This window comes from Rhinichthys klamathensis, unplaced genomic scaffold (genome assembly GCF_029890125.1).
Source record: "Rhinichthys klamathensis goyatoka isolate OS25496 unplaced genomic scaffold, OSU_Roscu_1.1 h1tg000007l_1, whole genome shotgun sequence".
In the NCBI taxonomy this organism is placed as follows: Eukaryota; Metazoa; Chordata; class Actinopteri; order Cypriniformes; family Leuciscidae; genus Rhinichthys; species Rhinichthys klamathensis.
Genome location: NW_026606560.1, coordinates 798,566 through 919,537, shown reverse-complemented (window position 1 = coordinate 919,537; position 120,972 = coordinate 798,566). Strand labels below are relative to the sequence as shown.

The following is a 120,972-nucleotide window of genomic DNA, read 5'->3' as shown; positions in this document are numbered from 1 at the left end:
GCAAGTGCTGAATTAATACTCACACAGGTCAGCTTATTAGAGGAATTAAACTTGAGGTAACGCAGCGCTGTTTCACTTGCTCTAACAGTTACACTATCACACTAAACGGGACTAAACGGAAACCGGGTGTAACGTGGATATGACGCCATTGACTGGCGACTCCTCACCCCTGCTCACATGCCCCGTTTCCTTGGTTAAAATCACAATTTTAACAAATAGTTGGAAACATTTGGGATATTGTAAGTAATCAACTAAACAAAATATATAACATTGGCCTAGTGGTTTTTGGATATTTTACTGCAAAAATCCTGCATATTGTACCTTTAAGGGGGGTTATTGCTGCTCTCCCTGCTCTTATCCATGCTAGGCTGCATGGGTGTGCAGGGAGTTCTCGCCCAGAGCAGAACCATACTGCCAATCCAAACTATATGCTAATGGTCAATCATGTTTGACGACAGTGGTCCTGACAGAAGTAGTTACGTTTATGGCAATGCAGATAGCAGCGAATAAACATGACAAGTTTTTTTCGGCTACACTTTATTTTACGGTGTCTGCGTTACAGTGTAATTATACATTTAAGTACAGAGTAATAATAATTAACTACATGTACTTACTAAAGGGTTTGGGTTAGGATTGGGGTTTGGTTTAGGGTAGCATGTAATTATGCATAATTTATAGTTAGTACTACAGTAACTACATGTAACATGTAACAAGGACACTGTAAAATAAAGTGTTACCGTTTTTTCCTCACACAATTCTCTGTTACATTTCAGCTCCAGGTAGCCAGATATCATTAGAGAAACAAGACACCTGATCTGATAAAATAAGAGACCCCTGTTTTTACTTAAGGGAAATGGGGAAGACTCCCTAATATGTTTGTTATATCATTTTAAAGGAGTTTTTAAATTTACAAATATCATTAAAATTTACTTTACACACTTATAGGATTATAGTAGCACATTTTCTTCTATATTAGTTCTACTATATAGTATGCAAAAAAGCAGTGTGTTAAATAAGTTGAATGAACAAAAAGGACAATAGACAAACAATACCCAGAAGACCTACTATGTGAACTGACTGGTTCAACCTGTGCAACTAGTGGACACCTTGCCATCCCATGAGGCCTTAGAAGTTGGTAATGCAGACAGCAACCGATTTAAAATGTTGAAAAAAGTGGACAATGGCAACATTGCAGATATAGTATATGAAAATAATATTTTTACACCTGCATACCTACAGAACATACTTTATCAATGGTTGAAAAGTAAGCATCCACAGATCTGAAGCAAACACAGATTAGAATTTGCTTCCATGCACCCCAGACTAAAAATCCATCAAATAATAGCTCAGGCTGCCATCCGAGCCGTAGGAGCTGGGAAAACACTGCAGGCACCGATATCAAACAGTCTGGCACACAGATAAATCTAGCCCTGGCATGCTTATTATAAGAACAATTACAAGTGAGTATTTAGAAAAAGTCATGGAGATATATGTGTGGATTAGACATTGCAATTATTCAATTTTATGGAATTCCAGATGAGTTATAATATTTTCCAAATCCTGCCTAATGATAGCACTGTAAGTGACTTCTCAGAAAGCAATCTGGTTGCGATACTAAGCAGCTTTGCAGAAGCACAATGGTTAAGTGAGAGCATAGTAATAAACTTTGCAGTACCTTGACTGATGCAGCGGGGGAAGAGAAGTGGACTGAGAAAGAAAAAGTAGAGTGATTTGGACACAACATAACTAAGCCATATCTGTATGGCCTCAGAGTAATAACCGAAACAGGTATTTGTGCGATTAAGTTTTCCTGTAGCTCAAAGTAGAGCATGGTGGAAGCCAATGTCATGGGTTCAATTCCCATGCATGAATTGCAAAAACTTCAATCTACATCACTTCAAATAAAAGTCTGGCAAATGCATAAATGACAATGCAAATGTAAAATAAGCAATAAAAAGACATTATACATTCACATGGAACCAAATAATACGTTAGTATTTGGACTAATGGCTCAATCAGACTGAAATGTCTTCATATAAACACCTCAATCGATCCAATTGAGCTTGATCTGAATTTTGATCGCATTGGAATTGGTTGTACACTGAATTCAATCAATAGGAAAAAAATAAGTATGTAAACACATACATTCAAATGTTTTCTCAATCGGATTCAAAACACCCTTTTTTAACATACATTTTATGTCTTATGAACATGATCATGTTTATTTACATATTATGTCTTACAAACTGGTCAGTGGAAAAGACTGGATATTTATTAAATATTTGCTACAAAAAACAAACACTTCTATACATCAGCTCTCTTGTCATCAAGACAAAAAAGGCAATACTCATGGTGAAATTATCACAGTGGTTTCTCTGGTTCTGAATGTGGCGACTGGATGTGAATCGGTTTGCTGAGGTTGCTAAGTTTAGGGTTCATATAAACAGAATTTTCAGAGTCTGAATTCGGATTGGATTCATTGGTACTGACGAAAATGAATGCATGTAAACATACCTATTGTGAGATATAAAACCACGATATAAAGTCACTATTGTGAGATACAGTAAATTAGCATTTGGGAGATATACTGTAGAGTTAGAATTAGCCTACAATAAATAAATTCACAACTGTAAGACAAAAAGTCACGATAACTTTTTAATTGTGAAATATTCAGTTGAAACGTGGTAATTACCTTTTTATTTTTCACTCTAAGACAGAGGAGGAGTTACCAAACAGAAAGAAAGATTAACTAAAAGATGGATGAATATACGTAAAGAAACACATCAGGCCATGATGACAAAGACAGATCTCTAAAATTATCTTCCAAAAAGCCCTGTCTACAGTTACATAACCTTCAGATGTTAGCATTCATTAGAGCTCCAGAGCTAGAGACCAGCCATGCATGCAGTGAGCAAGCATATGCCACACAACGGGCTGTCTAAAAAAAGACTTTATATATTCCCTATCTAGCACACTAATACAACATAACACTCATGATGCACTTAAACCTCAAAGGACAAAGTGCATGAGCAGAAAACTTGCTGTGTTGCAGTTTCCTGAGCATGAAGTCTGGTCCACTTGCTATAGGAGCTTAAAAAAAACTGGCTCCAGAATGTGTATAGCAGCCATATTTGTGCGCATATACATCAGACAGTCAGTGAAAGGCTAATGAGGCTCACATTAGCATATTACCATCGGATTATATAGGGAAAACTCTGGCAGCAGGCCACAAAAAAAAAAGAGCAAAAGCACACATCTGGATTCCACTGTGGCTTGCTCATAGTCTATTGTGTGAGCACGATTTATCTGTACTATAATCAAATTTTTAAAAAGGAGAGAATTGAAGCCATGTGTCTGTCAGACCTTTTTCATGTAGTAGGTGACAATGATGGTGAGTATTGGTGAAAAAGGTTAATTGAACTATAATTCACTGCCATGGATTGTATCAGCTGGGAGATTTAAGAGCACAGAAAGAGAACATGGGAGATGTAGGTGTTATAGAGGTTAAGGCTGATGATGAATGTGCAGTCTCAGGTTAATTCACAAGAAAGGTGTGAGTGAGAGATTGGCCGACATGTACATCTTTGAGAGTATAGCCAAAGGAAGAACCTAATTAGTGGGGTGCTTCCAGCCTGTGTGTGACTGCTCATTTGACTCCGTTACATAGCACATTTGTCATCTACCTCAACAGGTTACATAATCTTGGCTGAATTTTTATGTGAACCAATACGAAAGCCAAACTCCTCATGAATCATTCAGAATTTTAGGGACTAAGGCTGCTACTGTAAGACAATCATTAGCTTGCTAGAGTTGAATCAAGTCCATGAGTGCATTAATGGACAAATGCATTTAGAGAGTTAATGTTAGTTTAAATGCAGTTTATGAATGGAAAGTTCAAAAGAACAGCACTCATTTGAAACAATTTGCCATTTTTTTTGTAACAATTAAAAAGTCTTTAAGGTCACTTTTGAATGAAAGTGAACACACACACACACACACACACACACACACACACACACACATGATTTTAACTATAATTGAGTTGGTGCAAGTTTTTCTATGGCAATTTTTGCTTACTATTTAGCTGTGAGACAGGGCTCTCACGCATCTCACACAAAAAGACAAAACAAGATAATGATATAAACATTTCAGGGCAAGTTACTGTAGTAAATACATTGACCCTTTTATAAAAATGGAATTGTCTTTTTTTGAATAACACAACATATTAAATTGAGAGTATAACAAACCCTAATATTGATTAATCCATAATGTCAAACAATAAAATATTATTACTGACATAAAACTTATAAAAAAAAAAAAAAAAAAGGAAGTCAGGGAGGCAAATACTTGTTTTGTATAGGCAATATGTCAAAAAGAACCAATGAACCTATTTAGAATATCGTGTCATATTTGTGACAATAATACTTGTGACAGACAGATGAAGACTAGACTATGCAAAAACTCCTTTCTTGACCCCTGGAACACACCACCATCACACACCAAAACAGCACTGCATAGCCTTTTTTATGTTTGCACTCGTGTTGGGTCGTAATGCCATTACCTCACAAAGAGACTTAGATTCAGTTACGTACTTCTGCACTGAGCTGTTTCAAAATAATGATAAATGTGAAAGTGCAGTGAGAAGGCCTTTGAATCTGCTGATGGTGTAAAGTAAAAACTATTGTCAGTTGGAAACAGACAAATGAAAGACAGCAATACAGGAGAGAGGTCAAGGACAATTGTCTACTGTTCAATGCTGCCCATACATTACCTCATTATTCAGTATTCTGTACTGCTTGAGGCAGTTGTTGTCTAACCCCAGACATGCTCACATAACATTTCTCTTCCCCATCTCCAACATCATCAGCATCCGTCACTCACATTAATTGGTTAGGGGAAGCAATAATTGCAGCAATTAAAGGGCAAACCCTTTGTGCATTATTCTTGAATCTGTTTATTTGGCAATTGCTGTATGATTGCTGTAGCCAATAGGAAATGATTTGGAGATGAATTAGAGCTGTGGGGTTCAAGTCAATACTATTCAATCTCCTTTTCGTATTATTATTGCTCAAATCCTGTTGTCCTGGTTGTATTTCCTAGAGCTGCGGCTCCCAAACTTTTTCAGGCTAATCTAAAGTTTTAACATTATTTTCCTTGTCATAATATTACATTTGGTAATACAAGATAATACAACTCAACCTTTGTAGTGTAGTGGTGGGATTTTTAAATCATCACAGTGACAGAAGTGTTTGTGGAATTCATTCACCAAAAATATCTGTAAACATTTCTTCAGATTACATATTTAAACCAGTAACAGGTGGCAATAAATTTGCATCTTGAATTGATTCATATATTCGTGAATTGCTCAAAAACTAAATGCACTAATTCACAAACAAATTATTTTTATGGGTTCTTTTAACAAATTGTTAAAAAGACTCAGGGAGTTGAATGGTTTGGAGGTTTGAATCTCTCTGATAAATCCTTCACTTTCATATTTCACACTTCCGAGCGGCTTCTGAATCAGTTCCATGCCAATGCATTATTAGTTCCATAGCTGGTGGAAAGCAATGCACACATTTGTGTCAGAAAATATATGAAAATACAAGTTATTAAAAAGCAATTAAGTTAGCTGAATTTGAGAACTTTACTAACTTGGCTAAATATAAAACATAGCGGTTGTACGTGAAGAAAGCGCAGAGGCTTGAATTGTTTTGATAACAGTGAAAGTACATGTACATTTGTGAGTGTTCATCAAAATGAGTCCTTGGCCATCATGCCCATTTTGGTCAATCAGATGTAATCCTAAAACTGGAAATCCTATGATTCAAAGTTGTATCACATGGACTCTACGTAAAGCAAGTTCACATAATTCTCACACCATTTTCTAGAAGCTCACAGTTCTGAATTCCAGTGACATTCTAATCACTGTAACCTAAATATCCTTTTCAGAATGAGAAATAGCCTTCTTCATCATCATCAGGGTCCAGCGTGGCTCTTTTCCTTGGGGGGGGATACAGTATTCGCTTATATCCAAACCTGTTCACCTTCATATCTGCCACAGTTCCTCCTCTAGGCTATTCCGACACAGCTGGGGAGAAAATTGAGCTGTAACTCATCCTCTGCTCAGAGAACAGTTTTGTCAAACCAGTTAGACTGATTATGGAGTTTCTTTCCAAGATTGGGTTTGTGGGTTGGTTCACTCACAATGCATCTGGACCTTTGACCTCAGCACAATATATGTAATGAAACTGAGAGACTGACTTAAAAGCACAGAGAGGTGAACAGGGTTTTATACCTTACATGTGGGAACATTCAGATAAGGGCAACAATTATATGAAAACCAGTAGTTGTTTACTTTTTGCCATATAGTATCAAGTAAGATTTGGTGGCTAAAATAAAGCATTTGGTTCAATAAACTTAGATATAAAAAAATCTGAAACAATTTTGTGTAACTAAATAAACCATTTTAACTTTAACTTTAAAACCCTTAACAAATGAAGTTCGATTCCTTCAACTGTTCCTTCAGTATAATTCCAGCAATTTGAACGGAACGCTAATATAGCTACTCTATTCAGTATTCAGTTGTAACAATGCTACCGAATCAACAGTGTAAAACATACAGCACAGTCAGTGTACAGTTGTCATGATCGGTAAAGAGAACAGGAAGCAATTGCAGTACTCAGAGTTTATTGGAAAGATACAGGCTCAGGATAAGACACGGGTGTGGACAGGTACCGCAGGGACTTCGATGGTCAGAGTGCGGTGAATCCTCGTGAAGTGAAGTGCCAAGACGAGACGAAACAATCCAACACCGAATCCACAGGAACACGATGACGGGAAAACCAGGAAACAAGACTCAACACCGACACCCAAGACATCAAACAACGATCTGACAAAGGGAATGAGATAACGGTGAGTATTTAAGCAGTAAGGAGATTGACTGCAGCTGGTGATGAATGATGATGATCAGCTGGAGCGGATCAAGGAATGACAACACAATCACGCCCACTACACACGATCTTTCATACCACAACACAAACACGAGACGAGAAGGAAACATTGGATCAGTATACCGTGACAGTACCCCTCTCCTAAGAAGGCCTCCTGGCGTTCTCAGACCTCCTTACCTGTCGATTGTAATCATCGATCAAGGAGTGATCCAGAATGTCTCTGGCAGGTACCCAACTTCTCTCCTCCGGACCGTAACCTTCCCAGTCCACCAAGTACTGGAATCCGCGCCCCCTCCGCCTAGAATCCAGAATCCGATTTACCGAATAGGCGGTCTCCCCACCGGGACAGGCGGATTAATGTGAGCATGAAACACGGGCTTAATTTTGGAAACGTGAAATACGGGGTGAATTCTCCTGTACGCAGGAGGTAAACTAAGGCGGACTGCCACCGGACTAATGATCTTGGTGACAGTGAACGGGCCAATAAATTTGGGAGCAAGCTTATTAGAGACGGAGCGGAGAGGAATGTTCTTAGTAGAAAGCCACACTTTTTGACTGACGACGTATACGGGAGGCTTCGACCGGTGGCGATCGGCCTTAGCCTTGGTGCGCGCCCCCACTTGGAGTAAAGTCTCACGGGCTCTAGTCCAAGTGCGGTGACACCTCTGGATAAAGGCGTGAGCAGAGGGGACCGCGACCTCGGATTCCAGACTGGGAAAAATTGGTGGCTGGTAACCTACACTACACTCAAACGGAGAGAGGCCCGTGGCCGACACTGGTAAGGTATTGTGGGCGTACTCCACCATGGACAGCTGTTGGCTCCATGAGGAAGGATTCTTGGATACCAAACATCGTAACACTCTCTCCAGATCTTGGTTGGCTCTCTCGGTCTGGCCATTGCTCTGAGGGTGAAACCCTGAAGACAGACTAACCGTCACCCCCAGTAATTTACAAAATTCTTGCCAAAATTTGGACACAAATTGGGGTCCTCTGTCAGAGACCACGTCCATCGGGAGGCCATGTAAGCGAAAGACGTGGTCAACGACTGCCAGCGCTGTCTCCTTAGCTGAGGGTAATTTGGGTAAGGGAATAAAGTGAGCCGCCTTCGAGAACCGGTCCACCACTGTCAAAACGACAGTGTTACCCTGGGAGGGTGGGAGGGCGGTGATAAAATCTAGAGCGATATGGGACCAGGGTCTCGAAGGAACTGGCAGCGGTTGGAGGAGCCCATCTGGGGGTCGATTGGAAGTCTTACCAGTGGCACAAACCGAGCAAGCCAAAACAAAACTGTGAATGTCACGGCCATAAGTGGCCACCAGAATCGTTGCTTAACTAAAAATTTAGTACGATTAACTCCTGGATGACAAGCTATGTTGGAACAATGGCCCCACCGGATGACGTCTGACCTTAATCCCTCCGGCACAAATAACCGACTCGGTGGACATTCAGGCGGAGGATTACCCCTTCTAAGGCCTTCTTGACCTTCGATTCGATCTCCCATACAAGTGTGGAAACAAATAGGGTCTCCGGTAAAATGCACTCGGGAGTAGACGGGCGTTCGGAGCGATCAAAAATGCGAGACAAAGAATCGGGTTTGATGTTTTTAGAACCCGGGCGGTACGAGAGAGAAAAATCAAAACGACCGAAAAAAAGTGCCCACCGAGCCTGCCTGGAGTTCAATCTTTTGGCGGTTCTGATGTACTCAAGGTTCTTGTGGTCGGTCCAGACGATAAAAGGTACCCCCGAACCCTCTAACCAATGTCGCCATTCTTCCAACCCTAACTTGACTGCCAACAACTCCCTGTTACCAATGTCGTAATTGCGTTCGGCTGGGGATAAACAATGAGAAAAAAACGCGCAAGGATGCATCTTATCGTCTGTGGGAGAGCGCTGGGACAGAACTGCTCCTACCCCCACCTCTGACGCATCGACCTCCACCACGAACTGCCGTGAATAGTCAGGGGCAACCAGGATGGGAGCTGAAACAAAGCGGCTCTTGAGGTTAGCAAACACAGCCTCGGCTGTATCTGACCACCTGAACGGAGTTCTGGGGGAGGTCAAGGCAGTCAGAGGCGCGGCTAGCTGGCTGAAGTTGCGAATGAACCGCCGATAGAAATTGGCGAATCCCAGAAACCTATGTAGGGCCTTACGGGAATCTGGACTTGGCCATTCTACCACAGCCTTAACCTTATCAGGGTCCACACGCATTCCCTCAGACGAGATGATGTGTCCTAGAAAAGGAACAGACTTTGCATGAAAATCGCATTTCTCCGCCTTGACAAAAAGCCCATTTTCTAACAACCTCTGAAGCACTTGTCGTACGTGTTGCACATGTTCCTGGAGAGACGAGGAAAATATCAATATGTCATCCAGGTAAACATATTTGAATTGATCTATCATGTCTCGCAACACGTCATTGACAAGACTGTGCCTGGAAGACTGCTGGGGAGTTGGACAGCCCGAAAGGCATGACCAAATATTCAAAGTGTCCCCTGGGGGTATTAACCCTCTGGGGACCAGAGTGTTTTTGGGGCCCTTGGGATGTTTTGACATGCACTGACATTTGTGCTTTTTTCAGTTATTTATAAACATGTTAATGGCAAAGGTGTAAATTCACTCTATATAGCACAAACTTGGCTACCATGAGATCTGAGCAACATGTATGTACATGTTTGTATTTTTAATAGAATAATGTTTATGCGTGGTTATTGAAAAAAATAAAAATGAAAGTTGCTGAAATAAGACCACAAAACACATATTGATTATTTCTTCACAAGACTTTTGAAAATTGTATCACATAGCCTAGAATATTTGCTCCAAAACTATGTGAGAATCATCCTGACTACTCATTCAGATAAGTCAATAAAGTCTTTTACATTTTTAATGACGTGTTTTGTTTGAGAAAGCTTTATGCAGGAGGCTTGATCTCTCATTAATATGTATGGCATTCCACACCTGAGAAAGACAAAGACCCTCCCATAATGGCCCTATTAGGTGCTATCAGGCCATATCATTACAGGAGCCTTGCACAAAGAATGAGGAGATTTAAAAAAGAATGGCTTTTAGATTGTTTGGATATTATAAGGAAAATACAGGGTGCATACGTCTGGACACTTCTATCACACACCCTTCACCATATAGACATGGTTTTATTTCAGTTCAAAGTTAGAGTTGGAAACATCTTGAAAAGAAAATTGTCTTTCTCCATAAATGTCTTAGTTTGATCATACATATTTCAAAGTTGAGGATTCATTATTTTGATATAGCTTGAACAAACACTATAACATCTTAGTTGATTAGTTTATTGACAAAACATACTATATATTTAACATATGAGCAGAAACTCCTAAAAAAGCTTATTTGATGTCTATTTTAGAGTAAAAACTTTATCCAAAACGAGTCAACGAAATGTTGTCTGTTATTTAGTCTGTAACAGTGCGTATCTGTGCGTTCATTCATTTATTCACACACACACACACAAACTGTGTGACACAAACATGATTCACATTTAACAGTATGCTATTTTTCCGTTTACAGACACTACGTTATTCTATATCGCGATTAGAACAAAGCACTTGCAAAAAACACTTACTTCTCAGCTGAATCTGTTCATCCTCGAAGTGAAAATAACCCAGTGGTAAATGTCCCAGGATTGTTCCACATATAGCCGCGCAAGACGACAGTAGATTAATCTGACTAAAAAATAATGTGTGTTTTCAGAGTTCATGGGCGTTAACGCGTCTCAATGTGTTGCTTCACATATTTGCGTTTGAATAGCGCGTGCTCTCCGTAGGCGTGTCACATTACCACAGATAATCAGCTGAGAGAACGATAATGAGATGGGCTGACACGTCTCTCTTTTTATATAGATGACATAAACGGAGAATAATAATTTTAGTTTTGAATCGGATCATTTAAAAGTACAAACTCAAATGATTTAAAAGATATATTGCTTATGGCTGGGTGAATAGTATTAGCTGAGTTGTGTTGAAGATTAGAGACGTGCTCCAGAAAAAAAGTTCACGGTGACCGAGAGGCAGAACGCACACCCTGTTTATTTTCTTTATTTTACAAAAGCACAATATTTTATTTCGATTGTATGTGGGCACATAAAAAAGTAGACATTTAACAGATTATTTTCTCATATTTCTTAACTCTATATGAACAGAAATGATGGTAGTACTTTAAGTCTATTTTTCTGCTATGTGAAAAAAAACGAGCAAAACGCGCCGGCGCGTTTCTGGTCCCCAGAGGGTTAAACGCAGTCTTCCATTCATCCCCCTCCCTGATGCGGACCAAATGATAAGCATTACGCAAGTCCAATTTCGTGAAGATGGATTATCCCTGCAACCTCTCGAAGGCTGAAGACATCAACGGCAAAGGATAAGTATTCTTTACCGTTATGTTATTCAACCCTTGGTAATCAATACAAGGTCGCAGAGATCCATCCTTCTTCCCCACAAAAAAGAACCCCGCCCCCGCTGGTGAAGAGGAAGGCCGGATGAATTTGGTTGCCAGAGAATCAGAAATATATTTCTCCATAGCCTCCCTTTCTGAAATAGAGAGTATAACTTGCCTTTAGGCGGAGACTTACCTGGCATTAACTCTATGGCACAGTCATAGGGACGATGAGGAGGGAGAGAAGCAGCCCTAAACTTACTGAACACTTCCTTCAGGTCATGGTACTCCTCCGTTAGACAGACCGTTACCCAGAGATGCTCACAAGTCTCTGAGCTAGAGTCCAAGTCAAGTCTCAAGTCTCTGAGCTAGAGTCCAAGTCAAGTCTCAAGTCTCTGAGCTAGAGTCCAAGTCAAGTCTCAAGTCTCTGAGCTAGAGTGCAAGTCAAGTCTCAAGTCTCTGAGCTAGAGTCCAAGTCAAGTCTCAAGTCTCTTGTGGTTATAAGTGTTGCATCACGTACAGCGACCCATCCAGGTTGCTTAGAACACTGCATAGCTTTATATAAGGAATTCAAAGCATGTAATATGTTAGGTTACACTTTATTTCGATAGTCCACTTTAGACATTCTACTAACCATGTACATTTTCAACTACATATCAACTAACTCTCATTAGAGTATTAGTAGACTGTAGTAGACTGTCAGGTTATGATGTGGGTTCGGGTTTGGAGAACAAGTTGACTTGTAGTTGCCAAGTTACTTATAGTCAGTAGAATATCTGTTGGGGAACCAACAAAATAAGATATTATAATATATAATTAGCAGATATTAAGCCTACTAATACTCTAATGAGAGTTAGTTGACATGCAGCTGCAAAGTTACTTATAGTTAGTAGAATGTATAAAGTGGACTATCAAAATAAAGTGGTACCATATGTTATTATGACTCCTTTATCTATTAGCATACAGTATCAGCTTTGATTTTGGTATATAATCAGTGTAAACAGGCTATTGCAACATGACAAAAACACCAAGAATGCTTTACTTTCAGTTAATTTCTTTATTTTGCCTTGTAGCTTGAACATGCCAAGACATAAGACCAAATATAGAAAATGATATAACTCACAACACTAAAATTGACACACTCCTATTTAGTGCAAAACATCAGTGTAGCTAAATGCAAATAAACTATTGCATCCAAATTAAATTTTTAACACTACAGTGCACTTCCAAAACATTAAAATGCTCAAAATCTTTAGTGTAAATGTGAAGCAACTGACCAACTTATGGCATGTAACTTGTTAAGAACAAAATGTTTAGAAATAAAAAAATCCAAAGGGTGAGATCAGACTGGTTAACCTTCTTTTCTCTTAACACACTAGGTATGGGCCACAAAACATTTTTGGCTTCTTCTGGCTGCACTGCCTATGCAACTAATCATAGCTTATATACTGTAAGTCAACACATCCCAGACTCTCAAACCAGTGTAACGTTATAACTAAATGAAACTGTAACGTTACATGATCAACAATAATCCTGTAACCTGTTTGTAGACAACGGGCAGCCAGCGGAACGTAAATGATTAACGTTACGTTAATCGACCACCACAAGTTTGGCAATTAAACAATCGCTCATTCATATTTCATAAGGAAGCAAATCGGAGTTAACCTCCCGTAACGTTAGGTAGCTAAAGCAATAAGCAAGCTAACGGTAGATGGTCAATGCTGAGCTAAACATGTTTACTCACCTATCAGGGTGCGTTTTCAGATGCCTGATAAAGATCTGATAAAATTAGATGTAGTTGAGCCAGAATCTTTTATCGTGATACTGCATATTTTGCATTGAGCGCTTCTTTTGAGCGCGTCTTGTTTGAAGTTTGAACCCAAAGCTAACGATGAATGGCACAGCAGCGGCCGGTGCAGTCGAACTTTTTGTTTGTTATCCTCTCATGTGTGGTCGCGCGCGCGCTGCCAGCAATAGGCCACGTAGTACGTGGTTACGTAGGCAGGTTATAGGTAACGGAGGGAGGGGGATAACAGCGAGCTCATCAGACGTTTCCTAAAAATAAACATTGTTCACGAGTCCCGCAGCTCGAGTCCGAGTCGAGTCTGAAGTCTTTCGAGGACGAGTCTCAAGTCGAGTCTGAAGTCACTGTGTGTGGGACTTAAGTCGCACTCGAGTCCGAGTCTCAAACTCGAGTCCCCATCTCTGCCGTTACCGTTAGACAGATCCCCTGCTTCCTCCTGAAACACATAAACAGGCACAGACGGACAAGCAGACACAAGACAAGACTTATGACATTCCTTGCTCCACTCCAGTATAGCCTTGTGCTGCCAGTCCACTCGGGGGTTGTGACGGATGAGCCAGGGGTGACCAAAAACGACGGGTGCCAACGGTGAATCCAGGATATAAAAAAAATAGTCTCAGTGTGATTGCCAGAAGTGATGAGGGTAATATCTATAGTGGTGAATGAGATGATGGGAAGTTCTTGGCCATTTAGTGCGTGTACAGCAATCTTCTGAGTGAGTGGTCTGAGTGGAATTTGAAACTTGTGTGCAAACATACTGTCCATGAAATTACCTTCAGCCCCAGAGTCCAGAAGTGCTTGACAGTCGTGCTGGTGAGTTGACCATCTCAGTCTTACCGGGAGGAGTGTAGATGTGGATGAGGTCTTCTCGGCGGAGATCCCACCCGATAGTAGCCTCATACTTACTATCGGGCTTGGCCTTTTACCGGGCAGTTGTACGCGAAATGTCCCGAACCTCCACAATATAGGCAAAGGCCCTGGGACCTCCGCCTCTCCCTCTCCTCCCGGGAAAGCCGAGCTCGACCCACCTGCATGGGTTCGTGATCGAAGACGGGGCTGACCACGTCTCTGCCGCTGGACCGTTGCCCCTCAATCCCTCCAGGAGGACGGTTAGATGCCACTTTGCCTCCGACTCAGGAAAGTCGCGCATCTACCCGTAGGGCAAGCTCGATGAGTCCGTTCAATGACGTGGGGAGGTCCAGGGCGTAGATCTCTCGTTGGACGCGGTCAGCCAACCCATGCAGGAACATGTCCCACTGCGCCTCCTCGTTCCAATGACATTCGGCCGCCAGGGTTCGGAACTCGATAGAAAAGTCTGAGACCGGCCTCTCTCCCTGACGAAGATCGGCCAGCACCCTGGCGGCCTCTCTCCCCGCGATGGCTCTGTCAAAAACTCGTCTCATCTCTGCGGAGAGAGATTGGAACGAGGCGCAGCAAGGGTCTTGATTCTCCCACACCGCCGTTCCCCATAACGCCGCCTTTCCGGTCAGTAACGTGATGACAAAAGCCACCTTGGCTTGTTCACTCTGGAACGTTCTGGGCTGTAGGGCGAAATGCATGGAACATCTTGTCAAAAACGCTCGACAGTAAGCAGACTCACCCGCATAGGGCTCCGGAACCGGTAGGCGTGGCTCAGATGGCGCGAGGAAGTCCTGGGGGGAACAGCTGGTGTGGGCGGCGCAGTGGGAGCACGAAGAAGTTGGACCTGCTGGGTGAGCTCGGACACCTGCGTTACCAAAGCTTGAATCGCACGACCCGTGTCATTGATGTTCCTCTCGTGAGAGTCCATTCTTATGACGCTGTGGTGGACGAACTCATCCAGCGAGGTAGGTGTCTCTCCTGCTGCTTCCATGGTTTGGTCAGATCGTTCTGTCATGATCGGTAAAGAGAACAGGAAGCAATTGCAGTACTCAGAGTTTATTGGAAAGATACAGGCTCAGGATAAGACACGGGTGTGGACAGGTAACGCAGGGACTTCAATGGTCAGAGTGCGGTGAATCCTCGTGAAGTGAAGTGCCAAGACGAGACGAAACAATCCAACACCGAGACGACGAATCCACAGGAACACGATGGCGGGAAAACCAGGAAACAAGACTCAACACTGACACCCAAGACATCAAACAACGATCTGACAAAGGGAATGAGATAACGGTGAGTATTTAAGCAGTAAGGAGATTGACTGCAGCTGGGGATGAATGATGATGATCAGCTGGAGCGGATCAAGGAATGACAACACAATCACGCCCACTACACACATGCTTTCATACCACAACACAAACACGAGACGAGAAGGAAACATTGGATCAGTATACCGTGACAACAGTAGGTCAGTTCTTGAAAAAAAAATTCATTTAGTGTATCAAAAACATAGTGTATTGCTCATTGTTAATGCAGCGTTAACTAATGGGACGTTATTGTGAAGTGTTACCAAAATATCTGTATTGCTATTTTGCTGATTGCTAATAGCCTATGATGCAAATCACTTTTTTTTTGCAGTTTTGAATTGAAATATGCAATCATGATTCATGTAATTCATAACTGAATGTGATGAGACAAGTAACATTTGCCTTTTCGACATACGAAAGAATGAGTGAAATGTGTGTACATTTTAAAATAAAATATTATTTGCAATTTTATTTTAAATTGATTACTTCATTAGAACCGCCCCACCAAGCACAAAAGTGAAACTCCACCTATGGAAGCACACACCAATTAAGCACTTGCTTAGTAATATGTGAATTACAATTAAATACATAATTACAAGATCACAACCGAAGCAGCAAATGTGTCCTCGTAAGTGGTGACTAGAACAGCGGAATGAAGAGATCAAGGAAAAAGGAGGGGTAAAGGCCCACCATGGGGACACAGAGAGCATTAAACAAATCTCATAAGAGCAAGCTATGAGGGGCTGAAGGGATGTGCAATCAATTCCACCGCACTCGCCCCTCAGCAAGCCGTTAAGGAGACATGTGGATTGATCTAGCCATGACTGTGGCGGCGGCCTGCAAGAGGCCCAGAGGCACACTGTGTCATCTGTTTATGTGGCCTTGCGAACCATAAGAGTCAAGTTCACATTCGAAAGCTCCCCAAATTAAACAATTGCTCCTCTTAACCTTTGTAGTTGTATGCAGCATGCATCAGGGTTTATGTACATTGCATATCCCCGAGGCCGACTCCAAATTTCTGCACAAGAAGATCAAGCCCATTTAACCAAGGTCTGTGGTAGTTTAATGGAAAGCGCTTTTCAATGGGGCTGAATAGAAAGGCAGCCTCTGGAGAAATCAAATCTGCATGAACGCAATGCTCTGCCACTTTGTGTGTCTGAAAACATAAAGGGCAAATGGGACAGACCAGTCCTGATTTGTTGGCAGACTATAAAGGGTCATCTGTGAATCAATACTATCTTTTTCCATTAACATCCTGAATGTTTGGTCTCCCATCACTTTCTGCTCATTATAAGCTATTGGCTTGTCAAGGAGGCATTGGTAGTTCGTTTTGGCCCTTTGAGGTTGTGTGATGTTCATGCAAAGGACGAATGGCTTCTGCTTGTGTTTGTCAGTTAAAACAATTCAGCAAATACAAAGCATCCTGTTCCTTAATTAGTCTTTTTGATTGATGCAGTCTCTCCCCAGTGAAAGCCTTGCTATACATCTTTAAAACACTCTTTGACCTCCCAAAGTCTGACAAGAGAAAGAATTATTGTCACTAAATGGTGGCTGGTGTGATGGCAAATTTTGATCCTTTTAGGGTTTGTCAGACAGAATCACACATTCAAGGTCAAGTCTAATTCGCTATGGAGGTAATTTTAGATTATTCATTGTTGACCCCAGGAGTTTTCCAATGAGCCCTCGCTCCCTTAGGGTGATCGGTTCCCTACTTACCTTGTTAGTCACCCTGCTTGAATGAAATTACTGACATCCAATACTGTTTGGCTTCGGGCATGAATGAAAGACGGCCATCGGGGTAGAACTTTAATAACATGGTGTGAAAAAATACTTAGGATCACTTAGATGTGAGGTTTTCAAGTCCACTTAAGGGTTTAGTCAACGTAAAGGGATTTACATTCGTCGTCCTCCATGAGCAATTTGCATTTAAATTCATTGTGGTTTCAATCCCAATTAAGATTTGGCCCAAGGAGACCTTTTTATTTTATTTTTATTGATGCGTAACAGTGAGCAGTGGTTTTTACTGTGCGTTTAAGCACCTGGAGTCATGTTCCAGGCCTGCCTGTCTTTTAAGCAAGACATGTAGGCTTTATTAGGGTAGCGGACACCTCTTTAAATGGCACTAAATGGCAATAAACCCCAGTAGACCCTAACAGAGCTTATATAAATGCCTTGATTTTGGCCCTTTTCTGGAGAAGCTTGAGTTATACAGTATATTGAGCATTTAGTGTTGAAGGCCTATAGAAGCCATTGCTGTATCAATAAAAGATGATGCTCAGTGAGTTGTGTTATTCAGCACAGTGAGTACATAGAATTCCAAATGTAAAATAATGGATGTAACACACAGAGGACCAAGAAAGTGTTTGGACACATTTAAAATGCATAAATTTCACCCAAATTGAGAATCCTGATATAATTGTGTAACATGGCTGCTTTAGTAATTAGGGAGCATTGGATCCGGATGCAGTAGACACATTTATAAAAAAAAAATATATATATATTCCAGACATTCAGGAGAAACAATAGGAACAAGAATACACATTTTAAAATAAGAGTCTTTAAACACTAGACAGGTGAACATGAGACAGGAAAAGTAACACATTTACTAACTCTTATATTGTTCCAAACCTGTATATTTTTTCATTATTCATCTTGTGAATAATGTTTTATATTTGGTGTCGTATCGCTAGTAAGCGTACAGTAGGACTGCAATGTTTGTGGAATGTGCTTTACTGAGCGGTAAAAAGAGCGTGAATTGCTCTGTTAGCTGCAAATTACTACAGTACGCATAAAACAATATTCAAGATTAGATTTGAATCTGTTCATTAAAAAACAGCTTTATTGGGCCTCCATAGCAGTGATAGTCACTAAATTTTTTATTGTAATTTATTTGTTGAAATCTGGAAGCCATAGAAATGATTGAAATCTTTATATTTTGTTTACCTTCTTCCTTCATTAAAGTGTTACAATTATTAGGCATACACAGCAGTCTAAAATCATTAAAATCCAAGTCTAATTTATTTGTTGAAACAAAGCCATAGAGAGAACACATCATTATTTTATTTATTTTTTCATTAAACAACAATATAATACACTATTTATAACTAAATTATTCATTTTCTCTTTATTCATTAAAATGCATTATCAGCTTCATAGCTCATGGTAGTCATAGTCATTTAAGTTTTATTATAATTGGTAAAACCTGAAAGCAAAAGAAAGAAAACATCGATATTGTTTAATTTTCTTTAGACAATATACAATATCACTCATATTACACAACGCCTATTATTAAATACTATGCCGTAAATGAGTCCTAGCTTTCACGACTCGTGACATTCCCTACTCTGCCTTCTTTTAAAACAATTTTTTTTATCAAGGTAAAATCTACATATACGAAAGTATTGTTTAATGTTAAACATGTTGAAGGTTAGCAAATAGGCTGTCGATTCATTAAATGAATAAACATCTCTTGTGAGGAAATTGCTTATCAGTGAAGCCTCTCCTCTATTGATATCCATTAAAAAAAGAAGGCCTCCTGTCTCCTTTCCTGCATACCGCCAAAGCCGGGCCGTTAGCTTTAGCAGTTATGCTTTTTTTTAGCTAAAGGTTGCAGGCTTGCCTTTCATTTGCTTTGGTTACAACCTCTGTGTTCCAAAGAAGAAAGTGATACAGATTTGGAATGACATGAGGGTTAGTAAATTATGACATAATTTTCATCTTTGGGCGAACTATCCCTTTAAGGCACACTTAAAATGTCACTGAATTAAAGTAAGGCTGCATCCAAAACCGCATACTACACGCAAAAACAACAACAACAAAAAAACAGTATGTGAAAAGACTAGTACACTCTTTAAAATAAAGCTCCATAAAGAACCTTTAACACATGGAACCTTTTCATTGCATTTTTTTTCACTTCCACTTCCACTTAAGTTCAAAAGTAATCTCACTCATACACATTTGGTAAATAAAGGAAGATGTCATGGTATGATATTAAAGTAAAAAAGTAAAAATATGGCACTGGGTACAATTTAAACCCTAGCAAAATGTCATAGAATGGTAAGATCGTCAGGATATTCTGCTCCCTAGATGTGACGTATAGCTTACTGACTGATAAAGAGGTCACTGCACTAACAAAGTCTGTGCCCTGTGCAGCGGCTTCATTGTCAAGACCTATTTAATCAGGTAAAGGGCAGGAGCTAATGTTTTCGACAGTGGGTTGACCTTTGCATTTTACCCTACATCCCAGTGGTGCACTGCCCTGTCTTCTCTCATAGTGCCTGCATCCACCTCTTCTCATGTATGGCATTACAGTAACTCATTACTGTATGGGGCCTGTGTATGATTTGTTCCCCTTAACCCTGTAAAGCCTGACATATGAAACAATAGTCAGAAAAATCTGTTTTAAAAAAAAATTTGGGGATTAGTTTATTGAATCTTTAGACATAATCTACAAAAAAGAGAAATCTAAATAAAGTTTGCATATGTGATGCCCAGTAAATTGTTATCACATTTGTGGTAGTTTTTTTGTAATTTTATAAAGAAATGTTTTTGAATTTTGTGTAGGGGTAATTAACCTGTTTCTACTATTCATTTGCACTAATATATTTTATATAGAGGGCAGGAGTAATTTTGGAGTTCGTCAGCAGAGGGCAGTGTAGCGCTTATTGTGTTTCCGGGGCGTTACGTCAGTTTGTCCCGCTTTGCGATCTTTCTCTTTCTGCTGAGCGAGATGAAAGACGGACGCAGACTTTGCCCTGTCTCATTTATTTCTCCTGTTTCAGGTTGGTAGATGTGTAAATTAAGTTAAACAACTGAAATCTAATATGTTTACATGTCGCTGAATGTTTTAAGGGCCGTGTAACAAGGCTGTGTTATGAAAATGTGGACATATATGTAAATAACATTACAGCAGTGTTTGTATGTTCGCGCCCGGTGACGTCATCTGTGATTACCAAAGTCACGTCGAACGGAGTTTTATTTTTAGTTCTTTGAACATTTTTGTAAAGTTAGATAGTTTTGAAATGTATGAGATTGTGTAATGTGTGAAAAGCTAGTGTTAAAACTAAACGTTTTATATTCTAAAAGTGGTTTAAAAACAAGTTAGAAGTCTGTCAGCTCATGCATTGTGGAAGAGTAAAAATGATGCTAGTTGAAAAGGCATTTAGGAATTATATGCAAGTGATAACATGAGCTAGGTTTTATATTAAGTTGAAAAGAGACAACTTACAAGGTAACAGAGGTTTTTGTCATTTTGATTTATTTTATCATACACAATTTATCTCAGTAATTGCTGAAAGAGAAAAAAAAGACAAATTGTATTTTATTTTTGAAACTGTCTATTTCATGAGAAAACATTGTGTTTGTAACCAAGTAGGATTTTAATTGTGATTGTGTAATAAATCCTCTTGGCTCTCTTTCTGCTGAGCGAGATGAAAGACGGACGCAGACTTTGCCCTGTCTCATTTATTTCTCCTGTTTCAGAGCGAGAGCATATAAGCCGTTTACATGATACCAGCCGGTACCTGTAACACATACTGTACTTGTTTTTTGTTAAACACCATATTTGAAACTCAAGGCTTTTAAGCTTATAATAGAAGAATATGGAGCTCATACTCAAAGAGAAAAGAAACACCTCAGAGGCCCAAACTAAGCATAAATAATTATGCAATTTGGTGCAGTTGCTGATATTTACTGTACATGGCCAACAAGTAAGAATACATTCTGAAAGCTTGTAATATAAATCAATCGGGAATTTATAACTGTATAGCAGATTACTGACATTATGCTACATATCATGGTAACATATTACAATGAGGTTTCATTAGTTAACTACATTAGTTATCCGGGAAGTCTTCCCGGAACTGGGAACACTTCCCTTAAATCCAGATGTACTCGTTACATCATAAGAAGAATGGCATCTACGCTAACTTTAGTGTCTTTGTTTATCCCGAAGTTTTCCTGCAGCCTGCCGTATCCAGGCTGTATCCAGATCTGACGAAGGAGTTTCGCCTGGACCCGATGACAATGCAGTGCTGAAGTGTCAATTATCCTCTCCCTATGGAGGATCCCTTTCCCACTCTACAGATAAAGCGTTGTTGAAAATCCGGTTCGCGTACCTCGAAGTGATAAAATAAAATTCTGTATCAAATTTATAGGCAAGACAAGTAGTTTGTTTAGGCATGGTTTGTTGGGAAATTACAAACCTGCGCACACATATTCAAACGAATATAGCTATTGAATCAATTTTTAATGCGCATGTGAACGCCATCAGGTCACAGGTTCGCGTTTAAAGTCTGTTTAGAGAGAACGCCGTCGTCTTAGTGGCCCCTAATGTAATAACAAATGATAATTTTGCTGGAAGTGAATCAATCAAAACCAACTTTAGCTGGAAATAACATTATTCAAGATCGCTATAAAGCCAAAACAATCTCTGTGACCGTAAATTGTATGTTTATCTCTGTAAAGCTGCTTTGAAACAATCTCCATTGTTAAAAGCGCTATATAAATGAGGATGACTTGACTTGACTTGACTAGTTAAAATGGACTAATGAGCTGCACTTCTGCAGAATTTAATAATCTTTGTTGTTTAATTTCAACATTTCATGAGCTTAGAATTATAAGGTTCTATGTATATGTTAAGATTAGTTAATGCACTGTGACCAAACACAAACAAACAATTAACAGCTGTAATTTTATAACTTTAACAAAATATTAACAAATATAGTAACAGATGTATTGCTCATGGTTAGTCATGTTAGTTAAATACATCAACTAATATTAAAAAAATGAAACCTTATTGTAAAGTGTTAGCAATATAATGTATCACTCTATATCTCCCAATAAGGAACAACTTTGAATTGACTGAAGTTATATGGACCAGATTTGTTATAGGCTTATGGTGCTGTTTGTTATGGTGTTATTATGGAGCTTGACAGTCCCAGTCCTCATTCCATTTTATTATACCACAAAGAGTGACAAGGGGATACTTCAAAAACTAACGCTTTGTGTTATACAGAAGAAATAAAAAAAGCAGGTTAGAACGAGTCAAATGAACCACATTTTCTTATTCTTACACCAAGACATATGGTGCTTTTTGTGTCATTTTGGAGCTAGAAATCACAGTTTTCATTTATTTCTATTATACTGAAAAGAGTGGCCAAGGTAGATAATAGATAAATCATAGAGGTAGGTTTGAAACAACGAGTATGTGTAAATAATGACAGACTTTTTATATGGGTAAACTTTCTTTAAACTTGCCTGCTTTGCTCCATCTGCCTCGAAGCACACATCATTGTGCTTACATGTTTTGCTTACATGTGATTGAAACAGTGTGCAGGCATGTGCTTCTGTGCACGTGTGTGTGTGTGATTGAGGTACGGCCAGAGGAATGATACTGTCTCTCAGGCTCACTGTGCTGGTTCAGTGAGCATGGCACTGACCCACATTCACCACCATCACATTAGCTCTTCCTTCCTGTCTCTCACACAGACATTGCATAACACTGCGACTCTTCGCTTTACTCGAGTGTTCCACTTTCACTCAGATTCCAAACTGCCAACGTATAATGTGTGTGCAGAAAATATGCCTGATATGCATGTGAATACATATGTGCATACCTGTTTATGTGCCATGGGTGAGCTGGGCTCATTGTTCTGCATAGAAAAAAAATAATGATACAGCATCAAAAAATCATAATGTACTAGTTTATGTACTGACCTGGGACACTTTTCATTGTCATGAGCAAAAAAGCATCCTATGCCTTTTCAGAGCCCCATAATTAAAATAAAAAATGTTGATGTTATGCTACGGACTGAGGGCAATACAACTAGGAATCCTGCTCTTTAAGTGTGCAGGGAAATCTTTTTTTAAATACAGCTTTATGTAATACATACAATTTTCCCTCAAGGATTTTATTGTTCATGCTTTTTTTTTAAATAGAACAAAAGAATGAAACTATAAATCTTTCAATTGTGTTAGCTTTACAGAACCTTCTATTGTGTTGCATCTTTGCACATGGGAAATATATATAATTTTTATAAAAAAAAAGTGTACATGTATTTAAACAAGAAACACTGCCCCTCAGTGGCTAGAACTATAAAGACTCTGCTTTTCTATTGTTCCCTTTATTATGGTATAGTCTTTATATATTATATACTATAAGACATTCCTCGACTAATTTTGTCAGATTTAAGAATTTTGTCTTAATAAAATAACACATTTCCTATGGACACACACACACACACACACACACACATTCACGGAAAGAGCAAACAAATGCATCTTAGCGAAATGTAAGATCATTAGTGTTGCTTGATTAACACCTGATTCTGTGGGAGCGCTCAATTTTACAGTCAATGCACATGCAAATTTCCCCATGGCAAAGCGGTGGGAAACAGGTCTGCCCTGTTGGTATGGTACAACATGCTCATCATAAGACGACGACACTGGGAGAACGAAAGGGAGAGAGAGAGGGACAGAGAGACAAAGAGGGAGAGAGAGAAAATGGGATTCTAATGAGTCAGCCATCCGGAACCACAACTGATGCCCTGGGGATGATCTTGGGCATACACTCTACCAACACTGCTTATTCTTTCATTTCCACAGGTTAATGGTTTCCTTTATAAAATCTTCATTTCAATATCATAAGGTGATTTAATGGGGCATTTCTGGATTTGACTGACACAAGCAAAGGCAGTCTAAAGGTAAATGTCATTTTCACAAAACTAACAGCCTCAGACAGATTTTTAAAAAGTATCTGGCAAATAAATTTGTTCCACTCTACCATTTGAAGACCTTGTAATGAATATACATCTCTGGCATAGACACTTCTCTCCTCATTATTTTATTATTATTATAATAAACTCCTCATTTTAAAACTGTCGGGAGAAGAGGAGAGGAGAGCAGCATTCCATGAGGCTGAAAATATTTCCTTATTTGGATAAAACCAATTTTGTAACCAATTTTATGGGGTTCAGAATGATGCAGAAAATGAATAGGGAAACCCATGAGATTAATAGTGCTTGTAGTCACTGGTGTGTGGTGCACAAACACAAAGCACTTCATCACCTTGTGTTAGTGCCTATGTGCGGGTCAGGGTCCCCAGAAGAATAGCAAAATTCCCCAGAAGAATAGCAAAATATTAAATCACATACATACAGGGCCAGCAAACCAGGGTCACACACCATTCAGAAATGAATGCTTTTTAAAATTCTGATTCAATTCATGAGTTTAAATTGAATTTAAATGGAGGTAATAAATAGGTTTGCATTTTGAACTCGAACGCAAAACAAATTGAAATTCAAAGAAATTAATTTAAACCATTTAATTTTGAATTTAACAAAAGCAAAAGTCAAGACAATATTTAAATATTATCGGCTTGACAAAGCTTAAAAAGCTTTCTCTGGACAAATTGATATAACGACAGAACCATAGATTGATAGATCGTTAGAACTATAGATTGATATAACCATAGAAAGAAGAACATCAGAAAGAGCGATATAACGACAGAAAGAATACCGATAAAACAGTAGATAGACCTATAAAAAGAACTAGAACGATAGAATGATGGATGGATAGAGCCTCAGTAGAAAGTCTCCATCATGTACAGACTAAGAGATGTGTGTTTTCAAAGAGGTCTTACAGTAAGTATGAGAGCTCGTCACATAATTAGTTTTGGCCCAAGCAGGGAGGAACAGAATTGTTTACCATGCTTCAGCCAAAATAACAGTTCCTGATCTGGATGAGTAATTGCTAATCGCTGTTGTGCTAACTTTCTTTGGACTGTTGCTCCTGGCTCTGAGTAGTGAGGCCTCCACTGTATCGCTGTGCATGGAGCGTCTAGATGTGTCACACGGTACCAATAACCCATTTGTCTTCATAACAAAGTATGTGTTGTGCTTGCTTTTTGAAAGCACCGTGTCCCATCTTTTTGTCCGGCAGCAAGCGGCACCTTTTTCAGGAAGACACATTGCATGAGAGGTGCTGAGTCAGCAAACCATCCTGACAGAAACATGGTGCTCTGTCTCATCCAAAAAGATGTCCCTTGAGACCACAACGGCTAGACAACAACAACAACACGAAGTGGGACACTCATCTCTCACAGGCTGTGGCAGAGTCATGAGATAATGAAGCTGTTGAAAGATAAAGAGTGTGATGAGGAGGGAGGGCGAATGAGTGTGCGAGAGAGAACGAGTGCGGGTACGAGAGAAAGGGATCACTCTGAAAAAAGAGTGAGACTGTGGAAACGACAAAGGAGGTGGAGGCAGAACGGCAGTGCCCCTTCAAGGTCATCTCCTCAGGTATGTGATGTGAGAAAAATGAGCTAGCGAAACAACAGCGCGGTCCCTGCTCACAATGAGGCCCATCAGCTCCGCTGTTGGCATATTTTGCCTTGACGAGTTTCATTTATTAAGTGGAGGGCTTGCGTATGCACTGCGCTTGCCGGCAGTCACCTTAGAGCATCCCAATTAACTCCTCTCTAATTGATGTTGGACGTATTAAAGTTAATGAGGCAGCGGTCCATCTGTTGCGTGAGGAAGCAGAGAGGGTATTGTCATTGATAGGGCGAGCGCGAGCATAATGCAGCAAGGACGGTGGTTCTGACGGCGTGCAACAAGACAAAGAGCTGTTTGGTGAGCGGGGTCCATAATGCAGCTTTGAGATTACCTCACATCGCTCCGTGATGATCCCTCAATTCGCCTCTCATGCATTTTTACGAGTTTCATATATCAGCTATATGAGTCTATATAAGGGAAGTATGACACAATGAATGATTCACAGGGCCTGAACAGCTCAGTATGTCTAATAAATAATAAATCAAAACTTTACTGATGCACACAATGTGTTTTGCTCTCGATTAAATTTTAATCGAGGTGACGGTGGCCGCAGTGGTGTACATGCCATTGTGGACTGCGCAAATCTATATCACTCTCTCTCTCTCTCTGTCTCCCGTTGCTTTGTTGTGGTTTCGTCCCCCTGTGGTTTATCAAAGAGAAAGATTTCAGACCAACTCAGTCTCATAGTTTATGTTTCTCTGTGCGTGTGGCTGTACTTGCAAGCATATGAATGCGTGTGCTAATGGAAGAGAAAAAGTGGGAAACGATAATAAGGCAGAAAGGCTCAATGGAGAGATGTAAATGTATTCTTTGGATCTTTACCAACTTTACCTGACTGCTTGGACTAGAAAGAATTGAATGAAGATTGTTGGTAGCACCCTGGGACCGCGAGAGGCCGGTGTCACACTGTACAGATCGCACAATATACACCGTTTAAAAACTAAAGACAAACAGCTGTGGTTTGCAGAACATTTACAGTAAAAAAAATATGGAATCAACATTTAAATTTTGTGCAGATTATAGGCTTCCTTCAAAACAATACTGATGTGGTAATGCACTCACTAATTGTTTTTTCTTTTTGATGATCTATCCACGTGTAACGGAGGCCGACAGATGCTAGAGGCTGCAGTCTTTAGTCTCCTTGTTAGAGCGCCTGACTCTCATGCCGGAGACCCGGGTTCGAGACCTGCTCAGAGCGGGGTGAGAAGGACCCGGGTGGAGGGGTTACACACGCATTTGCACTACACAAAGACAATTTCAAGAAGTAGTGTTTTGTGGTGAACTACTAACATTCAACAATCCCATCTAACATTCAAGGCAAATGGAGTATTCACACCCCATTCCTTTCTTTGTATTGTGTAACAACTTCCAGATGAGTCCACATGAGAGTGTCTGAACTGCTGAATTATGTAACCAGTTTTACAGGTCTGCTGAATGAATTCCTTGAATAGTGGAATAAGGTGTTATTCCTTAAAACAAGTAGGTTGTGAACAAAAAAGAAATGCAGGGATAACGGTGATAAATATGAATAATAAGATGCATCTGAACATATAATCCTACATAGTAATGATAGCAAAATAAATAGGCTTATCAACTTTATAATTTTTGAGGAAATGTTTCCCATATCTTTTGTTATTGACACCACAGGATGAACATCCAGCCCCAAATAGGCTCTGTCACAACAGCACTGAAGGAAAGTTTGAAGAACCCATGTACAGTTTATTAACATAAACGTAGACAAAATATACAATAAACAAAGACTTGGCTTGACCTGAACCATGAACTAAACTTGAACAGAAACATAAACTCTAATAACTAACTCTAAAAACTATAATAGCAGAAAGGGACAAAAAGCACTAGCCTATACCTAAACGCGTTTCCACAACACGTTTTCATTCAGAGCCAGCGTCACGTGACTGAAACCAGCTGAAACGGACAAGGAGATCAGTGAGAGGCGTTTGTCACTGCCCCGGCAAATTTGAAAGGCTGCATACTTATGCCAAGCCACAGGAGAAGGAATCCTCATCGACAAAAAAGCAAAAAAATTTATTTAAAATGAAACGTGACCGGCGAATTAAAAAAACGAGGGTAAATATCGGGATAGATTTTCCCAGGTGGAAAGAGCTAATGAAGGAGAAAGACTTTGAAAGGGACGCTGAAGTTGCCTGCTTTCTTCTCGACAGGTAAGTTGGTATTACGGTCTAAATTGCAAGCTTTTTTTCATTGCTTGGTTGTGTAATTCATTATATAGGCAGCATAACTGTTACAGCGTCTAGCCCTGGTGATTCCCTGCACTCTCAGTCCCGTGCTCTCTCTCCTGAATACTAAGTAGCAGCAGCCATATCACCCTGTAGCCCAAGACTGGTTGCCCACTAAAGCTAAGCAGGGCTGAGCCTGGTTAGTACCTGGATGGGAGACCTTCTGATAAAACCAGGTTGCTGCTGGAAGAGGTGTTAGTGAGGCCAGCAGGGGGTGCTCACCCTGTAGTCTGTGTGGGTCCTAACGCCCCAGTATAGTAATGGGGACACTATACTGTCAATTGAGCACTGTCCTTCGGATGAGACGTTAAACCAAGGTCCTGACTCTCTGTGGTCACAAAAAATCCCAGGATGTCTTTCGAAAGAGTAGGGGTGTAACCCCGGCATCCTGGCCAAATTTGCCCAGTGGCCTCTGTCCATCGTGGCCTCCTAATCATCCCCATGTATATATACCAATTGGCTTCATCACTGTCTCCTCTCCACCAGTAAGCTGGTGTGTGGTGAGCGTTCTGGCGCACTATGGCTGCCGTCGCATCATCCAGGTGGATGCTGCACATTGGTGGTGGTTGAGGAGATTCCCCCTTCTATGTGAAGCGCTTTGAGTGTCCAGAAAAGCGCTATATAAATGTGATGAATTATTATTATTATTAAGTGTCTCATACTTCAGTTTAGTAGGGATCGTTACGCTCTGATTGCACTACACCTGTTCTGTATGAACTCTGGTCCCCAAACTATATCTGCCTTGTTAACTCAGCACCCTGTGCGAAGTATTGTCTCACCCCGTGTTTCATGTCCGAGCTCTCTCTTGTAGTAGTAGCCTTTATTGTCATTGGTCACAAGTACCAACGAAATTAGCCATCAACCTGTCCATACAAAAATACATACAATATGACAAGGGGGTAGACAGGACAGGAAGACAGAGCATTTAGGAAGAAAATACAGCATAACATGAGGAGAGGTGAGGAGAAAAAAAGGCAACCCCCAGACTATGCTCCTGTGTGGAGTACAGTTTGGGAACAGTAAAAAACACCTCAGCAACATTTGCACATAATCAGTACACTCTACAAACATGAACACACAAGACTTGCAACAGGGGAGGGGAGTGGGGGATGGAGGTAACCCAGCTCAGACAGGTATCCGTCCGGACCTGCAGCCATTCTCGGCGCTGGTCACAGACCCGCCTGTCAGACTGGTGGTACAAAGCGTTGAAGGCGAGGGATGGGGGGTGGGGGGGTGATTGCATATCTGTATATATGTAAGAGTTCGTGTATGTGTAGGCCTGGAGAGTCACTATGCCTGGCATCATAATCTTAGTGCCTCAAGTCCGCAGGATTGTCATAGCGATACACAGCAAGTTGCCATGGAGACAACCCTGATCATGTCCCAGACAGAGTCAACAATCAGCAGGTGTTTGTGGGGAGTGGGGGAAGGAACGCAAGAGCGTCTCACTGCAGTGCTCTTCCGGAGGAGTTGTTGTTCCAACAGCGGCCTTGGCCAAGGCCAGTGCTGGATGAGGGGGGCCGAAAGCAGATAAGATTGGGATTGTTTGGTCTTGGGACGAGTAGCCGCATTCCGATTTACACAGCCCCTGGTCCATTTTGGTCTCCGAAACGATCCATTTGCCTTTGCAGAGCTGTGAGCTTCTCCATGATGTTATCCATATTGTGGTTCATAGTCACAGTCTGAGTGCTGACAGCTCTGCCCACTGCTTCAATCATGACGGGCAGCCTTGTAGAGCTTTGGACAGCTGTCGCCGACTTCTTAATTTCTCGATAAACCAGGGCAATGCCTAATCCAATCAGCAGAAAACCTGTTATCATGGTTCCGAATAGGTAGATATCTTCAATGTCCTCCACGGAAAGAGCCGCCAGACACACGACCCGCCACCTCTCCCACGCGTCCATCGTGTAGCCAGCTGCGAACGTTCCGGCAGGGCAGTCAGGTTCCTCCGAACCCAAGCTTCTCGTCGAGAAGATGGTGTCAATTGCGTTGAGAGACCAGTTGATCAAATCCATAATTTCTTAGTTTGGAGAGCAGTGCGGAGAGAGTCTCTCAAAAAGTACAAGACAGTAGACTAGACGAGACGAGAGGAGCAAAGCAGGGGAGGTAAGGGAGAGGAGGGAATGAAAATGCGACCGCCTTCGTTGAGAGCCAAAGAGTGGAGTGAATGCCAAAGAGTGGAATGGAGCCAAAGTTGTTTCCCTGATTGTCTGTGTTACGGAACCTAGCCTGTTACTAACCTCTCTGACTGTCTGCAGCCTGCCTAGTGACCGTTGCCTGATCCTGGATCCTGATTCTCGCCGCCAGCCCTGAACCTAGCCCGTCTCCGGTTTTTCCTGTTGTCTGCTGCCCGTCCCGAACCAAGCCTGTCTCTGACCCTGAGTTTTGGCCACTGCCCTGGACTCCTGTACGGACATTACAAGCATATTTGCCATATCTGTCCTGGAGATTGGATGGGTCCGCCTTCTCATCTTACGGAGAATTCCTGGAACGTTTCCAAGAGGTTTTTGAACATGCCAAGGAGGGGAAAGGAGCTGAGGATCTTCTCTTGGAGCTCACGAAGGGAAAGACACCCGCCTCGGAGTACGCGCTCACATTCCGAACTCTGGCAGCTCAAACCAACTGGACGGAGAACGCTCTCAAAGTGGTTTTTCGGAGGGGTCTCAACCACGAGTTACAAGCCGAGCTGGCCTGTCGTGACAAGGGAAAGGACTTTGATCAGTTCGTTCATCTCACCATCCAGATTGACAACTTGATGCGCTCACGTCGCTCCAGCCTCCCCTCAACGAGCGCTTCACCTCCACACCACGTGCTTCACATTCCTCCGCTGACGCCTACGAACCCATGCAAATCAACGCCGAATCACATATCCGAGGAGGAGAGGGAGCGCCGCAGGACCCTAAAATTATGCATGTACTGCGGAGGAGCTGGTCACTTTCGTCTCCACTGCCCTCAACGACCTACACTCAAAGAAAAAACCTCGGTGAGTCTGACCCTTGACTGTTTAAATCCACTTTCCTGTATCTCAGTGCCTCTTGAATTATTTGTAAATGGACAAACTGTTAATACTTTAGCCTTAGTTGACTCAGGGGGCGGGAATTTTATGTCTAAAGATTTTTCCCAGGTCCACGAGATAGCTCTAATTCTCTGCACATCCCCGCTTTCAGTTGAAGCTGTCGATGGACGCCCACTTGGCACAGGCCGCATCACACACATGACACAGGAACTTCACATGCGTACTGGTCTGCTTCATCATGAGAAAATCCATTTCTACGTTCTCCAAGCTCCTCACACGCCGGTAATTCTTGGTCTACCCTGGCTAAGGAACCACAACCCTCATTTGGAGTGGACGACTGGACAGATAGCTGTTTTTCGAAGTGTCTGTCTACCGTCAAACCCTTTCCGGTCCGAAGTACCTCTGAGGTCCGAGATGAATCCTTGCTATCCCATCTGCCAGCCGAGTACCACGATCTAGCCGAGGCCTTCAGTAAAGTCAAAGCTACCAGGTTACCACCACATCGTGAATATGATTGTGCCATTGATCTCTTACCTGGTACCACACCACCCAGAGGCCACATCTTCCCACTGTCCCAACCTGAGACCGAAGGCTTGCAAAGGGGTTCATTCGTCATTCTACTTCTCCAATGTCAGCTGGTTTCTTCTTCGTTAAAAAGAAAGATGGGGGACTGCGACCTTGTATCGACTACAGATCATTAAATGAATGCACAGTTAAGTTCCGTCACCCGCTGCCTCTGGTACCTGCCGATCTAGAGCTCCTTCGCACGGCCAAATATTATACCAAGCTGGACCTACGCTCTGCCTATAACCTGGTTCGAATCCGAGAGGGGGACGAATGGAAGACTGCATTCTCCACAAGCACTGGGCACTATGAATATCTTGTTATGCCTTTCGGGCTTTCAAACAGTCCAGCTGTCTTTCAATCCTTCGTCAATTATGTTTTCCGTGATCTGCTCCACCGAAGTGTAATCGTCTACACAGACGATATTCTGATCTATTCAGACACCCACGAAGCCCACATCCAGCATGTCCAAGCTGTACTTCAAAGACTCATCCAGTTCCAACTCTACGAGAAATGTGACTTCCATCAGACCTCCACAACCTTCCTGGGATACGTCATCAGCCCAGAGGGCGTGGCCATGGATGAGAATAAGGTTAAAGCAGTGGTAGACTGGCGCCAACCCTCCACTTTGAAGGAGTTGCATCGTTTCCTGGGCTTCGCTAATTTCTACCATTGTTTCATCAGGGAATTCATCTCAGTGGCAGGCCCTTTGACAGCCCTGGTTCGGAAGGGCAAGAATCGACTTCCTTTGAGCGAAGATGCTTCCCGGGCTTTTAAGCAGCTCAAAGTCAGTTTCACTTCTGCTCCAATCTTGCACCATCCTAACCCCGAGTTGCCCTTCGTGGTGGAGGTGGATGCCTCGAACACCGGACTAGGAGCGGTGCTCTCTCAATGTCAGGGCGATCCTTTCCAAGCTGTATCCCTGCGCCTTCTACTCCAGGAAGTTGAGCTCAGCGGAGAGAAATTATGATGTCGGAGACCGCAAACTATTAGCCATGAAATCAGCATTCGAGGAGTGGCGCCACTGGCTTGAGGGAGCTACTCACCCGTTCACAGTCTACACAGACCACAATAACCTGAAGTACCTTCGCACGGCCAAAAGACTGAATGCACGTCAAGCCAGGAGGTCACTATTCTTTTCCCGGTTCCTTTTCACGGTTACTTACCGTCCCGGCTCAAAGAATACCAAGGCTGACTCCTTGTCTCCGAAGCCGCTGTTCCAGCTCCTGAACCTGTTATCTACCCTGATCTCGTTCTCGGACCTGTTCAGTGGGATATTGAAACCGAATGCTCTCAAGCCAATGCTGACATTGAGATACCTACGGAATGTCCTCGTGGGAGAATCTTTGTGCCAGAAACACTTCGTGACAAGATAATAAACCACGTGCATGCCCTTCCTAGCTCCGGGCATCCCGGAATCACTGCCACCATTCAGCTCCTTCAAAACCATCCAGCTCCTTCTGTTACGGCGTCTAGCCCTGGTGATTCCCTGCACTCTCAGTCCCGTGCTCTCTCTCCTGCATACTAAGTGTCTCATACTTCAGTTTAGTAGGGATCGGTGCGCTCTGATTGCACTACACCTGTTCAGTGTGAACTCTGGTCCCCAAACTATATCTGCCTCGTTAACTCGGCGCCCTGTGCGAAGTATTGTCTCACCCCGTGTTTCATGTCCGAGCCCTCTCTAGTTTCCCTGATTGTTTGTGTTACGGAACCTAGCCTGTTACTAACCTCTCTGACTGTCTGCAGCCTGCCTAGTGACCGTTGCCTGATCCTGGACTCTGATTCTCGCCGCCAACCCTGAACCTAGCCCGTCTCCGGTTTTTCCTGTTGTCTGCTGCCCATCCCGAACCAAGCCTGTCTCTGACCCTGAGTTTTGGCCACTGCCCTGGACTCCTGTCCGGACCTTACAAGCATATCTTCCTTGTGTTATCCTTCTACTGAAACGCTTTATGTTTGCTTGAGACAGCTTATTAAATTGTTCCAAATGGATCTGCCTCACATGTCTGATTCGTCACAATAACAGTAGAACATATATAGTTAAACTCGACGAAGTGCTATTGGAAGACATGTTGTCATAGCTTCTTGGTACATACCGTAGTTGCAACACGCATTTGAAAAAGTGAGGCGCTAGAGAGCACTATTTGTTTGAATGCAAAATACAATATCACCGTTAGATGGGAGAAATTCCTCAGTATTTCATTTTGTGCTTAATTTTCTCACAATTTCCATACACTCCGCTACACCAGAAGTTGTGGTGGCCACAGAGGCAAAATAAGGAAGTGATCATGCATAGAATCCATTCATCTGTCAGACTACATTAAATAGAGCTTCAAATGTAACAAGAATAAATATGGTTTGTGCTAAGCTCAGTTTTTCCAATCAATACAAAAAAAAAAACATCAAAATGTATGCATTAACAAATATTTCGGTATGTGTCGAGTTGCCACTGGGTCCTGAAGAAAAACTATATGGAAGCCACTGCACTAAAGCAAATTCCTGTGAGACGGTTCAAGATTGCTTTATGGGTCTGGATTTCACACTCAAAGACACATTAGGAATAACATATGGAGAGAGATCTCCATGGATTCTCTGGCTCATCGAATTTTTAAGATTGAGTACTTCCCTTTTCCCCCTTTGAACTATAGCCAAACAATTTACAATCATCCAATGCATTAACTTTTATAAGGCAGCAGTGAGCCATCATTCTAAATGCTTTAAGGGTTAGTTCACCCTAAAATGAAAATGAAGTCATAATTTACTCAACCTGGTGTTACCATATGCCCTTCTTTCTTTTTTGGACCACAAAAGGAGAATAAAAATAAATAAAAATGAATGGCATGTGAGAATAGCGACCAGCATCAAAGCTTTTTTAAAAAGACGGAAAGGTATCACAGAATGGTTCCATGTGACACGTGTCATATATTCCAAGCTTTCTAATTCTATACGATAGGGTTTAGTGAAAAACAAAACAAAATTTGAAGAATTATCTAATGCAAATCCTGACCCTGGCCATTGATCTTCTGTGCACGGCTGCGCGTTCATGAGACTATCTTAGCTCTGCAGTTCACTCAGACTGGTCCATATGAAGATTGGAAGAAATCAAGAATAATAATGAAATGCAATATATCCGTTGTGTTTGTCACAATAAAAAGTTATCGCATTTACTGTGATTCTGACTGTCAAATGGAGTTCTGGCCCATATTAGATATTCAACTAGAGGTCAACCAAGGTCAGGATTTTCGTTAAATAATACATAAAATTCCGGTTTGTTTTTTACCAAACCCTACATCATATACAACCAGAACACGTGGAATATACGACAAGTGTCACATATTCGGACCATTCTGTGATACTTTTGCATCTTTTTTATGCTTGGTGCTTTATCCTTGTGTTGTCCAAAAAAAAAAGAAGAAAGAACTGCATACTGCAAAACAACACCAAGGTGAGTAAATGATGACATAATTTTCATTTTAGTGTGAACTATCCCTTTAAGAAGACCCTTGTAATGCATGCCTGATAAAGCCAAGAAATGAGAAAAGGCATTGAAGGGGTGACACCCAAAAGAGCGAGATTAAGGTAGGAGAAGAGAAAAAGATGGCCCGGCATCAGATGCGTGGCTGGCATATTTAACCTGCCCATCTGCATGAAATACGGCCAGGCGGACGTCGCTTCGCTTCAGTGCTCCCGAGCCCGTACTTAACATTTCCGTAGGTGAAAGGGGAGGCGTCGTTAAGGGGAGCCACGCTCCGGGGATGCTCATCTCCAGCTCTCTCTGAAGCCATTTATTGCATGAGAGCCTCCACATCATGATCAACCCCCTGGAAATAACCAAGAGGGTCCATGCCACCACAGAGGCTCACAGTTAGACCTTTTTCGTCCCCAAATTCTTCTCTATTCCATCTGAAAACAATTTTCAGGAGCTTGGAGCACTATTTGAGACCTTCATTTTCCATTTATCAAACCTCTTGGGGAGAGGCCTCTAATAGCTGGATTACACTGGAGTCAAAGTCCTTTTCTTACTTTAACAATCTTTACAGTTTATGCTATAAAACAACAGTTCATAGTGACCTCAGCTGGCAAGCTCTAAAACCCGTAAAAACACCATGAAAATATCATAAAATGACTTGTGGACTATATTCCAAGCCATGCAATAGCTAAAATTAAGGTATATATATATATATATATATATATATATATATATATATATATATAGCCTATATATGCATGGTCACAAAATCATTTTACACGCTGTTGTGTCTCGGACAATGTATAGAACAAAGGAATACGACTATGATGCACAGCAATGCCTTTCCATAAACTGTGCTTGGCACTTCTCCTTGATCTGATTTATAGGCCTAGTCGCCTATGGCATGATGGACCAACTTGAATTAATATGCATTTGCTTATGGCTTCCTGTGATAAATTAATACTAGGTGAGGCAATAGAGGTCACAGGGGAGTCTGTGTTTAGGCACAGTCACTACTGCCTCTGTTTGCTGCTCTGCGCATTCCGCAATCCCTCACTATGATGAAAAGGAAAGTCTCACAGAGGGATTTACAGGCTGTGTTTACAATGTGATTATACTGACTGCTGTCAAGGAGGGTTCTCTTGTGGTCTTAATAAAGTAATAGGAATGCCTGATGTGTTTTTTTTCCCCCTATGACTATTCGCATACGGTTTTAAGGGTATGTGTTTTCTCCAGATGGTGAACTTGACAAAGGATTTGTTTTGGAAGACTGGAACCACGGTGTTTTCGTTGTTAATGATATAATAAATCAGAGTTTTCACTTGACAGATCTTAGCTTTGTCTAATCAAATAAAATGGTCCTGAGATTCTTATTCTGAGCCATTATACATCTGAGTAACACTATTTGTAGCTGTGGTCTTCTACTTCCTCATTAGAGCAGAGCTGCTTGTTTTGCAGGTTTGCAGGTCATATTATTGGCCAGCCTATGACAAGGGTCCCGTCCTGGGAGGAGATCCTTAATGACGAAATGCCCCTCTGGATCATCACAGCAACTACGAGAAACGAACCATGCATCACCTGAGTTCCTGCCCTGGAGGGAACAGATAATACTTAATCTAGCCAACCTCATTACGGTTGTCCATGTTTTACTGGCTCCGCTGATATAGCTGAATTTTCTTTCGTTTGGGACACTTGCCTTACTTATGATGAAAAAGTGTCCACCTAATATTTTATTTCTCCCCCTCTCCAAAATACAGGACTATGTCTGGAGGTTATTAACTGCTTTAATTTCTAATGATGTCTGACAGGTGCTCTTCTTGGTGAGATAAAGGACTGGATGGGTTAATGATGGGATTGGCGAGATTGTCATAACTCACAATAGGACTATTAAAGTGATATTACGAAGAGGGCTGCTGCTGATATGTGTTTAACTCTGGCAAGGTGGCACCAGGCAATCTATCAATTTTTTTTTTCTTTATGTGATTCTCTCGCCTGCAGGGCCCAGTCTTAGATGTGTGAGGAATGTCAAATAATGCTGGCCACACGAAAATCGGAAGGCGAATAAGTGGAAATGAGATTGAGTGAAGGTAAAGGAAAAAAGTTTAGAGCAAACAGAGTTGTGAAAGATGTAACAATTTGCAGGACAAAGATAATTTTATATTTAAAAAAATACTACTAGGAGTAGGAAAAGGTAGAAAAGAGAATGAGAGAAGGCAAAGGAAAGTATATAGGTAGAGAGAAAGGTATGACAAATGAGACAGTGGATATACATAAAAAATAAGATACATATTCCTTAAATATATATATATCTATATATATATATATATATATATATATATATATACATATATATATATATATATATATATATATATATATATATATATATATATATATATATATATATATATAATAAAAAAAGGTTCTTCCATGCAGCAAATCTTCAAAATCATTTGCTGAGGGGATTTTATATCTCTTTGTTTTGTTTATGGATAAAACTGGACAAAGACATTTTCGTCCTCTGAGGGACCATCAATCATCTCCAAGTAGGCTATCTAAGATACCACAATGGTAAACCAGTGAAGCCATCCAAACTGAGAGTCTTTGCACTGCAATACTGCCCTCTATTGGCAGATACATTTCCTTTGGTACAAAAGAACAAAGGAAACAACACATAAAAAAAGTACACAAAGGAAATTAAGTACAACACCTGATAGGTAGTGATCAAAGTCAACCTTAAAGACAGCACTTACCATGTTTTTGGTACTACTTTTCTCTGTGGATACTCTTTGACCTTGGAACTATTTTATTTTTGAATTGGTGTCATGAGTACATTTCAAATGACTTTAGCTAATCATTACCATTTGGAACCAAGGAAAACGGTAAAATGATTGTTATCATAATGATTATTATGTGTGTGGGATATTTTGGACCATATGCATTTAAGTGACATCATGGAGGTAGTAATCCACATTGGAAACCACTCTGACTGCAGGGCAATGCAAGTCATATGACACTCTAGCCACATTAAAGCCATTCTAACCAGCTATTTTATATCCAAACCACACCCATCTCACCTGTTCAAGTCTCTTCCACTCTTTCCCTCTCATTCTGTCTCTTTTCCATTCCATCTCTGTCTATTCCTCACTTAACAACTCACTCAACTGTGTTTACATCTATTAGTGCACTTTGGATTGAAACAGGTGAGTTGCTTTTACATAAGCTAAACAAAACTGGATTCAAATGGATTTAAGTGAAAAGGAGTCTTACAAACATGTCGCGTCTGTGTGTGTGTGTGAAAACAATCAAACTATGAAATGCAGCTCTAAATCTTATTTATGTTTATTGCTTCATTACAGAATAAAATGGGCTGCTTCACATTTGTCAAAGTTGTGATGGTTTTGTTCAACTTGCTTATTTGCGTAAGTATGCTTTATTTTCTCATTAAATGTTTACATTTGAGTGCGGGAGAGGGGTGTTTAGAAGAATAATTGCATTTCTTTATTCATTGACAGACTTTTATGTGGGGTGTAAAGAATGAAATAGATTCAGCCTGCCTCCGAAAGAGCAATAAATAATTTATCCTCTTCTCTTTACAACAAATGCGCACGGTACACACATAAATTGAACTAATGCAAACCGATAACACGAATCCATTAGAAAATGTTTCATTGCTCCATGGTGAAGTCTTGATGATCACAATCAAAGTGTAAATGTGAGTAAGGCAGCCACACTTGCTCACATGCAACAATTTTCATCTCATTATTGTTCACAGCCACTTTGAGAGTTGCAAGTGCCTGAAATGATGGGTATGCTGGTTTGCTTGGTGGGACAGGAGGTTTTTAAGGCTGTAGATACTGGAACAAATGAAAGCGTACATAATAGTGTGCAATATTTCATTCAAAGTATTGCTTGAACAGCATACTGTTGGTTTCTATCTGGTGAACAATTCATCTGATCTACAACTGACGTATCAGTCTTAATACTTGTCAAGACTTGTCAAGACTTACATATGTAATACCGAATAAGAGGTCAAGGTTTTCTGCAAATAATGAATTTTATGTCAATTAAAAGGAGAAAAAAAGAAAGAAATTCAACATAGTAAATCAATCAGTTAGTTTGACACAGTGATTCAGAGGAAATGGTTGGTCAACAATAGATAAACAAAGTATTTTTCACAATTTAGAATCTTGCTTTGTTTTACTATGTGTGATTATGGAGCGCATTCATGGTTAGTAATGCTGTGCGCATTGGCATTATGTGAAATGTTTATTTCCTGCATTAAAAATGTAAGGCTCGTTCACACAAAGGACAATAACTATGATGATAACTATAAAGTTTTAATAATCACTCTAAATCTATATAAAAAGTTGTAAAGTCCACACCACAGTTATAACGATAACAACACAGAGGAACTGTAACATTTAAATCACTTTCAGAACTTTTTTTTCAGCAAATGAACAATAAAAAAACATTGACAGCCAATCGGAATCCATGCCTCTAATGCTTGAGCATTTAATACAGCCGATATAACTGCAGCGGGTGTTTATTATAAACAGAATATTATCGTTTTTGATGTGAACTGGCCTGTACTGTCAAATATGCTGCAAATAATGCAGATTTTGTGTGGTGGATGATAACCATATTTTACGTCATTAAAGGACTTTCAGCTAAATATGAATCAGACCCACAAGAATGCCAAATTATGCAGGTGTCCAAGTTTTTGGAGGTTTAGAGTTGAATGCTATAGGGGTATTTGCACCCTATGGGTTGGGGCTTTATGTATGCAGCCTGAACAACCACTAAATGCATTTACATTTGGCTAACTTGAGTCTGAAACCACCTCTTGAGCTGTGTTCGGATTGCTATCCATTTCAAATGCATCTCGGAGGGAATTTGCACTTTAGCGTTATACATGATAGGATAGCTATCAATAAAATCAATGATGTCAATAAAAACATATGAAGTGTCCAAGTGCAAATACTCCCATAGAATATTACTTAAAGTCTCCCTGTGCTGTGGTGAAAATCACACTTTTAATGTTGTTTTTTTTGTCTATGTGGTGTTTTTTAATATGCTTTAAGACAAACCATGTGCAAATGCATAAGTCAACACCATTGCTGAGTATTTTCTCCTTAAAACTCCAGTGAATCAAAGAGAGTCTCAAAAATGCGGAAAAACAAAAATCGCTGGTGTTTCTGACGTCACAAACTACCATGTAACCAATCACGTCAACGTGTGATCGACAACGACTGGATCTCTGAGCTGGTGTGAGTGGAGGCGGGGCTAGTTTGCATATTCATAGAACCGCATATACTAATTGAGGCAGGGTGTAGAGTTACATTCACGCTGTTATAAGGCATGAATTTTTTTTTTACAAGGAAAAAAAAGTTTAAATATTTAATTTTGTTGATCAAAGATGAGTTTTAAGAGAGACAATTATTGACTACAGGGGGACTTTAAATAGTTACAACAACTGGTTTTGATTTCTGTTGTTGGGTAAAATATCTGAGTGTCAGCCAACGCTATCTCACGACCAATTCGTACGAATTCGTACGAGTGATTAAAAGGTGGCTAATTCATACCATTTCATACGACCTCACTCGTACGAATTTGTACGATTTGTCTAAACCCATGTGATGGGTAGGTTTAGGGGCGGGGTCAGGGGTAGGTCATTCGTACGAATTCATACGAATTTGGTAACTCATAAAATATGTACGAATTAGCAAAAATCGTACGAATTTGTACGAGTGAGGTCGTATGAATTAGTACGAATTAGCCACCTCGTAAAATTCGTACGAATTGCCGTGAGATCGGGCAGTGTCAGCCCAGACTGTGAGCCAAGAAGCTCCAACAAAGCAACAGCTCATATTGATACAACTAAATTAAGGGTTCTTATATTCAAAATATTTGACTTATTCCGTCTTACATTCAGCAAGACAGCACATACAGTTTTTTTTTTTTTCTATTTAGATCCCCCTGCACAGATGTCTTCATAAATCCTAGTGTAATACCATGGAAATCCAACTTATTTTCCTCACCTTCCATGCACTGTGCCAATTCCTTTCCTTAGTTTATCCTTACACAATCTTATATTTCCATGTAATCTCTCCGGGTGCATCTTCCTTTGACGTGCCATTTCCAACATTAAGCCATGCATGGTAGCATTTTATCAAAGCATTACTCGCAAAAAAAATAAAAACAGCAGTAATAATTATAGCAGAAAGAGATAAACTTTGAAGAAAAGAAGTTGAAGGTATGCCTGTCACATTCTATTTGCTTAGAGATGTGCCCATTATCAAAAGCTGACAAATAAACTGCTAAAACATTCAAACAATTCCCAAAGCTCCATGAGCGCAAACGGGAAATGATAAAAATTAAAATTATTCTCATGCGTAAAAAATAAACATTGACAGGAAGCAGTATTGAGTGTTTCATGTTCAGCCGTCAGCCAGCTGAGTTAGATGTGAACGGCCCTGACAGCCGTGATTGAGTTTGACAGAACATATCAGGTTTCAGACTTGGTTTGGCACCAACTGTGAATTAACATACTGACACCAATCCACTCATTAACCCAAAGCACCCCCAAATGTGTTCTGGGGCTTAGACCTTTTGATATCTGATTGGATGGTATCATTCTGCTTATAGACATCACTTGAAATAGGCAGAGTCGATGAATAAAGCTCTTCTACGTCTCACTGTTAAATAAGGCATTGCATCTGGCTCTTGATACATCAGAAGACACCGAATGAGAAAAAACACTGAAACTGAATGATTTCCATCATTACCAGGAGATCCATGCCATAAACAGACCTGGTTATGTGTCAGACTGTCTGTGAAGAGTCTTGGAAGTGACATAAATGAGAAGTCGAGCACCTAATCCTGCAGGCTTGTGGCCATTAAGGATACCCTTTGGTTTTCTATTGAGCCATTGCCGTTGTTGAATGACCTACCTCTATGGTAGAACACACATAACTCAGGTACACTCTGGCAATAATGGGAAATCCATGCAGGACCTCTTATCGGACAATGTAATGGTGAGAATAAAAGGTCATGGGGAAATGCAAACGATAAAGAAGCCGAATCTAAATGACTATAACTGATACATGCCTCTGGTCATAAAGCTTTTGTGTGAACTAGAGCTTATAGCAAAACAACTTGAGCATGAGGTATGGTTATGTTTCATGAAATAAAATATGAGTTACATATACGTCACTTAGTAGCCTATCAGATTTCAGTTTGTTTTGAAATATACAAAAGGTTGTAACCTGCAGCTAGTCACATTACTGTCCTTGATACAGTTCAAATGCAAACATTTATTTTAAGATAATTTCATAAATAATTTACTCTATTTATGAGAGGATTTTGAAGACTATAATTACTGTGATTAACAACAACAAAAAGACACTTACGCTGGTCTGTATTTGATACCCCATTATAAACATCAAAAAGCGTGGTTGACACTTAAAAAGACGCATGAAGTTGCTGTCACATGTCCTCTACAGTGCCAAAACTCCACTCAGTGCTGCCCAAAACGCTAGTACGCTACAACGCCTCTGCTTTGGTGTGTCTGTAGCCAGTGGGTTTAATCTGTCTTTTTCAGCACACGGGCAATATAATCATCATATACAGTACACACGCAATTACAGTTGGGAAGAAGCAAGCTTTGTTTTATTAAAACTTTAACTTTTACTAAACACAGCCAGTCTGTTCAGAATGAAAGTGTCCAAACTGAAGTATTTAACATTTACAACAACTGCAAAGTTTACTATTAAAATGCAATGGTGCTGTACGGAAGTAAAAAAAAAAAAAAAAAAAAAATCTTTTTTTTTTTTTTTACAGCTGGCAGGCATGTGTATGGCATCTGCAGGGATATGGGTGACTTTGAATACAGATGCCTTTATGGAAGTTTTGCCACCCTTTACTGATGAGTACCTGAGTCATGTCAATGTGGGAATCTTCAGCATCACTATTGGAGCAGTTATGACTCTACTCGGAATGCTGGGGTGCTGCGGCGCTCAGAAAGAGAGCAAATGCCTTCTCATAATGGTAAATCTCAATAATTTTTTTACTTATATCAAAGTGCCATATGAATATAATGTTTTTACGTTAGTTTTGTTTGTATGTTCACTCTCTTCTGCTCTGTGCAACCAGTTCTTCTCCATCATCCTGATCATTTGCATTGCTGAGGCGGCAGCTGCAATAGTATCACTGGTTTATTCTTCATATGTGAGTCTTGCCCTAAACCACTGACCTCTCTGCCAAGCCTCCCCATCCCCCACTCACTCTTTGTCTCTCTTTTCATTTTATCTGGATGTAAATTCCCATCATACTCTGGCCATCATTAAATTAGGGGGTTTGAAATGGCTCCAGCACATTCAGCCACTTAATAACTCCCAGATTGCCTCAGGCGCTATGCCAGCACTCTCACTTTGAGCAATTTATCGCACTACAATATTGACGTTTAGGCATTTTATATGCAAAACAGGCGATTTACATACAGAGCTTCACCTATTTAGTGAAATGTGTAATAATTACAACAACTTTAAATGAGTTATGGAGGGTATGTTAAGAGAATAATGCCATTTAATTAAAAAACACAAAGGCCTTTTAGGGCAAATTAATTTTCCATTTAACAGACAGCAATCTCATTTAGTGCATTCAAATAGATAAACCTATATATATATATATATATATATATATATTGCTTTTTTTCTGTGGTAAATAATATTTAAAGCCACCTGGTTCATTTCATTCCCATCTGTGCTCTATTGATCTCTGTGAACCTTTAATGTATTTTTTTAACAGAACATTTTTAAATATTCATCAACAATGTCTGTAACAAATTTAGATGGTTGTCTTATCAATTCTTGTTCTGATCAACCAACTCTTTCCTTTCAAACTTCCAGGTGTGGAGGAAGTGGATCCTATTGGATCATTGTCAGTTGGATCCTATTCCAAAGTACTTGGTTAAAGCCTGCTTACCTTCCCTCTCTTCTCTGATTATTGACATCATATACACTTCGCTTGTTTATGGTATAGGTCCGTCTTCACTCAAAACCACTGTGATAACTCCTATACTTAATAAACCGGGGGCTGATTCAAGTAACTTGATCATTTTTGCCCCATTTCAAATCTACCGTTTCTTTCTAAAATACTGGAAAGGATTGTAGCAGCCTAGGTCTGGGATAATCTTTCTGATAATAGTTTGTATGAGCAATTTCAATTTCCGTCCATATCATAGTGTTGAGACTGCACTAGTTAAGATCTCTAATGACTTACTGTCAGCTGCAGACTCTGGACTTTTATCTATACTTATTCTGCTCGATTTGTGTGCAGCATTTGATGCTATCTAGTATAATACTGTTAGACAGATTGGAGTCTATTGGAATCATTGTTACCCCCTTGACTTGGTTTCTATCTTATTTTACAGGTGGTACTCAATTTGCACAGCTGAAGCAGATTAGATCAAAGCCTTTATATGTCAATACTGGTGTTCAGCTCCACTGAGCCCAGTTTTGGGTCCTCTTTTATTCATTATTTATCTTTTATCCCTTGGTAATATCTTTAGGAAATTTGCTATTCAATTCCACTGCTATGCCGATGACACACAAATTTACCTGTCCTCCAAACCTAGCTCTAGGACTTTTTCTCCATCTATCCTCTCAGATTGTTTAGCTGAGAGTGGTTTACATAAAATCTTCTTTAACTTAAAGGCAGTAAAACTGAAATTCTTCTTGTTGGTTTAAAAACCAATCTGGTCAAATCTAAATGTTCCTCTGTGAATATTGATAAGTTTCCAGTGTCTGTTTCGAAACAGGTTAAAAGTTTGGGTGTCATCTTTGACAGTACTAGTACTTTATCATTCGAAGAACATACGAAGAGTTCAGATGCAAAAGCCTCTAAAAGCCATCTGAAATTTTCTTCTAAAATGATCCATTTTATCAAGCTCGTATATTTAAGTTCAATAATTTCACTTGAATGGCAAGAAAAATTACCCATTAATTGTCATTTAAGTGAAATTACTGAATTTAAATATACGAGCTTGATAAAAATGATCATTTTAGAAGAAAATTTCAGATGGCATTTAGAGGCTTTTGCATCTGAACTCTTCAACAGTATAAACAGTATCATTCACTTTGAATATTTCCACATTTGTAATATTAATTGACTTTGTTCCGGCGCTCTCAGTAAAGAGCACTGTGATTCTTGTTCATGCTTTCGTTACTTTTCGAATTGATTACTGTTACACTCTTTTTTATGGCCTACCTTCAAAGCTTCTCTACAAACTCCAGCTAGTACAGAACTCAGCTGCTCGAATTATTTGCAGAACACATTACTCCCTAGCTTATTACAACACTTGCAATGGCTCCCAGTTAAATATTGTATTGAGTTGAAAATCATTCTTCTTACTTACAGTACAGGGCACTCAATAATCTTGCCCTTCATACTTATCTGACCTTCTTCATATCTACACTTGTACTCGTACTTTACCATCTTCTGCACTCACTCTTGTTATCCCTCAAATTCGCACTACTTCTATGGGGTCCCGAGCCTTTTAGTCTTGCAATGAAAGTCTTCTTGTTTTTAAATCTTGTCTTAAGATCCAACTTTTTAGACAGGCTTTTATGTGATTGCTTTTATTCAGTCTGTCCATTCTGTAATAATGATGATATGTTGTTTAATGTTGATTGTTTTAATGTGTTTATAAGGTGTCCTTGAGTGTAGGCGCCTATAAATAAAATGTATAATAATAACAATAAATTAATACGAACTTGTTATTTAATATTCTAAGTTTAATTTGATCATTTTAAATACATTTTAAATCTAATCACTAATTAAATGACATTAACCATGCTAATTCAAGGTCAGATATTATTGCATACAAGATCATCAGGTTTTACACAAATTACCATGCCATACAAAACACTAATAAAAAAAATACCAAGTGTAGTTTAGTTTCAGTCGTTATGGTGTCATAATTTGTAATGAAAAAAAGTATCACACTGTATATTTGGGGTGTTTGGTAATTGTGGATCTACTCCATTGGGATTTAAAATAGTCTTCTAGGCATTTATGCAAGCGTAGAATCAGTTTGTTGATGAAACATCATTTATATAGCTATCTGGATGAAACGTGGTACTTCATCAACAAGCCAGGGCGGTTAATGCTACTGGGGAGTCACCAGAAAGGAAGAGTGCAGGACATTCTTGTGAATTATACATTGACTAAATCATTTGGAGGAATGATTAAGCATGCAAATGCCCATTTAATGTGCTGTTTGTCACCATCACACGTTTATCCATTCATTCATTTATTTATTATCATGACAGAAGAAATTGGTGTTTTAATAATTCATGTGCAAGTCTTTGAGCAGCTGCTCCATTGTAGTTTCGATAAGAAATAGGCTTCACAAAGTCATAAGAATCATGCAGTATGGAACTGAATAGCATTACATGTTTACATTAACATGTAAAATTGTTATGGAATAAGCCAAATCGTTGTGGAGATTACGTTTTTTAATGTTCAATTGGTCAGAGCTGTTTATTGTGAGATCCAAAATGTAATCACTCCCATTTCAATAACATTTAGCTGATGTGGTGTCGTTTGGCAATAACATTTTCACTCTTTCAATTAAAGATTGTTATTATGATAAGAAAAAGCTCATTCAATTTACGTTCTTATATTGTATTACTTTCAGTTGACGTTATAAATGGAATTCTGTGCCGTACGCACTGGTCTCAGATCAGCAATTAGCAATCGCTCCTTTGCCTTGCAGTGCTTTGTCCTGTCTAGATTGTGAGAGAATTCCACCAGACATTGATGGATTATCTTGCATGGAATAACTCTACTGATCTGTGTAGCTTCCACTGCTTCATAGGTGGGAGGGGGAGCACTTTTAATTGTGTTTTGTCTGCACATCCCCACGGGCATGCTGACCACACCTTTCCCAACAAACACACATACTGTAGCCTACACACGTAACACTTATAGCAACAGAGTCCTTGTAACTAAAACTCATTTAGGTTTATTAATCAAATTCCAAATAATAAGACAGAAAGAAGAAAGTGAGGGTAGAGAGAGAGAGAACGATATGCACCAATGCATTTACATTATTATCACACATTCAGTTCTAAAAAACACCAAATAATAGGTGTACGAGTACTTATGTAATGGTGTTCTTTGTGCATCAAAGTGCACAGGAAATGCACACACAGAATAATGTGCAAATGTGTTTCAATAATATAGCAACTGTCCCAACATTTAGGTCTTAATCTTGCATGTGTAAAGTTGTTTTTACCACTGGCTGACCTGTAGGCATACTTCACTGCATTTCGCATTTCGAACTTGGATGATATTTGGCTTTGATAATGATTAAAGTTCAAATCAGTTCTCTTACACGAGTATCTCTCGTACTACGTAATATCTTACGCTATGGGGAAAACCTCTTTTCCACGAGATATTGAAGCCAAAAATTATCCTTAATTTTGAATTAATGTAAAACGCTGTGCGGCAGCAAGCAGACATATGCAAGACGGCTCGCGCGCCTATTGGCTGCCCTGCGGCAACAGCAGCAGCCTATCGAGAGAGGCCCTGCGTGACGTGATACCCAATGGGGGCGCTTCGTGCCCATTTCGTCACGTACCGCCAGAATAGGCGTGGCCTTGGCCTATAACTACGCTCGGCAGGCTGATACAAACTGATTTTCATCTCTTCAGCGAAGCACTACTGCATCGCTGGATCCGGAGTGAGAAGCCGCGCCATCTGAGTGCAAGCCTTCAGCGGGACGAGCCTTCGAGTCTGAAGCCGCTGGCCTTCAACTCGCCGCCTTCAGCATCCGTACCTGCTACGCTTTCCGGCGTTGATATCCTTTTACTCTGCTGAGAGTGTGTGTTCGCCGTCGCGACTCACACTCTCTCTCTCTTTACCTAAAAGAGCAGCGTCTTTTTTAAGATGCTTCGTTCCTGTGGCTCGTGCCGAGCCGCACTCAGCGACGGGGACCGCCATTTCATCTGCGTTTCCCGCCTGGGTAAGGATCATGCAGCTCTCGCGCTCGCTGAGCAAGCTATTGCCATGGTGACTCTGAGGACTCGCCTGGCATTTTTTCTCCGAGCCTGCACTCCCGCCCGCTGTAGTGCCGTGCCGTATAGCGCCGTACTCAGCGGGTCCCCGAGCCTTCTCCAGCCCGTGAAAGCTCGCCGGTTCGCCCGCCAGCTTCACCAGCTTCAATCGAGTCGCTCACTGACGGACAACGGCCGCCGCGTGCCGCCGCCTCTGCCATTATAACGACGAGATAGCTGCATCTGTAGAGAAGGCCAGCTGCTCTATCCTGGCGTCGGACAGTGAAGATTGGGCGAGCTCTGTGGACCTCCCCCCTTCTGCCAGCGAGTCGTTAGGGAAACGGGCCAGCATCGTGGCTAGCTTTCTTTACGTTATAAGAAAGCTACCCCGCCCCCGTGGGCGCGCGTCACCGGCGAAATGAGGAAAGAGTGTGTTTTAGTCCCGCTGAGGCCGGACCAATCTCCATTTCTCAAACATTTCTCAGCTTCTCTTAGTTTGAGCGGCTGAAAATGTCAATATTGCAGCAATGAGCCTGTTGTATAACACGCACGCCTGCAAACAAACGCCGACACACACAAAACTGTGATGACGCTCTCTTATCTGCTCGACGCCCCCCCCCTGGGCGTGCGTCACCGGCGAAATGAGGAAAGAGTGTGTTTTAGTCCCGCTGAGGCCGGACCAATCTCCATTTCTCAAACATTTCTCAGCTCCTCTTAGTTTGAGCGGCTGAAATGTCAATATTGCAGCAATGAGCCTGTTGTATAACACGCATGCCTGCAAACAAACGCCGACACACACAAAACTGTGATGACGCTCTCTTATCAGCTTGAGCTAATGTAAGCTTTTGTTGTTTCCCCCTGTGGCTCAGTGGCGAAACCCAAAACCTTCGCACGGGAGACCCGTGTTCAATCCCAGCTCTCGCAGCAGATAAAATTTAGTCTCGCCGCGGCCAGACTTGCACCGAAACTTTTCGCTCGTTCAGTTCCAAGAAAATGCGACAGTTCCAGTGTATTTTGCAGTAAACAAGCCGGTACCATGGCCCGCTTGCCTGCACACAAATGCCGTTTCCACGGCGACCCAGAAAAATCATATAAGCAGTGTATTTTCTGGTATTCCGGCCACAGCCGATGGTGTTATGAGTGTAATAAAAATGCCCACAGCCCAGTGTTCATTTCTACACACAAACACAGCCCGCCACAGTGCAGGGCTCGCACAAATGAGATCGACTCATGTCAATTGTGCATTAAATGTAGTGAATGTGCCCACAACCCAGTGCCCACAAACACTACACACTGCATGTGCCACGTTTCAGTAAAACGAAACCAACACACATACAGTCAGCTAAGGCCCACGGTGTTTAAGTCTCGCCGCGGCCAGACTCCACCGAAACTTCTCGCTCGTTCAGTTCCAAACAATGTGACTGTTCCAGTGTATTTTGCAGTTAACAAGCCGGTACCACAACCCGCTTGCCTGCACACAAACGCCATTTTTACGGCGACCCAGATAAATCCCAAAAAGAGTGTATTTTCTGGTATTCCGGCCACGGCCGATGGTGTCATGAGTGTTGTAAGAATGCCCACGTCTCAGTGCCCATTCCCACACACAGACACAGCCCGCCACAGTTCAGGGCTAGCACAAATAAAATCGACTCATGTCGATTGTGCAAAAAATTTAGTGAATGTGCCCACGACACAGTGCCCACAAACACTACTCGATGCATGTCCCACGGTTTCTGTACAAACGAAACCAACACACATTCAGTCAGCACAAGCCGATGGTGTTCTCAGTGCAGTGAGTGTGCCCGCTGTCCCGCACCCACATTCCCTCACAGACACGCTCAACCCCACGGGATTTTGTCCCGCTCGCTCTCTCCCCAATCTGTCATAGAGATATCGAGCGCGATCAGGCTGCCCGCCGTGATCAGCGCGCCCCCCACCTCGCACACTGTAAACACAGTGTTTATGTCTCAGCACACCGAAGCTTTGCCGCGGCCAGAGCCCGGTTTTTATTCTGCCTCTAGCTATTCACGCAGATGCGTGGGCAAAGCTTCCCGGGGTATCAGAATGGGTGTTGAACACTATAAAAAGAGGCTATTCGCTACAGTTCGCTCGACGTCCCCGACGTAACACGGCGCGAGTCGAAAATACGGTAAACAACAAAGTATCTCATCTACTTCGAGCCGAAATAGCGAAACTACTGAGCAAAGGGGCCATAGAACCTTTATCTCAGGCTCAGAGCGAAGGGGGGCTATACAGCAGATATTTTCTGGTACCGAAAAAAGACGGGGGTCTCAGACCCATTCTAGATCTACGGCAGCTGAACAGAGCGCTTGTGAAGTGCCAGTTCAGAATGCTGACAACCAGGAAAATCCTCGCGCAAGTTCGCCAGGGAGACTGGTTTATGTCAATAGATCTGAAAGACGCCTATTTCCAAATACAAATAGCGTCACGTCACAGGCAATTCTTGAGATTCGCCTTCGAGGGCCAGGCATATCAATACACAGTCCTGCCGTTCGGCCTGTCCCTAGCACCCCGTACATTTACGAAGTGCATGGACGCGGCTCTCGCACCCCTGAGACTTCAGGGCATGTGAGTCTTGAACTACTTGGACGATTGGCTGATTCTAGCTCGATCACACTCAGAGCTCATAGAACACGGAACCACGTTACTCGAGCATCTCGAGAATCTGGGTCTCACAGTCAATTGGGCGAAGAGTTCGCTGTTTCCCAGCCAGAAAATGTATTTTCTGGGAACAGTGCTGGACTCGCTGTCTATGACAGCACGTCCGTCACCGGAGCGCGGACTGGACATTCAGCGCGCCGCGAAATCCTTCCGCCGCGGCTCTATAGTCCCGCTCAAAAGGTTTCAGAAAATGCTGGGCCTCATGGCCTCAGCATCTTCGGTATTTCAGCTGGGCCTGCTTCGCATGCGCCCACTGCAGTTATGGCTGAAAGCGCGAGTTCCACCCCGGGCATAGACCTCTGGTCTGTTTCGCCTCAAGGTCGACATGGAATGCGTTTCGGCTCTGGAACCTTGAAAAATAGCCGACTGGTATCAGTCAGGCGTGAGTCTGGGGACTCCCTTGAGTGTGAAGGTGGTGTCCACGGACGCCTCCACCTCGGGATGGGGAGCGCTGCTCGAGGGCAGACCGTTCTTTGGCCAGTGGTCAGAACGGGAGAAGCTTCTACACAGTCGACAACGCGCTACGGCGCTTTTGTCCCCAGTTAAAAGGCCACCACGTCTTGGTCCGGTCGGACAATATGTCAGTGGTGGCATACATAAATCGCCAGGGCGGCGTCAGGTCCCGAAACCTTTACAGACTGACGGAACACCTCCTGGTCTGGGCTCAGCACAACCTGCTTTCACTGAAAGCAGCGCATGTGCCTGGTCGCCTGAATCTGTGACCAGACAGTCTGTCCAGAAACAATGTCCCAGCAGGGGAATGGTCGCTGCACCCGCAGACGATCCAACTGCTGTGGGAGACATTCGACAGAACGCAAGTGGACCTGTTCGCGTCTCAAGAGAACGCTCACTGTCCGAGCTTTTTCTCCAAGAGCAGGGATGCGCTGGCCCAAGTATGGCCCCGGTGCCCCCTCTATGCTTTTCCCCCCGCCTCGCTCCTGCCTCAAGTGCTGGAACGAATCAGGGAAAACGGATGCCCAGTGCTGCTCGTGGCTCCGCTCTGGACGAACCAGATTTGGTTCCCAGTTCTAATGCGGCTGACCAGCACTCCCCCGTGGCCTATACCAGTGAGGAGAGACCTTCTCTCTCAGGCAAAGGGCTCGATTTGGCATCCTCGCCCGGAATTATGGTCCCTACATGCATGGGCCATCAACGGGTACCCGCTAACCTCCCGGAGGGAGTGTTAAACACGATCACGCAGGCTAGAGCCCTGTCTACTAGACCGCTCAATTCCTCGAAATGGTCAGTGTTCTCTGCCTGGTGTCAAGCTCAGGGCTTTTCACCCGTAGACTTCGGAGTCACAGAAGTGCTCTCCTTCCCTCAGGAGCTGTTGGATAAGGGCAGAACCCCATCCACGCCCAAAGTATACGTGGCGGCCATAGCGGCGTTTGCAAAACTGACGTCTGGCCAGTCACTGGAGAAAAAATGACCTCGTCGTGCGTTTCCTCAGGGGAGCTCGGAGGCTGAATCCTCCCAGACCCCCCCTCAGTCCCTGTGTGGGACCTTTCTACGGTTTTGGAAGCCATGAAAGGTGCCCCATTCGAGCCAATCCATTTGTCAGACATGAAACATCTGTCTTTCAAAACGGTGTTTCTTGTGGCTCTCGCTTCAGCGAAGCGCATAGCGGACTTACAAGCGCTCTCAGTAAGCACGTCATGTATGGAGTTTGGGCCTAATGACTCAAAAGTCATACTCAAACCAAGGCACGGGTACGTGCCCAAATCCCTCAACACACCGTTCAGGGCCCAGGTTATTTCCCTGTGCGCCCTCCCGGTTCATGATGAGGAGGAGGATGCGAGTCTCCTTTGCCCTGTCAGGGCACTGAGAGCTTATGTATCCCGCTCGTCTGTCAGACAGACCGAGCAGCTCTTTGTTTTGTTCAACGGACGCTCCAATGGACTGGCCGCATCAAAACAGAGCCTATCCAGATGGATAGTCGATGCCATAGCGCTGGCTTACACTTCTAAGGGCCTGCAGTGTCCTTTGGGTGTCAGAGCGCACTCCACGAGAGGCGTGGCCTCGTCGTGGGCGTGGTCTAGTGGGATTTCCTTGCATGATATCTGTATGGCGGCGGGCTGGGCATCGCCGTCTACATTTAGGTTCCCGCCTTACAGGCCAAGCTGATGTCGGTATAGAATTCAGTACTATCTGCCCCGCTGCGCCGGCGCAAAATGCTGAGTTTTGCTTGTGCATCGTTCACTGATCGATAGAACAGCTCCATGGGTGTTGGATAACCCGTACTTAAACCCAGTTCAGGCTGAACACGTTCACCCTGTCTGCGTGAAACACTGTTAACATAACTAGCTCCTGTGGGATGCTATTTCATGGGGAATGATGCTTGTAGCCTCTCTTCTCCGACTCTCTGTGAGTCTACGGTGATTATGCACTTTATGAGCCCCGGGCTACTGCCCTTGGGACTTTGGTGTCGGATCCCAGTATGCACGGCGTGTTGCATTGTGTTCCCCATAGCGTAAGATATTACGCAGTACGAGAGATACTCTCGTAAGAGAACGTACTCGGTTACTAACGTAACCTCGGTTCTCTCTAGAGAGGGAACGAGTACTGCGTATCTTGCCGTGCATACAACAGCGCTGGTTCGCTTCAGTGATGAAAACGAATCGGTTTCCTAACGTAACCTCGGTTCTCTCTAGATGAGGGAACGAGTGTTGCGTAAGCTAGCTTACGCTACGGGAAAGATTAATCTTTTCTGAGAAATTGAAGCCAAAAAATTATCCTATAATTTTGTAGCCATTGTCAACGCAGTTCAGCTGCAGCAGACCATGAGCGGGCTAGCTAGCAGCTCATTGGTTCGCTCACAGAAAACTGCTTAAGCCTATGAGGAGACGCGAATGAACTCTCGGCCAATGAGAGTCTGACATGCTCTCATTGCGTCAGAGCCCGCCGAAACGGGCGTGGTCAGAGAGTATAAATTCGCCTCCCAGGCTGTAAACTCTGGTTTTCATAGAATGAAGCGAGAACGCTAGTAGCACAAGCACGGCCAGGAACGCAATACATACCTGCCAACTTTTGAGTTTTGCTCGGCGTGAGATTTGTTGACGGGGGGGGGGAGGGGGGGTAGGGGAGGGGGGATCCGGGGGTAGAGACGAGTGAGATTTGTTGACGGGGGGGGGGGGGGGGGGTAGAGACGAGTGAGATTTGTTGACGGGGGGGGTCTCGCTCGCGCAAGGTCTCTCGCTCGCTCTACGCGGTTTGGAGCACAATCTCTGTCTCGCATGCACGCTCGCTCTAGATAACGGGAGATTTTTAACGAATTTGCGGTATAACTAGTCGATCACGAGCGGCTCAACAGGTAGATATATAGATAAACTCATCTTCCAGGCATTTGACCGCCCGGGTTGACACTTCAGCGTGAGAAATCGGGAGTGTGGCGTGTGAGCGTGTGAAACCAATCAAATGCGGGTGTCTCACGGCCAATGCGTGAGAGTTGGCAGCTATGCAATACTCGTTCCCTCATCTAGAGAGAACCGAGGTTACGTTAGGTAACCGATTCGTTCTCTTACGAGAGGTTCTCTCGTATTGCGTAAGCTAGCTTACGCTACGGGAACACCTGGTCAACGCTGTGCGTGCTAAGCATCCACTATGAGTCCCAGGGGAGACCCCAGGGAACCCTTATGAGTGGGAATAAATATATGTACATGTGACAAAGGTCAGCAGAGCGGGCCGGAGATTGTGTAGTACATAAGCACATGATAGAGAGGGACAGAGCGAAACCGGTCTGAGTGAATAACTCCCTATAGTGCAGCTCAACCAGAAGAGCTGTAACATACTAGACTGCTAGTAGTTTAGCCTGCAAGGCGGGAACTTCCAGATTGTAAAATCTGACAAAGGTGGAGGGGGAAGCCCATCCCGCTGCCACACAAATGTCATGAATGGAAATTCCACTGGACCATGCCCACGATGAGGCCATGCCTCTAGTGGAATGAGCCCTGATGCCCAGAGGGCATGGCAGGTCTTTTGATGCGTATGCGGCTGCAATGGCATCAACTATCCATCTGGATAGAGTCTGTTTCGAGGCGGCCAACCCTTAGGTGCGCCCACCGAACGAAACAAAAAGCTGCTCAGATCGTCTGACCGGAGCAGTGCGAGTAATGTATAATCTCAGGGCCCTGACCGGACACAGGAGATTAGAGTCAGATTCGCTATCGGATGCAGGCAGAGCCGATAGGGAAATAACTTGTGCTCTGAACGGGGTACCAATCGCTTTTGGGACATAACCATGTCTAGGTTTGAGAACGACTAAGGAGTCATTGGGCCCAAACTCGAGACAGGAAGCGCTACTGGACAGCGCGTGAAGGTCTCCCACATGTTTTACTGACGCGAGCGCGAGCAGAAAAACGTTTTTGAGCGAAAGGTATTTGAGGTCCACGGTGTTTAGCGGTTCGAATGGGGGGGCTTTCATAGCTTCGAGAACTATGTAAAGGTCCCAAATTGGCACCGAAGGGGGCCGCGGGGGGTTCATCCTTCTAGCTCCCCTGAGGAAGCGGATGACCAAGCCATCTTTGTCCAGTGACTGGCCGCGCCGGGGTTCAACGAACGCTGCGACGGCTGCCACATACACCTTGAGAGTGGACGGGGACCTGCCCTTGTCCAACATCTCTTGGAGAAAAACTAGCAAGGAAGGGACCTCGCATGACCGTGGGTCCAAATTTCTGTCGGTGCACCATTTAGAGAACACAGACCATTTAGACGCATAGAGCCTTCCAGTAGAAGCCGCTCTAGCCTGCATGATCGTGTTTAACACTCGGTTAAAGCAACGGGTAGTCGTTGATCAGCCACGCATGTAGCGCCCAGCGCTCTGGGTGGGCATGCCAGATCGTGCCGCGAGCTTGGGAGAGGAGATCTGCTCTGACTGGAATGGGCCACGGGGCTGTCTGTGACAGCTGAGTGAGCTCCGGAAACCAAGTCTGACCCTCCCAACGCGGTGCTATGAGGAGCACCGAGTGACGTGTTTCCCTGATTCTCTGAAGCACCTGTGGTAGCAGAGAAACCGGAGGGAATGCATAAAGCGGGCGGCTGGGCCAGGTCTGGGCTAGCGTGTCCTCGCTCTTTAAGAAAAATATTGGGCAGTGGGTGTTCTCTTCCCGGGGGGAATGGGGTTCCTGGACAGACTGTCTGGACCGTCGTTCAGATGACCCGGCACGTGCGTCGCTCTGAGCGAGAGCAGGTGACACTGAGACCAAACTAAGATGCGTTCTGTCAGCTGGAAGAGATTCCTGGATCTGACTCCACCCTGACGGTTTAGATAGGAGACCACGGCTATATTGTCCGAACGGATCAGCACGTGGTGACCGTGAATGCGCGGAAGAAAGCGCGTGAGCGCGTTCTCGACCGCCAGCATCTCCAAACAGTTTATGTGGAGGAGACTCTCCTGAGCTGACCAGGGGCGGAAGGCCGGTGAGCCCTCGCAGACCGCACCCCAACCCGTGTTGGATGCGTCTGTCGAAATGACTTTTTGGCGAGAAAAGGTCCCCATGGAAACGCCCCGCTGAAACCATTCTGCCACGGTCCATGGCTGCAGAGCTGTGATACAGGTCTGAGTTACTTTTATCAGCTGGCGGCCCGTGGTCCACGCGCGGTGAGACACACGGCTCTTCAACCAGAGCTGAAGCGGGCGCATGCGTAGTAACCCCCAGCTGGAGCACTGCGGAGGCTGAGGCCATGTAACCCAACGCCTTCTGAAAAGTTTTCAAAGGTGTGAGTCTGTTCATCTGAAAAGATGCGGCGAGACGCTGAACACGGCGCGCGCGCTGTGTTGACAGACGAGCCGTCATCGTGACCGAGTCTAGCTCTATACCCAAGAAGGAGATAGTCTGACTGGGTTGTAGTGCGCTCTTTGTCCAGTTGACAGAGAGGCCCAAAGCTTTCAGATGGTCGAGGAGAACTGTACGATGAGACAGTAGCTCTCTCTGTGATTGTGCCAAAATCAGCCAGTCGTCCAAATAGTTCAGTATTCGCAGCCCCTGGCTCCGCAGGGGGGCGAGCGCCGCATCCATGCACTTCGTGAACGTGCGGGGTGCTAGGGATAGGCCGAACGGAAGGACGGTGTATTGATAAACCTGGCCTTCGAAGGCGAAACGTAAGAATGGCCTGTGAAGGGGATTTATCTGAATCTGAAAGTAAGCATCTTTCAGATCTAGTAAAATGAACCAGTCCCCCTGGCGCACATGCGCGAGGAGTTTTCTGATAGTGAGCATTTTGAACGGTCTCTTCATGAGAACTCTGTTCAGAAATCTGAGGTCTAAGATTGGTCTGAGGCCGCCGTCTTTCTTTGGAACCAGAAAATAACGGCCGTAAAACCCCGACTCGCTCATAGATAGAGGAACTCTCTCTATAGCCCTTTTGCACAATAGTTTTGCTATCTCTGAACGGAGCAGAGTCACTGCTTCTGGGTTCACAATAGTTTCTAGCCGCGCTCGGAAACGTGGAGGGCGGCGGTGAAACTGTAAGCGATAGCCTAGCCTTATTGTGTTTAGCACCCACTGGGAAATTCCCGGAATAGCTTCCCACGCTTTGAAGCGTAACGCTAAGAGGTGAATGGCTACATGGTCCCCGTTGCTGCACATAGCGGGCTGCGCGGGCGCGCTCATAGTGTTTATGACAGCGGGACTTACACTCAGAGAGGAGTTTAAGGGCCGTGTAACAGAGTGAGCAGAGGTGGGACGCGCACACGGGCTCGTGGGCTTATGCACTCTGAAACTCGAGCGGGTTGGGACCGCTTTATGAGAGTGGGCTCTGTGAGAAACACGGGAACTGAAATGCTTTTGTGTATGAGTGAACACAGTGTTGTGGGCACATTTTCTACACAGGAGGCTTTTATGCTCTTTTTGAGATTTCTCTGGGTCGCCGTGAAAACGGCGTTTGTGCTCATGCAAGCGGGAAAGGGGACCGGCTTGGTAATGGCGGGGTACACTGCTGTAGTAGCCGCGTGAGCGGGGACTAACAGAGGGCGAAACTTTGACGGCGGTCCGGCCGCGGCGGGAGAGCGCCGTCTTTTCCTCAGCTGTGCTAGGCAGACTTCGAGTGATCAGGTTTCAGCGTGATCCTAGGCCGAGGCCCCCGGGGAGGCGGCGGTCTGTGGCGGCTGTCAGAGCGAGAACGAGGGCGGCCGCCCTGGCGTCGCTGAGAAGTCTGACTGTGCTGAGCTGGGCGCTGGGGTGGGGCTCGTGCAGGAGGCTGGTCACGTGAGCGGCCTGCAGAGGAGCTAGCGCGATGAGGCAGAAAGAGATTCATGGCCTGGGAGGCTTTCTGCACTTCGGAGAAACGGTCAACGATACCCGTGACAGCAGTTCCGAAGAGGCCGGATGGAGAGAGCGGGGCGTTGAGAAAGGCGGCGCGCTCAGAATCTCCCATGTCGGCGAGTGTGAGCCACAAATGTCTTTCAGACACACAAATGGCGGCCATGCATTTCCCCAGGGCTTGAGCAGCAGATTTTGTAGCGCGAAGGGCAATGTCCGTGGCGCTCCTTAAATCCGCGACTGAGGGGGGATTTTTTCCGCTCTCGTCCCACTCACAAAGTAAATCGCCCTGTAGAATCTGAAGGACGGACTTGGAGTGGAGTGCAGAGGCTGCTTGGCCGGCGGCTGAGTAAGCGCGGGCGTGAAAGCCCGAAGTCGCTCTGCAGGCTTTAGAGGGAAGCACAGGTGATGAGCGCCATCTCGTGGAAGGCGGGCATAAATGTGCGGCGACCAGGTCCTCTACAGGGGCAATGGAGAGATAGCCCTTTTCTGCGGCTCCGTCCACAACGCAAAGCGGGGCGGAAGAGTCAGAGCGAGTTCTGGCAGAGAGCGGGGCATTCCAGGACTTCGTGAGTTCCGCGTGCAGTTCAGGCAGGAAGGGCGCGGCCCGTTTAGTGACGGGAGTCGAGCGCTGGCGGAAGTAGCTGCCGTCCATACGGTTGATGGTCTGCTCGGGGGGAGGGGACCAATCGAGCCCAAGGCGTTCGACGGCCTGTGAGAGGAGGCGCACTAATTCCTCCTCGATTCCAGCGCGGGTCCCAGAGGATTCTCGGGCCGAGGAGGCGTGAGAACCGGACCATTCCTCACTGTCTGAAGCGAGAAGCGAACAGGTTTCCTTGATGTCCGCGGCGTCAATCGGAGGCGACAGAGCGGCCACTCGGCGGCAACTGTACGTCCGGAAGCGGCGGAGAAGGAGAGCGGGAGGCGACAGGCTCCGGCGGGATGAACGCTTCCAGCTGGGGTTCCGGCGGCCTCTGAGAGCCGCGTTTCTTCTTCCGCGGCGAAGTCAGAGGCGGCGCGGAAGCAAATTTAGTGGCCTGAAGTCGAGCCCGCAGGGTCGACAACGGCATCTCCTCGCAGAGATCGCAGCCGCCATCGGCAAGGGCGAGCTCGGCGTGCTCCAATCCGAGGCAGAGAGCGCAGATGACGTGGCAGTCTCCAGTCTCGAGGGGAGCGCGGCAAGAACCGCAGGAGGATTTACGAGACATCTTTACAAAGACGCTCGGCTCTTTTAGATACAATACAATAATACAGGAAGCTTTTTCGTAAAAAGGATACAAATCCGTCGGATGGCGCTAGCTCGCAGGACGGCTGAAGGTGGCGAAGACGGCCGGCTTCCTCAGTCTCCCAGATGCTCACTAGTGTTGCCTTTTCGACGACGGTGGCTTCTCTCAGGATCAGCAGATGCGTGTAGCCTCGCTGAAGAGATGAAAATCAAAGTTTACAGCCTGGGAGGCGAATTTATACTCTCTGACCACGCCCGTTTCGGCGGGCTCTGACGCAATGAGAGCATGTCAGACTCTCATTGGCCGAGAGTTCATTCGCGTCTCCTCATAGGCTTAAGCAGTTCTCTGTGAGCGAACCAATGTGCTGCTAGCTAGCCCGCTCATGGTCTGCTGCAGCTGAACTGCGTTGACAATGGATACAAAATTATAGGATAATTTTTTGGCTTCAATTTCTCAGAAAAGATGAATCTTTCCCGTAGCGTAAGCTAGCTTACACAATACGAGAGAACCTCTCGTAAGAGAACCAGTTTGTATCAGCCTGTCGAGCGTATTTATAGGCCAAGGCCACGCCTATTCTGGCGGGACGTGACGAAATGGGCGCGAAGCGCCCCCATTGGGTATCACGTCACGCAGGGCCTCTCTCGATAGGCTGCTGCTGTTGCCGCAGGGCAGCCAATAGGCGCACGAGCCGTCTTGCCTATGTCTGCTTGCTGCCGCACAGCGTTTTACATTAATTCAAAATTAAGGATAATTTTTGGCTTCAATATCTCGTGGAAAAGAGGTTTTCCCCATAGCGTAAGATATTACGCAGTACTCGTTCCTTCTCTAGAGAGAACCGAGGTTACGTTAGTAACCGAGTACGATGTTTAACATCTTACCAGAGTTTAATTTATAAATAAACTACCAGTAAATATATGATTGTTTACTGATACATGACAATGTTACAAAATAAAAATAAATGTGCTGACGTAAAAAAAAAAAAAACGTTAACACTTTAAAATAAGGTCCTATTAGTTAACAGTAGTTAATGCTTTAACTAACATTAACTAACAATGAGCAATACATTTGTTACAGTATGTATTAATCTTTGGTAAATACAAATACAATCGTTCATTTTTAACTCATGTCAGCTCAGGTGCATTGAATAATATTGACAGGTATGACTTTGTATTTTAATAATGTAGTAGTAAATGTTAAAATAACATTAAATATACGATTAAGAATATTGTTAATTGTTAGTTTATTAACTTTATTTTTTTTTTACAATTTTAACAATTTAACAAATGGAACCTTATTGTAAAGTATTTGTAATGTGTTTTGTAAAGTGTATTGTAAAGCTTGGGCCTAATTGTACAAATTCAATAAAATAATGTGAATGCAACTTTGACAGCCCTACTCATGCATTTAACATATGCTTGTGCTATTAAATTACAAATGAATATAAATCTTTGATAGCCAAATGTATCAATATATAAAGAAATAACCTTAAAATTATCAATAAAGGGGGGGGCGCTAGAGAGCCCGAACAAGATGGCAGCATATGTGACGGCTCCCTAAAACTTCACACAAGAAATAACCCCGGACTTTTGCAAACCTGGTCAACTACATGATATAAATAATGCCTAAACCCCCAGCAACAAAGGAGTGTGACATCTTCTCGAACGCTCGAAAAACAAGCTCACGAAGCCATCATCTCCGGTCGAGAGTGTCGAAGCTAACGTTGATAGCATGGCTAACGTGGCTGACGTGCTAACCGAGCTTAAGTCACTCCGTTCTGAGTTCAGCTCGAAACTGGACGGTATAAACAACCAACTGGGGGAGTTGACGAATTCTATCTCGGTTATGGAGAATAATTTAGGGGAAATTAAACGAGATGTAACAGCCAATGAACAACGAATCGCGGAGGCCGAAGCCCGCATAGTCGCCACAGAGGACGCGTTGGACAAGGCCGAGAGGACATTGGTTAAAGCAACAAAGCGGCTTGCATACCTGGAAGAAAAGACTAAGGACCTGGAAAACCGCGGTAGGAGGAAAAATATCCGGCTGTTTGGTCTTAAGGAGGGGACTGAGGGTAAGCGTCCTCTATTGGACTTTGTAACCGATATGCTACCCCAGTGGCTGGGCGTTGAACCCGACAGAGTATTCATACTGGAGAGAGCCCACCGCACCCTGGCCTCAGCTGTTCCCGACCAGAACCGAGCCGTCCTTCTCCGCTTTCTTAACTATCAAGATAAAGAATTCGTCCTACGCTCCACGAGACAACGGGACATTACACATGACGGATCCAAACTCGCATTCGTCCAGGATTTTTCAGCGGAAACGATCCGGCGAAGACGGGAGTTCAACGCTGTAAAAAAGTTGTTTGTTGACATGGGAACCTTCCGAGGATTTCACCTTCAACCGTGTAGGCTGAGAGTGCTACACAATGGGAAGATTCAGATGTTTTCCTCCCCACAAGAGGCTGAGGAATTCTACCATAAAACCTCAGCCAAATAGCCTTTACATGACCAGGTTTGAATCGAATCGTTTTCCATACATGGAGAGGGGTGAGCAGGGACGGATTAAGGCGATGATGTGCCCTGGGCACGGATGTCTCAAAGGCCCCCTTCACCAATTTTTTGGACAACAGTGGGCAGGCAAGCCAGGCATTTTGAGGGGACCCCCGAGGGCTGGTCATTTAAACAATCAGAAATGTTAATAATAACAGACGCAGCAACATCTCTGCATCCCCCATTGTGGGGCCTCTCGCTCGTTACGCTCGTTATGCTTTTACCTTTTTCAAACTGGTGCAGCGCTTACTCGCGGTAGGTAGAAAATGCATGATTTGATTTGTTAAACATGAAAATAACTTATCCGTCTGGCATGGCAGCTCGCTCTAACTTTAACCTAGATAAATGCATATCCAAGTGCGTGTGCGGAGTGTGCAGCGCGCACTGCATGGCAGGCGTCGGCGCGAACACTTGCATTTTCCTATCAACAGTGGAAACAACTTGAAATAGGCCTACTCAATCTTTTCTGGTCATAGGCCTGTACAGAAAAGAATAATACATCAGTCGCAAGTAGCTACTTTTATTTTTGTAAACTCACAATAACAAGAAAACGTTGTGCTTTTGTAAAATAAAATAAAACAAACAGGGCGCGCTTTCATGGTCTCCGTGGCGTGAACTGGAGCGCGTCTCAAAAATGAACTGAAACACAGTGTATAGCCTCACATACATGATGAATATTTCTATATAAAGCTTGAAATGTCCACTTTTAAACGAAAAAATTCGAATCGAAAGCAAATACCGGCTGATTAGGCTGATATGATATGAAAGGTGCATTTCTCTCTAAAGGCGCATCCACTTTACAGCGGAGATATAGATATGATTGCAGCCGAGCCGACACTGATTTAATTAATTTATTTATTATTATTATTAAACAATAAAAATGCCTAGTTTTTTTCCAGACATATATTATCATTAGCCTGCTTTTGCCGGTGCTTTGAGGCAATATTTATGCATGCGCTTGCTTGAGCGTGGAATAGGCTATATGCCTCCACTCAGTATTTAAGCAGAAATTAATATTAACTTGAGATTAGTCGACTAATTGCTTAAAGGAATGACTACTAGTCGTCGACTAGAAAATCTTTAGTCAATGGCAATTCTAATCAATGCATTTAGGCTAGTTGACATTTATTTAGTTTTATTTAGTAGCCTAATTCTAGTATCCAGGTCTTTACGTTAAATTAGTTGAGTTAACAATTAGTTAATGAACTAAAATAATAAAACAAAGATTAAATTAAGATGCTATATAGCATTGCTTGTTCCACCACAAAAGACACTTTTTAAGGTGACAATCCGTTACACATTTGAAGATTTACTCTTGAAGATTGTTGTATTGTATTATATCTTCTGTTATAAAGATGAAGATTGACATTTCGTTAAAAAAATAAGCCCATAGGCTACTATTGTAAAACATAAACAACTTAACCTATGTTCTGCCTTGGTTGTGGTTTTAAACTCATTTTTGTTTTGGTTTTTGAGTAACCGTCTTCTACGCGTGACTTTTATATTACGCAATGCTTTTCACTCGCCTCTAGATGTCCTTCTCAACAGCGCAGCAATACATTAAAATTATTTATTTGATTTATTTACTAGTTAATACTTTGCAACTGCAAAAAAAATCACATTATTCCTCAATATTTAACACAATTTTACTGAAAATAAAAATAAAATAAAAATAATTATTTGAAAAAAATAGACAGTACATTTTACAGGGCCCCCTGCTGGCCCAGTGCCCTGGGCAAGTGCCCAGTAGGCCCGTGCGTTAATCCGTGCCTGGGGGTGAGTGCTTTACTTAATGTGCAGGAAACAGTCTCATCACCGGGCCTGAGGGCGGCCGGCTCTACAATAGGGAGAAATGTGAACAATTCACGGCAGATACATTGTCAAACAGCAGTGCAAAACTTCTGTTTTATCTTTATTTTATTTAATTTATTTATCTTTTGTGATCACTCACAGTCTCTGTATATAACTTGTGTTTTAAATAATACTATTGGCTGGAACCTTCAATTATTATTATTATTATTCATTTTTTTTTTTTTTTATATATATATATATATATATATACTTGAAAATAACACTGCATATCTTTTATTTTATTTACTTATCTATTCTTTAAATTTCACTTACTTTTTCTTTTACCTTATTTATTTATTATAATTTTTGGATTATTATTATTTATTCATTTTTTCACTTTCTCCCAGTCTGCTCTCCTGCACAGAGAATACCGCCTTGTTCTAAACAAAATGTGTGTTGTTGACGGATAACTGTTACTTGCCGGTCAATTTGAGGGTGTTACTTGTTTCAGTGGGGTTGCCTTGTCGTTTGGGGACTAGGCTAGGGTTTTGGGGAGGTGGGGAGGGGTTGGGTAGAGGGGGGCCCTCATGCTATATTTTTATTTTTTTATTTTTAGTATGTTAGTTTTATACTGTTTCTCCTTTTCCTTTTACTTTATCATGGTCACACAAAACCAATGTAACAGGCAAAACTCTGTATGTCTAGTACACTTAATGTAATAACGTTCAATGTCAGAGGCCTTGGCCACCCAATTAAACGGAAGAGAGTTCTCACATTCTTAAAAAAGGAAAAAGCAGATATAGCTTTCCTTCAGGAAACTCATTTGTCCAATGAGGAGCATAAAAAACTCAAGAGAGATTGGGTAGGGCAAGTTTATTTCTCTAGCTTCACAAGCAATAAAAGGGGAACGGCAATACTTATTCATAAAAAATTACCTTTCATACTTAAGGAACAACATAGCGACCACGATGGCAGACAAATATTAATTAGGGGGATGTTATATGGACAAGAATTGACATTGCTGAACGTATATGCACCGAACGAAGATAACCCTAAATTCATGATGGATATGATCACCCTATTTAATCAATATAATACAGGCTTTGGAATAGTTGCCGGAGATTTTAATTGTCATATGGATAGTAACTTAGACAAATCTTCAGCCACACTGTCTAACCCCAACGCTTCTAAGACTCTGAGGTTAGCCTCGGCTGACGTGGGCCTGGTTGATATTTGGAGAGAACTTAATCCTACAAGGAAAGACTACACTTTCTATTCGGCTAGACACAAATCATATTCTCGGCTAGATTTATTTTTTTTACCTCAGGATCAGTTGTCATCCATAGTTTCATGCGATATAGGGCCCATTCTTATATCAGACCACTCACCAGTCTACCTGCGCTTAGCCCTCCCCCAGCAAACAATTCAAATCAAACAATGGAGATTTAATGCCTCCCTCCTCACAGATATGGATGCTTGTAATAATATTAGAAAATGGTTAGAGCAGTACAGACAGGATAATGCATCCTCCCCTGTTACTCCGGCAGTGATGTGGGATGCAGCTAAAGCAGTCATTAGGGGTCAGTTGATCTCTTACGCATCTGCAAAAAAAAAATCTATTATTAAACGAACAGAACAACTTAAGAAAGAGTTATTCAACTTGGCACAATGCCATAAACGCTCTCCTACAGAGGAAAACTTAAGAAACCTAAATACAGTCAGAACTAATCTTAATCAAATTCAAACGGAACATATCAAAAAACTTCTATTCTTTACCAAACAGCAATATCATGAGTATGGCAACAAGCCGAGTAGACTTCTAGCCTACCAACTCAAAAAAGAACGTGCAGAAAGTACAATAAAGTGTACACGTAATGCGGCAGGTCAGTTGAAATACGATACACAATCAATTAAGTCCTCATTTCTCGATTTTTATACACAGCTCTACGCGTCAGAAAATCCCTTCGCAACAGATATCCACAGTTTTTTGGAAAAAATATCCCTACCCTCTATCTCAGAGGATGAGAAGGAGCAGTTGAGTGCTCCATTTACCCCAGAGGAGGTGTTACAAGCAATAAAATCAATGTCCTCTGGAAAAACTCCAGGTTTAGACGGATATTCTGTAGAATTCTATAAGGCTTTCTGGGTGCAAATCGAGCCACTTTTCATGCCCATGGTTACTGATTTTTTCGAAAAGGGCGTTCTCCCTGACACTATGAAGACTGCAATAATATCTTTAATACACAAGAAGGACAAGGATGCGGCCGAATGCGCATCTTTTCGCCCAATTTCATTACTTCCAGTTGACTTAAAGATATTATCTAAATTAATTGCACGCAGGCTGGAAGACCTGTTGCCCCAGATTATTAATCCTGATCAGTCCGGTTTTGTGAAGGCGCGCTATGCATCTGACAATATCCGGAGGCTATTAAATATAATCGACCACTCGGCCCTACACGACAGAACAGCCTTACTACTTTCGCTTGACGCAGAAAAAGCGTTTGACAGGGTCGAGTGGTCTTATTTGTTTGCCGTTCTGGAGAAATTTTATCTTGGTAAAAAATGCATCGGGTGGGTCAGAACTATGTATAGCAACCCACAAGCCCAAATATGTATAAATGGTAACCTCACTGAAAAATTCAATTTGTTTAGAGGCTGCCGCCAGGGATGCCCTCTATCTCCATTTCTATTTAATTTGGCAATTGAACCATTCGCAGAAGCCATAAGGGCTAATAAAGAGATAGCTGGTATCAATATCGGGAAAACACAGAACAAAATTTCACTTTATGCTGACGATATAATCCTATACTTAACTAGCCCTGAGCGATCAATCCCAGTAGTATTAGATCTTATTACTAAATTTGGAACAATATCAGGCTATAAAATCAATTTGACAAAATCCAATGCATTATTAATGAACTCGTCAGTCTCTAATAGCCTCAGGGCAATCTCACCGTTTACATGGGCCCAAAATAGTTTTAAATATCTTGGGGTGAATGTGGCTTTAAAACTCAAAGATCTTTACCCCATAAATTATATTCCATTGCTTAAAAAGATTAAGGAGGAATTAGAACATTGGAAAATGCTCCCCATCTCATTTCTTGGACGAATTAATGTAATTAAAATGAATGTTTTGCCCCGTCTTAGTTATTTATTTTAGTCACTGCCCTGTTACTTGGATAAAACATTCTTTAAATCTATAAACAAAATGTTAACCTCTTTCATCTGGAAAAATTCCTTACCAAGAATAGCTTTTAAAACTTTGACAAAATCTAGAGAGAATGGGGGACTGGCATTACCAGACTTACAGATGTACTATTGGGCAGCCCAGACAAAGGGCCTGATTAGCTGGGTGCAAAAACGTAATAATGCGCACTGGATAGACATAGAAGAAGAACTTTGTACTCCTATATCTACAACCTTGCTACCATATATTAACAACATAAATGCACTACTTAAAATAACAAAAACATATGTAGTTTACAACACTCTTCGGGCTTGGCAAGATATAAATAAGTTCTGTGGGAATTTTGGTAAAATATCCAGGCTTTCCCCCATATCCTTAAACCCAGATCTGCCACCGTCTATTGGCGGTTCCTTGTTCGCAAAGTGGAGAGGAAATGGCGTACAGCAATTCCAACAATTGTTTGATGGGGATACACTCAAGTCCTTTACTGTTCTAATGTCAGAGTATGGAATTCCGAAACAGGACTTTTATAAATACTTACAAATTCGCCATTTAATAAACACCCTGAAAGGGGAAAAATGCCTGTCTTCAGGGTTAACAGATCTTGAGGAGATTTTGGTAAAGTCAACATCATTAAAAGGAACAATCTCTGTAATTTATAGTGCTCTGTTGGACCGTTACAGCTCTTCCTTGACTCCACTTAGGAATGTATGGCATAAGGATATGGGACGTGCTTTTGAAGAAGATCAATGGGAAACGATATGTCAGAATGTTTTTTCCTCACTGTCCTGTAATAAAATAATCGAACAAAATTACAAATTCATGCACAGGATGTACCTTACTCCGCTTCGCTTAAGTAAAATGTTTCCTAACTCATCCCCCAGATGTCATCGTTGTAAAACATGTAAAGGGTCAATTATGCATGTTTTTTGGGAATGCAAGAAATTAAAACAGTTCTGGAAGGCGGTACATGATCTAACTGTTAAGATTGTGAAAACCCCGCTGGACATTACACCAACACAATACCTCTTTGGTACAGAATTGGACAAGACACTGGACACCACATGCAGGAAGAGGATTATCATAGTGTCTTATATCGCAAAGAAATGCATCTTGCTCAACTGGAATCAACAAAGACCCCCATCATTCAATCTGTTTAAACAAATCCTCAATGAAACTTTAAGACTGGAACAATGCACATACATCCTAAAAAATAAGGGGGATGCCTTCCGAAGGATATGGGAACCGCTTATGGACCTCTGACACCACCATGTCATGACAGGGTTTGGCATGTTTACATAACATTTACAAAGGATGAACAGTGACCATGGACTGATTTGATCCAATTTGCCGTATTTTATTATCATTATTATTTTATTTCCATTTTTTTTTTTTTTTTTTTTTTTTTTTTATTATTATTATTGTCATTATTATTATTATTTCTCTCTCTCTTATGTTAATAAAATGTTAAAACTCAATAAACAGACAATTGAAAAAAAAAAAAAATGTATCAATAAAAATAAAAATGCATTGCAGAGCAATGACTTTACTGCCTAGAGCATTTGTTTCATTTAGTCATGATAAATGTAATTGAGTGGCTTTGTGGAGACAGTGTTGAAAGTAGTTTGCTGTAAAAAAAAAGAAAAAAAGTGTATGTTTGTGTTTTAATCTACGAGTTTCTATTTCCTTCTGAATTCTCATGAGTGCCTTTTCATCTGTCCCTTTCTGTCTGTGATTTCGAAAGACTGAGATCATTCTAAGAGCGTGGGCCATACCAGGACTGAAGGAGCAGTATGGGAAAGATCAAATCCTCACAGGCTTGTGGAACTCAACCATGACAACAGTAAGCCACAGCCAACCAAATGCATGCATAGATGAGTATTGATCTGTGCCTCAGGCTTTTCAGTATGTGGTCAAATACGATTAATCCATCATGTCAGATTTCCTGGCCAAAAGTGCCTTTAAAACCAGTATGGTGTAGTTGACAGTATGTGAAAATTAGCTTACTAAACAGACTACCTCGAGTTTGACAGGCAAATGAAAACCCTTCAAGAGTTTTACAGATCAATAATCACACGTATAACATGGGAACATAGATAAGTTAGCCTTACAAATCCTTATTTGTGAATGTGGAACTGACTGCTAGTGCCCTTTCATTTTGTGTAACAGTTGCAGTGTTGTGGCTTCAGCAACTACACAGACTTCACTGAATCCTACTACTATAAGCAGAATGGGGTCCTTTACCCTCCGACCTGTTGTGTAGCTCCTGAGCTCTTCCCCTGTGATGAGGACAATGCTAATTTCAGCAATGTGGTGGTGAGAAACATGCAGTTCTATCAAATAATTCCACTGCAAAAGCTAGCAAGAGTTTGGAAATGTTTAAAACTGCTAGTACAGTAGGTGCTGTATTACCAGGGGCATAGAAACTAGCTTTTTTATTTTTTTTGGCAAATAATCATATATATTATTTAAGTTGTTGCCACGTTATAGTACTTGCTAATACATGAGCTTTTCTCCATATAAAAACATGTATACAACAAACACGTACAAATATTCTTAAATGCATATGACCAGTCTGCAACAGCTAAATGATTACCTACCATTTACTACTGAAACTTTTCTCTACTTAAGCATGTGGAAAGGTAGGGTCATCCCAACTCTTTGGTATCAAAATAATCTCTGGTTCCCAGTTGGAATTATGAAGTCGATAATTGTGATAGTAGCACTTCTTAGCACTATTGTTTTGAGCCAATCATCTGAGCCATAAATAGCATATGATTGATGCTGCATTAAAGTGCACCTGGGAAACTCGTACCTCAACATGCCATGTATTCAAGTCGAAAACATAACACTGAAGTAGCCAAGTAACATCTGAATTTGAAATTCTGAAAATGAATGAAATACTTTCAAAATCAATCATTATAATTCACTACACATTGCTGTTCTCTCAATATGCTCTACATAGATTAAAGATAATATTTTTAATGTAAGAGTGGCCATGGCCATTTTTTATAAAAGAGTCTGTAATGCTACTTGATTCTGTAAACTGGTACTTGTTGTCACATTATTTTAATTTATTATCGCAATTATATTATTATTATGTTTCTGCAATGTTTCAAATCGACATGACCAAAGTCATAACCAGTGTTGTGCAAGTTACTTCCAAACTGTAATACATTATATATTACTTGTTACTGTTATTTAAAAGTAATTCATTACCTTACAATATTACTGTCTCAGAATTGTAATGCGTTACATTACTTTCACCAAAATAACTATACAGAAGTAGAACTTAACATTCTAAAATGACTAGGGCTGGAACGATATGCGATATGAAACCGAAATCGCGACACTCAGATCCACGAACCTGCAGAATCGCGACACACCCCTTCCAACTCCCAGCGTTATCCATACCGTCCAGATCCAATGCTACCACATCTTTTAAATTACTATTAGTATTATTTGAAGTTCATAACTCTGCAACTTGTGTATCATCTAGAATTCTGAGTTTCCCACTCTTAAATACAACTTCTCTCGGCCATTCGTGCTATCGGAACTCGTAATCACGATATTTCTGAGCTTACTTGAAGGACTCATTAGTCCTGAATTTGAAACCGCAAACTATTATTTTTAGTTCTGTACCAGAAATAGATGGAAGTAGACATAGTAAGAGTATGTGGTTCAGAAATCGACCAATCACTATGGAGTAACAGGAAAATGTCATGATGACAGTTCTGATTGGCTGAAGGCATCATAACCAACTATGGCTAGTGCCCACCAAGGGGGTAATCCACCAGCCGGAAACTGAAGTCTCCCCGGGCGCCGCCATTGGCTAACAAGCCTTCACCTGCTGTTAGCATTCCATTGACTCCCATTCATTTTTGCGTCACTTTGACAGCGAATAACTTGACATCTGAGACGTTTAAAGACTCAATTTGTCCATTATTTATTTCTAAAGAAACACGACAATGTATAAAATGCTCCATTACCTTGTATCTTACGTTGTGGCCCCGTAGAAGCAGTTTTTGTAAAAATAGGCTAACGATTGCGTCATAACACGCGACTCTCTGTCGCATAGAAGAGAAATGACCGTAAAGACAGATGTAGAAGCTCACGCGCAATCGGGGGACGTGGAGGCATAAAGTCAAGGGAGAAGCCCATAGAGAGTCATAAAGTTGCTCCTGCTGCGAGCTCATGAACAGCTAATACTCACGATCTCCGGCTCTGCAAGATTCAGAAGGGAATGATTCAGATTCCTCTTGGCACCGCTACTAGAAGACGTACAACTGTCAGTCAGGTTGCTCACGTCACAACTACGTCTTCAAGCTCAGTTTGAGCATGCGCAGTGCGCTTGGCAATCAGGAAGTGGGTGCTTCTATTTGACTTCACTTTTCTCCGTTGAAGTCTATGGGGTCGCTGTGTCCATTTCTTTTACTGTCTATGGTGCCCACTTACCATCCGTTCTGCAGGAATTACTAGGCGAATGTGTCCTTATTAATATTCATGAGCCAAGCTGATAAGGTATAAATGTGACCCCCCCCCCCCCCCCCTCCCCCGCCAAAAAAAAAGAAGAAAAAAAAGAAAAAAAGATTAAAATAAATAAATAAATAAATAAGTGTGACCCCCCCAACACTGTTTAGATCGTTCCTACGCCCCTGTGTATTACATCAGTGCGTTTATATGATTTGGGCCCTTTTATCTGATATTGGTTTCTCTTCCCAGGGCTGTTTTAAACAAATTGTTAAGGTCACCCAGAGGAACGTTGACATTGTGGGAGGAATAGCTGCTGGAGTCACTGCCATTGAGGTAAACACAACACATCCATCATGCTGTTACATTAACAAATGTATTGAAAGAAGTGTATTGGGTTTATCAGCTCTCAGGATTTAGCAGCTCTCAGGATTTGACTATAGCCTTTATCATGATTTGTTAAGCTAGTTTGGTAAACAGAACAATTTACCACTTTGCATGTCCAGCAAAAGGTGTAGCGAGGGGCATTATTATCTTCACAGTTTCCAAAATGCATTTAAATGTCCTTATGCATGTTAGGCACTTCAATCAAATGCCACAGACACATTATTTACCTACAATTGACAATGTATGTTGTTTTCTAGTTGGCAGCGATGGGAATGTCTATGTATCTCTATTGCTACCTGGACCAAAAAGCAGCCTAAAAGTCTCGTCTAACTTGTACAAAATTATGCATTTTGTTTGTGCCATAAACTGGACAAGCTTAGATAATAATTTAACTGTAGATATTAGTCCACTATTTATTGTAAGATTACAAGGATATTATGAAATTGTCTGTTATTTGATTTTGAAATGGGATGTTACATAACTGTAATCTTTCTTTTTTTTTCTGAGCATGTAATGTAATGCAAAATAATGAAATAAAAATGTTGCTGTATTCCCTTTGTACAAGAGAAAGTAATTTTATAACCAGAGATCAAGTTCATTTACATAGAGAAGCAATAATTGTTTTGCACTGAAACGCTTAGTGTCACACAAGCTGTTTTTATACATGAAAAATGAGTTTAGGGAGAGATAGGAAAGTGTTCATGCAGAAATGTGTCATAAATTATTATTATTTTTTGCACCATTCAAAACTATTCCTATATTGAATATAAGAGTGACTTAGGATGATAATTTGCTCTTTTTGTGAACAGTAGATACTAAAAAAAATAAAACGTAACAGGACATCAATCTCAAGAATCTTTTGAGGTGAAAGGCAAACAGGTAAAGAAGTGTGACCTTCAACCTCATTGATTTCATTTGTGTAGAATCAGGATGAGTTAATAGTTTTAAAAGACAAATGCAAAATATTGCATAAGGTTTTTGACTAGTAAATTTCACACACACACACTATATCTCACACTACAAAAACAACACCTACTCAAGCTGGCAGTCGGCATCATCATGAAATCACCCCTACAACTTTGGCACAGACAGTCGAATCACATTTACGCATGGGATCAACCACACAACATTTGCATTGATTTCAATAGTCACACCATTTCCTTTGTGGGTTGCTTCAGATTTCCACATAATTTGCCTGCTGTGCTGTCTGCTTGTCTAACAGGAAACAATCGTTTTAAAAATAAAATACATGTAGCCTATATTTTTATATTGAGAACTACAGAAAAACTATTTTAAAAAATACAGAAATATAATTTTAAGTATAACCTTTCAATAACCAATCTTTAAAAATAAACACACCAAGAACACTTCGTTTAACTGCTTGGAAATGAAAAGGTACACTATTGTGTATCTTTTGGCCCTCTAGCAGTAAAAAAAAAAAAAAAGAATTGCATGCATCGTTTGGAAGAATATTGTTTTGGTTGTGCTTCGGCTCTGTGGTTATCCTTCATAGACATAAAATACAGTAGTATTTATTATAAGATCCTACTGCTCATAAAACATTCTCTACTACAAAGAAAGATAGTTTAAGGTTATAGTTTAAGGTTATAGTTTATGGAAAGGATCTCAAGTTGACTACTACTAGCTTATGACGTACTGTAGTGCGTGATTTTAGCTATGTATACTTCTTTTAAAGGGGTGGTTATACAGACCTTTTGAGGGGGTGCTTAATAAACTGGCAAACTTTATATCCGTAAAACGACTCAGATGAGCTGTAAAAGTGCGCGCTCTCACTTTTCTGCCGTCATCAGTAACGTTAACATTAGGCAGCCTCCGGAGACTGTAAGCTGGATCACGAACAGTTGGAACAGATACATCATCCTCGAGTAACAACGAGAGTAAATGAAGACTGCTATGTTCATTATTACATCCAACAACAAAACACCTCAATCGCTTAGGAGATATTCTTGTCTACAGCTGCTCCAACGTCGAAACAATGGCAGACTGTGTGTGTACAGCACTCAGGGCGGGTCTATGCTAAAACGGCAGTTTAAATCAACAGTCATGGGCGAGGCTTGTGCAAAAGGACGTCACATTGCCCAGAATCTGAAAACAGCTTGTTCTGAGCAGAGCCATAGAGAGAAAGAGTTGCGACACTCCCATAGACCGCCATAGGAACTTTGGAATGCGGAAGTAACGCGTGTCGTGGAGCGGCCAATAGTTCCAAACACTGATAGTTTCTCCATTGAACCCCATTAATTTTCAGTGCTTCAGAAGTACGTTCGCTGGTAAATTAATGAAATTACTGTATTTTTTTTACTTTTACACACATTAGCCAACCTCTCGTGAATCTAGTCTGTAGTTATATTTTATGTAGCCATTAGTAAATGTTTATTGGAAGATAATAGGTTAATTGCAGCGATAGCTTACGTGACCAACACTTCACTAACGTTAGCTAACTGGTAACCTGATGTATATAATATATAATATTTTTAATAATATTTTATATATATATATATATATATATATATATATATATATATATATATATATAGCCTATATATAATATTATATACATACACACACACAATTCATTTATTTAAATGGGTTAGGGAGGGTTATGCATGTGCTTATATGTATTTAGGAACATAGTTAATTCACTCATTAACTATCTCTTCGGTTTAATTTTATGAAGAATATTTTTCGGTTGAATATTTACCGAACATTCCTGTATATAGTCGTTGCTTTCTACGTTAAGGGAGCAGTCTATTTCCCTCCTAAATCATTCATTTGTACATGCACAGCGTAATTATTTATATTTTATGTTGGTTGGAGTTCTGAACGGACTGCAGACCTCTTTGCGTGATCACGAAGCGGAATTTATAAGCAAGATCACGGGAATCAATAGCCTAATACAGCCCAGCCAGTTGTGCTAAAATAAATATCATGAGACGTCCATCATCAGATGAATGACATGGAAAAGTTAAGTTAGAGCCGCTAAAGCCAGTGCTATTACTACCCATGCGAACATGAACACTAAGCTTTTCCCTCCAAAAATATAGCCTAAAACTTATCTAAGTTGTCACCCTGCCTCTCCAAATGCAAAACTGACCTTAACAAAACGCAATAACAGCTTAAAAAGTACTTGGGTGCAGGGGCGTAGCAGCCATTATAAAAGTGGGGGGGGGGACAAAATGGTGTGGTGATGTGACCCAAAGGTCAGTCCTTCCAGAAAAATGCGGAGTTTTTTTTGTGATTGTTGCGGGCAAAAATCCTTGATTATGCGGCAATGGAATAAGCAGGATATTTATGCAATTTTAATGTGATGAAATTGCGGGAACTTGCAAAAACTGCGGTTTGATGAAAAAGACAGAAAAAGTGATTCCCCAACAGCCTGTTCTCACTAGGCTCCTACCTTAATGTAAAGAGTCATTTCTTATGACTTCCTATGATAAGCAAACATGCTACATCACAGAAAGGCCACAGAAAGTGCAGAAAAGCACCTGTTAATATTGTTGCTATTTATCAAGGAGAGGCACTTAAACTGCACTTTAAAGTATTATTGTATTGCACAATCAGTATTGCACATTTACATACATAGATATACTATATTTTAAATGTTAATCCTTAAGTCTAATTCTTATCCTATAGTATTTTTTATTTATTTTGTGTGTGTGTGTGTGTGTGTGTGTGTGTGTGTTTGTTCTTTTATAAGTACTTTGCACTAGTCCTGGCATTCATTGTGGACAGCAAAGAAAGAATTTCATTGTACAGGGAAAACTTGTTTTTCCTCACTGTGCATATGACAATAAACGCTTTGAAAGTGCTGGAATATTAATCTTGTTTTATTTCAGACCTTAATTAACACATGGCTCAAACTTACAAAACATTGATGAGTCAAACAAGTTCTGTAGCTTTACAAAAGGAATATGCTACAACTTCTGTAAAAATGAATAAATAAAATATGAAAAAAATGTTTCCTGTTTTACAGCTTTTCAATGATGTTCATGTCGCGTGATTACGTCACTTCATAACCTTCCCATGGCAACAGGGGGAAATGGCTGCTCTTGTGTGAAGTAAACGCAACATTTTTCAACTTTCTGCTAAGATAGCCTATATGTGACTTTTTTTGCAACAAAAATGCGGGGATTATGAAATCATACAAGCCCCGCATATTTTGCGTGGAAATCGGCAATGTATACGGCAAAAGTGCGGCGTATTTGAAAAAATGCCCCCGCATAAATATGCAGACTTTGGCTGATTATGCGATCATGCGATCGCATAATCGCGTTTTTCTGGAGGGACTGAAAGGTGATGTTCATAATAATAAATTCTAGATGGAATAGCAATTGGCATTTTACAGCACTCTCGTGCCAATTTTGGGAACATGCCATGATAGTTTACAGCAACCTATTTTTGTGAAATCATACTCGAAAGAAAACAAATATTGCAGGACTTGGGACTTTCAGACAACTGTGGACATACTTTATTTTTATGAAATAAAGATATTTTATGATATTTACAATAACACATTATACTTATGGTGTGTTCACACCGAACGCGAATTTAATTATTTGGGCGAGTAGATTACATACAAAGTCAATGCAAAGACGCGAATAGACGCATCATTCGCGCCGGGCGTTGCGAATGACGCGAATTGGGCGACGCGTTTGCCGCGAATGTCCTCCGCGCAAGTTGAAAAATTTGAACTCGAGCGAATGTTCAAGCGTCTAACTAAACGCGATAGACGCGTATTTGACGCTCTATTCGCGTTCGGTGTGAACACACCATTACAGTGTGTGTTTGAAAAAAATGATGTAATCGTCCTCTGCTTTTTTTCTGGGGTGCATGGCCAAACAGCAAAGCGACTAAACGAACACGAAAATTCGCAAGAGCAACAAGAAATTTAAAGCTCATGGCAGACGCGCCCAATAGATGCTTCGCGCTATGATTGGCTGAATGTTAGTTCACTCATGTCTAAGTAACAAATCAGAGAACACGGGCGGAAATATTGGCGCTGGGTCAAAAAAAATGCGGGGGACAGAATCACCTGTTTCTAAAAGTGCGGGGGGCGTGTCCCCCCCGTCCCCCCCCCCGGTTGCTACGCCCCTGCTTGGGTGTGTGTTTTATTTTATATTTACCGTTTAATAATGCAATCGCTGCTGTCTGTCCATAGAAGAACATGACAGCCCGCGTACGTTTTGGAACTATTGGGGCTTACATGAACCACGTGACAGCCGTCGCGGCGACATCAAAGAGTGTCGCAACCACTGATCTATATAATGACTGGATAGCTCATGACGTTCTAAACTGCCACCCATAGACAGTAAAAGAAATGGACAGAGCGATCTCATTGGAACTCAGTTGAAGCCCACTTTTAGCGATTTTTGAGAACTTCCGTTCCTGACGCGCAGACTCAGACCGACTCAAACTAAGCTTGATGACGTGAGCAACCTGTCTGACAGACGTTAATCTTCTAGTAGCTGTGCGTGAAAACTGCCAACGTTAATCTTGCAGAGACGGGGAACTTGAGCAAAGAGTTCTTTGGCGTGAGTGAGCAGGAGTAAGAATTCCGTTGCTTTTATGGACTCATTATCTATGGGCTTCTCCCTTGACGGGGCGTCCCCCCGATTGCCTGCGAGCTTCTCCTCCTGTCTGTACGGTAACTTCTGTACAGCGCGACAGAGAGTCGAGTGGTTATGACGCAATCGTTAGCCTATTTTTACTAAATCTGTTTCTACGGGGCCATAGTGTAACATAGAAGGTAATGGAGCCCTTTATACATTGTCGTGTTTCTTTAGAAATAAATAATGGACAAATGGAGTCTTTAAACGCCTCAGATGTAAAGTTATTCGCTGTCAAAGTGACGCAAAAATGAATGGGAGTCAATGGAAATGCTAACGCAAGTGAAGTTCTGCTACAACATGGCGGCACCCGGCCGGCTTCAACTTCCGGTCGATGGATTACCCCCTTGCTGCCACCAGGCAGTGAAGCCACCGGAAGTGTTCGAGCAGCCATCTTACGATTCCCTACCAGCAGAGGGCTCCAACGGCCGTTATACAGAGATCAGTAGCTCCGACCCGCTGTGCATCAACAAGTGTAAAAAAACGAAGATCACAATCTTGAAAAACTGCTCACAGGTTGTACTTTAAGCCCATATATAGTAATTTATATGCACAATTGTCGCTATTTCCGTGTTGTTTAAAAAAAATGTATAGCCTACTATGCATTCTTTCACAGACGTATTCAAGTTTAAACCCAATAAACGTATTATTCAATGCATTACTTATTATAAATTTAATTAAATGCATATATTTAATATTTTCATGTCAATCCGTGTTCAGTTTGACCACGAACCATATGCGCTGTCACTTTAATTCAGCGCCTGCAGCACAAACGATCTCTGCACGCACCGCACAGGACGGGCATCCGTGTGCAGTGAAAGCTCTAACCTGTTGACATGGGTATGGTAAAAAAATATGCACTGCAAACGGAGTAGGCCTATATGTAAACCCCTTATTTACACTGCACAACTCACACCGGGAGCATTTCCACGTGATTTGCCGATTTGTGGGCGCGATCAGCTCCGGTAGCCGTGTCGCAGCTGTAAACGCGCCGCAGACGTGTGCAGTGTAAATAAGGGGTAAATAAGAGGTGAAACAGGTGTACATTAAACCATACAATTTGTATTATGCATTTCCTGGACATGTTCTTGCTAACTAATCAAATACTTGAACAGACTACTGATCTATCTGTAAAACACAATCAGAAAGAGCTAAATTTTAAGTTCACAATTCACATATACTTAATTTTTAGTAAGCAGGAATAATTTCCGACTTTAAACAAATACCAATTTAAATGCTTAGGATGTTTGCGTTGTAAGACTGTTCAGGGAGACTTTAGATTTAAAGACGGTGTCTCGTTATGCAATGTTTTCTCAGTCAAATCATACAATTTCCTATTGATTCAATAGAACGCGTGAGCTCACTAGGGAATCACAATATGGCGGCGCGGTGGCTTCACTGTTTATGATGTCATGAGCTATCCAGTCATTCTACACTCACCGGCCACTTTATTAGGTACACCTGTCCAACTGCTCGTTAACACTTAATTTCTAAGCAGCCAATCACATGGCGGCAACTACGTGCATTTAGGCATGTAGACATGGTCAAGACAATCTCCTGCAGTTCAAACCGAGCATCAGTATGGGGAAGAAAGGTGATTTGAGTGACTTTGAACGTGGCATGATTGTTGGTGCCAGAAGGGCTGGTCTGAGTATTTCAGAAACTGCTAATCTACTGGGATTTTCACGCACAACCATCTCTAGGGTTTACAGAGAATGGTCCGAAAAAGAAAAAACATCCAGTGAGCGGCAGTTCTGTGGGCGGAAATGCCTTGTTGATGCCAGAGGTCAGAGGAGAATGGCCAGACTGGTTCGAGCTGATAGAAGGGCAACAGTGACTGAAATAACCACTCGTTACAACCGAGGTATGCAGCAAAGCATTTGTGAAGCCACAACACGCACAACCTTGAGGCAGATGGGCTACAACAGCAGAAGACTCCACCGGGTACCACTCATCTCCACTACAAATAGGAAAAAGAGGCTACAATTTGCAAGAGCTCACCAAAATTGAACAGTTGAAGACTGGAAAAATGTTGCCTGGTCTGATGAGTCTCGATTTCTGTTGAGACATTCAGATGTTAGAGTCAGAATTTGGCGTAAACAGAATGAGAACATGGAACCATCATGCCTTGTTACCACTGTGCAGGCTGGTGGTGGTGGTGTAATGGTGTGGGGGATGTTTTCCTGGCACACTTTAGGCCCCTTAGTGCCAATTGGGCATCGTTTAAATGCCACGGCCTACCTGAGCATTGTTTCTGACCATGTCCATCCCTTTATGGCCACCATGTACCCATCCTCTGATGGCTACTTCCACCATGTCACAAAGCTCTAATCATTTCAAATTGGTTTCTTGAACATGACAATGAGTTCACTGTACTAAAATGGCCTCCACAGTCACCTGATCTCAACCCAATAGAGCATCTTTGGGATGTGGTGGAACGGGAGATTCGCATCATGGATGTGCAGCCGACAAATCTGCGGCAACTGTGTGATGCCATCATGTCAATATGGACCAAACTCCCTGAGGAATGCTTCCAGCACCTTGTTGAATCTATGCCACGAAGAATTGAGGCAGTTCTGAAGGCAAAAGGGGGTCCAACCCGTTACTAGCATGGGGTACCTAATAAAGTGGCCGGTGAGTGTATATAGATCAGTGGTCGCAACTCTTTCTCTCTATGGCTCTGGTTCTCTGAGTAAGGAGGTAATCCACCAGCCGGAAACTGAAGCTTTGCTTGGGGGCCGCCAGCCATTGTAGCAGACCATCACTGACTTACAACTGTCAGAACGGTTGCTCACGTCACATCTACGTCATCAAGCTCAGTTTGAGCCTGCGCAGTACGCTCAGCCATCAGGAAGTGAGTGCTTCTAATGGGCTTCAATAGGCTTTATGCACAGCTTCACTACTTCCTAAACTTCAGCCAGCCCTTTGTTTCCTGTCTGTCATTATTGGACAAACTGATTAATCCAGGTGTGCCTGATTATTGTTACTGAGGCCGCAGGCACACCTGAATTAATCAGTTTGTCCAATAATGACAGACAGGAAACAAAGGGCTGGCTGAAGTTCAGGAAGTAGTGAAGCTGTGCATGAAGCCTATTGAAGCCCAGATTCTCAGTTGAAATCTATGGGGTCGCTGTGTCCATTTATTTTACTGTCTATGGTTCTGAGACACTGCTTATGATTTATGGGGATTAAAAAAAAGCACTGGGTGGATTTTTACCATTATAGGGTGATTGTGTACACACATTTATGTTTAAACGACATGTTGTAAAAGTGAATTTTGCATAATAGGTGCCCTTTAATAGATACTGCTTTACAATGAATCCTGTTAGAGAGCAGGATAATTTTTCTGTTAAAAAGTCAATTAAAAATTTGTTAAAAACAGAAATGTATCTAAAACAGAAAATACATTACTCACATGTTGAATGACCACGTCACTTTTATAACATTTCTAATCCCTAATTTCTCGCCATATGGGAAAAGCCAAGCCAATGTTGTTTCTCGTTTTATTACGAGCTCTGTCTTGCTCTGATTTGCCAGCAGACTCTCCACTGTTCTGAGGTTGAGAACCACTGCTTGCCACATTATAAAAAACATTACAATTATAATTATTAGATCTCATTTCAATTTATGTCATGATTAAAAAAATCATTAAAGTAACAGGCCTTACTATGAATCCTGCAAACATTAAGAAAACAAATAGCTACAGCAAAACTTAATACAAATTTAAGAAAGACAACGAAGGAAATAATAAAATGGACAGAGGGAAAAAAAGGTATGAAAACAGTTTTATTTTATACAAGAAAACCAATCAATTTTAACTACTTAAAATACAAAACTGTTGGAGAATCTGACATATTAGACACAACCTCTGCAAACTTGAGTACACAATAATATGTTGAGATGACAAACATTTCTATTATGGTATTGCACATGTTCCAGATATTATAAAAATGTTAAGTGGCATCACAAATAAAATATCTGTAGTGATTTTAGCACTGATCACTGAAACCCACAGCAATCTAATCTGAAATCTCCTCCATGAAATGATTTGGACATTATTGCATGAGAAATCAATTTTTCACCACATCTTCACTTACAGAAACTCACGTTAACACAGGGTAGATCTATGATGCAACTGAGATTGCATTGATTTCAAGTGTTAAACCTCCACTCTGCTCATAAGGCTCTTTAGTGGCTGTGACACAAAGATCTCACCTAAGCAGCATCAACTATCATTCTCTGCGAAATAGGATTCTTAAATCTTGCTGGAAAGACATTTTAGCACAACATAAAAAATAAAAATAAAATCATATAGTTTAAAAACTTTCAGACTGTGCAGTCCAATAAAGGTCATTATGTGTTGTACAGGGATACTTCTTGTATGTTTTCAGCCACTAAAAAACTCAAACTAATAAAAATATGATCATAATCTTTTGTTCTAAAAATATATATGTCTGTACATATATATGTCTGTACATAGCTCATTTGTAAACAAATGTAAGCCTTTTGTTTCTTAATGCATTTTTCTTGTGTAAAAGTGAATTCATTAGGTAAAAATAAACCTGCAGTTATCTTGATATTGACAAAATAAATAGACATATGTTAAAACGTATGTGCAGGACGGCCCAAAGCACTCAGTGTTAAAAAAAAAAAAAGTTACGTCTGCCATATCCCATATCCTCTTAATCCCTTTTTGCAGCATCCTGATTTGAAGTAATCTGCTGTCACATTCAGGAACTCAAACCAGCACTGGTAATACTTTAAAACATCTATCAATTCTTTACTAAAGTCAAACCTTCCAGCATAAACTCATATGAAATTTCATGACCTCAGGAAATGCTCCCAATGCAAAATACATACCAACAACAAGAGAAGGTCACGTCACACACTGTTTTTAGAAATCCACACTCATATTGTTCTAGTTTCAAAGAGCCTGTAGTTCCTAGAGGCTACCAGCAGAGGATGGTTCATCCAATACTGTGTCTTGCAATAGCCTTAGAGAGTAACATAAGGCCCATTATCGGCCTGACATAGGCCTTTGTCTGTTAGTGGTTAGGAAAGGCCCTTTGGGTGGGATTAGCAGTGTTTTAAATCTGTTCCACAGGAGGTCCCTCCTCTTTAGGTGCTGGCTCCAGGTGAATGGGAGTGACATTATTGGGCTTCTTAACACTGGGGGGAAAAGATGCAGTGAAGGTCACGCACAGAAAGTTAAAAACATGCATGCACACATTTTATATGAAGTAAAATATAGTAAGAAGGTCATAAAATACAATACATAAGTATAATAATAAGGTATAACAATATTCAGCTATTACTAACCATATGTTTTGCTTTTATTCCTTTTAAGAGTGCTTTTAATTGTGCTATAATTAATATCATATAATATAAAATAGTTTATAATATGTAATTCAATTTACTGAATTACACATCCTACAATGATTTTTTTTCTAACCCCTGAAACTGACATAGTTTTTTATCTGACATGTATTAAGTTAAGTATTGTTAATAACAGTAAAGGTCTTCAAGCAAAAGGAACTGGATGAATATTTGAAATTAAGGCTCCCGATCCCGATCTGGGTAGGGTTGCACCAGCCGTTCGTAAGTTCTTTCTTAAATTGTAACGTAAAGTCCACACTAGAGGCTTAGTGACTACTAGCTAGTTTGTAACTAACTCTGTACTTTATTCCGTTGCACCATTTGTTCGTAAGGTAGAACATAGCTAGTAGGTCGTAAACTCTCCGTAAAGTAATGCGTAGTCGCATAATATGACGTTTAGCCTCGATGAACCAATAGCAGCCTTCAACTACGTGAGCAGAAGTTGTGTTGAAAGGCCGTGCATTTCAGTTTATCCTTCATTCTAACTTCTTTTGCCTCACGTTACTAACGGTAAAAATAAGTTTCCATTTAATACGATACTTGATCATGAATAACATAAGTATTTTTATATATAAATAACATTCAGAAACTGTATTTGAAATTAAATTAATAAGGATCAATAAATAAATACAAAAAACAAGAAATTACGTTTATTGATTATGACTGATATTTGACATGCACAACATGGACCAATGCACACAGCGGCGCTGTTTAGGACGGGTTCATGTTAAAGAGCTGCTAACAAATAGCCTAGAAATCTAGACGCACCCTAGCGGCAGCAAAAATTATTTTGCAGCAAAGTGTGGTCTATGCCCTGTCCCAAATGGAACCCTAAGCACTCTCGGTCTTCCTCTGAGTCCGCACTTTCGCGACGTAACGCCGCTTTGAATGTCGGGAAGAAGTCTGCTGTGGAGTCCGCATCAGCGTGGGCTCGGCAAAAGTGCGCATCAAGGGCGCAAATCGACCGCAGAGGGGGCGCTCGCGAGCACCATTCTGAGATCTAAAAATGACAAATGGGACACACTGCGGGCTCACAGACTTAACGGACACGCGCACGCGGCAGCCATTGTAAGTCCACAAGACCGAAAGTGCACATGAAGTGTGCCATTTGGGACAGGGCCTAGCAACTCTCCATAGACTTTTGAGCTGGAAAAACCAAAAACCGGTCCGGCCAATCAGATCGTGTAGAGTTGGTGGGCGGGCTTAACATAATGACGGCAGAGTTATGACGGTTCCGCGTGATTTCCCTCTGCTTGAAAACAAAGAAGATGCTGCTGGCGAACAGCGGTCTTTCGAATCGGCTTTGCCCGCGACTCTGGATGACTTGGAGTTAAGAGAACGTCACTTAAGTCATTCCTAAAAAAGGAAGATGTGTTCAGAGTTTTGACGACCGTATACGGCAAAAGTTTAATATACCAACTAGCTGGTTCACTGGTGGAAAAACGCATGGGACTCACTCGGCCACAGCCGTTCGTTGCTCTGGTTGGTTGTAGCGCTATCCTATTGCGTGCCGAGGAATATTGAAAGACAACCGTTTATCCCGCCCCTTGGATTGAGGTATGCCAATTGTGAGTTCCCAGACCTAACATCTTGATGTAGGTCTGGCTTGCCAGGCTAGCTAACAAAGTAATCTTTTCACATAATGTTCTCTCTCTTAAAATGTAGGAGAGTATAAATGTCAGCATTATCATATATGTCTAAAGAATTGAAGTCTGTCAGGTAAAAGAAGAGCTTATTGATGCAGTTCAGTCTGTCTGATATTTTATTCCAACCGTTACTCCTGATCGGAAGCTGCCGTAAATATTTAGTTGGAACGTAGAGTTGCGTTTAAACTAAGTTTAATGGTGCAACGTAAAAAATATTTAGTAGTGAGTAAGTTGTAACTTAGTGCCCATTTATGTCAAAACTAGGCTAAGTTGTAACTTACGCACAGCTGGTGCAACCGGCCCCTGAACTCTGACTTGTGATGCAGCCTGAATCATAATGACACAGTGTTTATTCATTGTCCCAGAGGAGAAGTGGCCCTCTGACTGAGCCTGGTTTCTCCCAAGGTTTTTTTTCTTCCATTCTGTCACCTGATGGAGTTTGGGTTCCTTGCCACTGTCGCCTCTTGCTTGCTTGCTTAGTTTGGGACACTTAATATTCAACAATATTATTGATCGGACTGTACGGATGCTGTTGTATGAGAACTGAACTGAGCTGGACGATGACATATTTTTTTTTTTTTGCTTTATAGATGAAATGAACTAATTCAATAATTGATTATCTTTACAACGGAACTGAAACAACAATGAACTGACTTCACCTGAACAACAGCCGAAATGCATAGTTTTCCTGTTCTCACTGTAAAGCTACTTTGAAACAATCTGTATTGTATAAAGCACTATATAAATAAAGGCGACAAATAACTGTGACACGAATTGCTGAGATTATAGAAAGAAAAAAAAAAGGCTTGGAAACAACAATTAAGAACAAAAAGTCTAAACCTAAATCCAACTGAGAATGTGTGACACTTTTGGGGCACACACCTGAATCGGACTAAACTGAACAACCTGAAACAAATCTGCCAGGAAGAATGAGCCAAAAATCCAGTGAAGCTAGCGGTATAAGATGGTTCATCCTATACTTTGTCTTGTGTTTTTGGTTTCATTGATGTAATGTTGTATTTTTGATAGAACATTTCTAATATAAAGCAGTATCAGATATAAAAAAACATTGTGTTCCAGTGCTTGGAAATTAGATAAATCAATTGTTAAATGTATACTCACGAGTACGGGGAGATTGGAACAGCAACTACCAGGACATGGTTCTTCTTTCTGAAGAGCCTCCAGAGTCCTTTGTGATAACCTCGTACATCCAGGTCCCACACGTGCAGGCACTATAGGCAATAAACAAAATGAGGCCATAACCTAATACTACTCTCACCTCAGTATTTATATATCTATCCCCTTATATTTCTCAGTGTCTCTTAGCCATTTATCTACCCTTGCAGTCTCTTCAACATATAAAGAGGCCACAGATCTCATTCAACAGATTCATTGCAACCCACCGAACAATAAATGCAGGGTAAATAGTGGCTAACCTGCTCAGAAATGCAGCCATTTGTTCTTTGAGATGCTCAAACTAAATCTCCTTTATATATTTATTATATATTTATATTTAAACCAAGAATATTCACAAAGCATCCTCAACTAAATTCAACATACTTTTGCCAGTTCTGTCCAGGTGTTTGTATCTGTCTCTTGCTCCATTTTGATGAACATTACAAAGGTCTTTCCCTCAGTGTCTGGGATAAATGAGTCTTCACATGGGTTTTTACTGTGGTCCAGAACCTCAGCCTCACTGCAGACACACAAATGATTACTGTAGATGTGGTAATGTTGCCATTTTATGGTGTTACATTAACTCTGCAATGAAGGACTAGGATCTTCAGATAAAATTACCGGAGTAGGTTTTGGATTTCAATCTCATAAGCATCTTTCTTCAAGCTGTAAAAATGGAGAGATTATAAAAAAATATTGAACATGATATAAATAATAGACAAAGTGGCCAATATAGAAACAGCAGGAACAATACATACCTATCTACATTTTTCATCTGAACATTCGGAATAGTGTTGAACTTGTGCTTTTTAAAGTAAACTTCCTGTAGAGAAACATGCATTTCATTGAATTCAAATTGTATATAAAACATTGTCTATTTATAATATTTTACATTTGAAATAAACACTGTATCACTGGATTCACAGAGTCCTAGATTCAGTTCTCCGTTGAAAAATATTCTTAGTCAATAAAATAATTAAGATAATAATAGAACTGTTGCAAGTAAACTAACAAGTAAACAACAGAAATTAACATAATCGTCAGTATAACCATCTCACTTACATGGAAGTAACCATTCATATTTAAGCCAATGATGCCAAAGTGATAAGAGCGGGAGACATCAGGAATGACACACTCTCTCCCCTTCCTCTGTTCTGGCATCCGCATCCACATGTCCCAGTCCCATAGCTAAGGGATGGCGACAATACGAATAGAAGAAAAACAAAACAAAAAGATACCAGTGGCAGGTTTAATATATTTAGATGATGCACTCCTGTTCAAAAGTTTGATGTCAGTATTTTCTTTTTCTTGAAACAAATTAATAATTTTATTCTGCAGACACACCAAATTGATCAAAAGTGACAGTAAAGACATTTATAATGGTACACAAGATTCCTTAAAAAAAAAAAAATCAGTTTCCACAAAATTATTAAGCAGCAACTGCAACTATTTGTTTCCAACATTGATAATTAGATTTTTTTCTTGAGCACCAAATTAAGATAAGATACTTCTATCAAAAACAAAAAAATCTTACAGACCCCAAACTTTTGAATGGTAGTGCATGTAGAACAGTATATGCAAAACTGCCAATTTTCTTCTCATAGTTTCAAAATGAAGGCACTATATGTTGCAATTAAAATAAATAGATTTTCTGGTCGTTTCTAGACACTATACATTACACACCAGACTGACTCTTCAAAGGTTAGCAATGTTATTCAAATCAGAGAACAAAATGCTAAATTCCATAGTGAGAGCAGCATTTCCCACTGGTGAAAGAAGGAATAATCACTGTTAGAAGTTTTCTCATGCATGCAAATGGAGTGGAAAATTGCGCCAAATGAGACATCACTTTTGAGGGGTTTTGCATGTAAACTGTAAATCTATAAATGTGTCCTATTTAGACATAATTTATAGGCTAAATGTGGATATTAGCGGCTTCACCTTCTCTGGAGTTGGCCATTTGGGCTCCAGTTCATCCTTGTAAAGGCTTTTTTTAAGCACCCAGCCAAGGCCAGGCATACTTTCCACTCTGTACAACAAAGATGGGTCCTCTGCCGTGTGCTCGTAGCCCTACAAAACAGAACAGCAGCATGGTCAAGCGCACTGCTTGAAGGCCTTTCAAGACTTAGAGAAATTTAGGCTGAGGATACACCAACCACTGTTTAGCAAAAGAAAAATATACCAACAGAAAGAGCATATGGCAACATTCACTCCCGAGATGTTATCAAAGTAAACAGCCTATTTCCAAGTCATGAACAAAATGAAAAGAAACTCTTTTTTTCCACTCACTTGGTCATTCCACGCTGAGATACAGTACAGACTGTCATCCTCACGCAACAAATGGATGGTCTGACTGAGAAAGCTAGAGACAAATGTGGGAGAAGAAATAAATCAAACATGTAAAGATATTTAGAGATGATCTGTCAAATGTTATTCAATCTTTTCTGTTAAGATTAACTGAGATGATTCTGCACTCATACATTTCTAAACAAGCCTGTGATAAATAATATATGTCTGCTGCCATCTAGTGAATATCGTTTAGTATTACATGTGTAATTCAGTAAAATTGTATATTATTGTATAATATATTATTTTTATATTATATTATATTATATTCAACATCCATACCTGAAAAAATCTATGGAAATGTCCAGGTCCTCCTCCAGGACAATGGCAAAATCTGCATCCTAAAACATAATTTCACCCCCCCCCCCCCAAAGTCAGACACTTGCAAGCTGTTTTACAATGTAACTGTAGACAAATTCTAAGGCAGGTGAACATTTACTTACTGGATGCAGATTAAAGGTTGCAGTCAAGCTGGCTTTGTAGTGCTGAGACAAAAGGAACTTGAGAACATTAGTACCATCTTATGGTCATTCACATGCTTCGACACTAAATACTTTGACACTGAAACTGAGCCCACAGCAATCAGCTGTAACTGGCCATTATGTCAAGTGACTTTTTTTTGTTTTATTCATCTTTCAAAGAAAAAAAAAAAACAGCCAAGAAATGCATCACCTGTGACACTCTAGCGTTCTTAATACTGATAGGGGTATGCTGAACTCCTTTAAGACCGAAGAGATCCACCACATCCATAGGTTCCTAAGCAGAAAATGTTTTTGTTAATTCTGTATACATGTATGAATCGTCTTACAAAAATGAAGAAGAAAAAAAGAATGCATTGAAGAAGAGAACAAAAAAGGAAAAGGAGATGGCACCTCATAGTATCCATCGATGAAAACAGTGATCATTTGTGGATTGACACCATGGGAGGAAAGAAGAGAGCGCAGCATTCTAGAGAAACAAACATGGCTTATACATCAGTCTGGTATGCTTTCTTATATACAGGGTTTCTGATTTCTCTACTGAAGCCAAACCAAAACAGCATAGACAAAAAATATTTTTATGTGAGATCATGCCACATGATCTTTCAGAAATATCTAATATGCTCATCTGGTGCTCAAGAAACATTTCTTTTCATCAATGTTGCAAACACTAGTGCTGCTTAAGAATTTTGTGGAAACCGTGATGTTTGTGTTTGTGTGTGTATTAATATGTGCACAAATTTAACTAATACATCCATGAGGTGATTTGGTAGTGTGGTAAAGTACAAAGCAATCTAAGTTTACTAACCTATAGAGATAGTTTGGTCTATTTCCAGCTATAACAGCTACTGGGATGCTGTAGACATTGTTGTTAGGCAGCTAGACAGGACATGGAAAGGTTTAGTCAACAACACAGATTTAAGACAAAGACTTTGTTCTGCTGTCTAAATGCTTATATAAAAGGTAAAGTTATCTCAGGATGAAGGGTATAACAACCACTTACAAGTGAAAGTTTAAACACTTGTTTGAAAAAAAAAAAAAAAACAGTAAACAAGGAAACTTGTAGAGAAACCTTGTAGAGTCTGTCTTGGTATCATGCATTTTGTTGTGTGACGTTTCTGATACCATAGATAAAGAAAACATCATGGTACCAAAAGTTTATCATTGTAAAATATCAGCATCTGACTCTGATGAATGTACCACTCTCTGTATTTGGAATTTCATTATCCTTTAAGTATTTTTCAAGTATGAAATATCTTCTTTAAAAAAAAAAAAAAAAAAAAAAAAATTCATGTTCCACTGACTGTGATTTTGGTATTGATCCAACCTTAAGATATACTACTGTTCAAAAGTTTGAGGTCAGTAAGATTTTATGTTACTGAAAGATTGTTTTGCTCATCAAGGCTGCATTTATTTGATAAATACAGTAAAAACAGCATTAATATGAAATATTATTACAATTTTAAAATAACAGTTTTATATTTTTAAAAGCAATTTACATCTATTATGGCAAAGCTCAATTTTCAGTAGCCATTACTCCAGTCTTTAGTGTCACATGATCCTTCGAAATCATTCTAATATGCGGAATGCGGATTCGATGTTCAAGAAAGATTTTCATGCAGCTTAATATTTTTGTAAAAACCGTGATACATTTTTTCAGGTTTCTGAAGTTCAAAAAACAGCATTATAATAGAAATGTTTGTATTTGTAACAATGACGCATTTGATCAATTTAAATAATGCAATAGAAGTAATAGGCCTGGTTTTACAGATGGGGCTTATATTAAGCAAGGATTAGGCCTTAGTTCAATTAGGACATTTAAGTAGCTTTTTAAACGGGCCTTAGAAGAAAAAAAAACATTACTGCTGTGCATCTTGACATCCTCAACAAAACAATGGAAGTTGCTTTCAGTTAAAACAGCTCAAACATGCATTTTACTCCAGGACTAGGCTTAAGCATTGTCTGTGAAACTGGGGGATAAAGATTTACTGACCACAAACTTTTGAACGGTAGTGTATAAAGGTATTTTAGGTCACATGATGTGTGTCTTACTGGGTCAGGATTAAACTCTATAGGGGCTGGATCTTTGCAACTACAAATGCTCCCATATCCTTCCACTTTACTGCAGAAAAGTTTCCTCCGGCGGTTCAGCTCTGTGTCTGCCCAAGGGCACTCAGCCTCTAAAATAAATCATGACATAAACAAACAACTCTGATATAACCCATAACGTAATTGCATCATTTAATCCAACATAATCTACACTCATAATAACGGCAAAAATACCTTCAGAAGCTGTCAGCTGGACCTCAGTCTTCAGCAGCACAGGATCACCCCATGTGGACAGAGCAGGAGACTTGGAGTGCTTCTCCCCATAAACTTGACCTGAGAAAATAAACAGTATAGGGATGAGCCTGAAGCTTAAAGGGATACTCCACCCAAAAATGAAAATTCTGTCATCATTTACTCACCCTCAAATTGTTGGAAACCTGTATGAGTTTCTTTCTTCTGCTGAACACAAAGGAAGATATTTTGAAGAACGATTGGAACCAAACAGTTGTTTGGCACCATTGACTTCCATAGTAGAAAAAACAAATACTATGGAAGTCATGGGTACCAAAGTTCCAATCGTTCTTCAAAATATCGTCCTTTGTGTTCAGCAGAAGAAAGAAACTCATACAGGTTTGCAACAACTTGAGGGTGAGTAAATGATGACAGAATTTCCGGGTGGAGTATCCCTTTAATGCCTTATTCAGAAAGGCACGGATAATGGCTTCAAAACAAATCACAAATTTTACAGAGAATGAAAATAGTCTCCAGACAGTCACTCCGCGTGTTAGCTGGATAAAAAGCAAGTCAGGGGATAGCACAATATTATAGCTATATTTCAATCATGACAAGGAATTTAACCAGCATTTATTAATAAACATGGAATGTACATAGGCATGGTCTTGGTGGACTTGATTTGCTACGTTGCTGCTGGATGAGTGAGGATACGTCTAAAAATGCACATGAAAACAGTCAATTGAATTCAGGCTGCTGCAAGAAAACAGGGAGAACCCCCCCCCCCGAGCAGATCCAGGCAGGTGGTGCTGGGGAAGGTGGAGGGCTACAATGAACTGATCCGATTCAAAGTCAGGAATAAATATGATAGAACAAACAGAACGATTGGACAACCAATCGGCTTTAAGTGAACCAATCAGGTGATCAGAAGCGTTTCAGGACTTAACTTTATATCAAAACTCTAAAATCACTACACAATGAGTGTGTGTAGTAAATGAGTGTAAAGTCTATGAATTAAATGAGCACAATGTTCGCAAATGAAATAGCCGTGTTGCCGTCTGTGCGTCTCTCAGAAATCAGACCTGGTCAGGAGTAATATTAACAACTACATTATACACATTTTCTACTAGAATATTTGATGTTTCTATTTAAATGTTTTAAAGCCATGATACACGAATGAGCGTAAACTGAAAATGAAATAAGCACTGCACATTATATAACATCACAGAAGAAAACTAATTAGTCATGAGATACAATAAACAAACATACCTAGTATAATAGAGTGAAAAGACAAAAAGCATTGACCTTACCTCCCTTCTTCACAACCTGAGTCCACATATCCCTCCAGCCTAAGGTAACTGCTGCCTGACTTCCCAAACCTTTGAGAAGATTCTTCGCAGAATCCTTCAAGTGGAAAGTCCCCTCATCCTGAAGAGGCCAATAAGAAGTGCACTTACAGACAAACAACACAAATTTACAATCAAGAAAGTGGATGGGAGAGGCATTTCTTTAACCTTAATAGTGAAGATGAGGATTCTGCCACGTGTGACCATGTTGAGGAAGAGGATCATGGCTTCATCCTCATGGGGAGAATAAGTATCAAACACTCTTTTGGCCATAACATGACCCTAAAGGAAGACGATACAGCAACATTTAATTATACAATCTTAGAAATAATCGAAATAATGATGGAGTGGACATCGTAAAAATGATAGTAATAATACAAGAAGATACAGTAGATTATGAGGTGTGACTGTGTGCTTACAGTGGCCTGATTTAAAACTATAACATGTATGCCTCTGCCCTGCTCCCTCATCTCATCCTCCAGCACCTGCAAAAACACATCAAATATTGTAGATATCTTTATCTGGTAACAGTGTGGCAAATGTGTTATATCATAAAACAGGTTTAGAATCACTTACAGTGGTGCCATCCACTGCCACATACACTTTAGAGCGACTAGAGTACACCTCAATATCCAAAACCTTCCTCCCACTGGCTGGCCTGCGTGGGGTTTCCATGTTAGGCAGGGCATCATCTGAGAAAATGTTCAATGATAGCAAAAAAAAAAAAGAAGGAATAATTCAAAACTAATTACTAATTCAGAACGGAAATAGTGTAAACGCCAAGTTAAAAATAAATAAAGAGGTTAAAAAAAAGATTTGATCCACATATTCTGAAATAATTCCACTCAAGTAATAAGAATACTTAATATTTCTAACATGGGAATTGGCCAATCAGGTATCATTAAACTGAAGGGTTGGTCAAAATCCCTTGCCTCTTCAAATACATATATAATCATATATCATTTTGAATGGTTATATACTTCCTTTATAAAAATCAATAATCAAATATATTCATTATCACATAATAATTTTTATATTCTTGTGCTTGTGAAATTATATTTTCTTAAATGCATGGATGCAAGTAACCAGTTTCTTTTAGGTGCATTCCAATCTTACTTTTAGATTGCACGTAGTACACGCAGGACACGAAGGCCCCGTAACCCACAAGGCCGTTTGTCTCTTTCTCTGGGATCAGTAGAAAGGTTAGAGGGTCCTAAAGGCAGCGTGGACACATATGATCCTTTGCTGGACATATGGTCAAGCTATATTGAGCGTTACTATCAAACTTTAATTGTTGTATTAAAATGTATTCTTTCCAGTATATTTCCTTCCTTGGGAGTAAATGCCAGTTATCTGTTTTTCTCCCAAACGAGTGAAGGTTTTAGCATTATGTTTTGGTATACTTAACTGATAATAAGGAGCTCAGACTCTCTTCAGCCTTGATGGGAGCTGTTATTTGCTAGTGTCTGTTATTTGTGTGTGTGTGCGTATGACATTCTATGTAGGTTCTGGACGTTCGGACCAGACAACCCGGCGCCCTTCTCAAACCTGCGAGGCCACCACAGACCTAAATCTAATGAGTGGACGACAACTATCTTGACTAATGGCGATAGGCACCCCTATCTCCTCACATGTGTTAAATTGTTTAGGCTCTTAATGTTTCTTAGCCAATGAGAATCATTCAACCTGTAAGCAATGACGTAGCTTAGACCTTGGAAATGGTATAACTGCTGTGATCTTTGTAACTGTAAGCGGGGCGGCCTACGAACTCCTGTGTGAGTCTTGAAGCTGACTTCTGCTGATGAAAATGCAAACTATCTTCAGTAAAACTTTTCTTTAATTTTTTATAATTCTGACTCCGGGTCTTCATTCTTCATATCTGGTTCTGGGTCTTTGACTGTATACCCCTTACAAAACATTTAGTGTTCAAAAAGACAGTTTTCAACATTACCATATTCTTGAACAGCATCCTCCTCACTGGCAACTCTCCTTGTGTCAAGAATGAGTTTGATATTCACAATCACTGTGATCAGTAGAAACAGGACAGCACTGGCCTGCAATTACACACACACACACACACACTTACGTCGCTATCTAAATGGGAACTTTCCATAGACTTATTTTGCTTTTATGTACAGCTAATTATAAATGCTATATTGAACCCTAGCAAACCACTTTCTGTATTTTTACAATTTAAAAAAAAATCTTTATTTTTTTTTTACAAATGTATACATTTTTCCAAATGATGACATCTCCAAAAGGAGGTTGTGTCAGATTTAGCTTACTTATGGGTACCTTTTTTCTCTCTAAAATATTTTTAAGCAGGTACACACACACACAAACATAAAAACTGTGCTAATTGAAATGACATACAGTGGGGTCCAAACATCTTAAGCCTGGAACACACCAAGCCGACGGTCGGCCGTCGGGCAGTTTTTGTGCGTCGGCCGACTGAGTTTCCTCGGTGTGTTCCGCACGGTTCCGTGCCGTCGGCTGAAATTGGTCCCCGTCGGCTTTGTTTCGGCCGATTCGACATGTTGAATCGGCGTCGGGCCGTCGGTGAAAGAGGGAACTCTGATTGGCTGTTCAGCTTAGTGAAAGAGTCATGCACGAGAATAATAGCAAAACAGCGAGCAAAGAAGTCAAAACTCTACAGATAGAAGGCTGTTCTTATGTTACGTCATCTTACCTGGGTGTTCCTTGGCGAATATTTCAATATTAACACGAGCGGAGTGGAATAAAGAAAGTGTTTAGCAGGATTGATATTTAAAACGGTAAGCACGCACTGCTTTGTTTATGGTTTGTGTATCTGCAGCCGACAGCGTCGGTTTCCCCTTTTTGAATGACGAATATAGACGAATATATCTGCAGAAATAGACAGTTCAGTTGTCTCATTTATACGCAGGCGCAGAACGCACATTCTAGCTGACAGTCGGCTGTAGTTCTCTCGGTGTGTTCAAGTGCAGCTTTTTACCCCGACGAGAGGCGACAACACAGTCGGCTTTCATCGGCGCTAGTTCGTCGGCGTCGGCTTGGTGTGTTCCAGGCTTTAGACCACTTTTTGTAAATTAATAAAAAAATTTATTGGCAGCATTACAATTCAAGTACAAGATGAATTGCAAAACAAACAGTATCAAAATTATAGTATTTTTTATAATGACAGGAACTCTCGAGCTGCATGAACACCACAAAAATAAATCCAGATGATCATGTTGTAAAGCATGATTTGAAATGTTCCACTGAGCATCTGGTGCTTCACAGGAAACAAGAACATGACCTTTTGTGCAAAGGTCACATGTCCAGTGTCACAAATTTGCTCTGATTAGTGACCTCAGCTAGAAAAACATCTTATACATTTTAATTCAAAATATTTATTGTTTTCAATGTTAAAAATTTTTTTTAACCCTACTGTACTTTCATCTCAGGATCAAGTGCTGCCCAGCTAACCATAACAAGTGACCGTTATATAACGTTAGGCTAACTGCAAAATAAACCGATAACCAAACTTTAATTGTGGCAATGTAATTAGTGACCGGTAAAGTGACATTCCTGGATTTGTTGCTACAATCTTTATGATGTTGTCAGTAATTGCGACGTTGCAGACCAACAGTTGTGTGTTATCACTCAGTTGGTAAATATATTTTTAATTGATTCATTTGCACAAAACTAATTTAAAGGACATTTCAACAGGTGTGTGAATTATGAAAGCAGACTCAAAATAAATTCAGTGTACTGTGACAAATACAGCAATGAAATATTTTTATTTATAAAAAAAAAAAAAAAAACCCTGCTCTTTAGGTTATATGATAGAGTTTGCCAACTATGCATAATCTTATAAAGTGACATGCTGACCTGGCAGATTCGTCGCATTGTTCTTTTGTTGGTGAGTCTGTATTTCCATGTTAGGTAGAGGCTGCGCTGCTGGCGGGGGATGAAGGGTTTGGCTCTTGGATTGGGTGTCCAGGTGTCCATGGGTGTCCACTGTCCAGTCCTGCCTACTGCTCCTGATCACAACACCTGTCTGCATCCGACAACACCTGCAATCACGTCTTCTTCATCTACACAGCACGGTGCAATCATAGCAGTTATAAATTATGGACATAAATACTGCTCAAATGTTAAAATATGATGCAGGAGACACACCTCTAATGTTGGATACCACAAATGCTTGATGAGCAGCTAACAAAGCACTGCTAAACTGCATTTGTAACATTTCTTGCATGTGTACGAGCTGATGATATGAATACCGAATTATTAATAGCGACTATTGCAAACAGATGGTAACACTGGCTATCTGAGCACAACAGCTGAAATTCTTTCAAAAAGCCATTTCTGTTGGCTTTGGGAATTCTGTTGATTGTAAGTAACGCTTCACAGAATAAATGCTAGTGACCATTTACCTCAGCAGCATGTTATGTTGAACGGAAACGACGTCCCGCCTCTCTAGTCGGGTCTAGTAACATTTGGCCATATGCAGGTAATAAGCATTGTGAAGCTAGAATGCAGGACAGCGCCACTTGTTCGCTTTTCAAAATAAAAGCCCCTTATTTGTCCTGTTAAAAGTTCAGTTCAAATTATTTTAAAAATCAATAAAAACTAAAATACGATAGAACCATGAAATGTTTAAAAACATGAAATTAAAATAATGAAATTATAATAATGAGGTGAAAGCAGTGTAGTTTCTCTTTAAGTTGCAATTTAAAGAACATAGACTACTCAAAATCACTGTTGGACCTAACATGCCCTTTTATGTATTAAATCTATTATTTTATGTTACGAAAAGACTGAATAATTAAAAATATATATATTTAAATATCTTTGTAAAATGTCAAATGACAAAATTCTAAACAATACTTAGCCTACTAAGCAAGAAAAAAAAATCGCTTATTGAAAATGCATAACAAAAATATTCATTTAGAGAATTATTGGCATGCCAAGTGTGAATAGGCTATGGGTGTCAGCTGAACTTGCCTTATTATTATTTTTTGTCTATTTAGTATTTTGGTCAAACAGATGTGCAAATAGGTTGTATTTCTTTTTCTATTAGGCTACTAATTTCACTGGTTAATGTGCAGAGAAGAAATGCCCAATTCCCAGTTTACAAACTGTGTGAACGGATTTATCAGATCATCTAGCAAGCGGAAAAGGTGGGGTAAATAAATGTTTCTAAATGTTCACTTGGTTTTTGCACTGTCATTATGTCTTTCTTGCACACTTTTTCTCTTTAAAAAGACCCAGCGCTAAAGGAAATCATGGGACTTCTGTCAGCTGCTGGTTACTTAGGTGAGGTTTTTCTTCTTAATACTCTTGTATGAACTCTTTTTAACAATTGCCTGCTCAATTGTTTAACTGCTCAAGAATCAGACCTGTTTTGTCAATGTTTATCCTTCTAAGCCTGGTTTTATAAAATCTACAATACAATACAATACACTCATTTAGATGGAGAAACATGTTAACATATTGTTGTTGCATTAACTTTTCAGTGCTGCTTTCCTCCTTGTTTACACATGGAGCATTTGAAAGTGTGAATCACTATGAATCAGTCAAAGATTCTCACTCACACGCTTCTCTAGAGGTCCGGCCTGACAACAGACAACACCTCGTGGGGGAAAAGTTCACCCTTCGCTGCTCAGTGAATGCTGGTAATTCAACAGGCTGGATACTGAGGAGGCGTCAAGGTGCTAAAAGGAGGTCTGGATGTTTGCAGTTGAATGGCACAGAATCTATAGACAGGCCTGAAGAATGTCATTTCAGTGACATTGACAGTAAGAACAGTGGACTTTACTGGTGTGAGAATACTGCTGAAAACAAGACAAGCAACATCATCAACATCAACGTGGTCTGTAAGAACATCAGTGACAATAATAAAGATACACACACACATACACACACACACACACAAACACAAACACACTCTCATATATATATATATATATATATATATATCATCACAATCGCATCGCATTGTGACATTTTATAAACAGTTTAATGTCAATTTAAAAAGGGCACTAAGTGTTTTGATCGTATGAAATACTGTGATTTAAAATGCTCATTTAAAATCATAAAATGATACTTTCATTATATTGTAAAGCAATACACTTATATAAGCATATTTATATATGGGCCTAATCTCTGTTCCCAGATGGTACAGTGATTCTCCTGATGAGCACACTTCGTCCAGTGATGAAAGGTGAGTCAGTAACTGCAATACTGTTAACTACCTTTCAGTTAGATGTGTGAGGTCTGTATGAGGTCTGTATGTCTTTTAAGTCACTGTGTATACATGTGCAAACTTTTATCAGTTCTGTCACTTTGTGTCTTAAGAGAACTCCACAGATGATTCAGATGATGAAAAGCCATATACAGGTATGAGATCCAGAACATCTGTGATTGAATTTGGGTTTCTATGCTATAGCCATCCTTGTAAACTCTGTAATGCAGGAACTTTGGTCTGGGTGTCGGGGCTCTGCATCACCTTGGTTCTTCTGGTGCTTCTTCCTGTGCTCTGGTTGCTGTTTCCAGGTTTTAGGTAGGCTACAGTATGCCAACACACTTGTGGCAATTTGTAACTTATTTGGCGAATTGGTGGTGATTCTTACATTTTCGTACAATCCCCCCCCCCCCCCCCCCCCCACCCCCACCCCCCACAATGCCCAAATGTGTTCATACAAATCAAATCATACGAACTCATACAGGATCACCAACTTGTAAAATAGTTGTTTTCTCATGAGATCGGGTAAAGTAATGGCGATACACCCATAAGGGAACAGTTCAACGAGAAAATAAAAATTGTGTCAATATTTATTCAACCTCATGCCATTGTGAACCTTAGTATGACGAATTTACATTAAAAAAATCATTGCTACAGTAGTTTATTTTAATCAGTGCATGATATTAATTTAATTGAAGACTTCTGTGTCACATTCCTCTCTGTGTCAAATATCTGCAATGTTTATGCATGCTTTTCAGAGAGAAATTGCACGTCTGTCCAAATAAGGCATTTAGAAGGGAAAGGGTCCCACAGGAAATGCCTAAAACCAAGCAGGACGTGACTGAAATCCAGTGGGATCTTCCCTGGATGGAGATGGAAAATTTGTTGGACAAGCAACAAAATCCTGGCAGATGAACATTCCACACTCCAAATGTGGATGTTATCAGATACAAACAGTCACTGTGCTTTATAAAGTGAGTCATGGGCAAAATGACAGATGAATAAAGAGGCCGATATGATATATGGAAGTGTTTTCAGTTGAATAATTGCTATCATAAGCTTTAGATATGGGGTTAGAGGTCTTTAAGGAATAATTACAGCAGCTGTTTTTATTTGCAAAATGACTATTGATTTGTATTTTTGAGTGGTTTAACATATAAAACCTTCTGCAAATGATGGCAGGCAAGCTGATGATGAACATGTTTTTGTAGAATTATGGTTATTTTACAGTGCAGTGTTGACATAGAACACATTTATTTAAATAAATAAAAAAGATACATAATGAATAACAGAGATGAATCATGCATCAAAAATTGACTGAAAATGCTAATGTATTTAATGTTGACATTGTGACATTTGATAAACTGTTTAATGTCATAAAAAGTCAATTTCTGTATACTAAAAGTATTCTTTTATGATTGACATTTTAAAATGACATTTTAGTAAGCCTACAGTAAGCTATTTAATAATAGTACAATACACTTTCAAGAATGTGTAAGCATTTCTAAACGTATTGTTAATTTAAGAATATTATTTTAAATAAATACATTTTAAAAATGTACTAGCCTATGTACGATTAAAAAATATGCTAACAAAATACTTATTTATCTTGTGAATTATCATGTATGATATCAATGCATTTTTAAATGTTAAATGTTGTTTAGTGCACTTTATTGTAAAATGTGTTACATGAAGTTGTACTATAAATAAATGTATTTTAATATCTACGTCAGTCTGTTCTCAGTTCAAAGATCATACATGGCCATTTTAGACTATAACTGAGCAAATTTATGTATGCTTTTCAGATTTTTAAACATCTCAAACTCAACGTCTTGTAAACTCAAATTGTACAGTTTACTTTTAAATTATATTTGGCTAAACTCCTTAAAACAATACAATTGGACAGTGATTAATGCGGCTCCAAAAATATAGTCCATACTCATGCACTAGATTTCAAGTCTATAAAAGCTGGCATTTAAGTTGTAACAATTGGCCTAATCGGTAGAGTTACAAGAGTAAAATTGGGGTCAGATTAAACTGTGTGAGGTTGGGAAGTGTTTTAAAAGATAGGACGTCAACAGAAATAAAGTGAATAAATGAAGTGTATTTACAATTTCTACAAGGAACGTATGGCACACAATGACTCTTAAGGACTGTTTTATGGTATGAAACCAATGGACTCTTTTCTTTTAACAGCCTAAGGCTTCTAGTTGTATTGTGTTGTTTTAAGTTCCTTGTAGAAATCCAAACTTGGCACAGAACATCATGAGGTGCCATGACTGAATGCACTACTAAACCTAATGTGACAGTACAGTATGTAGGGAGATTAGTATCCAAATTAAGACTCTCCCAGTATGGGTGGCTATTTAGAATAATTCATACCTACTCCCCCTACCTCTAACCGTCTGTCCTCTCACTCACACATGCCCCCTGCCCGTCTGGAGATCTGGCTTGACAGCTGACAGCACTTCAGGGGTGAGCACTTTTCCCTTCGCTTCTCAGTAGATGATGCTAACTCAACAAACTATTTATAGATGCTGGCTCCATCCAGGGGTGTGTTTCCCAAATCCAACCATGGTCGCAAGTTCCACCGTTACCAATAGAGTTCAATGGAAATTGCGATCATAGTTGGCCAACGATGCTTTTGGGAAACGCACCCCAAATCAATTAACAATTATCAATAGTGTATTTTTAAATGATCATTAACCAAGATAATAAATGCTCAATCAAAGACAATGATAAAGATAATGAAAAATGTTCAATGTTACAGTTCATTATAACTAGGCCTGGTTTTACAGACAGGGCTTAGATTAAAACAGGATTAGGCCTAAGTATAGCTTTTATAAAAACTCCTTAGAAAAAAAACATGACTGATGTGCTTGAGACAAAACAATGGCACTGGCATATTTTAAGATATGTCAGTGCAAGATTCTTTCTGTTAAACCAGTTCATGCATTTTGGGACTACTGTAGCTTAAGCCTTCTATGAAACTGGGGGTTGATGTGCTATAATGTTAACTAATTTAACCTTAACGTTAACAACAATATATTGATATTTCAGAACTTCTAGACACTTTTACAAATGCTGATCATTTCTCTGTATAGACAATGTACAATAATGCACACGAAACAGGAAAATACCTTGCAATCCAAGAAAATGTCCACCCTGGTAGATAGAATGACGACACCCCTGTACAACTCAAGGACAAATCTGTATTTTTTTCTTCTTCTTTTTCTAACAATATGACACTAGAGTTTAGGCCCTTTGGTTTCAGTAAAGTGGTATTTTAGGCATGTTTTACACATTGTCATCATCATAGACACTGTTTTGCAGCTCCAGGCCAAGGGAAAATGAAGTGAAAATGTCCTCTCATGTTGAGTCCTTGGAGCTGTCACCTCAGGGATTGCATGTCCTGTTTTTTGTCTGGCCTATCACAAACAGACTTTCTAGTGTACATGCTCCATGCAGGCCTTGAAGGACCTGACAAGTACATTTCTACTATGCTATACTTGGCTGGTACAGGTGGAAGAAAATTAAAGGTTTGGACCTCTTAAAGTGACCTGGAACCTGGATTTGAAGCCCTAATTAATTAATGAACGAAGGAATGAATGAATGAATGAATGAATGAATGAATGAATGAATGAATGAATGAATGAATGAATGAATGAATTGATTAATTAATTAATGAATTGGAGCCAATAAAAATCACCAATAATAAATAATTAAATAAACAAATGGTATACAGGCATCCATTCATATAGCCTATACACGCAGGCTACATACAAACATATAAATGCATAGAATCACCACATTTTTAAATATATAATTAATAGTGACTGTGTTTGCTTATTAAGGTTGGATATGATGACATGATAAAGTATTTTAACAGACAAAATTACACGTTTCAGTTTTAACATTTCTGTTACTAGGATTCAAATATTACTCAAAGTAACACTAGAGGGCAGCATGTCTTTGCATCGTCCTACTGTATTTCTTAAACACCAATTCACCCATTATATCATACAGTAATAGCCATTAATTAATATCCAATAATATAAGTCTAATCAAATCAAGTAAAATACAGTCAACCATAAAAAAATATATCTAAAAAACTATTTTTTAAAGGAAACAGTAAAGTATGCTTATACCCTGAGTGTAAGAGTTTGAATTTAATGCTGTTATTTGGAGAAAATATGGTTTGGTTTTAACAAAATCAAATAAAGGAAACAGTTAAAATTCTTCGTTATAGTTTGCATTATATTCATGTATGATATTGTAGGTTTCTAATGAGTTCTGCATTTTTTCTGGTAATTTTTATTTGTTTATTTATCACAGTGTTGCGAACATGCATACTTTTTCTTTAGAAAGTATGCACTGAATGAAATGCATTGCTTTTGCATTTGTTTAAAATTTCCTCTCTCTCCCTTCTATGCCCTCTGTTGTGTTTGTGTTTTAGCATGCTGCTGCTGACAGACGATCAGATGCCGGTGAGGGAGGGGGTCTGACCGCTACAGTGCCCTGCCTGGCCTCTCCTGCTAGTGACTGGCAGTGAGGGGCACCTTGGAGATGCAGGTCAAAGGGCAAAATGCTGCTACACTGACACTATGGCTAAAAGCAGAACGAGTGTTTATATAATGTTCTCTCTAAACTCATAACTAAAGGCCAGGAAGCCTTAAAAAAATTATTTGTATTGGTCAGGACTTTTCAACTATGATGCTAAAACAACAATAATAGGGCTAGGCCAGGGGTCTCAAACTCAACTTAACTGGGGGCCGATGGAGGTAGAGTCTGGGTCAGGCTGGGCCACATCAAGTATTCCACAAAAAATAGTAATCAAGTATTCCAAAAAAGGAGCACAACTGATCCAATCTTCTCAATATTTATTATTAACGTTTCTTCTGAACTGTTCCTCTGAATTTGAACATTCCTTTCTGTACATGATTGGTTCTTCATGAGCTGTCCTTCTGACAGTTGAAGTTCATTTTTACAAACTTTCTTTGTCTATAACACATATTTGTGATATTTATATTTGCTTATGTCCTTTTTATTTTCTTTATACAACACATTAATGATATTGAATGTTTTTTTTTTTTTTTGGAAGGCACATTTCCTTTTTAATTATTGTTTTTGAAATACAAATATTTGCAGTCATGTCTGCCCGTCTTATTTAATTCTTTCTACACATGTATAGTGTCTCAGGCAAATGACTGACTTTGCACAAATCAAAGCAAACCGTCTTATCAACCTGTTGGACACATATTACAAGCTCAAAATGATTATCCTCACATTGTTTTAGAGCAGGGTCTCTCTCCAACACGTCGCTCGCGAGCTACCAGTAGCTCGTGGCCTGATTGGTGTTAGCTCGACAAGGGGCCGTTCACAAATCGCGCTCACATATTTTGCGCGCTCAAGTTCGTTATTTCAAATGTAGGCGCGCGCAAGCGCGCTCATAATTGAAGCGACGCGCTCATTTTTTCCAGGCGCAGTTACATGTTTGTACTTCGCGGTTGTCATTGACAACTATTGACAACAAACCCACCGTAAGCTGTCACGAAACTATCTATGGTAGCCCATAAGGGATACAAACAAATATATATATATATATATTTTATATAATATATATTAAAGTTTAATGTTAGTGCGGCCCGTCGTTGCGTATGTGCCGCGTTTAAAAAAAAAAAAAAAAAAAAAATATATATATATATATATATATATATATATATATATATATATATATATATATATATATATATATTTTTTTTTTTTTTTTTTTTTTTTTTTTAAACGCGGCACATACGCAACGACGGGCCGCACTAACATTAAACTTTAATGTCAAGTAGGAGGCCACAAAATATGCGGCCCGCGAGTTTGAGACCACTGGGCTAGGCTATACCACGACACAGAATTTTCAAATGACTTTGGACAAGTAGTCATTTGTGCATGTGCAAAAGTGCAATTAAATACACAAGCCTCTGAGGATATCTCAACTAGACTAAAATGTGGAGTCACTTTCACATAATTCCTCCCTTGAGGCACTTAACAGTTTCTACATTTCAGGCATGATTGCCATTCAAGAGACCTGATCAGAGATTTTGTCTGTGTTTCCTGCTGTTTTTTGAAAGCTGGATTAAATGTTTTGGAGTGCTCAATACCTCTAAATATCATGTTCATATGTTCATGTTCATTTTTTTTCTCTTTGGAATAACATGCACTGATGAATAATGCACCAATAAGACCATGATATGTCTTAAGATAGTAAATAGAATCCATTTTTAATTCATGTTGACTTTACAGAGATTGGACATTTTTATTGTGATTTTATAGTAAGCAAAACAAGCTTGTATAAGTAAATTCAACTTTATTAGTATTTTGATATTTAAAAAAGGGCACTCTTCCTTATGAAGTCTGGGAATATCAAACGTTTTTTTTTTTCATGCTTACCAGGACTGACTGGAGTATAAATCATAAAAAAGAGGCAAGGTTGGTATCAGATGTAAAGAACAGCTATATCATGATGAGTGCTCAATTTTAGAGCATTCTGTTCACATTCACAACAGCTGAGAGACAGGCCAGACATTTCTGAAGTTGCCATGGTGATCTATGCACTGAGCAATTGAGTGAATGAGGGTGCGGTACTGTATGAACATGCTGATGTCAGTACAGTATAGACTTTAATTGTATCATGCCTTTGTCTCCCCTCATCCAGTTATGGTTCAAACAGTACCACCAACAGTGAGCACTCTACCACACTCCAGAGCCATACATATGACCTCTGAGCAGGAGTCTTTTGCCCCTGTGACAAGCTGTGCAAAACCCTAGTACTTGGACTGACTCAAAATAGTAAAAAAAAAAGGTATTTCAATGGCTGGCTTCAAAATTTAAAAGGCTTCAAAAGTGGAAATTCAAGCTTCTACTATTGTTGGACTCATGCACATACCATTTTATGTCATTATCTATTTAGGCAATATAACACAAGCAAGAGTGCTTTGGTTCAGAGTTTACTCTAAATTCAGTTATAAGCACTGCTTTTATACAACCATTTCATAAACAAGAAGGTTCTATTAAGTAAGTTACATGTTAGACCCAATATAGCCTATTATTTTGTCTACTTTATATCCGCCAATGAAAATGGTTCCAAACAAAGATGAACAATAGTTAAACAGAATGAACTCTCAAGCCTGGTGGTCTCAGCGCACTCAAGCTCGGTGGTCCTGGAGCATGCACCAACACAGAATGGGAAGCCAAGACAATTGTTACCAGCAGCAAAGGATTCTGACCCACCGTTGATGTCAGTACGAGCATGCAGCACTGAAATCTTTTACGGTGGTCTCAGGACTCTCAAGACTGGTGGTCCCAGTGATTTCATCACTGGTGGTCCCAAGTCCGGTGATCTCAGTAGTCCCAGGTTCAGTGGTCCGAAGTCTGGTAGTCTTAGCACTTCCAAGTTCGGTGGTCCCAAGCCATTGGTCCTGGAGGTCTTCCCACTGTCGACTGTGCTCCCCATAATCGCAACAGCCATCCCGACAGCTTCTCCCGAGGCGGCAGAGTCCACTTCTGAACTCTCGATCTGCCCTTTCACAACAGCCATATGTCTCCTTCCTTACCCCTGTCTCTGAACACTCCACCTGCCCTGTCATAGCCAAGGAGCAGTCTCTGAACTAAGGGTGTAACAGTGCTGAATCGACACGAAACATTATCAGTTGCATGTGTTTTAAGCCTTGCCAATTTAAGCATTCAAGCACAAAAAGACGCGAAAGAGAACCCATTTCGGTTCCCGACTGCGTCATGAAGTTGACATTGTGGGAATGCTCCTCGTGAGCCGGTGTCTGAAGCATGTCACCGCAGTCAGGTGACATTACAGGCCCAGTGTAGAAGGGCGCCTAAAAAGAACATCATCAGCTTCTTTGTCTTCAGGAGGCCGTTTGCTTGTCTGTGTGTGTTATCTCTGTATTAGTCAAAGTAATGTCAACATTTAAGAAATATGTCACGCCATTCCCAAGATTTATAACGCCAGATGATGGCCACAATCTGAGAGTATGTCTTTGAGCGGAGCACGCTCAATCAGCCCTCAAGGGGACTGGTTGTTCTCACTGTGACCGCTTCACAGTGAGGATGTCATGATCCTGGTTCTTTCTCTCTTCTTTTCTGACTCTGCCTCCATCTGCTGGTTACACGCACTCACACACAAACACCTGTTATTACCCACTCATCTCTTTCAGCTGTTCCTTGTTATCTCATCCCCCTCACCTGCTCTCAATCTCTTGTCATTAGTCACTCTATTTCTAGCTTTCTCTTTCACCTCTTCTCTGTCGGATTATTATTACCCGTCACGTATGTTGCTAAACGCTTGTGTTTCATCTACAGATGATCAGTCCTGTCCTGTCCTGTCTTGTCTGGTGCTGTTAATTATTTAGTGCTGTACGTTACCTGATTTGTGCTGTGTCCAGTGCCGTGCCGTGGAGAGTTGCAGAGGGCTCTACGCCCCACCAGCAACCCTGCTCTATTCTCTCACGATCCTTCTGGACCTGCCGCTTGAGCATCACTCTGCCTACCAAGAATCTTTTGTGAACTTCCTGTAGCGACAACGAGAATGAACCCCACACGAGTGAAGCGTTCGTACATAATCAAACACAAGGGGCTGCATATTCCAGATCACCCTAGGCTATGAGCCAAGAAGACCTTTTGTTGTTTAACTAAAGGAAGGACGTTGTCAATGTTTTATAATTTGGCAAGAACAGATCTGTTCAGAAATGGTGAAACAAGAGTGTAATGAGGTTCAAAGTAGTGTGGTGGGAAGAAGAAGACAGGGTCGGCGAAACTGGAACTCGTACGGTTTTTATTACTCAGAATAGTTCAAACAAAAAGACGCGCACACAGCGCATTCACCGTAGCGTGACTACAGCACAGTAAAATAAACAAACTCTTTCCACTTCTATGTCGTTCCGGTCTCAGCTTCTCCGGTTACACAGCTCTCGCACGAGTTCCAGTCCTTTCTCTCTCTCCCGCATTCTCCCACTGTGTGGCTTTTATCGGTCTCCCCACGCCAATCACTGCAATCAGACACAGGTGTTCATCATCTGCACTTGACCTACTTACTCACCGCACAGCTCATTGACTGATCTCCCACTACAGACGTCGCGAGAACCACGCCCCCCTCACCACATACCCCCACCGCCGACTCACAGCCGGGGAGCCGTCCGGCCTGCAGCCCCCCCCCCTCCCCCCCTCCTGGAGAGGAAGTCGGCCACAGCCATCTGCACCCCCGGCCTGTGGACCACCTGAAATTTAAAAGGTTGTAAAGCGAGATACCAACGGGTGATCCGCGCGTTGGTATCTTTCATGCGGTGGAGCCATTGAAGGGGAGCGTGGTCCGGACACAGGGTGAACTCCCGGCCCAGGAGGTAGTAGCGGAGGGTGAGGACAGCCCATCGGATGGCCAAACACTCCTTTTCAATGGTGCTGTACATCGTCTCTCTCTTAGAAAGCTTCCGACTGATGTACAGCACCGGCCGTTCCTCTCCCTCCACCTCCTGGGACAGTACCGCGCCCAGACCCCTGTCCGAAGCGTCCGTCTGTGGGATGAAAGCGAGAGAAAAGTCAGGAGCATGTAAAAGCGGTCCACCGCACAGAGCAGCCTTTATCTAGGTAAAAGCCTGCTGGCACTGTTCCGTCCACTGGACCGTATCTGGAGCGCCCTTTTTAGTTAGATCAGTCAGTGGGCTAGCGAGGTCCGAATAATTAGGCACAAACCTCCTATAATATCCCGCTAGCCCCAGGAACTGTCTAACCTCCTTCTTGGTCTTAGGACTCGGACAGGTTGCAACCGCTGCTGTCTTATCAATTTGGGGACGCACCTGTCCGTGACCTAAGTGGAAGCCCAGATACTTTACCTCCACCCGCCCAATTGCGCACTTCTTCGGGTTGGCCGTGAGCCCCGCCCTTCTCAGCGTCTTTAGGACAGCACGCAAATACTGCATATGACGCTGCCAATCATTGCTATAGATGATAATGTCATCCAGATAAGCAGCGGCATATGCAGCATGCGGCCGGAGAATACGGTCCATCAGACGCTGAAAAGTTGCGGGTGCCCCGAACAAACCGAAAGGAAGCGTGACAAATTGGTGTAATCCGAACGGCGTGGTGAAATCAGTTTTTTCTTTGGACATTGGAGATAAGGGGATCTGCCAGTACCCCTTCGTTAAGTCCAGTGTCGAATAAAAGCGAGCAGAACCAAGCCGATCAAGCAATTCGTCAATCCTCGGCATTGGATAAGCATCGAACTTAGACACCGCGTTCACCTTCCTATAGTCCACACAGAAACGAATCGAGCCGTCAGGTTTCGGAACTAAAACTATCGGGCTCGCCCAGTCACTGTTGGACTCTTCTATTACCCCCATGTCCAGCATTGTCTCTAATTCGGTCTGAACCGTTTTCTTTTTGTGTTCAGGTAAACGATACGGGCGGCAACGCACAACGACCCCCGGATCCGTCTCAACGTGGTGCTGAATGAGATTCGTTCGACCAGGTAGGGGCGAGAATACATCCGCAAACTCTGCTTGTACCTTCTTAATGTCAGTGAGCTGGGAGGGTGAGAGATGGTCTCCAGCAGGAGCCAGAGCGAGTGATTGAGGTTTTATATTCGCTTCTGGCCCGAGATCCTCCTCTCCGCTCACGACCGTCGCCAGCATCACTGCCTCAGCCTCAACCCATTTTTTAAGAAGGTTGAGGTGATAAATCTGACGTCCCCCGCCCCTATCCGTTCGAATTACCTCATAGTTGAGATCACCAACCCGCCGTGTGACCTCAAAGGGCCCTTGCCACTTTGCGAGTAATTTTGAGCTGGACGTGGGGAGCAATACAAGTACCTTATCTTGGCTAGTGTCTAGCCCCCCTATTATACTGCTGTCTCTGTCTGTCCTGGGCCTGTAACAAATTCTCCATGGATAGCCGCCCCAATGTGTGGAGTTTTGTTCTCAGGTCCAGGACACACTGAATTTCATTTTTACTAGCGGATGGTCCGTCCTCCCAAGTCTCCCTCAGTACATCTAACACCCCGCGGGGCTGACGACCGAAGAGAAGCTCGAAGGGGGAAAACCCCGTGGAGGCTTGGGGGACCTCGCGTACAGCAAACAACAGGGGTTCTAGCCATTTATCCCAATTTTTGGCGTCTTCATGAACGAACTTACGAATCATGGCTTTTAAAGTCCGATTAAAACGTTCCACCAGGCCGTCCTTTTGTGGGTGATAGACGCTGGTGCGAATCGATTTAATGCCCAACAACTCATAAAGTTCGCGAACCGTTCGTGACATAAACGCCGTGCCTTGATCGGTGAGGATCTCCTTAGGGATCCCCACCCGGGAGATTAACGAAAACAGCGCGCTTGCCACACTCTTAGCCGAGATATTGCGAAGCGGGACTGCTTCCGGGTATCGTGTTGCGTAATCCACTAAGACTAACGCAAAACGATGCCCTCGTGCCGACCGTTCTAATGGCCCGATGAGGTCCATGCCAATTCGCTCGAAGGGGACCTGCATCAGCGGAAGGGGGAACAAAGGTGCTTTTGGGTTGGCCGGTGGATTAACCAACTGACATTCACGACAAGCCGCGCACCACCTGCGCACGTTCTCGTGAATGCCCGGCCAAAAGAATCGGGCCATGAGACGGTTTAGTGTCGCCGTTTGCCCCAAATGTCCGGCCATCGGATTACAATGAGCCGCCTGGAAAAGCATTTCCCGGCGGCTCTTAGGTACCAACAACTGTGTTGTATCTTCTTTTGACTGGGCGTCTTGGGTCACCCGATACAACCTGTCTTTAATCACGCAAAAATAGGGGTAAGAGAGCGGTTGATCCGGGTGGAGTACCTGACCGTCGATAGACCGGACCTTATCAAATGCATGTTTTAGCGTCTCATCCTGGGACTGCTCCAGGGGAAAGTCATCCCGCTCAGAGAGGATAGATCTCTCTAGAGTGCTCTGTTCCCCTACAGCAGTACCCAGAGGTCCCGGTACAGCATCTCCCACCTGAACCACCGCTGTCTTCCCCTTCTGCTTCATTTCCCAAGAGGCATCCGCACACAAAAACCCCAATAACTTCCCAAAGCCTGGCCAATCAGTTCCCAGAATTAGCGGATGCCGGAGGTGCGGGTTAACTGCTACCTCCACCCTATGTTTTTGTCCCCTAAATAGAATCGCCACAGACATTAAAGGATAACTCACCACCACCCCGTGCACACACCGAACCTTAACCATGCGGCTTTTATCCAATGCCCCAGACTGAATCAGGCTTTGATGAATGGAGGTTTGGTTACATCCTGAATCCACCAAAGCCTGATAAGTACCCCCCTTGATACTCACAGGTATCTGGTACTGGCCAGCTTGATCGGGGGCGGCCCGTGGCGCGTCGGGGACCCGTACCAGCGTCCCCACCTCCATCACTGGACACCGGTCGATAAAGTGGCCCGGGTCCCCACAGCGCCAACAGGCCGGCCCAGGCTTTACCGCTGTCCCAGCGACCGGAAGCGGGCCAAGGGATTGGCGTGGGGAGAGCGGCGCCACCGGAGCCAGGGTGGAAAAATCCCCAGCAGACGTCCCCCTCGGAGTGGCCCTCCCGGCGGAACTGGTATCCCCCGACCACCCAGACCTCCATCTCGGCGCTGGTCTGGGCGCCAGACCTCCTCGAGACCTGGGAAGGGGAACAGGTTTGCCAGAGGGGGAAGAGAGAGAGGATGGAGAAGGTAAAGATAGAGAGGGAGAGAGAGAGACAGCCGGTAGGGGCTCGCCGACCCCCGAGCACGCCACCATGTGATCTTCCGCCAGTTGGATGGCCTGGTCCAGCGACGTCGGGCGGTGGCACTGGACCCATTGTGCAGTCTTCTTGGGCAGCTTCCCGATAAACTGCTCCAGTACCACCTGGTCGATAATCTTCTCGACGTCGCTTCCCACGGCCATCAGCCATCTGCGGCAGGAGTCCCGGAGCTGTTGCGCCATCACGAAGGGCCGACCGGACTCCTCTAGGGTCAAAGACCTGAAACGTTGCCGGTGCTGTTCAGGGGTCCGGCCGACCCGCTGAAGAATGGCGCGCCGTAGATCTTGATAGACCAGGAGATTCGAGACTGGCAGTTGGTGGGCTGCAATCTGCGACTCACCGGATAACAGCGGGATGAGCCGCAGTGGCCAGTCCCCTTTGGGCCACCCCCGGGCCTCGGCCGACCTTTCAAACAGGTCCAGAAACGCCTCCGGTTCGTCATGTGGACCCATTTTCCCCAGCGTGAGCGGCGGGGCCGAGGCCGACTCTGGAGAGGGGGTGGCTGGAATCTCCCGGTCAAAACAGCTCCGGAACAACTCGCGGTCTTCCTGCTGGCCTTGGAGCAGCACCCGAAAGCGCTGCTCATGCTCGTCCTTTACGCTCAGCAGTGCCTGATGTTGTTCCCTTTGAAGAGCCGCGAGTGACTGGATGATCTCCGCAAATGGCGATCCTGACGGGTTCTGCATGGCGGCGGCAGTCTCCTTCTTCCCGGGTTTCGGCACCAGTGTAATGAGGTTCAAAATAGTGTGGTGGGAAGAAGAAGACAGGGTCGGCGAAACTGGAACTCGTACGGTTTTTATTACTCAGAATAGTTCAAACAAAAAGACGCGCACACAGCGCATTCACCGTAGCGTGACTACAGCACAGTAAAATAAACAAACTCTTTCCACTTCTATGTCGTTCCAGTCTCAGCTTCTCCGGTTACACAGCTCTCGCACGAGTTCCAGTCCTTTCTCTCTCTCCCGCATTCTCCCACTGTGTGGCTTTTATCGGTCTCCCCACGCCAATCACTGCAATCAGACACAGGTGTTCATCATCTGCACTTGACCTACTTACTCACCGCACAGCTCATTGACTGATCTCCCACTACAGACGTCGCGAGAACCATTCCCCCCTCACCACAAAGAGGCCCTAACAAGAAGTCACCTGACCCCTGCGACTAAACAGACTGAACCATTCAGGGTCCCGAGCTAGTTTTCCCCTCATCAATTAGTACGTCTCCTTGTGTCCATACAAAACTACCCTTTGTCTTGAAGACAACCATTTGCGAACTAAACCCTCACGTGGTACACACCACGGATGTGACAAATGCTGACCATAAGGATACACACACACACACATAAGGACTTTCCTCCATATCAAAATCCATAAAACTCATCCCAGAACAATTCTTGACTGACCCATAATCAAAATTATGTAACATAACATAATTATATATATTGTGTTTACAACCCCTGTATGTGTCTATTCTGCTTAGATCACATCTAAGTCATGTAATTGTTTTAAATATTAGAGATACTGGAATGAAAGTGTCGTGTTTCCTATCATTATGCTCATATATTATTAATTCAGAAGGTGGCTTGATTGAAATCTGTGTAAAAATGTTTATGTTCTTAAAATGGAAATTATGTCTAAACTGAATCCTATGTTCAAGCTGATGAGTAAGCAGACCACAGATAACACATGATTCGCGATGAGAGAAAGGGGGGGGGGGGGGGGGGGGAATAGAAAAGACCCCCTTCTCAAATAACCATATAGTATCTTATTGTCCGAATTCCAAATTCCTCCAGGAGGCGGGACAAACATTTTGAGTTTAAAATCTTAGACCCGGACACAGAATCTCTCTCTTGCCCTCTGCTCTCTTGTGATGCTCTTGCCCTCTGCTCTCTTGTGATGCTCTCTTTCGGCAGAACGAGCCGGGTGGAGCCGACGATGGTTATAGTAACCATGTAGACGCAGAGACAAATGACCCAAATCAAGATATGGGTTAAAACAGATTTAATTCAAGCCATCTCGTCACACTTTTCTTTCTTTTCTTAGTTTGTTTTCTTTTCCGTTAAAAGTCACGGTTCTAAGTTAAGTTTTGCTGCAAAGTTTCGTTTTAACGTTTCAACTGCAAAACCAGCTTCCAACTTCGAAGACTTTCATTCATCCGCGCCAGCACACCACGTGACTGGCTGCCCAAGATCTATCCAGGCACACGAGAAGATCAGCAAAACCACGGACCCGGGGAACACCTTCACACGACAAAAGGGAATCCCCAAAAGCAACGCAAGGACAAGCAAGTACCTCCAGACTTTTAGCTGAAACTGCAGGTGCATTTTAATATCAAATTGAATTACCCGCCTAAGAAACGATACAAGGGTGAAATTAATTATTGATGGTTCGTTCAGGTCATGTCTTTTAAGTGCATATAGAAACTTGGAATCTCACCATCTAACTCCTAAAACTCATTCTTCCTCACTCTCTGTCTTTCTTCAACTTGTATGAATGCGTGTGCGTGTGTTTGTGTTATATTAGTTTTATGTGTGTTAGTCATAGGCTTATAATCAATAAAGTATTGTTTGTATTTGAAAAGAGAAGCATTACTTGTGTTATGTGCTTACAGATTTATTGTCTTGAACTTCGATCTAAGTTACCTATGCTTTGACCCTTGATTTATTTCATAATTTAGCTGTTAGCTGGGAATTAGTCTTTCTTTGCCAAGAAGATATTATATTTCCTAGAATTAATAATTGTTTATGCTTTCCGTTCATTGGATGAACTGATAAACTGATCATACTATTGATTTTGCTACAGTAAATTCTGAAAATAATTCAATTATTAATTATTGATCATAATCCGTTATGAATAATAATTAATTATATTTATACGTGCGTATAATCGCTACATATTTTATGGTGGAGAAAAATGCGGGAAGTTTAACCTAAATTGTAAGCATATACCAAGTAATTTATCTTTTAATATTGTGCGGATGAGAGATCCGAACCTGCGAAAGTATGTGTGTGACGGATGGAGAGCGCGCAGCGCGCGCCCTGTTTGAATGAATCTGCTGTTTGAGTGGAAAGAGCTCCAGTCTGTCTGCCTCCATTTATGTTATTTTTCAACTGCAGTAAAATAACCCAAGATATAAAATATCACACAACAATAAGGTGAGAATTGAGCGTGTTCCTCAATTTCTGAAATACCTTGATTATAGCTTACTGTCGTCTGCGTGTTCCAGTGTCTGTCAAAGCTATATACATGTGTGTGTATCAGCCAGAGAGCTTAACAAAATTATACTGCAGTAATTAAAATAACTATATAAGAACGAATATTCTCCTCACAGAGCGATGAGCGTGTTCCTCATCTAACGTTATATATTTTTATCCGATTCACAGTGCGTGTTCCACTGCGATATGTGATAAACATAGAACCAGTTATATTTATCTGATTGTCAATGCGTGTCCCATTGCAATCCCAGTAATAAACAGCTGTTTGTCTATGTTTGCTTGTATGTTGGTGTCTGTTCAATGAATTCTCGTGTAAACACTGCGTGTGTCCGAGTGTAGTTGAATAAGAGTTATTTTTATTGTGTTCAAGTAAAGCTTGACGTTGAAACTAACCAACAGTGAAGAACCCTGTTGTTCGTGTGCCCAGATAAACTTGCACAGAGACGATCCGCCGAGGTCGCCATCGTTCCATCTATTATAACGCAAAGCTGTCGCTTGCTTAAAGTTAATAACACTCCCAACAAATTGAGTGAAGCCCCACATCGTAAAACTAGCTAAAGCTACGAGTGGTGTATTTTTGGTACAGTTTGAAATGCGCCGACATTTCCCGTAATATGATCGACTGTTACTGTACATGCATATTCTATAAACATTGTTGAAATGCGCCGGCATTTCATGTAACAAACTGTTGCAATTCACATGGTTGCCCACTAGAGTTTGTTTGGTCGCTATAGTTACGATCGTGACACAGAAGTCTTTACCAACGCTTCCGGGGAACTCTGACCTCTCACAGGCTTGAGTCACAGAGTGTAAACCAAGGGGGTAATCCATTAGCCGGAAGTTGAAGCCTCGCGGGAGCCGCCATTGTAGCAGACCATCACCTGCTGTTAGCATCCCATTGACTCCCATTCATTTTGGCGTCACTTTGACAGCGAATAACTTTACATCTGAGGCATCCAAAGACTTCATTTGTCCATTATTTATTTCTAAAGAAACACGACAATGTATAAAATGTTCCATTACTTTGTATCTTACGTTACGGCCCCGTAGAAGCCGTTTTTTTTTAAATAGGCTAAAGATTGCGTCATAACCACGGGACTTTCTGTCGCACAATAGAGACATTACCGTATAGACAGGAGGAGAAGCTCGCTGGCAATCTTTAACTGCCTATGAGGCAATCAGGGGGACATGGAGGCACAAAGTCAAGGTAGAAGCCCATAAATAGAGAGTCTATAAAAGCAATGGGACAAAATATTTCAACAACGTTTTTGAGGAATTAGGTGATTCAGATTTGGCTTGGCACAGCTACTAGAAGATTTTCAACTGCCAGACTGTCGTCACGCTCAGTTTGAGCCTGCGCAGTCGCTCAGACATCAGACAGGAAGTGCAATAATCGGGCTTCAGTCTTCTCCGTTGAAATCAATGGGATCGCTCTGTCCATTTCTTTTACTGTCTATGGTGTAAACAAACCCTTCGGTGGCTAGCTAAGCCAGCTAACCCCTTGCTAAGATAACCAAAGCAGTTGTTACAGTAAAGCCTGCTAAAGCCTTAAGCATTATTTACATCAGTAGTATTAACATCAATGGTTAAATACAGTGTCTGTTTGAACAACGTTAAAGTGATTTAACAATTTAAACACCTTGACTTTACACCTGTTGGTCTTTTCTTCTGTCTTATTTATCTTTCCCATATCTTACTTAACCCATATTTTCCGTGAAAAGGAAGTCGTTTGCAATTATTAATTCCTTTACCTGCATTTTACTTGAAAAAGAAAATGCTGGTTTATGATTATTAATTGTCAAGTTCAAATTTGATTTTTTTAAGGGAATTATTAAATTAAAATTAAAATTCTATTTTTCTTAACAGGTCATTTCTAATGATTTCTCGATTTATTTTTAATAAATCTAATTTCATAATTTCTAAATTTCCCTTTTAGATCTAATTACAGGCGAATAAGTCTTAAACTTTGAAAGTTAAGAACTTATTCCACCAACATTTTCCCTATTACAAAATATTGTTAGACTCATACTTGCTTCTTGCTTCTTGCTTCTTGTTAGTGCGTTGTATCCTCCTTTTCTCATTTATTTCAGTTGTGGTTATAAACTTAACCATTCTATTTTACTTATTCATTTACCCCTTTATTTAATTTCCCTTTCTTATTTTGTCCACTAACATTATTACATTCTTTCATCTTCATTACCTCTTCCTTTTTTTGCTTGGAAGTGACACACCTGAGCCTCAATAGGAGACATTGGTATCTCACTACGAGTTTCAAATAAATCAGAGATAACCCTCTCTTACAAAAGTTTATTTGTGAATGTTTAGTTGTTTGGCAACTGTCAATTCTATACTCGTAGTTCGACAAAGGCTCCAGCCATTTGTGGATCCAATCTCCTTCCCTCCTTCCCTTCTCACATCTTTCCTGTGCTGTCCTGCTTTATTCCATCCCATTCTTCGCACTTGTAGGGAATACACCTGAGAGAACCATCAATTGATTCAAAAGAAAGAGAAAGACAATCTTTCCAAAGAAATCATTAGGTATTTGATTTTTTTTTTTATCAAACCCTCTCTGTTCTCCTCACTCTCCCTGCATCTGTGTACGCAATTTACAATTTGACATCTCATCCAATATCAATTAACAGAGACAAGTGTTGAGCAACCGTCGCCTTCAAAGCATCCCTGCTGTAAGCGGCCCAACTGACGGTGTGTGGTGTCAATCCTGTCAAACTCAGAAAAGAGGTATCAGCATTATTATTGTATTATTCTTCGTTGTAAACATAAACAATAATATTGTTTAACTTTCTGGAGATTCTCTTTGATAGGAAGCATTTACGAGAAAAATAATATCTCTCCTAGTTAAGAATTTTCTTTCTTGTTTTTTTTTAAATTGGTTTTTAACCTCTCTCTCTCTTTTTCCCTTACTCAGTTGAGTGATGTAGTCCTCACATCACGAGTTGAAACCAGCTTTTCATTGATAGAAAATATTTATAAAAAATATTTCTCCCATTGAAAAAAAAAAAAAAACCTTTACAATTGAGATTTGTTTTAACCTTTTTCTCTCTCTTTCCCTCACTCAGTTGAGTGACGAAGTTTCCCCATCACTAGCCTACCTGTCTACACTGAGACCAACACGTAGACATTACAACATTTCACTATTAGTGTATCGTCACTGAAACGACACTTAGCTGTTCAACCACATATAGGCTTATACCCCAAACAGATCTGTGTCAGTCTCTTCACCCAGCGTGCCAACATGTCGTGGACGACGAACCCCAGTGCCCAAAGGGACGACGTGGACGCCTGGCTCAGAGGCATTACAGACTGCCTCACACCAAAGACAATTGAACTGTTATTATTCTTAATAATAATCATAATTTTGAGAAGATTCCTGACACATGATTCAAGCCAGAACCACAACCACGTGGAACTAACCAAAATAACCGGTTCCTTAAGCAATGCCTTCACAGCCCAGCTGAAACTAAGCGACAAGCACATCACCCACCTCCAGGAGGAGCTGACACGTGCCCAGAGCCGCATAGACAAGCTGGAAGTGAAAGTCCAGGACGACTTCAAGCGTCAGACCACTGAGTTCCTGAGAGAGCTGATGCACACTCAACACTGCACAGACCAGCTCAAAGCAAAAGCTCAAGACAAACTCAAAGCGCCTGATGAAGTGGAGCAAGAAACAAAGAAACAACTTGACAAGCTCCAAGAAGCCCTCGCAGTCACTGAACGTGACCAACTAGAATTAAAGACTGTCCAAAAGCACCTGGTAAACCAACTCCAGTCTGCTGAACATCAGCTAGAGAAAGCCAAAGCTGACATTAAAGATAAGAACTCTGAAATTAATGCTCTGAAAGACCACCTGGAAAGGTGCAGCGCTGAAATGGACCATCTGACCCAACAGCGAGATGACGCCAACGACGAGCTCTACGCGGTCAGAGATGAACTCCAGCACATTTTCCAACAGAAACCAGAGCCTAGAAGGGAGAGACCTCCCTCAGCATCACCCCTGCTGAGCAGAACAGAGTCCTCCATCCAAGAACTGGCATACAGTGAAAGAAGTGAATGGCCACAACCAAAAACGTCACAGGCCTTCACCCCAGAACTGTTCACTGCCAACAAGCAACGAGAGCTCATCCAGGCAGACTCCAAAGCTGCACAGGGGATGACCTTTAAAGATCTCAACCAGCTGGTTAAGAATATCCCTCAGTTCAAACCGAACTCCACAGAGGGTCCCGACATCCAGACCTACATCAGAGATATCAACTTCCACTTAGAGGTGAGACCACATATGACTGACAGAGACAGGTTCTACCCCCTCAGATCCACATCCAGTCCAGAGGTACGAAGCTTCCTAGACCGACAACCTGCTCATGTCAAGTCAAACTACCAGCTGCTATGTGAGACACTGATTAAAGAATTCACAGGCCCAGAGTCGGAACACGGTGTGTTAATCGCTATGGAAACCAAACAAGGTCGACAAGAGACTCCCCAAGCCTACTACCACCGCTTTCGACAAGCCTACTTAGGTGCACATAACAAACCTGAACTTGAAGAGGATGTGAACTTCAAAACCCTCTTCCTGAGAAACCTGCACCCCGGATTGAGTCATCATCTTGGCATCATGGCCTGCCCAGGCACAATGACAATTCAACAGCTACGTGACCTGACACACAAGGCCTACATCAAACTAAAGATGAACTCAAAGAAAGGTTTGAAAACATCCACTGTTTCAAACTCCATCAGCCAAGACACAAGCCTTGCACTGGAGGACACCCAGTGGCATGACAATACCACAGTCCTTCGTAAGGAGCACAGAGAACGTGACTCCCATGCCGATGACACCTACCACACTAACCGCATGGAAATGCCATGGGACCAGCCACGCTTCTCAAGTAACCCACAAGAAGGAAACCACTGGAAACCTAACTGGGCATCCAAAGGCCATCAACCAAGGCATCCAAAAGCACTCCATGTGGGTACTCAACAACGAAACCCACCTTGGCACCACTCAGTTAAACACAGCACTGAGTATGCCCAAGAACCAGACAGTTTACCCTCAGAAGACACGGAGCAACTAATGAGGCAACTGAAAGTTTTCATCGGAAATGAGGTAAACATGGATCACAAACAGGATGGTGATGGAACGGAAGACCACCGATTCATCTGATACACCTTCATAACGAACATGACGACCACTTGTTCTACAACAACACAGAACAAAGCGGCCTCTCACAGTCAACCACTGACAAACACCCAGAGGTACCAGAAGACACCATCCTGGCTACCCATCACTCATAAAGAAACCACCAAACGAGCTCCAAACTCAAGAACCACGTGTGTGCTACAGCAACAACAGTAGAAGAAGAAGAAGAAGAAGAAGAAGTTTTATTTATATAGCGCCTTTCCAAAGCTCAAGGTCGCTTTACATGGTTCCTTTATAATACATTTAACACTGACGCACAACTTTACAATCACAAAGGACACATATAATCACATTTAGACGAAGTACATGTTAAACAGATATGTTTTTAACTGTGTCTTGAAAGCAGTCACTGATGAGATATTTCGAAGTGAAAGGGGCAGTGAATTCCATAATGTTGGCGCATTAACACTGAATGACCTTCCACCTACTGTAGATAATCGAAAACGAGGGATGGACAGTAAACCAAGTTCAGTTGATCTGAGAGAGCGTGCAGGACGGTAGGTGAAAAGTAGATCAGACAAATATGGGGGTGCAAGACCGTTTAATGCCTTATATGTTAAAAGCAATACCTTAAAGTGGATACGTGATGAAACAGGTAACCAGTGAAGGTCATGAAGCACCGGAGTAATGTGAGCAGAACGCCTGGTGGAGGTGAGAACTCTTGCTGCTGAGTTTTGGACGTACTGCAATCTTGCAATAAGTTTTTTGGGAAGGCCAAGAAATAAAGCATTGCAATAATCCAGACGTGATGTGATTGATGCATGAATTAAGAGTTCGGCGTCAGCTAAAGTGAGAGATGGTCTTAGACGAGCAATATTTCGAAGATGAAAGAAAGAGTTTTTAACAATGGAAGAAATATGAGAGCCAAAAGACAGAGTTGAGTCAAATAAGACACCGAGGTTGCGAGTCAGTGATGAAGGCTTTATATGGAAACCATCAATTTAGAAGGACTGGTCCATCCTTTTGACTGAGGCTGGAGAACCAATCACTAATATCTCAGTTTTATTATCATTTAATTTGAGGAAGTTAAGGGACATCCAATGCTTTATGTCCCTGATGCATGCAGTGAGTGAGTCAGGCAGGGATGGTCTATCGGAGCTGGTGGTGAGGTAAATTTGGATGTCATCTGCATAGCAATGGAATTGTAGTCCATGCCTGCGTATGATGCTACCAAGTGGGTGTATGTAGATGATAAACAAGAGTGGACCAAGAACCGAACCTTGAGGAACGCCCCGTGTAAGTAAATTGGTGGCAGAATTATGACCTTGTATGGTGATATAATACATTCTGTCAGTGATATAGGAAATAAGCCAGGAAAGAGCGGAACCAGTGATACCAATATCAGAAAGCCGAGAAATAAGGAATTCATGGCAGACTGTGTCAAAAGCGGCGCTTAGATCAAGGAGCATCAAGATGTTTATTAACCCTGAATCCATCGATGAGAGAATGTTGTTAACCACACGCAGAAGAGCAGTTTCAGTGCTGTGAGATGGGCGAAAACCCGACTGAAAAGGTTCAAAAAGACCATTCATATCCAAATAAGAGCGTAATTGAGAAGCAACAACCTTTTCAAGGATTTTGCTTAAGAATGTTAGGTTTGATATCGGTCTGTAATTGTCCATGTTTAGGTGATCAAGGCCAGGTTTTTTAAGAATGGGAGTCACTGCAGCAGTTTTTAATTCCGCTGGGACAATGGCA

At 41.5% G+C, this 120,972-nt stretch overlaps 3 protein-coding genes across 5 annotated transcripts; 2 read left to right on the top strand and 1 right to left on the bottom strand.

Annotated features, from left to right (window-relative positions):
* Window positions 1–37,984: 37,984 nt before the first annotated feature.
* LOC130091352 (tetraspanin-1) lies at window positions 37,985–72,274 on the top strand. 2 transcript variants are annotated; one of them, XM_056259181.1, is made up of 8 exons: window positions 37,986–38,158; window positions 38,315–38,377; window positions 42,798–43,004; window positions 43,110–43,184; window positions 68,452–68,550; window positions 68,877–69,023; window positions 71,430–71,513; window positions 71,822–72,274. In XM_056259181.1, exons 2-8 carry the CDS (start codon window positions 38,321–38,323, stop codon window positions 71,879–71,881), a joined length of 729 nt encoding a protein of 242 aa, XP_056115156.1. In that variant the 5' UTR covers window positions 37,986–38,158; window positions 38,315–38,320; the 3' UTR covers window positions 71,882–72,274. The 2 variants fall into 2 exon arrangements, with proteins under 2 accessions (XP_056115165.1, XP_056115156.1); XM_056259190.1 differs by lacking the exon at window positions 43,110–43,184 and having other exon boundaries at window positions 37,985–38,158.
* A 9,672-nt stretch (window positions 72,275–81,946) lies between these two features.
* Window positions 81,947–96,284, bottom strand: pomgnt1 (protein O-linked mannose N-acetylglucosaminyltransferase 1 (beta 1,2-)). 2 transcript variants are annotated; one of them, XM_056259170.1, is made up of 22 exons: window positions 96,238–96,284; window positions 95,690–95,895; window positions 93,789–93,891; window positions 92,414–92,529; window positions 92,257–92,322; window positions 92,006–92,119; window positions 91,802–91,919; window positions 90,495–90,593; window positions 90,264–90,391; window positions 89,020–89,090; window positions 88,605–88,680; window positions 88,405–88,488; window positions 88,176–88,217; window positions 88,015–88,073; window positions 87,676–87,748; window positions 87,328–87,456; window positions 86,449–86,574; window positions 86,145–86,209; window positions 86,008–86,052; window positions 85,771–85,906; window positions 85,333–85,442; window positions 81,947–82,357 (listed from the first exon to the last, which is right to left on the bottom strand). In XM_056259170.1, exons 2-22 carry the CDS (start codon window positions 95,807–95,809, stop codon window positions 82,276–82,278), a joined length of 1,962 nt encoding a protein of 653 aa, XP_056115145.1. In that variant the 5' UTR covers window positions 95,810–95,895; window positions 96,238–96,284; the 3' UTR covers window positions 81,947–82,275. The 2 variants fall into 2 exon arrangements, with proteins under 2 accessions (XP_056115145.1, XP_056115136.1); XM_056259161.1 differs by lacking the exon at window positions 96,238–96,284 and adding an exon at window positions 95,981–96,171.
* A 755-nt stretch (window positions 96,285–97,039) lies between these two features.
* LOC130091365 (uncharacterized) lies at window positions 97,040–99,277 on the top strand. Its single transcript, XM_056259201.1, has 6 exons — window positions 97,040–97,120; window positions 97,321–97,680; window positions 97,980–98,027; window positions 98,162–98,203; window positions 98,279–98,366; window positions 98,807–99,277. The coding sequence occupies exons 1-6, from the start codon at window positions 97,090–97,092 to the stop codon at window positions 98,961–98,963; spliced, it is 726 nt and encodes a 241-aa protein (XP_056115176.1). The 5' UTR covers window positions 97,040–97,089; the 3' UTR covers window positions 98,964–99,277.
* The last annotated feature ends 21,695 nt before the right edge of the window (window positions 99,278–120,972 follow it).

Coding starts and splice junctions, on each gene's coding strand:
- pomgnt1 (XM_056259170.1), bottom strand. CDS start 95,809: ATGGACACCTGGACACCCAATCCAAGAGCCAAACCCTTCATCCCCCGC. Junction 92,323..92,413: donor TGGCAGTGGATGGCACCACT/GTAAGTGATTCT, acceptor GTGTTTTTGCAG/GTGCTGGAGGATGAGATGAG. Junction 87,749..88,014: donor ATTTCCATAGATTTTTTCAG/GTATGGATGTTG, acceptor ATTTGTCTCTAG/CTTTCTCAGTCAGACCATCC.
- LOC130091352 (XM_056259181.1), top strand. CDS start 38,321: ATGGGCTGCTTCACATTTGTCAAAGTTGTGATGGTTTTGTTCAACTTG. Junction 43,185..68,451: donor CACTGGTTTATTCTTCATAT/GTGAGTCTTGCC, acceptor TGATTTCGAAAG/ACTGAGATCATTCTAAGAGC. Junction 69,024..71,429: donor CTAATTTCAGCAATGTGGTG/GTGAGAAACATG, acceptor TTCTCTTCCCAG/GGCTGTTTTAAACAAATTGT.
- LOC130091365 (XM_056259201.1), top strand. CDS start 97,090: ATGGGACTTCTGTCAGCTGCTGGTTACTTAG. Junction 97,681..97,979: donor CATCAACATCAACGTGGTCT/GTAAGAACATCA, acceptor CTCTGTTCCCAG/ATGGTACAGTGATTCTCCTG. Junction 98,028..98,161: donor ACTTCGTCCAGTGATGAAAG/GTGAGTCAGTAA, acceptor TTGTGTCTTAAG/AGAACTCCACAGATGATTCA.